Here is a 144,179-nt window from a genome sequence, read left to right as displayed (position 1 = left end):
GGAGAAGCTGGCAAATAGAAGGAAACATGAAAATTGTACAGAGAAGCAGTTGGTAAAAAAATTTAAAAAAAGGAATGTAGTTAAACATAAAACCATCTAAGGATTTTTCACAATCCTAAAGAACCTTCAGTTGTTCTTTCTTTTCATCATCCAAGGCCAGGGTTGTTTGGGGCCTTATTTGGCTCCTTCTTCTTCAATTTTTCTTTCCTCTTTAGCCTACTCACTTCTTGGGGACATAGGGAATTCATCTCTGGAAGGTCTGCTCCAGCAGCGCCTGGCCACCCTGAGACATCCATCTTTTTTTTTAACGACCACCAGCCTTTGCAGTGAACTGGGGAATTACATTCCCCCTCATTCTAGTAGTTTTCATGGACTTAATTCACCACGGCCAGTTCTAAAGTTGTTTGCTTTGTCTTGTTTTGGTAGACAAATAGGGGAAAGGATCTCTCCATTGTGAGAAACCTAGCTTAGAAGGGGTTACCCACACTGGGGAATGTCCCTATTTCAAAAGGAAACTGGGTTAATTGGGAAGGGTAGGAAGAAATCTGAAGCCCAATTAATAAAATCTGAAGTATCCCAATTAACAAGATAATTGTTAAATGACTTCGGGGCAGCACTTAGAGCTTAAGAAAAGAAACCCCTTTCTACAGGCTTAGTCAGAGTGATGTTAAGAGCCTTTCCACACTCACCACCCCATAAAAAGCACCTAGAAGTGCAAAAAGAGAATTCAAGAAGTTTGGATAGAATATATATGTATGGGGGGCACTGAATGGCTGCCGTGCATCCTGGGGAGCTTAACAGAAATACTTCCTATATGTGGAGCTTTATTCCACTGATCACTCAGAAGCAAAAGCTCTGCCTAAGAGCAGGCTTTACATATAGACAGAACCTCCTTGGTCACCCATCCTGGATTTCTGTCTACTTGCTTTGACCCTTAGCCACACCCCGATTATTATCCCTTTATTAATATGTTCTTCCCTCTTGACTCTCTATAGTTTTGATAGCACTTGCTATCAAAATCAAGATATTCAAATCAAGATAAAAGCTCCATGAAAAAACAGAAAAGGGAGGGAGCAGGAGAGAACAGCTCCATTCCTTGTTCAGTAGGAGGGCAGCCCACCCTCTCACTCACTTTTGAGGCTCATTTTTTATATTCCGATGGAGCTCAGGAGGCCCTGAGTCAAAAACTCACAAACAGCTGAAAGGAACAGAGCAAGCCCTCAAGGATGGCCACCTCCTCCTTCCCAAAGTAGACACTTTGCTCCTAAGGACAGCTCAGTCCTTGCCATAACAGAACAAACCTCCATCTGCCTTCCCGGGTTCCCTGCACAGTCTGTGCTCTCCCTTGGTACAGCCAGGCCAGGCGGGAGGAGGCAGCCCAGCTGTTCTTTCCTGCGTAAAGATGCGAGCTCTGTGGGCTGCAGTGCCAGGAAGCTGAGTCCCCCTGGCTGCACAGCACCCGGGCTGGGCGTGTGGGGACAGCACAATGTGGCACTTTCCCAGTGGGGCCTCACTGTCAGCTACAGGGATTTTCCTTCGCTTGCATGATGTTGTACCCTAGAAACAAGTTTACGGCATTGTTTTTAATACTATTTTGCCAGAAGAGGAATGAAAAGAAAAAAATAAGCTGTGAATGCGGTGGCCTGCTATCAGCAGCACTAGGAGCTGCCTCTTACAGGAGAACATTTTCTGATATTAGATATTTAAGATATCACTGTCTGCATCGGAAGCTTGCAGTTCTGGTTTATCCTGGGTTTCTTCAATAAAGGTTGAAAGGAGACAAGGCATGAAACTGAGTCTCTTTGTCATTCTTTTCCCTTTGAATCAAAGAAAAAGCTATTGCAATACAAAGGATAATTTCTGCTCTTTGGTCTGAAAAACCCTTAACCAAATGTAAACTCTCTAATATTAGTTGTACATTTTTTACTCTGCCATGTGATCCAGCACACTCTAGAAGAAAGTAACTAAGATTTGGTAGTTGGTAACCGCGGTAATTTGAAGCTGTTCTGTACCCCAGAAAAGACCATGTTCTTTTAATCCATTCCTGTGGGTGCAGACCTATGGTAGGTGGGACCTTCTGATTAGGTTATTTCAACTGAGATGTGACCTGCCTTAATCCCCTTATAAGTCCTTTATAAGATGATAAAACACAAACAGAAGCTAAGAGATGACATCCAGAGAAGTTCATGGAACAAGCCCCAGAGAAATTTAGAGAAAAAGCCACAGATGGAGAAACCAGAAGCTGAAGCAATGAAACCTGAGAGAGAAGGAGCAGCAGAGATCACCAAGCGCCTTGCTATGTGACAGAAGAGCCCAAGCTCGGGGTAACTAATCTTCAGAGACGGTATTATCTTGTTAATGCCTTAACTGGGACATTTACAAGACCTTAGAACTGTACATTTGTAAGCTAAAATATTGCATTTCATCAGCTTTATCAAATGGAAACAGCGACCGTGGACCAAGGAAACAAGATTTCCTGCTACTAGACTGAATTGCATTGGCGGCATTATTTTCCTTTTCTTTTCTTCTTTAAATCTCTTTTTCCCCAATGTTTTATTCCTTCACATCTAGGAATCATAAACCATTGTTGGGTATTTGCAGATTTGCTTTTAAAATCTAAAGAGAAGCACACTATTAAGCCCCCAAGCACTACAGGAAAAGCTCAGAAGCAGAAACTCATCAAAATGCTGACAGCTAATTTGCTTTGAAAGTCACACCTCCCTGGAAGATGACAGCCTGGCATTTTCCACAGAAACCCACCATGTATATGAGCACTTGAGTCTGTCTTTTAAGTAGGGTATTTCCTACAGATGAATCTAGCACAGCCAAAAGCCTGAACGTGACCCTTGACGGATTTAAATTGGTGGCTTTTTCCCACCAAGTACAAAAGAAACTTGAGCCAGGGCTTTGGCCCTCAGGTCCCCTCTCTATCAAAGATGCCCTGCAGCAAATCGTAGCTCAGCTGTGCAAGTAGAGTGGCTGGCAGGGCTGTTGGAAAGCAATAGGAGAAGTGTCAGGGAAGACTGTAGGTAGCAGAAGCGATAATGAGATGGGTGTGATCCCAGCCGCCACCAAGATTAAATGTGCAAGTGTCTTTCTTCTCTAATTAGACATTTATATTGTTCACCTTCCAACCTTAAGAAATATCCAAGGAGAGTGCTACACTCGCCAATTATCATATTGACCTTCTACAGCTTGCAAAGCAAAAACCCCTCTGTGGTATGGAAGGAGGAGGAGCAGGAGGTACAGATTCAGCATTCCCTTCCCAAGTCAAGCACTAGTCAGCCAGTTCTCACCAAGGCCAAGTGCTCACATGTGGAGACAGAGACAGGGAGGGAAGGGCAGTCTGTTGAATGTTTGCATCTTAAATTCAAAGAATTTATTCCATATGCTACAGGCAGCCTCAGATTACGGAAGCACTTTTCAGTGTTTTTTTTTTTTTAATGGAACAGCTTGTCTCTTCCTCTTGCTTTAAAGGCACAAAGAAAAGGAAATACTCAAGTTTTTGGTAGGTTCTCTGCAAATGCGCTAGTGCTCATATCTCGTGACTATAAACATTCACTCTAACTTTCTTTGCCCTTTCTCTGGATTTAGTGCAATTTTGAATATTTCAGAGGAGACAATGATTTTGAAGCACATATACATTTTACTTGATCTATTCCTCATCCTTGCTCTTCAGCTGAATTCAGTTCCCCGTGGTCAGATATAACATTGGAGAATTAGTGTTATATTGCTAAACAGGCACAGAGATCTTGGCTCCATTTTGGCTCTTCTACTCAGCAGCTGTTTAGCTTCAAACAAGCCACCTCACCTCTCTGCACTGTGGTTACCTCCTATCCAAAATGAGGTTGGGCAAAGGAGGGCAGGCCAACCCGGATCAGGATAAAACTAGGCTTCTCCTTTTAATGACTGCCTGACTTATTCATGCCCTCCAGCCGCTTATGTACACCCCCAAGGAAACACACACACACACAGATACATTTTTAAGAATTTAAACTTAAAATTAAGACTAATTTTTAACATCCCCCTTAAGGGAATGTTAGAAAAACTTGAGGAACTCTAGAAGACCTTCTGAAAGTCAAGGATTCTATCTTCTTAATAATAATACAACCTTAAGATAATGTAATTCTTTGAAGAAATGTCTGATTTCACTGTCAAACCTGCTCTTCCCACAGCCTTCCTACATCTTGGTAAATGGCAAATCCATTCTTCTAATTGCTTAAGCCAAAGCATGGGAATCAACTTTGACTCTTTCTCTCCCACATAACAGCCCATCCATCAGCAAATCCTGTCTGTTTTATCTTCAAAATATACCTAGAATTGCAACCTCTACTCTGGTCTCCCATGTCTCCCTGTTTTCACTCTTGCCCCCTCCCCAACCAACTCTAAGCCCAACCCAATGGTCAGAGTGATTCATTGAAAATAGGACATTTCATGTGTCTCTTCTGGTCTGTAGCCTCCAAAGGCTCTCCTTCTCACTCAGTTAAACCCAAGCCCTTAAGCAGCCTACCAGCTCCCATGTGATCTGACTTGATGCCCACCTCTCTGTCTTCATCTCCTACTACTCTCCCACTTGCTCTCCCAACTACAGCTACATCAGCCTTGTTTCTATTCTTCCCACACACCAAATGCATACGCGCTTCATGGCTTTGGCCGAGAACATTCTTTCCCCACTACCCACAACTGCATGCTTTGCTAGCTTGCTCCCTTCAAGCCTCTCATTAAATGTGAGACTTCTGCTGGTCCCCACCCCACCTAGTCAGTCCAAACCTCCTTACTCTGACTTATCTTACTCTATAGTTTTCACCACCACCTGACAGATATTTACTCATTTATTTATTTATTTATGTTTTCTGATTTGTTCCCATGGGATATAAGCTCCACGGAGCAGGGACTTTGTCTATTTTATTCCCTCTAATCCTCAGGGCTACAGGCAGTACCTAGCACATAGTAGGAGCTCAATAAGTACTGTGAAATGAACAAAGGGACTTAGCACATTGTTAAGGAACATGTGCTCTGAGTGTCTAGTGACTGGAATAGAAAGTCAGCATGGCACTGCCTGAAAGAGCTGGCATTCTACTGGGGGGAAACCTGTTAAATGGGTGAGCTAATAATAAATAAATCATATAAGCTCAAACAGTAATAAAGGATGATGGAATAAAAAGGAACTAAGGGTAGGGGTGAAAAGTTACTTTAAACAAGGAGTCAGAAAAGACTCTCTGGAGAAATATTTGAGCTGTGACCTGAAAGACAAGAAAAAGGTAACCAGGCAGGAGTGGAAAAGCATTCTGGGCAAAGAAACAGCAAAGGCTCTGAGGCAGGTACAAGCTTAGTGTGTTCCAACAACAGAGAGAACATCAATGTGGCAGGGTACAGTATGTCAGGGGAAGCAAAGAAGGAATGAGGAAGGAGAGAGAAACAAGTTAGATTGCAGAGAGCTCACATTTTAGAAAGCTCACATTTTATTTTACATCTATTGGGAAACTGTTGGAGGGATTTAAGCAGGAGAACGATAGAGACAAATTTACATTTTTAAAAGATTACTTTGGCTTCTCTGTGGAGAATAGACTTTTTGCTAAGCTAAAGTAGAATTAGTTAGGAGGCTGTCTTGCAGTTGTTCCTGGAGAGATGACTGTAGCTTAAACCAGGATGCTTGTGGCAGAAAGAGTGATTAACTTTAGGACGCTAAAATGGCATTAGTATCATGGTTTACAAAACAAGAAGAAAGATCCCTACAGAAGATGAGACTACAAGATGGCATTGCAAAGGAGTGGCGGAGTAAGGCCTGGAACTTAGTTCTCTTGATTCCCAGCCTAGTATTAGGAGCTTAAAAAGCCCAAGAATCTGTCTGTTTAATTAATTCAGGACTAATATCGAAATAAAGGCATTCATCTCTAATAAGATGTTTCCTATAAAATTATGCCTTGGACACCACTCCTCTTGACCTCCAGTGCTTCTCTTCTCAGCGTAATAGAAATGCAAATGGCCCTGAAAATCACAGACAGGGGCAACTGACAAGTGTCCCTTCCCTCCTGACTGTACAGGCTGCTAGGGATGAGCTGTCGAGCATGGTTAATCCACTGAGAACTGCTTCTAGGAAAGGGATGAACAACTGGAATTCAACAAGATTCCATATCATGTTCACCCCTGAGGTGGACCCTCCTCAAGGAAGCATGGCAGCCTGGTACCCAAGGAGTCTCCATTTAGCAAGTCAAGCTGAGGGAATTTCAGACAAAAAATTCACTCAAGAAAGAGACACCAGCATTTTGGTAGAAATGATCCCTGCTAATAATCAGTAGTAAGGGTATTGACAATGGCCAGTGAGAAATAAGAAGCCTTTTTTTTTTTTGTATGCTGTATGGCAGGGTCACATTTCATTCTTTTCCCATGTGAATATCCCAGTATTGCAGCACCATTTGTTGAATTTTCACTTGTTTGGTTTCTTTGTTTGTTTGCTTGTTTGTTTGTTTTTGGGGGGAAAGTACATGGGCTGGAAATCGAACCCAGGTCTCCTGCACGGCAGGTGAGAATTCTACCACTGAACTACCCTTGCACCCCCAAGTAAGAAGCCTTTTGAGGACAAATGTACAATCAGGAAGAGCCTTAGCATTCAAGTCTGGAGATCCAGATTCTGGTCAAAGGTTTGGTATCTATTGGGTCTCTGTTGAGGGAGTAGGAGGGCAGATCAGATGAGTGGCTCACTCCCTGGGGTTCCAGGAAGGATTCTACATGGTAGTCTCACATACTGTTCTCTCTAGTAGAAGCTATATATTTATATCCATTATATAAAGCTAAAGGGGTAAGCCCAAATCAAGAACTCTAATGGAAGTTTTGCATGTGTTTTATTAATTAAAACAGAAAAAAAATATTTCTCAATTAAGCAATTCAGAAGAAATCATTATAAAAAGAACATTTGTGGTAGAGATGAAAGTATATAACAGAAGGGATTCTTGAGAGTAAAAAGGTTGAAAGCCACAAGGCTTGATCTCCCTGTTTCCCACCACTTTTAACAGTTTGTAGTCTCTATACTTTGAAAAGCTCTTGGGAAGACATTTTTATGTGGTGCCACAAAAAGAGTCAGCTGCATTTTTATCCAGCATGGGCCCCAGTTACCACACGTATGAGGAATAAGCCCATCAGAGGGTCATCTTCTGGCACAACATCTCCTTCCAAAGTGGGTCAGTGTAGAGGTGATGTGACTCAGTGGGGAAGAGCATGAGATGGCAAATCAGAAAGCCCAGGTTTGGACTCTGGGGTGCACACTAAATAACTGAACTACTCTGCTATTCAGTTTCCTGATCTGTAAAATAGGAAGGCTTGGACTAGACGATGTTTAAAGACCCCTTATAACTCTTAAATCCTGTAACTTCAGAGATGTCAATAAGTTCATTTAGTCTTAGCTTAGGTTCCCCAGAAAACAAAGCTAAGGCAAAAGCTACCATGCTACCTTAGTAAAAGGGTATAATCTCAGGGAAACAAGAGTAAGAGGGGAAAGGAAAATGTGGTACAGAAAGAGGGATAGAACTTACAAGGGGGTGTGTTACAAAGCTGGATACACCTTTGCAAGAAATGCAGCTGATTCCTCAGTCTCATAAACTGCATCTTGGAACAATCTACAGAGGCGAGACAAGGGGAACAATTGATCCTTCCCATCTCCCACTGTCTGCCCAAGTCCACTCCACAGAGCATTAACTCCACTCTACTTTCTAGCTCTGTCACCAAGCCCCACCAGGAAGCCACTGGGGAAGCCAGGACTGTAGAGGATGCTGAGGTGCTCCGCCTAGATTCCACATCAGCACTCATTTACCAGCTGCTGGGGGTGTGGACAGCTGGCAGCTCTCAGCTGAGGCCCTCTGTGGGGCCTGCACTCAGAGGGAGAGAGCCACCTCCCCCAAGGTCACACACCTTTCCCAAGGGCAGCCCATATGCAGTGAGTGGATGATATGGGAAAACAAAGGCTCAGCCCTGTTGCCTCAAATTGGGATACCTCTGACACTCCACCCTAGCATCAGACTTTCCCATGGGATTTGCTGATGCCTTTGTTGCAAAGCAGCATAGTTCCTCTCCTCCCTCTGTCCAATCCTAGTCTGCTAGGTAGAAGTAGTCTGACCCTAGGTTTCAGGAACACTCAGACACAATTTTAAATAAATTAGAGGAAAACTCCAAAGTCTATTATACCGCTGTTCCCTATCATTGTTATCAGAAGTAACCAAATGCTTTGTATAATTCTGCTTTAAATTCAAAATTACTCTAGTAAAGGCAAAGAAAATCAATTATTGCTTTGGAGTACTGGCCCGAGAAATGACTAGTTATGATTATACATACTAAGTAGCTAATTATACTTCTGAGCATTAAGATAGAATAGCAATTATAATAATTCATTTCTAAAAATTTCTAAAGCACTTCAGCATCCCTGCCTTCTTCACATACTTCTCTTATTCTCCCAGAAAGAAGGCCTAAAAGGAGTCAATAAATTTTTGTCTGCATTTAAGCAGAATCCCAAGATAGCCTTTTGTCTTTTCTATTTTTCAAACCCCAACATATGCCCTAAGCACACAATGATGGCTCTAAATCCTTACCATTCTACTCACCCTTTTCCTTTAGACAAGACCAACGCTTTTCTAAAGCACATGATGTTCAAAGGAACCCTTGCTTTTTTCTGCATCTCAAGCCAATTTCCCTTCTTATCCACCTCCGGAGGTAATAGAGATATGGTATACCTCTGGTCTACATAGAAGAAAGGAAATGGGAGAAATCACAATCTAAACTTAATTATGAAGTAAAAAATACATAATTTGGGGGGCCAAGATGGCGGTTTAGCAATGTGCGCGTTTTAGTTCGTCCTCCAGAACAACTACTAAATAACCAGAAACAGTACAGAACAGCTCCAGGAGCCACGATAGTGACTGGACACACAGTGTACCCCAGTCTGGACCAGCTGGACTGGCTGTGAGTCTCCAGAACCGTGTGCTCCCCAAGCCACGGTGGCCGGCGCTCGGTGCCCCTCCGCCACAGGCAGCTTCCCGGAGGGAAAGGAAAGACACTCTAACAGTAGCAGGGACTGAGTCCAACCAAACACCAATTGTGGCATCAATAAACAAATTCTGACTACTAAAAACAGGCCCCCAGCTCAGGCGAAACTGGTCAAGGTGGAGGTCGCTTATTGGGCTAACCAAAAAAGAGGAAAGGGGATGAAACGGAGGTTTTTGTGGCTGTTTCTACAGAGGCTTGGCTGCCTCTGGATTTAGCGGTGGGACTACTCTGGCTGCAACTGCCCCAGGCATAGGCAGAAACAGACTGCTTTTGAGGGCTGTCTCCCACCTGTGCCTTCCCCAGGGGAGGGGTGAAGCCCAACTCAGGTGGAATCCCTCTCTCAAGGAATTCAGATCCCAGGTCTTGGCAATTTGAAGCCATTGAAACCAGCCTACAACCTCTCCTCTGTCTCCACCATGCCCCCAGCAGGGAGAGCCTTCCAAAGTTAAAGGAGCCACAACATCTTTTGCTGGTGGGACCCGCAGACAGACAGGTGCCACATACTGGGCAGGATAAGAAAAACAGAGCCCAGACACTTCACAGGAAAGTCTTTCAACCTGCTGGGTCACACCCTCAGGGAAAAGTGACACAGGTAACTCCTTCCCCCTGATAGGAGGCCAGTTTAGTCCTGGAAAACCCTGCTGGAGTCGATAATACCTATTTCGATCCTCCTAAGTGTGGGGAGGGAAAAGGCACCTTACAAGGAGGACAAGAAGACAAGAACTGAAAAATTACCCTCTGTTAAACAAAACTTAAGCTAGAGGCCCACAAAAAGCTGAACTGAAGGTCAAAGAACAGATAGACAACAAACTCATCTAGCAAGAACACCCTAGGTAAGATAAGTGAAAGCAATCTCCAGAATAAACTAATTAAGGTAATTAAATGTCTAGATGCCAGCAAAAAGTAACAAATCACACCAGGAAAATTGAAGATATGGCCAAGTCAAAGGAACAAACACATAGTTCAAATGAGATATAGGTGTTGAAACAATTAATTCAGAATGTACATACAGAAATGGAAAACCTCATCAAAAACCAAATCAATGAATTGAGGGAGGACATGAAGAAGGCAAGGAATGAACAAAAAGAAGAAATGTAAAGTCTGAGAAAACAAATCACAGAACTTATGGGAATGAAAGATACATAGACGAGATGAAAAAAAAAAAGGAAACCTACAATGGTACATTTCAAGAGACAGAGGTTAGGATTAGTGAACTGGAGGATGGAACATCTGAAATCCAAAAAGAAACAGAAACTATAGTGAAAATAATGGAAAAATATGACCAGGGACTCAGGGAACTGAATGATAATATGAAGCGCACAAATATACATATTGCAGGTGTCCCGGAAGGAGAAGAGATGGGAAAAGGAGGAGAAAACCTAATGGAAGAAATTATCACTGAAAATTTCCCAACTCTTATGAAAGACCTAAAATTACAGATCCAAGAAGTGCAACGCACCCCAAAGAGAATAGATCCAAATAGACGTTCTTCAAGACACTTACTAGTCAGAATGTCAGAGGTCAAAGAGAAAGAGAGGATCTTGAAAGCAGCAAGAGAAAAGCAATCCATCACATACAAGGGAAACCCAATAAGACTCTGCGTAGATTTCTCAGCAGAAACCATGGAGGCGAGAAGACAGTGGTGTGATATATTTAAACTACTAAAAGAGAAAAAGTGCCAACCAAGAATTCTATACCCAGCAAAATTGTCCTTCAAAAATGAGGGAGAAATTAAAACATTCTCAGACAAAAAGTCACTGAGAGAATTTGTGACCAAGACATCAGCTCTGCAAGAAATACTAAAGGGAGCACTAGAGACAGATACGAAAAGACAAAAGAGAGAGGTGTGGGGAAGAGTGTAGAAAGAAGGAAAATTAGCTTTGACATATAAAATACAAAAGGCAAAATGGTTGAGGAAAGTACTACCCAAACAGTAATAACACTAAATGTTAATGGATTGAACTCCCCAATCAAAAAACATAGACTGGCAGAATGGATTAAAAAACAGGATCTTCTATATGCTGTCTACAGGAAACACATCTCAGACCCAAAGATAAACATAGGTTGAAAGTGAAAGGTTGGGAAAAGATATTTCATGCAAATAACAACCAGAAAAGAGCAGGAGTAGCTATACTAATATTCCACAAATTAGACTTCCAATGTAAAACAGTTAAAAGAGACAAACAAGGATACTATGTACTAATAAAAGGAACAATTCAACAAGAAGACATAACAATCATAAATATTTATGCACTGAACCAGAATGCCCCAAAATACGTGAGGCAAACACTGTAAACACTGAAAAGGGCAATAGATACATCTACCATAATAGTTGGAGACTTCAATTCCCACTCTCATCAATGGAAAGAACATCTAGACAGAGGATCAATAAAGAAACAAAGAATTTGAATATTATGATAAATGAGCTAGGCTTAACATTTATAGGACATTACACCCCACAACAGCAGGATACACCTTTTTCTCAAGTGCTCATGGATCATTCTCAAAGACAGACCATATGATGGGTCACAAAGCAAGTCTCAACAAATTTAAAAAGATTGAAATCATACACAACACTTTCTCAGATCATAAAGGAATGAAGTTGGAAATCAATAATAGGCAGAGTGCCAGAAAATTCACAAATATATGGAGGCTCAACAACACACTCTTAAACAACCAGTGGGTCAAGGAAGAAATTACAAGAGAAATCAGTAAATATCTCGAGGCAAATGAAAATGAAAACACAACATATCAAAACTTATGGGATGCAGTAAAGGCAGTGCGAGGAGGGAAATTTAATGCCCTTAATGCCTATATCAAAAAAAGAAGAAAGGGCAAAAATTTGGGAAATAACTGTCCACTTGGAAGAACGGGAGAAAGAACAGCAAACTAACCCCAAAGCAAGCAAAAGGAAAGAAATAAAAAAGATTAGAGTAGAAATTAATGAAATTGAGAACATGAAAATAATAGAGAAAATCAGTAAGACCAGAAGTTGGTTCTATGAGAAAATCAATAAGATTGATGGGCCCTTAGCAAGATTGACAAAAAGAAGAAGAGAGAGGATGCAAATAAATAAGATCAGAAATGGAAGAGGAGACATAACCACTGACCTCACAGAAATAAAGGAGGTAATAACAGGATACTATGAACAACTTTATGCTAATAAATACAACAATGTAGATGAAATGAACTAGTTCCTAGAAAGGCATGAACAACCAACTTTGACTCAAGAAGAAATAGATGACCTCAACAAACCGATCACAAGTAAAGAAATTGAATCAGCCATTAAAAAGCTTCCCAAAATGAAAAGTCCAGGACCAGATGGCTTCACATGTGAATTCTACCAAACATTCCAGAAAGAATTAGTACCAACCCTGCTCAAACTCTTCAAAAAAATTGAAGTGGAGGGAAAGCTACCTAATTCATTCTATGAAGCCAACATCACATCACCCTCATATCAAAACCAGACAAAGATATTACAAAAATAGAAAACCACAGACCAATCTCTCTAATGAATGTAGATGCAAAAATCCTCAACAAAATTCTAGAAAATCGAATCCAGCAACACATTAAAAGAATTATACATCATGACGAAGTAGGATTCATCCCAGGTATGCAAGGATGGTTCAACATAAGAAAATCAATTAATGTAATACACCATATCAACAAATCAAAGCAGAAAAATCACATGATTATTTCAATTGATGTAGAGAAGGCATATGACAAGATTCAACACCCTTTCCTGTTGAAAACACTTCAAAGGATAGGAATACAAGGGAACTTCCTTAAAATGATAAACAGAATATACAAAAAACCCACAGCTAATATCATCCTCAATGGGCAAAAACTGAAAACTTTCCCCCTAAGATCAGGAACAAGACAAGGATGTCCACTATCACCACTGTTATTCAAATCGTGTTGGAAGTTCTTGCCAGAGCAATTAGACAAGAAAAAGAAATACAAGTCATCAAAATTGGAAAGGAAGAAGTAAAACTTCACTGTTTGCAGATGATATGATACTATACGTCGAAAACCCGGAAAAATCCACAACAAAACTACTAGAGCTAATAAATGAGTACAGCAAAGTAGCAGGTTACAAGATCAAATTCAAAAATCTGTAGCATTTCTATACACTAGTAATAAACAAGCTGAGGGGGAAATCAAGAAAGGAATCCCATTTACAATTGCAACTAAAAGAATAAAATACCTAGGAATAAATTTAACTAAATAGACAAAAGACCTATACAAAGAAAACTACAAGAAACTGTTAAAAGAAATCACAGAAGACCTAAACAGATGGAAGGGCATACCATGTTCATGGACTGGAAGATTAAATATAGTTAAGATGTCAATTCTACCTACATTGATTTACAGATTCAACGCAATACCAATCAAAATCCCAACAGCTTATTTTTCAGAAAAAGAAAAACCAATAAGCAAATTTATCTGGAAGTGTGTCCCGAATTGCTAAAAGTATCTTGAGGAAAAAAAGTGAAGCTGGAGGTCTCATGCTGCCTGACTTTAAGGCATATTATGAAGACACAGTGGTCAAAACAACATGGTACTGGCATAAAGACAGATATATTGACCAATGGAATCGAATAGAGTGCTCAGATATAGACCCTCTCATCTATGGACATTTGATCTTTGATAAGGCAGTCAAGCCAACTCACCTGGGACAGAACAGTCTCTTCAATAAATGGTGCCTAGAGAACTGGATATACATATGCAAAAGAATGAAAGAGGACCCGTATCTCACACCCTATACAAAAGTTAACTCAAAATGGATCAAAGATCTAAACATGAGGTCTAAGACCATAAAACAGTTAGAGGAAAATGTAGGGAGATATCTTATAAATCTTATAACTGGAGGCGGTTTTATGGACCTTAAACCTAAAGCAAGAGCACTGAAGAAAGAAAGAAAGAAATGGGAACTCCTCAAAATTAAACACTTTTGTGCATCAAAGAACTTCATCAAGAAAGTAAAAGACAGCCTACACAATGGGAGACAATATTTGGAAACGACATATCAGATAAATGTCTAGCATCCAGAATTTATAAAGAGATTGTTCAACTCAACAACAAAAAGACAGCCAATCCAATTACAAAATGGGAAAAAGACTTGAACAGACACTTCTCAGAAGAGGAAATACAAATGGTCAAAAGGCACATGAAGAGATGCTCAATGTCCCTGGCCATTAGAGAAATGCAAATCAAAACCACAATGAGATATCATCTCACACTCACCAGAATGGCCATTATCAACAAAACAGAAAATGACAGGTGCTGGAGAGGATGCGGAGAAAGAGGCACACTTATTCACTGTTGGTGTGATTGTCAAATGGTGCAACCACTGTGGAAGGCAGTTTGGCGGTTCCTCAAAAAACTGAATATAGAATTGCCATATGACCCAGCAATACCATTGCTAGGTATCTACTCAGAGGACTTAAGGGCAAAGACACAAATGGACACTGGTACACCAATATTTATAGCAGCATTATTTACAATTGCAAAGAGATGGAAACAGCCAAAATGTCCATCAACAGATGAGTGGCTAAACAAACTGTGGTATATACATACAATGGAATATTATGCAGCTTTAAGACAGAATAAACTTTTGAAGTATGTAACAACATGGATGGACCTAGAGAACATTATGCTGAGTGAGACTAGCCAAAAACTAAAGGACAAATACTGTATGGTCTCACTGATATGAACTGACATTAGTGAAGAAACTTGGAATATGTCGTTGGTAACAGAGACCATCAGGAGATGGAAATAGGGTAAGACATTGGGTAATTGGAGGTGAAGGGATACAGACTGTGCAACAGGACTGGATACAAAAACTCAGAAATGGACAGCACAATACTACCTTACTGCAATGTAATTATGTTAAAACACTGAATGAAGCTGCATGTGAGAATGATAGAGGGAGGAGGGCTGGGGACATAAATGAAATCAGAAAGAAAGATAGATGGTAAAGATCGAGATGCTATAATCTAGGAATGCCTAAAGTGTATAATAATAGTGAAATGTACAATGTACAAACTTTAAAAATGTTTTTGCATGAGGAAGAACAAAGCAATGTCATTATTGCAGGGTGCTGAAAATAGATGGTAATTAATACTTTAAAATGTCACCTTATGTGTGAGACTAAAGCAAAAAATATTTATTTGTTACAAAATTTATATTTTGACTAGAGCATTTCCTAATATAACTCATGTAGATAGTTTGATTGAATGTCATAAGTACTTGGAATCTCAGGTAGGACACGAGATTTTGTTGGTTTGTCCAGAGTGATGCCCCGATGAATCCCAGAGTGATTTGATCAGTGAGTAGAAAACTATTTGCAAGCCCCCTTTGGGGAATGATGAGAGAGGGGAGAAATTCAACTTCCCCAAGTTGAATTCTTGATATTCTCACAAGCAATGTGGACAACCAAAGCTATAGGCTGAGCCTCCAGTCTTGGGGTTTGTTCATATGAAACTTAACCCCACAAGGGATAGGTCAAGTCTACTTAAAATTTAGGCCTAAGAGTCACCCCCAAGAGAGACTCTTTTGTTGCTCAGATGTGGCCTCTCTCTCCAGCCAACATGATGAGCAGTGTCACCACCCTCCCCCTCTCTGCATGGGACATGACTCCCAGGGGTGTGGACCTTCCTAGCAAGGTGGGACAGAGATCCTGGAATGAGCTGAGACTCAGCATCAAGGGACTGAGAAAAACCCTAGAAGGAGCTGAGAATTAACATCAAGGGATTGAGAGAACCTTCTTGACCAAAGGGGGGAAGAGTGAAATGAGACTAAGTGTCAGTGGCTGAGAGATTCCAAACAGAGTTGAGAGGTTATCCTGGAGGTTATTCTTATGCATTAAGTAGATATCACCTTGTTAACCAAGATGTAGTGGAGAGGCTGGAGGGAACTGCCTGAAAATGTAGAGCTGTGTTCCAGTAGCCGTGTTTCTTTATGATGATTGAACAATGATAGAGCTTTCACAATGAGACTCTGTGAATGTGAAAACCTTGTGTCTGATGCTCCTTTTAGCTACTATATCAACAGAAGAGTAGAACATATGGAATAAAAATAAATAATAGGGGGAACAAATGTTAAAATAAATTTAGTTTGAAATGCTAGTGGTAAATGAAAGTGAGGGGTAAGGGGTATGCTATGTATAATCTTTTTTTTCTCTATTATCATTTTATTTCTTTTTCTGTTGTCTTTTCATTTTTTTCTAAATCGATGTAAATGTTCTAAGAAACGATGAATATGCAACTATGTGATGATATCAAGAATTACTGATTGTATATGTAGAATGGAATGATATCTTAATGCTTTGTTAATTTTTTTTAATTAATAAAAAAAGTTTTAAAAAATACATAATTTTGAACATAGATGATTTATTTTAATTGTTCACACTGATCAAATAAAGTACATGTGCCCATTTTTCCTTTCTCTTTCTGCTTTTAGAAAAGGCCCCCTGCTGAGAAAATTGCCTACGTCAAATAGAGAGTAACATTCTTAAGGTTCTAGTCCTTTCTGTATACAAAGCATCAGAACCATAAAAACTCCTAATCAAAGTCTCTGAGCATGAGCTTAAAAATTCTGCTGCTCCTTTACTCTGTGAAATTTGTCATAGGCTACTTATTTCTTCGTACATCCTTTAAAAATGCTTTTTGTGAACACTTTAAAGAACACTTAAATCATATTCTAAGGCCTTTCTCCAGATCTATTTAATCTGAAATTCTGTAGGTACATTCTGGTAATCTGGATTTTTACAAGTATTTTTTGTTGGGTGTTTTTTTTTTTTCAATCTGTATGTTTAATAATCTGTATTTACCAGGCGATTCAGATGCATAATATAGTTTGAGAATAACTGACTTTGGTGCTGTTTTATTCCTGATATAATTAGATCAGAAGCAGTGGGGACCATGGCAGGTCTAGGGAACAATGGAGCAGTTATCAACAGGATTATGTAGCACCTGTGACTTCTTGAAAGTCATCATCTCTTTGACCCACTTCGTATCACATGGCACTACTTGACTACAAGAGCATGAAACAACTTGGCTGCAACCCAACCAGTTTGCCTGAAGTAGCAGGCAAGTCAGCCCCCAAAGGAAAAGCCAGCTCCATTTCCCTAAGAAAAGGGAAAGGAATTTTGATTAATATAAATCACCGCTACTCAAAGTGTAATCTGAGGATGAGCATCAGCACCTGGAAGCTTGTCAGAAATGCAAATTCCCAGGAGAACCTCAGACCCACTGAATCAGAATCTTGTGGCAGGGGTAGGGCTGGCTCTGGGAATCTATATTGTAACAAATTTGTATGCATGCTGAAGCTTGAGAGGAGCTGGGCTAAACTATCATTTGCATGCTCCCTGCTCCAAAGTGTAGGACTAACACAAACTGCTTAGAAATTAAAAGAATAGAGTCACACTTCCCAGCTGTGAGAAAGCACTGACCTGCGTAGCTGGGTCACATCCGTCCCCAGTCCATGAAGGCATATTGCCGACTGGCTACCATAGCACCATGCATGCTCACAAAGGGCCCTGCACCCTAGACCAGTGCAACCAGAGTTATGCCCCCCAGGCCTGTGCACCCACACAACTACATCCTCTCTGGCTGCTGGGCACCTACATTCACAAGCACCAGCATAACATCTCAACCTGTGCCTATACCTGTGTTGCAACAGTGCATCATCACACTGCTGTGCCCCACCTGTACCCTGCATCCTGCTACACATCCACCCTATGAACACAAGGCTTTAGACTACTGTAGGAAATCAACTCCCAAAGTAAATTAATCAAGATATTTACATGCAATGAAAACAATAGAAGATCACTAAGCATATCACAATGCAGACAGATAGAGCACAGCCTAATGACCAAATTAAAACACCAGAGGAGACACAAACATTGGAAAAACTAATCAAAGATGTTCATATAACTCTACTTAATAAAATAAGTGGGGTGGCTAATGACATAAAGGAGATCAAGAAGACACTAGAAGAACATAAAGAGGAATTTGAAAGAATAAATTAAAAAATAGCAGATATAACAGAGATTAAAGACTCTGTTGGCCAAATAAAAAACATACCAGAGGCAAACAGCAGATTTGAAGAGATAGAAGAAAGAATAAGTGATATAGAGGACAGGGTAGTTGATTTCAAACACTCAAAACAGCAAATGGCAAAAAAGATGGAAAAATTTGAATTGGATCTCTGGAAAATGATAGAAAAAACAAAGCACACAAATATAAGAATCATTGGTGTCCCTGAAGAATAGAGGAGTAAAGGGCTAGGAAGAGTAGGTTATAATGGGAGGAAACTTCCCAACCCTTATAAAGGATATAAATACACAAGTCAAAGAAGTTCAATGAACTCCAAACAGAATTCAAATAGGCCTTCCTTAAGACACATACTAATCAGTCTGTCAAAAGTTAAAGAGAAGCAGGAAATCCTGAAAGCAGCAAGAGAAAAACAATGTACTACATACAAGGGAAACCACATAAGACTGACTTCAGACTACTCAACTGGCACTGTGGAGGCAAGAAGGCAATGGTATGATATATTTCAGATACTAAAAGAGAAAGACTTCCAGCTAAGGATTCTGTATCCAGCCAAATCGTCCATCAAAATTGAGGGAGAGATTAAAATTTTCACAGATGAACAAATTTTGAAAGAATTTGTCAACAAGAAACCAGCCTTGCAAGAAATACTAAAGGGAGTCTGCCAGTTGTAAAAAAAAAAAAAAAAGGACAGGATAAGGGAGTTCTGAAGGAGGGCACAGAATTGAAGAGTACCAGTAAGGGAAACTTAAAGAATAAAAAAGATAAAGAGGGAAAAGAATATATAGATTTGACAAAATTAAAAAGATAAGATGGAGGATTCAAGAAACACCTTTTCAGTATAAATTTGAATGTTAGACTAAATTTACCAATTAAAAGATACAGATTGGCAGAATGGATTAAGAAATATAATCCAGCTATATACTGCTTACAAGAAACTCATCTTAGAGACAAGGATACAAATCGATTGAAAGTGAGAGGATGGAAAAAGATTTTCCACACAAGTTGTAACCAAAAGAAAGCAGAAGTAGCTATGCTAATATTGGACAAAATAGACCTTAAATGTAAAGACATCATAAAAGACAAAGAAAGACACTATGCACTAATTAAAGGGGTAATTCACCAAGAAGATAGAACAATCATAAATGTATATGCTCCCAACAAGGCTAATTCTGATTCAGTGGGTCTGAGGGTCTCCTGGGAATTTGCATTTCTGACAAGTTTCCAGGTGCTGATGCTCATCCTCAGATTACACTTTGAGTAGCAGTGCTTTATATTAATCAAAATTCCTTTCCCTTTTCTTAGGGAAATGGAGCTGGCTTTTCCTTTGGGGACTGACTTGCCTGCTACTTCAGGCAAACTGGTTGGGTTGCAGCCAAGTTGTTCCATGCTCTTGTAGTCAAGTGGTGCTTGACTTGTGTATTTATATCCTTTATAAGGGTTGGGAAGTTTCCTCTCAAGTACATGAGACAGGCATTGGCAAAACTGAAGGGAGCAATAGATGTTTCAACAATAATAGTAGGAGACTGAAATAGACCACCCTTCTCTATAGATCGAACAATCAGACAGAAAATCAACAAGGAAACAGAGAAATTAAACCATTTGATAAATGAATTAGATCTAACAGCATATATGGGTCATTACACCCCAAAACACAAGGATGTACATTCTTCTCTAGTGCTCATGGAACATTCTCCAGGATAGATCATATGCTGGGGCATAAAACAGGTCTTCATAAATTTAAAAACACTGAAATTATTCAAAGCACTTTCTCTGATCACAATAGAATGAAGCTGGATCTCAATAACCACCAAAGAACAAGAACATTCACAAATATATGCAGATTAAATAACACAATCTTAACCAGTGGGTTAAAGAAGAAATTGCTAGAGAAATCAGTAGCTATCTGGAGATGAAGAACTTATGGGATGCAGCAAAGTGTGCGCTGAGAGGGACATTTATTGCCCTTTATGCCTATATTAAAAAACAAGAAAGAATAAAAATTGAGAACTTAACTGCTCACCTGGCAGAACTTGAGAAAGAATAGCAAACGAACCCCAAAGCAAATAGGAGAAGAGAAATAAAAAAGATTAAAGTAGAGTTAAATGAACAGGAAAACAAAAGAGCAAGAAAAAGAATCAATAAAACCAAAAGTTGGTTCTTTGAGAAAATCAATAAAATTGATGGGCCACTAGCAAGACGGACAAAGAAAAAAAGAAAGAGGATACAAATAAACAAAATTGGAAATGAGAAGGGATGCGTTACCACAGACCCTGAATAAATAAAAGAAATTATAAGAGGCTATAATAAATAACTATATACCAACAAACTAGATAACTTAGATGAAATGGACAAATTCCTGGAAAGAAACACACGAGCTACACTGACTCAGGAAGAAATAGAAGATCTCAACAAACCAATCACAAATAAAGAGATTCAATCAGTCATCAAAAATCTTACTACAAAGAAAAGCCCAGGGCCAGATGGTTTCACATGGGGAATTTTATCAAACATTCTAGAAAGAACTGACATCAATCCTGCCAAAACTTTTCCAAAAAATTGAGGTAAAAGGAACTCTACCTAACTCATTTTATGAAGCTAGTATCTTTTTAATACCCAAACCAGGTAAAGATGCTATAAGAAAGGAAAACTACAGGCCAATCTCCCTAATGAACATAGATGCAACAATTCTTAATAAAATATTAGCAAACTGAATCCAACAACACATTGAAAGAATTATACACCATGACCAAGCGGGGGTTATACCAAGAATGCAAGGATGGTTCAACATAAGAAGATCAATTAATGTAATATAGCACATTAACAAATTGAAAGAGAAAAAAATCACATGATCATCTCGATTGATGCTGAGAGAGCATTCAACAAAATTCAACATCCTTTTCTGATAAAAACACTTCAAAAGATAGGAACCAAAGATAACTACCTCAATATGATAAAAGGAATGTATGAAAAACCATTAGCCAACACTGTTCTCAATAGAGAGAGACTAAAAGCTTTCCCCCAGGATCAGGTACAAGACAAGGATGCCCTCTGTTACCACTATTATTCAACATTGTGCTGGAAGTTCTAGCTAGAGAAATCAGGTAGGACAAAGAAATAAAAGGCATCCACATTGGAAAGGAAGAAGTAAAACTTTCATTATTTAAAGATGACATGATACTGTACTTGGAAGATCCTGAGAAATCTACAGCAAAGTTACTTGAGTTAATAAACAAATTCATCAAGGTGGCAGGATATAAAATTAATGTGCAAAAATCAGTAACATCTCTATACACAAGCAATGACCTAACTGAGCAGTCAGTTAAGGAAATAATTCTATTCAAAGCAGCAATTAAAAGAATCAAATACTTAGGAATGAACTTAACTAGGGACATAAAGGACTGTATACAGAAAACTACATAACATTGCTAAAAAAAAATCAAAGTAGCTCTAAATAGGTGGAAAGACATTCCCTGCTCATGATAGGAAGGTTAAATATAGTTAAGATGTCAATTCTACCCAAATTAATCTACAAATTCAACAACAGTACCAATCAAAATTCCAATAACCTACTTTGAAGACTTGGAAAAGCTAGTTACCAAATTCATCTGAAAGGGAAAGAGATCCCAAACAGCTAAAAGCATCCTAAAAAAGAACGAAGTGGGAGGATTAACACTCCCTGACTTTAAAACCTATCATAAAGCCACAGTGGTCAAAACAGCATGGTAGTGGTACAAAGATAGAAGCATTGACCAATGGAATAGAATCAAGGGTGCAGAAATAGACCACCAAATTTATGGTCATCTGATTTTTGACAAGGCCCCCCAACCCCTGAACTGGAACAAAACAGTCTTTTCAATAAATGGGCATGGAAGAACTGGATATCAATAGCCAAAAGAATGAAAGAGGACCCATATCTTAAATTCTATACAAAAATTAACTCAAAGTAGATCAAACACCTAAATATAAGAAAAAGAAAAAGAAATTAAAAGAATAGCTTTAGATGGGAATAATGACAAAATGTATAAGTATGATAACAATTACAATCTAAGTATCACAGCAATCGCAATCTAAGTATTATAAGAATTGCAGTAGCAGACAGCCTTGGGAAGCAGGAAACTGGAGTATGAATTTAAGTATGAACTGGATGTTGTGGAGGGGATTCAACATTAAGTAACCTTTGAAGTCCTTTCCAACCCTGAGGGTCTCCTTTAAATTACTACCAGTCTCTGATTATAAAATATAATCCGTCTGCAGAGACTACAATTCCTCCTTAAACTGTCCCTGATTAGAGAAACTCTATCTACCCCTAAGAGAACACAGAGGAGCTCATAATCCTACATCAGGGTGGCAGAAAGGGACTTTTTCTGTCATGTTTGCAGTCGCCTTAGGCATGGTTAGACTGCCCCACAGAGAGGTTCAGCATTGGTTAGACATACTGAGAAGTAGCCCTGACTCTGAGACTTTTCCCAATGGGAAGAACACATCGGCTGTTCTTCCTAAAGAAAGGGGTCTGGTCCAACCTCCAGCCATTACCTCATCAGCTGTGGAAAGGTGATCCAAAAGTGAGCTGGACCATCGAAAACCAAACAACAGGCTAGAACAATGAGAACAGAAAACAGTATATAGTTATTGGAAAGATAAGCAAATAAAAAATCAAAAACTTATGATCAGATGAACCTGACATCGGTATGAGTTGTTTGCAGACTGAGTTAGCATTTCTCCAAATCAGAAATGTTCCTGGAGAATTTATAAAGGAAATAGGCATTTCTCTTCGATCTCATTATTCTTGGCTGTGGGAATGACTTGTAGAATATTTTCCAGCCATTCAGTTGGGAAATTCTGTTTCACAGAAACAAAATGTTTTTTCAAAAATCAACTTAAATTCATTTGGTGAAAGGGACCTTTTATAAAAGAGCAAAATTAATCCTGATGTTTTCTAGTCTCACAGAATGATTGGCATGGCATTGCTTCCAAGCACTAAAAGAATTTGTTTCCCCTTGCTTCTACTTAGACTCAGTGATACAGACAAGCAATAAAATACCACTAACATAACAGCTGTGCAACTTCTGGTTCTTATGGAAGAGTTTTATTTTCATTTAGATCCATAAATGTGCATTCTGACTATTAGCAGGGTTAATGCAAATCTCCCCAATTGGTCCACAAATGTTCTGAATGGAGAAGCACAAGGAGTGATTGTCAGGATTTAAAAGGCCTTTGCAAAAACCTATCTGTGTCAGCTTTTTTTTTTTTTTTTTTGATGGTTGTATTATGTCATAAACCTCTAAGTGGCTAAGTTCTAAGTTTATTTCTCCTGTACCAAAAACAAGCCCTGAGGAACAATACATACACACACACACACACACATATACACACACATATACACACACATGCACAAATAAATCCTGAATCTTCACAAGTTTAAAATTTGCATGACAAGCATATCATTCAATGTAATAAGCCACAGATCTTGAAAACTATGGTGGAATATTAAAATGGAAGAAAATTCAGTGATCTGAAGAAAAATAATATGATGGGAATAAATGATTTCAGTTGATGTGGGTTGGTTTGTACAGAGAGGGCTTAATCTCCATGATTTATTGCTTTGGCTGTTTTATTACTTTCCTGTAAAAAGAGGTGGCTATATGTCCTGACCTGCAGGACAGTCAACGGGGTCAGCCACCTGCTGAGGGAAGAATGGCTATGGGACAGAGAGACGCAAGAAGGACAGCAAGACAGGATTCTGATCAAGCTGAAAATTTTATTAAGCAAGCCGGGTGTATATATACTGACTTGGGGAGGGAAGTAGGGTTTGTGGAGCATTATGATAGGAGGGAGTTCGCGCCGGCGGGAAGGGTTGGTTAGATGATTGGTGGCACTTGTTGCCAGGGGAAAAAAGGGCAGAACAGACTCTTGGCGGGAACCTATTTCCATGAAGAACCTTGTTGTAATATGTAGGTGCTATTGCATCAGCCGGGGTGGCCATGTTGGCTTAATTGCCATCTTAGGTTAGCCTCTGGTCCCCAACATCTCCTCCCTTTTTTTTTCAAAAGGATGGAGGAAGGATGCTGATCGAGCATTCTTTTGGCATTAACCTTTGCTGGGGGAAGTAGAGGCCTCATTCCCCAAGTTGTTTGTGGCTCTGTTTTTCTGGGGAGGGGAATTTTTGCAGAGCAAATCCCTATGCAAATGAGGCATACTTCTCAAGGAGCTCGAAAATGGCCTTTGATTGTTCTGGCCCTCCTTTGCAGTGCTTTGCCTTGCACCCAGCGGTACCAATCATAGCATAAGCTAGAAGCATATTTTCGAGTTATATGCTGCTCCCGTAGGAGGGGGAGGTTTACAGAGGGTAGATGTTTTCTTGGCCTTCCAGGGTCACGCCCTGGTCCTGAAGATGGAGCCTTTGGTAATGCACCTGAATGGGCCTCCCTAGGGCTGAATTAACTTGATCCTTTACAAGTTGGAGTATTTTCCTTATAATGGCAGGTGCAATAGATATTATAAGGAGTAGGGTTATTAAGGGGCCTAATATAGGGCGGAGGTAAGGGAGGATTCTGTTGAGTCCCCAGGAGGAACCTCCTTGGGCTTCCCGTTCACATTTGCGGTTTGCAATTTCTTCCCTAAGTTTGGTCATTGAATCTTTAATTAAGCCAGAATGATCAGCATAAAAGCAACATTCCTCACCTAATGATGCACAAAGCCCTCCTTGCTTAAGGAAGAGCAGGTCTAGCCCTCTTCTATTTTGGAGAACTATTTTTGATAGGGATGTAAGGGACTTTTCAAGGTGGGTGATGGAAGTTTTAATATGGGTTAAGTCCTCGTCTATGGCAGCCCTTAGGTGGGAGAGGCTCTGTTGCTGGAGGGTGATTGAGGCGATACCAGTGCCTAGACCAGCAACACCAGGAGATGGATTTTTAGACTTCAGTCATCTGTCAGCTTAGCCATCGTTGAATAGGTTATAGCAGGGCTTGCTGGTTTATTAGTAGCTTCAGCTGTGCTGGAGAAAGAAAGAGAGAAAAATGCCTTTTCTCAGGGCAACCTTTTTGCCCTGGACAGATTGTTATTGTCTATTTGTTTTGTTAATCGTGCTGGTAACCATTTGTCTGAATCGAATTCCCTAGAATATATATACACTGATTCTCTGCCCCATATCAGGACCGGATCTGGTCCTCACCAAGTGTTATCCAATGGATCTTTCCAGAGGACTGTGGCGAATTGTGTTCAAATAGATTTAAAATAGGCCTGTGGGAGATTGCAAGGTAAAGAAAATATTAAAATCAACAGGCTTTTTTAGATCTATTTGAACAAGCTGTCCTTTTTGAATGCATTGTTCAATTAATTTTAACTCTCATTCAGCTGCAGCTGTTAACTGCCTTTTGCTTAATAAATCAGAATCTCCTTGTAAAATATTAAACAAGTTTTGTAATATATAATTAGGAATACCTAAAGTGGCAGGTAGCAAAACTGAATGCAGAGTGCCAATAGCGACATGTACCCATAGCAAATGATCAGATTTTTTAAATTGAATTCATTGGATTGATTTAAAAGGAATGCAGGAATGTGGATTCTTTATAATTGGTTGTGCATTTTTGCTAATTTTAAATTTATTGCATGCAGTTTTTATCGTATTTTCTCATAATAGTGGCCAAATTTCGGTTTGCTTACATGACCGGGCCCAGTTGGGTCCTCTGGGAACTGGCTAGGGACCAAGAGGAGCTTCCTGGACCTAGATATCTTTATTAAAGTACACCTCTTTCTGGGGGGATAGCCAGTCCTCCCAGCTAGAGTGTACATTTTAACTATTTTTTACCAAGGTCATGTGATAGCAATATTAGTTGCATGTTAATGGCAACATCAGGCGAACAAAAAAGACTCCACAAGTATATTTTTTCCTTGCATTCAACCCTCAAATCTGATCTGCTTCCAATATAAGCCATGGTTATTTTAGGATAAATTTAGCTTATACATATGTAGTTTATATAAAGCTTGGACAAAGCCTTAAGATATTTTGGCTTAAAGGAATATAGGTATTTATATGATTTGAATATGATTTAGCCAGTAATAGATTCATTTATAGTAATAGTACTTAGATTAATAGATTAAGCCACCTGATTTAGGGCAAGAAAAGAAGCACTTTTTGCCAGTATAATGATACCCAGGAGAAAATCAGTATTTTTTATATAGATAATAACATGATAAAAGTTGACATAAGTTATTTTGATAAAACACAGACTCTTTGCTTTCTAACTAATTATTTAGAATCTTTTTATATTTTTTCATTATAACAGGCTAAAAGTTCAAGAAAACATTGTCATTTTAGACTCATTAAATCTTTCTTGATTTTAACCATAATTTTTATTTTTACAAACCCTCAGCACTTATTATATTAGTTTAGGCTTTATTCCATATTCCATTATTCAAAAATAATGCGTAGGGGGCAATTTTTTGAATAATGACCCGATTTGTTACAATTAAAACAGATGGGGCCGTTGTTTTGAGGGCGATTTTGTAAGACAGCTAATATTGCCTGAGTATTAGGATTTATTCCATTACAAAGTTTAATATAATTGGAGAGGTCAGTATTATGAAAAGGGCAGATTGCCGCCTGACAGGCGGTGTTAGCATTTTCATAAGCGAGATGCTTGATAAAATCGCTTTCGCTTTCCTGATCACCAAGAATGCACTGGGGTCTGTAGCCGACTGAGGAAGTCAGTATATGGCTCGTTGGGGCCCTGAACTATTTTTGATAAAGAGGACGTGAGAGCCCCTTTTTGGGGGAGTAGCCTCCATGCTTTAATGGCGGCGGACTGCACCTGGAGACCAAGTCCTCAGGGGTATTGTGCCTGGGTAGAATTAAGATGATAAGGACTTGACCCTAGAAGCTTTTTTAACGATCAAGATTTTGTGCTGTTTTTTAAGATGTTGCTTTCAGCATACTTTTTACACTGTTCCTCATAGTCCGCTTTCCATAACAAGAAATTGCCACCTGATAGGGTGGCTCTGGCGAGCTGTGACCAATCATTTGGAGTAAGCTCCTTTTCGCTAGTATTGTCTAGCAAAGCCAGAGTAAAAGGGCAGTTGCTCCATAATCATGTACGGCTTTCTTTAGTTCTTTTAAATATTTTAGATTAATCCTTTTGAATCTATTGGTTTGGGGTGTTTCCTCCCGCTCACAGCTACGCTCGTGGCTACATTCTGATTTTATTTCGTCCTCATCATTAGCCTTCTCGCTCCCTTCCTCCTCACTGCTTTCCTATTCAGACTGAGGCTCGGAAGCTTCTGACCTTGCCTTTTGCTGGCTACGGAGGACTGGAAAAGTGTAGTGGGCACAGCGGGGGTTAGAGGGCTTATTTTGGTTAGTCATTAGAGAGAGAGAAGAGAGCGCCTGACTGGCGGTTTGCAGGGAGTTAAGGAGGTGATTATTTTGCAGTTGTTGTTGGCTAGCTCTGGCCTGTTCTTGGGCAAAGAGTTCATTAAAGGCGTTTGCACTGTTTCTGAGCATAGTGGCCGCTTCCTCCAAGGCTGTATTTTGTGGCAGGAAGGGCGGAACTCGGGGCATTATAGGATAGCAATGGTGAGGAGGTTGTGGCGCACATGGCACATGGGGGGGGGGTTGGAAGGCCGGGAGGTCATTAAAAGCTGAGAGGGGTTTTTCGGCACAGGGAGTTTTATCTTCTTGGAGGTCAGTGTCATTTAGTATATCTATAGTGACAGAATTACATTCTGAGTGGGGTCTGGAGAGGGGACGTGCATTTTTTAAGGCATTTTCTCCCTCTCTACAAAGATCTAGTATTTCAGGGTCTGAAGGGGAAGTTTTTATGGCCTCATTGATTAAGTTCCAATAATTGAAGGCTGTAACTGGTACCTTTTCCAATCTGAAAGTTTTATAGTAGTCCTTTAAACAATCTCCTACTCTTGACCAGCATTTTTGGTCTATGGTCCCGTCAGCAGGGAACCATGGGCAGGTTTGATAGACAAACTGAAAGAAATTTCTAAGGTCCTTTTTCTTAACTCTCGCTCCTCACATCTTGAGGGTTTCTTTTAATTGTCTCACGTAAAGCTCATGTGTACTAGATTCCTGTCCCATAGTGAATTTATTAAATGAAAATGAAAGTGACTTACTGAGTGATCCTTCGCTCTTCTCTTTTTTCGTCCGTTGGCACGAGGCAGTGTCGCCGGGGCTGCGTTCACAGGCGAGTTACTTCTGTGGCAGTCCGGGGTTATGGGAGGGCCCTCCTCATTTTTCAGTGCACGACGCTTCTATCTCTCAGCTAGCAGTCAAGCCCCACGCTGGCGGCAATTGTCCTGACCTGCAGGACAGTCAACGGGGTCCGTCACCTGCTGAGGGAAGAATGGCTATGGGACAGAGAGACGCAAGAAGGACAGCAAGACAGGATTCTGATCAAGCTGCAAATTTTATTAAGCAAGCCGGGTGTATATATACTGACTTGGGGAGGGAAGTAGGGTTTGTGGAGCATTATGATAGGAGGGAGTTCGCGCCAGCGGGAAGGGTTAGTTAGATGATTGGTGGCACTTGTTGCCAGGGCTAAAAAGGGCAGAACAGACTCTTGGCAGGAACCTATTTCCGTGAAGAACCTTGTTGTAATATGTAGGTGCTATTGCATCAGCCGGGGTGGCCATGTTGGCTTAATCGCCATCTTAGGTTAGCCTCTGGTCCCCAACAGCTATATTTTAGGTGGCAACAAAGGATTTTATATATTCACCCCTGGAAAACTAAACAAGGTAATTAATTCAATCAACATAATATCTACTGATCCAAGCCATTGTCCAGAATTAGGCCTCTAAACTCAAGCTTGTATAGGTCACTCCCACCGACATTCTCTATCAAGTCCATGAGAAAATCCTAATACAGTAGCTCAGCATTCAAGGGCTTCTTTCACCATCTGGCTCCACCTCGCTTTCCCTCCATTCTTTGCCACCTCTCTTCTCCCCAAAAAGACAATTTACACTTCAGGCACATCAAACAATTGTTAGTTCTCCAAACACACAAATTGACACACAAATCATCTCCCTATCTTCCTGCCCTGGGTCACACCACTCACTTTGCCCCAGAGCTGCATGTTCCCCTTCGGGAACATATTCAGATTTTCTCATTTTAGTGAAGCCTGATTATCATTCTTATTGGTTCTCACATTGGACATCCTAATTCTTCTTTGGGATTCCAACATCACATGACACGTACAGGTCTCAATAAATGTGTTGAATGAATGAGTGACTGAATGAATTTATCATGCATGCATTGTTAAATGGTCAGAAACTACAGAATCACAACAGACCAGTGTAGAAACTAGGCTACTGTGATGATTTGAATTTGTATGTACCCCAGAAAAGGCCATATTCTTAATCAATTCCTGTGGGTGTAAGTAGGATCTTAAGTTGGGATGTGATCCCCCTCATTCTGAGTGAGTCTTAGTCCTCTTACTAAATCCTTTATAAGAGGATAAAAGACACAGGAAAAACACAAAAGGAAAAAAATCCAGAGAAGCTGAAAGAGAAGGACACACAGAAAACATAGAGAAACCACCACAGAAACAGAAAGGAAACCATTGAAACCAGAAGCTGGAAGCAATGAAACCTAGGAAAGAAGGGAGAGACCAGGAGACATTACCATGTGCCTTCCCATGTGACAAAGGAGCCTGGATCACCACCAGCCTTTCTTCAGGAGGATGGTATCAACCTGTTGATGCCTTGATTTGGACATTTTCACAGCCTCAGAAGTGTAAACTTATAAGCTAACAAATCCCCATTGTAAAAGCCAACCTATTTCTGGTATACTGCATTTAGCTTTAGCAAACCAAAACCTCTTATCATCATGACAAACTCTGGGATCTTTTCTGTAACTACTTGTTGAAGAGTGTTTGAAAACTATTGCTTTATTTCTTTGCTTTGTATATATAGTATACAATAAAAAAAAAGATTAAAAAAATAGCTTCTTACCAGCAAATTTCTTTTAATGCAATAGAAATACTTAGAAACCAACCCATCAATAAGTATTTCTTATAAAGGTAATAGTATTAATGGAAATTGCCTAGAAATACATTCATACCACAAATATCCATTACTATGATAAATAACAAAGAATTAAATGACATGACCCCTCTCCTTCAAGTCTCTTTAGGAAACTATATCACATACTGCACCCTCAGAAGCTAAGTACTTTGAAATTACACTGAATGTCCACTTTCTGCCTCCAGGTTTTCCCTGACAAATTATTAAAACTAATGTTCCTGGGACTGAGCAGAAGGCAACAGAAAGTAGACCAAAGTTTAGCTAAAGAGACTGTTCCTCTTTTGTCTCTTCCTCCAGAAAGAAATATGGTTCACACTACTCTGCAGGTATCCTTTCATCCGAGACCTAAAGGATGAAATGGAGCTAAAGGAGCAGTTGGAGCAAGAGCAGTCCAACGATCTTACAGCAGTCACATCTACTCCGGAGCTGTAACGGTTATTTCTAAATTCTGAGATGCTGAGCTCTTTGTGTATAACCTGGTCATTCCCTGAAACTTTGGGTATTTGACTGACACTGAGACTCAGAGCTACAGCTCTGTAGCTACAAAAGTCAGTGCTACACCATACAACAAACATCAAAAACACTGAAAAAGTAATCAGGCTCCAATTAGAGATAGGAATGAAGCTGATCTGGGTAGAACTAAAGCAAATCAGACTAAAGGGTAAAGGATGATATTTATTAAATTTTAAAGCTTCAACTTCAATGTGAGACCAAAGGAAAAGAGGTTTACTTGGTGCAAAATTTATATTTTCGGTAGCACACTATCTGATTTAACTTGTATGGTCAGCTTTTTCAAACACCTTAATTATATGGGAGCTTGAATAAGAAGTGATACCCTGTTGGTTTGTGCAGTTTGGTGTGATGCCCCAATACATCCCGGACTAATTTCAGCAGAAGATTAAAACTATCTGCAAAGTCCCCTTGAGGGACTGAGGGAAAAGGTGGAAATATTAAACTTCCCCACCTGGGGAGAACCTGAAATTCTTGCAAGCACTGGGGACTGTTGATTTGATGGGCCAGGCCCTAGATCTTGGAGCTTACCCTTATGAAACTTATTTCTGAAGAGATGCTAAGCCTACTTATGATTATGACTAAAAGTCACCCCCAGAGAACCTCATTTGTTGGTCAGATGTGACTAATCTCACTAAGCCAACTCTGCAGGTGAACCCACTCCCCTCTCCCCTATGTGAGACATGACTCCCAAGGGGTGTAAATCTCTATGGCAATGTGGGACATGACTTCTAGGGATGAGCCTGGCCATGGAAATGTGGGAGTGAGAAAGCCTTCTTGGCCAAAAGGGGGATGAGAAATAAAACAGAATAAAGTTTCAGTGATTGAAAGACTTTTAAATAGAGTTGAGAGGCCATTTTGGAGGTTATTCTTATGCAATATATAGATATTCCTATTCAGTTTTTGGTGTATCAGAGTAACTAGAGAGAAATACCTGAAACTGTTGAACTGTAATCCAATAGTCTTGATTCTTGAAGATGACTGAATAACTATAGAGTTTTTAAGTTGTGTCCCTTGTGATTGTGAAAACCTTGTGACTGACACTCCCTTTATCCAATGTGTGGACGGATTAGTAAAAAAAAGACGAAAAACAAATAAATAATGGGGGTGTGGGGTGGGGTGTTTTAGGTGCTCTTTTTTACTTTTATTTTTATTTTTATTCTTTCTAAAAAATTTTTGGAGTAATGACAATGTTCAAAAATCAATTGTGATAATGAACACATGGCTATAAGATGATACTGACTGTATACTTTGGATGATGATATGGTACACAGACATATAATATAACTCAATAAAAAGAGGGGAAAAAGAGCATTCTAAGAAGAGGAAACAGCAAGAATGAAGGCTTTAAGGTTAGCAGGAGTTTGATGTTCACAAGGTCAGGAGGGATGGTGGTGTGAGTAAAGCAGAAAAAGCGATGCTCCAATGTCCTGAGACTAGGCATTGGAGGTATGGGGGCCAGACTGGGCAGGCCCCTTCAGTCCACGGCTTAAGAGTTTAGATTTTATTCAAATTCAAATAAAAAACCATTGGAGGATCCTAACCAAAAAGTAATATGATCTTACTCTTGCATTGTCACAATATTAACTGATGCTAAGAAGTGTGAAGATGGATTCTGTAGCAGAATTACTGCTTTCCAAATTTGCTATCTGTTTCCCTTACATATCCCACCTGTTTATCCAGTGAACCCTGAGGAAAAGGGATGCGTGTCTCTTCCAGGCTAAGACAGTTAATTGCTGGTGTGTTTCCTCCGTCTCTTCTTCCCCAGCCGTGGAGACCTGGAAGGCATATCCTCCAGACGATGCACCATAGAGGGAGGCGCCCCCATCAACCTGGCACCTTGAGTGACTGTGAGACAGGTCCTCCTGCCAACTCCTGTTAGGCATGTACCACGAATAGAAAACAGCCTTTAGAATCCCAAGCCGCTGAGACTTAGGTTGTTTGTGTCTTTTACCACACAATAGCTGCCAAAATAAATTCTAGGTGGATTAGCATTTAATGTAAGAACAAACAAAAAAAAATGTTTAAAAAAATATTACATTAAAAAAGCATATATTACATTGACTAAATCTGTAGAGAAGTGCTTTCTAAGTTAAAAACACTGTAAGATATCAAAATGGAAAAATGCAGAAATTTGACTAAATGAAACATTCAACAAAATTTAAAGTGACTGTTATTTAAAATAAAATGGTAATAGGTTAATATCCTTAATGAATTAAGAAACATAAGAAGAACTGTTACTCACACCACTAATAAAATAAATAATTTTTCAAGTCAGAGACAATTTTCATGTATCAACTTAGCTATATTTCTTTACACAAGAATTCAATGTGGTAGTAAGGACGTGCTAGTATGTTCAGTCTAGGTATGTGGCTGACATAACCTTTCTTCATGACAGTGAGGTAATACGTATTAAAACTAAAAATTTATTCACATCTTTTAATCCAGTTCCTTTTTCTCACAAAATAATCTGAAATACTAATAACGTTTTTCTTAATGGACATCAAAGCATAGCTTAATATAAGGATGTTTTTACATCAGAAGATCCAAATATAACTTCATGGTTAAGTCATAATTCACCCTATTAGGAAATATTATGTAGCCACTAAAACTGATATTAAGTAAGCATACAAAGATAAAAACAGAACACAGAATAATTTATATAAATTATATCGAAGTTTTTTAACCCTGGGGAAAATGTACAAAATATTAAAGGCCCACCTTTTGAGAAGAAGAATCAAGGTTACATTTTTTAAATTCCACTTAAGTACGTCCTCAATGTTAAATAATAAATGTGTGTTAATTTAATAGTAAGACAAACCAAAAGAAAAGTGTAACTAAGCAGATATAGTTAGCAGAAACATATATTCAATAGAAGGCAGAAACCAAGAAATCAGCAGTGCTCACAGTGAGCTAAAGGTCAGGAGAGAAAACAATGCAGATATTAACTTGAAATTGATGAGGTAACTAAAAATCCCTTTATGTGCTGGAGTTACATAAATATAAGCAGATCCATCATTCTGGTTTTAGCAGGAATGCCAGACCTATTAAAATCAGGGGCAGGGTCAATAAACCAGGGTCACCATCTTCATTCGGGCTGTTATAGATAAAAAAAAAACTCAAGACAGACTGCATAAAAGTTTTCTTTCTTTCTCTTTCCTTCTTTCTGTTATTTCTTTCCTTTTCTTTTCTTTTTTGAAGAAAGGCCTTACCTAAACCATCATAGTGTTTCTAAGTCGTCATAAAAATGAGTAGAAATGGAACTGTAAACAGCAGCTGAGGCCTTCCAACACTAAGTCAGCAAAGTCATTATTTATCATGAAGTACAAGCGAAGCAGGAAGAGAAAAATGATTCCATAAGGCAAAAGAGAGCCAGAACTGACCAATAGGAAGGCGAGTTATGAGACTCAGAGACAATCTTCTCCTGCTATGTAGGGGCTACACTATTTGAAAGTGGGCTAGAACAATAAACCAAATTACTTTTTTTAATATTTGGGAGGTAATTTTACACACAGCTTGAGTAAGAAGAAATTCAATATTCTGCTCATTATAAATTCAAGATCTTGTGCGAGGCAGAAGAACTGCCTGACAGACTCTCCTTTATTCAACAATTTATCCTCAGATACCCTAGCCTATAACATGAATCTGCCAAAATATTTTGTATGCATTTTTTGGGGGGGAGAGACGAGTCAAGGAAACACTTCCATATCTCTAAGGTTTTATCCTTAGTATCTATTAAAACTTGAGGTACATTCAACCTTTGGCCCAGAAATAATTCTTCTAGGAATCTATCCTAAATAAATTATTGTACAAGTATGCAAAAAAACAATGGACAAGTGACATTCATCACAGTATTTTCAGTAATGGCAGATACTTGGAGTCAACCTAATGACCATCAATTTGAGAATGGTTAAACAAATTAAAAAATGTTCAAACTAGGAATACTATATAATCATGAAGCATAATCAATTACCACTATATATTCTGACATGAAAAGATGTTCATGATATACTGTTGAGTGGAAAAAAAATCAAAGTGCTTAATACTGCATACAGTGTAATTTCATTTGTTTTAAAAATTATGTATGTGTATGCAAGTTTATATGTGAGCATGTATATTTATATGTGAATAAATGACTATAGACAGAGATAATAACTAACATACATAGGCTTAACAAATATAAGCAATAACACTCGAGGCAGAAGGTGTGGGTTAGAAAGTCTGGGGAAGGACTGCCTCTATCAGATGGCACAGTGAGATGCTTCAGGGATCCACACCCCAACAGAAGCCTTGAAAACCCAACAAGGACTAGGAGAAAAATATTTTTCAAAGCTCCAGAAAACACATAAAGGACTGCTATAACAGGGTGTGTGCCAAATCAAGAAAAACTCTATTTAAAAGTGGTAGGGAGGGGGCGGGCCACGGTGGCTCAGCAGGCAGAGTCCTCGCCTGTCATGCCATAGACCCGGGCTGGATTCCCAGTGCCTGCCCATGCAAAAAAAAAAAAAATGGTAGGGAAGAGGAGTCTGGGAAGATGGCAGAGTGGGAAGCTCCAAGATACAGTTCTTTCACCATAACAACTATAAAACAGACTGAAACAACAGTTTTAAAACTCAGATGGCCAGTAAAGCATTCAGGAAAGAGCAGGAAAAGAGTCTGGTAGATTACTCTAAAGGTGAACAAATTGCTCTCTCTGTCTGATGGTCACTGGCACCCATGCCCCACTCCCACCACAGGCCACTGTGGGGTCCAGCTCCTGGCTAGCTTGCTGGTGACAGAAAGGGACAAAAAAAATCCTCTTCACCAAGATCAGGGGTGGGCACAGTCAACCGCTGATCATGGCTTTAGATTAGCAAATTTGAATCGCTGGGGCCTGACTTCAAAGGAGACCATTGTCCCAATCCACCCTGGACAAAGGTGACCGCAGAGGAGACTTGGAAACTATGCTTCCTCAGGTCTACAGGGGGCAGTTAGTTGAAGGACTGTCTTTTTTTTTTTGCATTGTCAGGCACTGGGAATTGAACCTGGGTCTCGGGCATGGCAGGTGAGAACTCTACCACTGAGCCATGGTGGCCTGCCCAAGGACTGTGTTTTCTGAGAAAGTCAAGAAAGCTCAGCTTTGGGGAACTAAAGAAGAAACTCCTGATACCCTTCCTGATCCCTGCCTCAGTACACTTTGGACTCTGTCTGCTATCCCTTCATGGGTCACTGACCCTGTTTGAGCAGGGAAAGTCTGACTTGGGAAGCACCATTCAGGTATGCCCCCCTGTCCCCAGGATTTTCCCTCCAGGGGAAAGTAGCATGTGACAATGAAAGGAGTGTAAGAAACTATATAGGTAGATGATCTATAGCAAGTTTTGTCTACTTTTAACACTCAAGAGAGGGCAGTCCATCTCAAAGGAGAGGGTCATTGAAATGCCTAACAACTCATAAAACAACTAAGAAGTACATGCCTAGGATGAGAAACAGGCCCTGAAAAGACAGGAAGGACCCTGCAGGTGGCGGTCACCTTGGGCAGACCTTCCTAAATGGTGGGCAGAAGCTCAAGAAAATCTCCATCTCATCACCAGTTGGTTACAAAATCAAAAAACAGACAACTGAGGGAATAAATCCCAAAGTTAAAATATTAAAATATTCAGTGTGCAACAAGAGCATAAGACAAACAAATAAGAAATGATGACCCATTTAATGGGATGAAAATCTAGAAAATATCAGCGAAGAAGACCAGAATGTGAATATGCTGAACAAAGACTTTTAAAAAATGACCTTGCAGATACTCAAGGAGAAGAAGGAGAATACAGAGAAAGAACTAAATGGTATCAGGAAAAATTGAATGAATGATATCAGAATCTTAGTAAAAAGACAGAAATTTTTAAAAAGGAACCAAAGAGAACTATTGGAGTTAAAGACCACCATAACTGAAGTGAAAATTTCCCAGAAAGATTTCAACAGCAGATCGGAGCTGGCAAAAGAAAAAAGTCAGTGAATTTGAAGATAATTGAAATGAGTCAACCTGAGGAGTAAAATGAAAAACAGTTATAAAAAGTGAAAACAGACTTAAGAGACCTATGGAACACCATTAAGTGTACCAATATATACTTTATGGGATTCCTAGAAGGAAAAGAAAGAGAGAATGGGGCAGAAGGAATAATCTAAGAAATTATGACTGAGAACTTCCCAAATTTTATAAAAGAGGTGAATATATTCATCCAAGAAGGCCAAACAATACCAAACTGGATAAACATGAAGAAAAATACACCTTATCACATATATATATATATCATCATCAAATGTAAAGGACATCATGAGAGTTCTGAAAGTTTCAAGAGAAAAGCAACATGTTAATGTACACGGGAGTCCCAATTAGATTAAGTGATGATATCTCATCAGAAACATGGAGGCAAAAAGGCAATACATTCAAATATTTAAAGTGCTGACAGAAACCAATTGCCAACCAAGAATTTTACATCAGGTGAGACTTTCTTTCAAAAATGAAGGAGAGATTAGGAAACTTCCAGATAAACAAAAGTTGAGGTTGTTCATCACCACTAGATTTGCCCTACAAGCAAGGCTAGAGGGATTTCTCCAGACTGAAATGAAAGGACATTAGACAGTGGTTCAAAGTGGCATAAAGAAATAAAGACCACCATTTTTATAATTACCATTTAGGTCATTGTAAATGCCAATATTACTGAATATACAGTTTTATTGTACTGTTTGGTATGTAATTCCACTTACTTCCTATAGGTGCTAAAATGCAAAAGTATAAAAAGTAATGATAAATCTTGTATTTGGACATATAATGTACAGAGATTAAAGTGGTACCAAGTTCAAAAAGGGGAGAGACGGAAGGATATGGGGAAAATATACATGCATGCTAATGAAGTCAAGTTGGTATCATAGCAAATGTGATTGTTATAAATTTAGGATATTAAATTTTAACCCCATGATAACTACAAGGAAAACAGATGAAAAATATATACCGATAGAAAAGAGAAGGCCCTCAATATGGTACAAGACAAAAAATCAAATAAATATAAGAATAGGCATTAATGGAAGAACTGTGGGACAAAAAGAGGCATAAGATCTAAAAAGGCCAAGTAGAAAAATCACAGAAAAAAGTCCTGCATAATTAGTGACTTTAAATGTAAATGGATTAAACTCCCCTTTCAAAAGGCAGACATTGGCAGAATGGATTTTGAAAAAACACATGGCCCAAAAATATGCTCTGCAATAGACTTACCTTATATACAAATCTACAAGTAGGTTGAAAGTGTATGGATAAAGGGCCATGGTGGCTCAGCAGGCAAGAATGCTCACCTGCCATGCCAGAGGACCCGGGTTCGATTCCTGATGCCTGCCCATGTTAAAAAAAAAAAAAAGTGTATGGATGAAGAAAAGCATATACCATGCAAGTGCGATAGAAGAGCTACAATAACCATACTAATATGAGATAAAATTAAGTATAAAACAAGGGACTAAGACAATCATTACATACTCATAAAAGGGTCAATTCAATAGGAAGATGTGACAATTATATACAAACGTAACAGTAGAGCCTCAAAATACATAACACAAATACTGACAGAATTTGTCAATTCTAAATTAATGGCAGGAGACTTTTACATACCACATTCAATAATGGATAGAACATCTAGACAGAAGATCAATAAGGAAATACAGGAATAGACCAAAACTCTAAACTATCTATACCTAGCAGAAATACATAGAACGCTAAACCCAATGTGTTCTTGAGTGCACAAAGATCATACTCCAAGACAGATCACGAATTTAGTTACAAAACAAGTCTCAATAAATTCACAAATATGCAAATTACACAATGTATCTTCTTAAACCACAACTGAATGAAGCAAGAAACCAATAATAAAGCAAGAAATAGAAAATTCACAAATATGTGGAAATTAAACAGCATACTATTGAACAACTAATGGGTTAAAGAGGAAATGACAAGGAAAATTAGGAAAAATCACGAAGTGACTGAAAGTGAAAATACAACATACCACAAGTTATGGAATGTAGCAAAGGCAGTCCTGAGAGAGAAGTTACAGTTCTAAATGCTTACATTAAAAGGAAGACTTGATATCAGAGTGCTCACCTCAAAACAGAAAGAACTAGAAAAAGATGAGCAAAGTAAGCCCAAAGTGAACAGAAGGAAAGAAATTAGAGAGGAGATGCATGATCTAGGAAACAACAGATCAATAGAGAGGATCAACAAAACCAAAATTGGTTCTTTGAAAACACCAATAAAATTGACAAATCATTAGACAAGAAAACAGAACAGGGAGAATACAAATAATGAAAATCAGACGTGAAAAGGTGGGCATTACTACCATCCCACAGAAATAAAAAGGATAATAAGAACAATTATTACTATGTGACAGTAAAATAGAAAACCTGGATGAAACGAATTCTTAGAAATATACAAACCACCTACACTGACTCTAGAGGAAACAGAAGACCTCAACAAACCAATTACTACTAAAGAGATCAAATTAGTCATCAGAAACCTCCCAACTAAGAAAAATCAGGACCAGATGGCTTCACAGGGAAAATGTCCATACATTCCAAGGAGACTTAACTCCAATTCTGCTCAAAGTTTTCCAAAAAATTGAAGAGGGGGGAACACTTCTTATTCATTATATGAGGCCAATATCACCCTCATACCAAAATCAAAGGTACTACAAAAAAAAAGAAAATTAGACATCGATAAATCTTATGAACAAAGAAGCAAAAATCCTTACCAAAATACTCCCAAAACTGAATCCAACCGGGCATTAAAAGGATTATACACCTTGATCAAATGAAATTTATCCCTGGTATGCAAGGGTAGTTCAACATGAGAAAATCAATTACTGTAATATGCCACATTCACAGAATGAAAGAAAAAAACACATGATAATCTCAATTAATACAGAAAAGGTCATCAACAAAATCCAGCTCCCCTTCCTAGTTAAAACACTAGAAATAGAAGAAAACTTTCTCAACATGATAAAGGTCATATATGAAAAACTCACTGCTAATCCTGCCGAATGGTGAAAGCATTCATGCTTTCCCTCCCAGATTAGGAACAAGAGAAGAATGCCCACTGTCACCAGCACTGATTCAACATTATACTGAAAAATCTTCAACAAAGCTCCTAAAGCTAATAAGTGAATTCAGCAAAGCAGTGAGGTACATGAACAACACACAAAACTCAGCAGTATTTCTAAACCCAAGCAATGAACAATCCGATTTTTAAAAAATTAAAATTAAAAAAAAAAATCAAGAAAAAATTTCCATTTACAAGAGTAATAAAAGAATCAAATAGCTAGGAACAAATCTAACCAAGCATGTAAATGACTTGTACACAGAAACCTACAAAACATTGCTAAAACAAATCAAAGAATACCTAAAATAAATGGGAGGACATTTCATGTTCATGTATTGGAGCGCAAAATACTGGTAAGAAGCAATTTTTAGATTTAATGCAACCCCAATAAAATTCCAACAGCTTTCATTGCAGAAATGGAAAAGACAAACATCAAATTTGAATGCAAAGGTAATGAGCCCTGAATAGCCAAAGCCATCTAGAAAAAAAGTAGGATGAAGTTGAAGGATTCAGACTTCCTGATCTTAAAACTTATTACAACGGCACAATAATGAAAACAGCATGGTACTCACACAAGGACAGACTCATAGACCAATGGAATAAAAGTGAGAGCTTAGAAATCAACCTTCATATTTATTTATGGCTAACTGATTTTTGACAAAGTGGCAAATACCACTCAATTGGGAAAGAATAGTGTCTTTAATAAATGCTGCTGGGAAAACTGGATCTCCATTTGCAGAAAAAAAGAAGACAGATTGCTATTCACTCTTCATGCAGAAATCAACTGAAAATAGATCAAATATCTCAATATAAGAGCTAGCACTATCAAATTCCTAGAAGAAAACATAGAGGATGATCATTAGGACCTTGTTTTAGGCAATGTTCTTAGACTTTGTGCCCAAAGCACAAACAACAAAAGACAAAATTAGATAAATGGGACCTCATCAAAATTAAAAACTTTTGAAGCTGCATCTGAGCTATAGGTTTTTTTTTGTTTTTCTGTTTGTTTGTGTCTTTTTTTTTACTATTATTATTTTTATTTTTTTCTCTATATTAACATTCTATATCTTTTTCTGTTGTTTTGCTAGTTCTTTTCCTAAATCGATGCAAATGTACTAAGAAATGATGATCATGCATCTATGTGATGATGTTAACAATTACTGATTGCATATGTAGAATGGAATGATTTCTAAATGTTGTGTTAATTTCTTTTTTTTCTTTAATTAATAAAAAAAATTAAAGGTTGCAATGAAAATTTAAAAAAAAATTTAAAACTTTTGTGCCTCAAAAGGACTTTATCATGAAAGTAAAATGACAACCTGCACAACAGGAGAAAATATTCTGAAACCACTTAACTGGTAAAGGTTTAATATCCAGAATATATAAGGAAATCCTTCAACTTAACAACAGGAAGACAAACAACCCAATTAAGAAATGGGGGAAAGACTTGAATAGATGTCTCTCCAAAAAGGATACACAAATGGTCAGAGAGCATGTGAAAAGTTGTTCAGCATCTTTAGCAATCAGGGAAATGTAAGTCAAACCACAATGGGACTCCATTTCCAAACCCAATAGAACAGCTACTATTTAAAAAACAAAACAAAACAAAACAAAAAAAACAGAAAATTTCAAGTGTTAGAAAGAATGGACAGAAATAGAAATACTCTTTTGTTGCTGGTGGGAATATAAAATGGTGCAGCCACTGTGGAAAATATTTGGAGGTTCTTCAGAAAATTAAGTATAAAAGTACCACATGACCTTGCAATCCCACTACTAGGTGTATATCCAGGAAAAAATGAAAGCAGGGACTCTATCAGATATTTGCATACCAATGTTCATAGTGGCATTGTTCACAATTGCCAAAAGATGGAAATAATCCAAGTGTCCATCAACTGATCAATGGATAAACAAAACGTGGTATATACAATGGGATACTATTCAGCCGTAAAAAGGAATGAAGTCCTGATGCATGTGACAACATGAATAAACCTTATGGACATTATGCTGAGTGAAATAAACCAGACATGAAAGGACAAATATTGTATGATCTCATCAATATGAACTAATTAGAATAAGCAAACTCATAGAGTCAGAATCTAGAATATTGGTTACCAGGAGATAGGGTGTAGAGGGGGAATGGAATGTTAAGGCTTAAAATGTACAAGGTTCCTATTTGGAATAATGGAAATATTTTGGTGATAGATAGCTATGATGATAGCACTACATTGTAAACATACTTCACAGCCCTGACATATATATATATATATATATGAATGTGGTTAAAAGGGGAAATATTAGCTTTTATATATGGTAACAGAATAAAAATTAGAAATAAAAATCCATGGAACTGCATGCTACAAACAGTGAATCTTCAGTTAAATCATGAACGATAGTTAACAGTACAATTATCAAAATGTGCAACCAACAGTTGTAACAAATGTTCCACACCAGTGCAAGGTGTTAATAATAGGGTGCTAAATGGGAATCTGAATTTTATACATAATTCTTCTCTAAACCCACAACTTCTCTAACAAAGAAAAAAAAGTAAGATTTCACAGCGCCCTCACTGGCCCTTCCCATCTCCCTCACCACCTCAGCACAGTTTTAAGGAAAGGACACTAGACACTTCATCAAAGCTGCATGAGGAAATAAAGATCTCCAGTGAAAGTAATGACATGGGTATATAAATTACAGTTCTATTGTATTTTTGGTTTCTAACTCTATTTTTTACTTCCTATCAGATCTGAAAAAGCAAACACATAAAATATAATGATAAATCAGAGGTTTTGGGCTCATAATGTGTAAACATATAATCTCTGACAAGAACTATATAAAGATGGAGAGGTGGAGGGGTATAGGAACATAGTTTATGCACACTATCGATATTAAGTTGGTACCCAAGCAAACACGATCACTATAGATTTAAACTGTTCAATTTAAGCCCCATGGTAACTACAAAGAAAATATCAGAGAACATGCAAGCTCATTGCTGTATCCTGCTGAACCAGCAACAGGACTCCCACTAAAAGAAGAAATAGGGGGGACATAGCCAAAACTGCCCCAAACACCCCCCACACACACATGGGGCCAGTTGAGATTAAAAAAAAAAAAGAGGTACTAAATGCTAGGGTGATTTGACCTTAAGCACTTGTTAGAGGAGCTTATATACCGATTGCTGCAGCTGCCTCATGCTAAATGGCAAGACTGCCAAGAATTCCACTCAAGTATGTCTGCACCTATGGCAACTGCTCCAAAAGTTATATGTGCTTGGGGATCAAAAGTGACTGAATGCCAGGGCTTGTGTGCAAGTTTGGGGAAACATCTGGAGATAAGCTCCTTCTTCAAAACAAGATGTACTTCAGGCAAGCAGTGTTCAAAGTGATAGCAGCCAAAGCTCGACATGTTTCCAGGGAGTTATGGGGGTCCTGCCAGAGGAGGGGAGAGGAATCCTCTGTCAGGTAGGAGATGTTATATGTATCAGACACTCAGAGAGACAGACATTAGAAAACAGGTTGCCAGGGGCAGAGAGCAGGGAGCAGGAACATGGTGACTTCATACATCATGGGTGTGGAGTTTCTGTTTGGGGAGATGGGAAAGTTTTAGTAATGGAGCAGGTGAAGGTACTGCATTATTGTAAATGTGATTAATCCCCTGAATGACATGCTTGGGAATGGATGAGATGGGAAATTTTATTTTGTATTTATGTTCCCACAATTAAAAAAGAAATAAAGGGTAACTAAAAAGACAATGGCAATTGATCACATATCAACGTGATCTTGGGTGGGATCTAACAAAGAAGGAGCAAAAACTCAAAGGGATATTATCAGGACATATGAAAATGGAATATAGAATATAAGTTTCATATCAATGTTAAATTTCTTGAAGTTGATAACTGCAATTAAGGTGTTTATGTAAATGAATATCCTTGTTCCTAAAGAAATGTACATGTAATAAGTGTCCAAGGAGTGTGATGCATACTACCTATACTCAAGTGTTCAGAAAATGGATTTATAAATAGACAGATAGATAGAATGATATGGCAAATATGGCAATATATTAAAATTGGTGGATCTGGGTATCTAGTGTGGGGTATTCTGGAGTTCTCTGCATGGGGTTTATATTATTTTTGTAAAAGTTCTGCCCTTCTTCCAAAATTTTCTAAAAATGCTCAGAAATATGTCTTAAAAATCTAAGAGGCCATCAAAAGCCACATTATGTTAAAATATATGATATATGATAATACTTGAGCCTCTTCTCACATCATTAAAAAAATCTTTAAACCATTTTAAGGAAAGTTATTTGTCAAGCTTCCCCCATGCTCTTTAAAATGATGGAGAATATTCACCAAAAGAATGAGCATAAAATAAAGAGCATTTCCATGTTTCTATAGCAGATTCATACTGGAAAGCAGGTTCTAGCCTGAGCTAGCTCATTATCACTCTGAAAGAAGAACAAATCATGATCCACGGTTCCTTGTGCAAACAGTAGTCACCACAAGCCACATACAATCTGTAAAGAATGCCACAGGTTTCCAGTTGTTGCTTTTGTCTAAATTTAGATCTTCCTCAGCACAAAATCTTTATTCTGTGTGTGTGTGCTTTGAGATTGGTATTTTACCCAAAACTCCTAGGCTACTTGTAGTTTTCAGGCTGCTGTCACTGAGTATTTCACTTTCTCATGTGAACGTTTGAATCTTTTGGACAAATTTACTGAAGCTGGAACAGTGGGAGAATGGATCAAACCAAAACCATTTTCCCCCCAGGCCACCGTGTTGGCCATCAGCATTGCACCAGGTCTTCCCTTACACCTATTGCCCCTCCACTCCTCCCCAGGTTTGTTCCCAGTCCGCCAGGACCCAAAATTTCAGACCTTGCAATCTCAGGAAAATCCAGGATGAGAATACAGGAATAAGAAGAACTGCTAACTCAAAAGTTGGTTTTTCTATTCAAGTCTGTCCAGTACCTTAGCATCTCACAGAAGAGGTATGCCTCAGTAACTTTTGGTCATGGAGCGTCTAAACGAGAGAAACACAAGGGTACTTGAAAGGCCACATCTGCAGGCACCCTGAGGCTCCTGTCCCCCATTGCTGGAACTATTAATGGTTCCAAAGAGATTAGGAAACACTCTTCAGTATCTCTGAAACCAAAACCTGAGCTGGAAAGACCACGCTGCCTTGTTTATTTGACAAAGAGCATTTATTCTTGCTTTTCCTTCTCCCTGTTGCCTAGTTAACATGATTTACTCTCAGTTTTATGGAACATGTAAAATTTCTCCTGCACCTACACCAGCCATGGACAGCTCTAGAATTGGAAAATTTAAAACACCAAAGAAACACTTAGACAGTGTGTGAATAAAATAGGGGTATATTTTAGATTTAAAAATACATCAGCCAAATTATTTGCCAGACAAAATAAATCAATAACATAAAGGAAAAGTTACTTCTAAATATAAAAACCACCCTCTTTCTTATTTTGCTATAATAATAACTTACTTCAATAACTTTAATTAGCCAAAATCCACAAATTTTAACTTGTATTCTTTGTTATTACTGTTAATTGTTTCTAATTAGTTATTATTTAATTTGCTAACAGATCTTACATGCTAAAGTAACTTAAACTGATTCTGTATTGCTTTCCAACAAAAATAATCTTTTCATTTTGTTGTTTTCAACACAAAGGTGCTGCTACTTTCCAGAATACCCAAACACACCCCTACTTTTTCTCTCCCAGAGAAATGTCTCTCCATAGGCCCTAGAGTTAATTCTCTATTTTTAGTGAACAGTATCGTATCTTTCTCAAACTATAGGTAATTAAACACCCTTAGATGACTAATTCAGAAACGCTTCTTTTCAAATGTGCTAAATTACCTTGAATTATCACCATCAGATGTAAAGTTAAGTAATTTAATAGAATCATTGGAAATTAAACATATCCATATACAAATAAGCATAGCTCATGAGTACATTCTTGGGTACTGTTTATAGACATAGAAAAATAGTGCCAGGGGCTACATTCTCATTAACATAACAGAATTGCAATTAAAGATGTGGCAATGCCAGACGCTGGGTGGGAGGCTCCGGAGAAGGAGGTTGGATCAGCAGGCAGCTGCCCCTCGGGCCTTGAGCAGCTTGATATGGAGGGGCGGACGTTTACTCTATACAAATCTGGGTTTTTGTGAGGTGTTGTGCTTCTTTAATTTCAGGAGTTCCTGATTTGGTGAAATAAATCATATTCATATTTTTCCCAAGTGCTTCTTCTTTATCTAAAGGGATGATTCTCTAGGAGGATGTGGGAAGGATACTCCTGAAGCTGGTGGTACACAACAGAACTATGGGAGGGAGAAAATGTGCAGCTTGAAAACTACCTATAATACACCTTCTTGAGCAGAAACGAAAAGTTGCAGGGAATAACTTATAACTTGATGGGCATTTTGTCCAAGTAACAGCCTGTGTGCAGAGGAGCAAAACAAGTTAAGAAACACTGCTTTTGGTACTTAAGACAGTCTAATAGAGATATTTACATAGGGAGTCATTAAAAACAGTCCATCCCCAAAGCAAGCATACCTTCTTTTTCTGAGTGACCAGCCCCATGGGATCATCCAGGTGAGAGCTGACTCTGGACACAATTGTAAAGTATGGTGTTGGTACAATCACATCTTTTCTAATGATGGCCATTTCAGCCCAGCAGGAGTCTTCCTGTTCCAATTTCTGGAGGTCCCCACTCTTTTGCTGTAGCTCTGTATTCCCAGACTCTTCAACATATCATGTTCTCAATCCGTGCTGTCTTCTCCAGGACAGCACCATACCTTTTGAATCAATCTTCCCCCTTCTTTGTTGAGAGGCTTAAACTTCTCAATGTCTATCATTCCTGGGGTGCCTCATGACAGGACAAGTAATTCATAAGTTTAGATGGCAACATTTTATATCTACACAATGACAATTTTCTTTAGATCTATGCATTGTATATGTAATTGACCTAATGATATACTGATGTTCTAAGATAAAATTGAATTCAAATCTGATTGTTAACAAAAGATGAGTACCAAGGCAAGTAAATTCCTTAGCAGAGGTATATTGACACAGGATATAAAATTATAAGTTTGAGTTGTGGAGATAAGTCTTATGGGAAGAAAAGGATAAAGTAAAAGGACGTAAAGGAGTCCTCTGAACATTGAGAAGCAGAGATGATCATCTGCTGCAGAAGTAAACCAGAGGTTCCATAGCCCAAAGAGAGATCAATATTGACTTTCAGAATATTTGTACCCCCACACACCCCCAAACCTGTGCGGTGACACCTATTCCCCTGACACCTCTGAAGCAGTGCAATATAATGGTTAGCATATGGAACTCTCGGGCATTGTTCCTTATTAGCTCAACGTCATTGGACACGTTGGTCATCATCATTCTGCCTTAGTTCTTCATCTGCAAAGTTAGAATTGACAGTGATACCTACTACAAATGTTACTCATGTTGAATAAATATGTTGTAAAGTAAAGCACCAAGCACTATATCTAACAAAGTGAGCACTCAACAAATGTTAGCCATTATTATTGCCACACTGGAAATTATCTTTAATTTTTATATTTTTATACCTCTTGATCTTTCACAATTCAATCCTATTATAATTATTTAAATTAGGGAAGTTGTGAGTTTACAGAAAATCATGCTTAAAATACAGGATTCCCACATACCCCTGTGTTATTAACACTTTGCATTAGTGTGATGCATTAGTTACAAAGAATAAAAACACATTTTTATAATTGTACTACTAACTGTAGTACATGGTTTAACTTAAGTTTCACTGTTTGTGTTATTATTTTAATTTGTATTTATCTGATTACTGTGACTGAACATTTTTCATATGCTGCATTAGCTATTTATGATTTTTATATCAGAAGTTATCCATTTTCTTTGCCTTTTTCTTATTACTGATTAGAAGATTTTTTCAAGTATCATTTCTAGCTTTTAATTTGACTTGCTAGATTTTTTTAATTATTTTTGAAACTCTATTCTCATACTATGATTGTCAAATCATTATACTGATATTTCTTTTAGTCTCCAGTACCTTAAAGCAGCTAGAAGTAAAAAGCTTAAAATTGTGGAATTGTAACCCATACCAAACTCTGAAATCTGTTCTACAAATAATCATTGTGATGTATTTTGAAATTTATTGCTTTTTTGTACATACATTATTTTTTACAAAAAAGAAAAAATGAGTATGACTGCTGGATTATTATATTGATATTTCTTATGCTTTCCAGTGTCTTTCCAGAACTGTAACCCACACCAAACTTTAAAATCTGCTCTATAATTACTTGTTAAAATGTGTTTGGAAATTGGGTGGTGTGATGGTGGCTCAGCAGGCAGAATTCTCACCTGCCTTGCCAAAGACCCAGGTTCAATTCCTGGTGCCTGCCCATTCAAAAAAAAGAAAAAAAAAGTACTTGGAAATGTATTGCTTTTTTTGTATATATGTTATATTTCACAATTAAGAAAACTAAAAATTAAGAAATTTTTGGTTATTTTCACAATTAAGAAAATTTTTAAAAGTCTATTCTCATAAAAAATAATTCAGAGGATGGGGAAAGATGGCGACATAGAGAGATGTGGAATTTAGTTCCTCCTCCAGAGAAGCTAGTAAATTTAGTTCCTCCTCCAGAGAAGCTAGTTCCTCCTCCAGAGAAGCTAGTACAGAACAACTGCTGGGGTACATCAGTGACTGGACACCCAGAATTCACCAGTACGGACCAGGTGGAATGGCTGAGATCTCACACAGAACTTTAAGTCCTCCAAGTTGCAAAGGTTGGCTCCCCTCCCCCATGGGCAAGCAGGCTGGTTCCCCAAGGGTAAAGGAAACAGACTCTACTAGTAGCGTCTGGGGGAATATATGCTCTAAAACGAATTAACCTCCCCCCCTTTTTTTTTCAGGGAATTAACCCCTTTTAGCTGACTAATTACTTTGTCTCTCAGACATACTTTAGTTCCGCAATTGCCTGGGGCAGTGCTGGAGCCTGATAGTGCTTGCAGTAATATCTAATGAGCTTAGCTCAACCAAGTTCCAATTGTGGAGTTTATAAACAAATTCTGACTTCTCAAAACAGGTCCCCAGCACAGATAAACCTGGAATAAGTGCTAAAGAAACTAGAAGTTTTTGCCCCAGCAGAGAGAGAAGGTGGGGCTGACAGGAAAAAAGAAAAAAAACAGGCTTTTTGAGTTGGATAGCACAAAATAGTGGAAAAGGACTGGACACCAAGGAAAGAAGGCACATAGAGCCTGGACATATATAGAGTGACATACCAACTCACACTCTTGATTTGCAAATGTGAGGAGTGTGAGTCCTGCTCTGAAAAGACACTTTTTCCTTTTTTTTCACTTCTTAAGCAGCTCATTAGATATTACTGCAAGCACTGTCAGGCTCCAGCACTGCCCCAGGCAATGGCGGAACTAAAGTATGTCTGAGAGACAAAGTAACTAGTCAGGTAAAAGGGGTTAATTCCCTGAAAAAAAAAGGGGGGGGGGTAATTCCTTATAGGGCATATATTCCCCAAGAAAAGAGGGGCAGGAACCAGCTCAAGTGAAATCCCTTCTTCAAGGAATTCAGTCCACAGGGACTAGAAAACAGAAGCAATCAAAGCCCACCTACTACTGCAGCCTCAGTCTCCACCATGCCCCTGGAAGAGAGAGTCTACGAAATTAAAGGCACCACATAACTTTACACTGGCGGGATGCCATGGACACTCAAGCACCACATGTTGGGCAGAATAGGAAAAGCACAGAGCCTGCAGGCTTCATAGGAAAGTCTGACAACTTGCAGGTCTCACCCTCAAGGAAAACTGACGTTGGTTAGTCTTGCCTTCTGAGAAGTTGGGCTGTCTGGTATGGGAAAATCTGACTGGGGCAATGATATCTGAGGAGACACTCCTAAAAAAAAGAAAAAGGCCCCATAAAGGCAGGGCAAGAAACAGAAGCAAGAATGAAAAATTCTGCTCAGTTAAACAGAACCTATGCTAGAAATCTCGTATAAGTTGAACTGAATGTCAAAGAACAGATAGAGAACAAAATCATCCAGCAGGAAAACTCCATGTAAAGAGTGAAAACAACTTCCAGAATAAATTAATTAAGGGAATGAATACCTAGATGCCAGCAGAAAATAATGAATCATACTAGGAAAATCGAACATAAGTCCCAGTCAAAGGAACAAACCAAAATTTCAAATGAAATTTAGGAGATGAAATAACTAATTCAGGATGTTTGAACAGACATAGAAAATTTTATCAAAAATCAAATCAGTGAGTTGAGGGAGGATATAAAGAGATATTGGGCAAATACAAAAAAGAATTCAAAAGTTTGAAAAATAAATCACATAACTTATGGAAATGAAAGGCACAACATAAGAGATGAAGAAAAAAACAATGGAAACCTACATTATATTTGAAGAAGCAGAAGAAAGTATTAACGAACTAGAGAACTGGACACCTGAAATCTGACACACAAAAGAAAATATAGGGACAAGAATGGAAAAATATAAACAGATGTCAGGGAATTGAATGACAACATGAAGCACGTGGATATACATTTTTTGGGTGTCCCAGAAGAAGAGAAGGGGAAAGGAGCAGAAAGACTAAAGGAGGAAACAACTGAAAATTTCCCATCTCTTATGAAAAATATCATATTACAGATCCAAGAAGTGCAACATCACTCCAAACAGAATGGATTCAAATCAATATATTCCAAGATATGTACTAATCACATTGTCAAATGTCAAAAACAAAGAGAGAATTTTGAAAGCAGAAAGAGGAAAGCAATCCATCACATACAAGGAAAGTCAATATGACTATGTGTGGATTCCTTAGCAGAAACCATGGAGGTGAGAAAACAGACGTATGATATCTTTAAGGTTCTGAAAGAGAAAAATTTCCAACCAAGAATTCTATACCCAGCAAAACAGTCCTTCAAAACTAAGGGGGAAATTAAAGCAGTTTCAGGCAAACAGACAAAGAGATCAGTTCTACAAGACATATTAAAAGAGGAACTACAGGTAGATAGGTAAAAAAACAGGAGTAAGAGATCTGGAGAAGAGTGTAGAAATGAAGAATACCAGTAAAGATAAAAAGAGAAAAAAAATTAGACATGACATATAAAATTCAAAAGACAAAATGACAGAAAAAAGTACTGCCTTTACAGTAATAAAATTAAATATTAATGGATTAATTCCCCAATCAGAAGACATAGACTGAGTTCTCTGAGCTTCTTCCAGTAAAACACTTCTCTTTGGCTCTGGTTGTTGGACTTAAGAGCATAGCCTCCAAACACCAGTCTTAACTCCTGCTCAAATGAAGAAAGTAAAGCTGCTTCCTGCTCCCACGCCAGAGGAAACATCAGCTGCTCTCAACTTGCCAAAAGGAGAAAGAGAGCAGCAGGAAGTAATTGAACATATTGATGAAGTACAAAATGAAATAGATAGACTTAATGAACAAACCAGTAAAGAGATTTTGAAAGTAGAACAGAAATACAATAAACTCCACCAACCATTCTTTCAGAAGAGGTCAGAACTGATCACCAAAATCCCCAATTTTGAGGTAACAACATTTGACAACCATCCACAAGTGTCTGCATTGCCTGAGGAAGAGGATGAAGAGGCACTGTATTATTTGACAAGAGTTGAAGTGACAGAATTTGAAGATATTAAGTCAGGTTACAGAATAGCTTTTTATCTTGCTGAAAATCTTTACTTCAAACATAAAGATCTCTCCAAAGGATTTCATCTGAATGAATGTGGTGATCCATCCTCAAATCAACTGAAATCAAATAGAAATCTAGAAAGGATTTCGTGAAATGTTCACGTCAAACACAGAATAAAGCAAGCAGGAAGAGGAAGCATGAAGAACCAGAGAGCTTCTTTACCTGGTTCACTGACCATTCTGATGCAGGTGCATGTCCATTACAGTACCATTTGGTTCCTGATATGGATGACGAAGAAGGGGAAGGAGGAGGAGGAGGAGGAAGATTAGAAGATATTGATGAAGAAGGGGATGAGGATGAAGGGGAAGAAGATGAAGATGATGATGAGGGAGAGGAAGGAGAGAAGAATGAATGAGAAGATGACTAATAGAATACTGATGGATTCCAAAGATTCCAACTTTCCCTTTTAATTTTCTCTACTCCCTGGGGGCAAGTTGCAGTCTTTTTTCTTTTTTTCTTTTTTTTTTTTTTTTTACTCTTGTGCTCAGTTGCCCTGCTTTTGAGTCTCTTTTCTCTCCTTTATGCTATGGTTCACAACTTCTTAGGGGGAAAATGCCTTGTGCAGAATACAGTGAGAAAAGAATCTCTACCTGTTTCTGTTTCAAAATTCATTTTTATCCCTTCTTGTCTCAACAAAAAATCTTTATGGACGCAACAAACCTGACCATGCTCTGTGGGAAAATAGATAAACCTTCTGCCCCCCTTGCTCTGCTGGAAACTGAAGGGTGCTAGGCCCCTGTGTAGTAGTGCATAGAAATCCAGCCTTTCCCTCCTTTCTCTGTATATTGGGCTCAGAGATTACACTGTGTCTCTATGCGAATATGAACAGTTAGCATTTACCATTGTATCTGTCTACTTTCTCTTGTTTAAAAAAAGATAAAAGCTGTTAAAAATGGGGCTATAGAAGGTCAGCAAATGGTGGATTTGCGATGTTTGGATGGGGTGAAAGGGAATTTTGACAGCATGGTTTCTCCTTTGGCATGTTTAATTGTGATGTTTACTGGACATCCTTGCAGTTTAAGATGATACATTTACAATAAAATTCTCTCTTAATGATGACTTGAGCCCTGCAACTTCATGGGAGAATCAGCAGAATCTGTGGGATCTTATTTGGAAATGACATTCTTTATTGCAATTTTTTTCCTGTTAATTTTTTAATTTTCTTTTTCTTTCACTGGGAAGGAAAGGCGATATTTAGTTGTAAACATTAAAAGTGTACAAGTCACATTGTTACAATAAAACTAAGTGTGGGAGTCAGGGCCAAGATGGTGGCTTAGTGAGGAGTGGGATTCAGTTCATCCTCCAGAGCAGCTAGTAAATAGCCAGGAATGGTACAGAACAACTGCTGGGGCCGCATCAGTGACCGGACACACAGTATACCTCAGTCTGGACCAGATGGACCAGCTGCGATCCCACCCAGAACCATGAGTCTCCCAAGCCATGGTGGCCAGCACCCCTCCCCGACAGGCTGCTTCCCAGAGGGAAAAGGAAAGGTACTTTACCAGCAGCAGGGGCTGAGTTCTACCAAGCTCCAATTGTGGAATTAATTAACAAATTCTGACTACTGAAAATAGGCCCCCAACTCAGCTGAACCTCAAGTAAAAGCAGAGGTCACTGGTTTTGCCCTGGCACAGAGGGGGCAGAGCTAACAGAAAAAGAAAAAAAAAAAAAAACAGAGATTTTTTTGTTGCTCAGATGCAGCCTCTCTCTCTCAGCCAACGCAACAAGCAAACTCACTGCCCACTCCCTCTCTATGTGGGGCATGACTCCCAGGGGTGTGGACCTTCTGGGCAACGTGGGACAGAAATCCTAGATGAGCTGGGACTCAGCATCAAGGAATTGAGAAAACCTTCTCGACCAAAAGGGGGAGAGAGAAATGAGACAAAATAAAGTGTCAATGGCTGAGAGATTCCAAACAAAGTCAAGAGGTTATCCTGGAGGTTATTCTTACACATTAAATAGATAACACCTTTTTAGTCCAGCAGGGGCTGGAGGGAACTGCCTGAAAATGTAGAGCTGTGTGCTGGTAGCCATGTTTCTTGAAGAAGATTGTATAATGATACAGCTTCCACAATGTGACTGTGTGATTGTGAAAACCTTGTGTCTGATGCTCCCTTTATCTACCTTATGGACCGATGAGTAAAACATATCGATTAAAAATAAATAAATAAGGGAAACAAATGTTAAAATAAATTTAGTAGATTGAAATGCCAGTGATCAATGAAAGGGAGGGGTAAGGGATATGATATGCATGAACTTTTTTCTCTTTTCTTTTTATTTCTTTTTCTGAATTGATGCAAATATTCTCAGAAATGATCATGATGATGAATATACAACTATGTGATGATATTGTGAATTACTGATTATATATGTAAAATGGAATGATCATATGGTAAAAATGTTTGTGCTTATATGTTGGTATGCTTAATCAATAAAATAAATTTTTAAAGAAACCAAAAAACTAAATGTGTACACACACACACAAAGATGTAGACTGGCAGAATGGATTTAAAAAAAGCAGGACCTATCTATATGCTGTCTACAGGAGACTAACTTTAGACCCAAGGACAAAAACAGATTGAAAGTGAGAGGTTGGGAAAGGATATTTCATGCAAACAACAATCAGAAAGGATCAGGAGTAGCTGTACTAATAACTGACAAATTAGACTTCAAATGTAAAGCAATTAAAAGAGACAAAGAAGGACACTATGTACTAATAAAAGGAACAATTTAACAGGAAGACATAATGCTCATAAATATTTATACACCAAGCCAGAGTGCTCCAAAATACCTGAGGCAAACACTAACAACACTGAAGGGAGAAGTAGACACTTCTACCATAATAGTTGGAGACTTAATTCCCCGCCCTCATCAATGAATAGAAACTTTTAGACAGATGATCAATAAGAAACAGAGATTTTAAATAATATGATAAATAAACTAGACTTAAAAGGCATTTACGGAACATTACACCCCACCACAGCAGGATACCCGTTTTTCTCAAGTGCTCATGGATCATTCTCAAGGATAGACCATATGCTGGTTCCTAAAGCAAGTCTCAATAAATTTTAAAGTATTGAAATCATACAAAACACTTTCTACGATCATAATGGAATGAAATTGGAAATCAACAACAGGCAGAAGGCCAGAAATTCACAAATATAGAGAGGCTTAAAAACATACCCTTAAACAACCAGCAGGTCAGGGAAAAAATTACAAGAGAAATCAGTAAATACCTCTAAACAAAAACACAACATATTAAAATTCATGGGATGAAGCAAAACAGTGCTGAGAGGGAAATTTATTGCCCTAAATGCCTATATTAAAAAAGAAGAAAGAGAAAATTTGAGAAATTAACTGTTCATTTGGAAGAACTAGAGAAAGAATAACAAACTAACCCAAAGCAAACAAAAGGAAAGAAAATAATGAAGATGAGAACATAAATAAATGAAATTAAGAACATGAAAAGAATTGAGAAAATCAACAAAACCAGAAGTTGTTGCTTTAAAATAATCAATAAAATCATTGAATTCTTAGCTAGACTAACAGAGAGAGAGAGAGAAAGGTGCAAATAAGTAAATAAAATAAAAAATGGAAGAGATGACATAACCACTGACGCTGCAGAAAAAAGGGAGGTAATGAGATGATACTATAAGCAACTATATGCTATAAACTAGACAATATGGATGAAATGGACAACTTCCTAGAAAGGCATGAACAACCAACATTGACTCGAGAGGAATTAGAGGACCTCAATAAACCAATCACAAGGAAAGAGATTGAATCAATCATCAAAAGGCTCCCCAAAAAGAAAAGTTCAGGACCAGATGGGTTCACATGTGATTTCTACCAAGTGTTCAAGAAAGAATTAGTACCAATTCTGTTCAGATTCTTCAAAAAATTGAAGAGGAGGGAAAGCTACCTAACTAATTCTATGAAGCCAACATCACCCTAACACCAAAGCCAGACAAAGATACTACAAAAAAATGAAACAGACCAATTTCTTAAATGAATATAGATGCAAAAATCTTCAACAAAATATTTTCAAATTGACTCCAGCAGTACATTAAAAGAATTATACTCCATGACCAAGTGGGATTTATTCAAGGTATGCAAGGATGCTTCAACACAAGAAAATCAATTAATGTAATACACCATATCAACAATTCAAAGCAGAAAAAGCATATGATCATCTTAATTGATGCAAAAAAGCATTTGACAAAATTCAACATCCTTTCTCAATGAAAGCAGTTCAAGGTTAGGAATAGAAGGGAACTTCTTCAACATGATGAAGGAACACAGCTAACATCATCCTCAATGGGGAAAGATTGAACGCTTTCCCTCTAAGATCAGGAACAAGACAAGCAAGCCCACTGTCACCACTGTTATTCAACATTGTGCTGGAAATTCTAGCCAGAGCAATTAGAAAATTGCTTCCAAATTAGAAAGGAAGAAATAAAACTCTCACTGTTTGCAGATGGATGACATGATACTATATGTCAAATATCCTGAAAAATCTACAGCAAGACTACTAGAGCTAACACGCGAGTACAGCAAAGTGACAGGGTACAAAATCAACACCCAAAAATCAGTATTGTTTCTATACACTAATGATGACCAATCTGAGGAGGAAATCAAGGGGAAAATATCCATTTACAACAGTACCAAAAGAATCAAATATTTAGCAATAAATTTAACTGGGGATACAAAAGACCTATATGAAGAAAACTACAAGAAATTGCTAAAAGAGATCTTGGAAGACCTAAATAAATGGAAGGGCATACCACTTTCATGGACTGGAAGACTAAGTACGGTCAAGATGGCAATTCTACCCCAATTGATTAATAGATTCAATGCAATATCAAATAAAATCCCAACAACTTACTTTGCAGAAATAGAAAAACCAATAACCAAATTCATTTTGAAGGACAGTGTGCCCCAAATAGCTAAAAATAAAGTGGGAGGTCTCACATTATCTGAATTTAAAACATATTACAAAGCTGCAGTGGTCAAAGCAGCATGGTACCGGCATAAAGATGGATATACTAACCAATGGAATTAAACTGAGTGTTCAGAAATAGACCCTTTCTTCTCTGAACAATTGATCTTTTGATAAGGCAGTCAAGCCAACCCACCTGGGATGAAGCAGCCTTTTCAATAAATGGTGTTGGGAGAACTGGATATTCATATACAAAAGAATGAAAGAGGATCCATATTTCACACCCTTTACAAACATTAACTCAAAATTAATCAAAGGCCCAAACATTAGCGCTAAGACTATAAAACTTTTAGGAGAAAATATAGGGAAATGTCTTATAAGTCTTGTAATAGGAGGCAGTTTCCTAGACCTTACATCCAAAGCACAAGCATTGAAAAAAGAAATAGATAAATGGAATCTCCTTAAAATTAAGCACTTTTGTGCATCAAAGAACTTTGTCAGGAAAGTAAAAACGCAGCCTACACAATGGGAGACAATATTTGGAAACCACATGTCAGATAAGGGTTTAGTATCCAAATATATAAAGAGATTCTTCAACTCAATAATAAAAAAAAAAAAAGACAGGGCAGGCCACGGTGGCTCAGCAGGCAAGAATGCTTGCCTGCCATGCCAGAGGATCCGGGTTCAATTCCTGGTGCCTGATTTGTAAAAATAAAAAATAAAATAAAAAAGACAAATAACCCAATTTAAAAATGGGCAAAAGGGCGGGCCACGGTGGCTCAGCGGGCAAAGTGCTTGCCTGCTATGCCGGAGGACCTCGGTTCGATTCCCGGCCCCAGCCCATGTAACAAAAACGGAGAAACAAAATACAATAAAACAAGAAAATGTTTCCCTTTCTTCCTCCCTTCCTTCTATCCTTCCTTCCTTCTCTCTGTCTTTCCTTTAAAAAAAAAAAAAAAAAAAAAAAAAAAATGGGCAAAAGACATAAACATACAATTCTCAGAAGAGGAAATACAAATGGCTAAAAGGCAGATGAAAAGATACTCAACTTCACTGGCTATTAGGGAAATACAAATCAAAACCACAATGAGGTATCATCTCACACCCATCAGAATGGCCATTATCAGAAAAACAGAAAACTGACAACTGCTAGAGAGGATATGGAGAAAAAAGCACACTAAACCACTGTTGGTGGGAATGTAAAAATCACAATCACTCTGGACCTCAGTTTAGACTTTCCTCAGGTAGCTAAACATAGAATTGCCACATGATCCAGTAATACCACTGCTACGTATGTATTCAGAGGAACTGAAGGCAAGGACACAAACAGACATTTGCACACTGACGTTTACAGCAGCATTATTTATGATTGCCAAGAAATGGCAATAACAGCCCAAATGTCCATAACAGAATTTTTATTAGGGAATGCTTCCCAGTCCTTTTATAGAAACCCTATAACAAGGGCTTGAATGTACTTTACAATGACCAGATATCGTATAAATGTATAACATCACACTGCCCTTGTGTAACCTCCCCAGTGGGGCTAGGTCTTCTTCAGCAAGACTCCTCTCCATGTGAAATGTACCAAAGTCATTTAAAGAAAATACACATCACCTAAAATACCAGAAAGACAGACAATGGCAAAACAGGCAGTCACAGCCCCTCTGGTGGCTCACAGAGCAAGAGCATGCACAAAAGGTGCATGCTCTTTTCTTTCACACAGGGTTTTTTGGTTCAGTTGTTTGTTTCATAAAAAAGAAAGGGAGACTGTTGACTTTGGATGTCATACATGAGTTCCTGCAGATGGAGGTGACTGAAAGATGTACTGAGTGAGAAGTAGATTGGTGAACTATGGTGTATACATATGATCGAACATTGTGCTGCTACAAAAAAGGAACAAAGTTGTGAAGCATGCAACAATGTGAATGAAACCTTGGGACATTTGGTGAGGCAAAATAAGATCACAAAACAAAAGATCAAATATTGTATGATCTTGTTTAGAAAATACTTATAAGAAAACTGGAACCCAAATCATAATCTCTTATAGCAGTCACATTTAGTCCAGAGCAATAAGTGTTATTTCTGGATTTTGAGGTGCAGTTTTATATATGTACAAACTGGTATTGAGATAGAAGAACAAGGCCAACCAGGTAAGGATTAAGGTAATTCTGAATATAGGGGTAAGGAAGACATGGTCTGTATTTTAGAACTTTACATACTCTTTGAGACCAAAGGAAGAAAGTTTTGTCTAGAACATAAATTTTCTGTAGCACATAATATAATTCAACCTGTCTGGATAGATCAATTAAATGACCCAAACACAGGGAGCCCAGAATAAGAATGAGAGACTTTAATCCCGTACAGTTTAATGTAAAGCCAAGATACATCCCAGAGTATATTAAGCAGATAGTCAAAAAGATAGTCAAAAAGATAGTCAAAAAGCATCCCTTGAGAGATGAGAGAAAAAATATGGAACTATTAAACTTCACCACCAGGGAAACCCCATATACTGTGTCAAACATTAGGGACACCCAAATCTATAGGCCAAGCCCTTGATCTTGCAACTTGCTCTTGTGAAGCTTATGTATGTAGAAGAGAAGCTTAGCCTACTGTGCTTGTTTGAAAGGATGTATGGACCCTAGAAAAGCCATGTTTTAATCAAAATTCCATTTTGTAGAGGTAGAATAATCCCTATTGAATACTGTATGCAATTAGATCATCTCCCTGAAGATGTAACCTAATCAAGAGTGGTTGTTAAACAGGATTAGGGGAGATGTGTCTCCACTCATTTGGGTGGATCTTGATTAGTTTCTAAAGTCCTATAAAAGAGGAAACATTTTGGAGAATGAGAGATTTGTAGAGAGCAAAGAATGCTGCAGCACCACGAAGCAGAGAGCCCACTAGCCAGTGACCTTTGGAGATGAAGAAGGAAAACGCCTTCTGGGGAGCTTCATGAAACCAGAAGCCAGGAGAGAAGGCTAGCAGATGACACCGTGTTCGTCATGTGCCCTTCTAGCTCAGAGAGAAGCCCTGACTATGTTCACCATGTGCCTTCTCACTTGAGAAAGAAACCCTGAACTTCAACGGCCTTCTTGAACCAAGGTATCTTTCCCTGGATGGATGCCTTTGATTGAACATTTCTATAGACTTGTTTTAATTGGGACATTTTCCCGGCCTTAGAACTGTAAACTAGCAACTTATTAAATTCCCCTTTTTAAAAGTCATTCTGTTTCTGGCATATTTCATTCCAGCAGCTAGCAAACTAGAACACCTGCCTATAGGTATGCCTAAGAGTTACTTCTGGAGGACCTCTTTTATTACTGAGATGTGGCCTTTCTCTCTAAGCCCAACTCTGTAAGTGAAACCATTGCCCTTTCCCCTGAATGGGACATGATATCCAGGGATGAATGTCTCCCTGCTGGCATAAGAGATGATTCCTAGGGATGGGCCTAGTCCTGGCACCATTGGATCAACAATGCCATCTTGACCACTAAGGGGGAAAGAAGTGTAACAAATAAGGTATCAGTGGCTGAGAGAGTTCAAACAGAGTCAGGAAGCTACTCTGGAGGTCACTCTAATGCAAGCTTCAATTAGACAGTGCTTTCTAGCATAACTTGCCAAATCCCAACCAAAACCATTCCTGCCAATCCTAAAGAATACCTAGGGCATTATATAAGATTCTGCAAAGGTTCCATGCACTAAGGTAACTTTCCAGAAACCTACACTCTCCAGATGGGTCCCTGGACCAGAGAAGTCCTAAAATGCAGAGGGGCCAGCCTTTCCAGTACATCAATTAGTTCCATCCCCCATCCCATATTATCAACAGCCCCTTCCAACATGAAAAAGTTAGAATGGGTATAGCCCAAATACCCCTAAGGAGTGGAAGAAAGATCAAAGTTAATGGTGAGGTATACAGAGAAGGTAGGGTTTAACAAATGAGTATGAATGCTGAATAGTTACATTGATACTTCTTCCAGTCTCCAGTACCTTAGAACAGCTAGAAGTAAAAACCCATACCAAAAACTGAAATCTGTTCTACAACTAATTGTTTTTATTGCTTTTTTGTATATATGTTATTTTTCACAAAAAAAAAAAAAGAAAGAAAGAAAAGGAGCATAACAGAGAAGACAGGATTCAACAAATGAGTATGATAGCTAAATCATCATATTGATATTGCTTTTGGCCTCCAGTGTCTTGGAGCAACTAGAAAGAAAAATGATAAATCATGGAACTGTAACCCATACCAAACTTCAAAATTTGTCCTATAACTACTTGTTAAAATGTACTTGGAAATTTATTGCTTTTTTGTATATATGTTATATTTCACAATTTAGAAAACGTTAAAACTAAAAACAAAAAAGGAAAGAAAGAAAGGGAGAGCCTTAATTTAAACAATTCTATGTAGGACTTTATCCTAAATCAGTTAATGTTAGCTAAATTAATGCACCCATCTAAGCTAAGGATCAAGTAAGGTTTTGAGGCATCTAGTTAAATGTCCATAAAAGCCCTGTCATTCTTTTTACTATTATTTTACTGTATGTCAATAAAATACTCTGTAAAGTGTTTGACATCACACCTAAAAAAGGTGACAACCAGAGAGAAAATAATTTATCTCCAACCTCCAGTATCCATTCTGTCAGCATAAAAGCACTTAAATGTTCTTTGTATTCATTATAACTTCATTCAATAACATTCATTGCTTTTGAATCAAATATTTAATAATTGCTAACTACATGCCAGGGCTGAATATTGACAATAAAGGCAGTAGTTCTTATCTCTACCAATCATGAAATTTTAGGGACCAGTGAAGGGGTAAACAACATATAGGCAATTAAGTACAGTGAGAGAAGTTAGAAGGAGTTCCCCAGTTTCCTGGAGGAATCAACCTCCAAGCTGTGTTCTTAAGAATGTTAAGAACTATGCAAAGGAAGAAAGATGCCATGCATAGGGAAATATGATTTCAAAGGTGTGGAGAAGAAATAAAATAAAGATTTGAAGAAACAGAAAGTAACTCTAGCATTGGTAGGTAGCAACACTTAAGAAAGGTGTATTCATTTGCTAAATGCTGCCAGAATGCAATATAACAGAAATGGAACAGCTTTTTAAAAAGGAATGTGTTAAGTTACAAGTTTACAGTTCTAAGACCACAAAAATGTCCAAACTGAGGCATCCAGAGAAAGATACCTTCACTCAAAAAAGGTTAATGTCTGTCACGTGGGATGGCACATGTCTGTCATCTGCTAGTCACTGTTTCCAGTTCTGTTGCTTCCAGTTTCTGATTCCAGTGACTTCCTCTCTAAGGTTCTGTGGGTCTTCACATAGCTTCTCTAGGGTAAAACTTTGGATTTCATCTCTTAGCTTCCCTTCACTCTCTCCAGGTTCCTGCTTGCTTAGCATCTCATGGGAAGGCACATGGCAATGTCTGCTGGGCTCTGCATTTCCAAATGTCCCATCTAAGTATCTGCTCTCTCTGTCAGGACTCCAAATCTCTCCAAACATCTGTATCTCTGTTGGTTCTGATGTTCTCCAAAATGCCTCCCTTTTAAAGGATTCCACTAAACTAATCCAGACCCACCTTTAATGGGTACAGTCACATCTTCATCTAATCAAAATGTCACACCCACAATTGAGTGGGTCAGTCTCCATAAAAACAATCTAATCAAAGGTTTCCACCCTACAATATTGAATCAGGTTTAGAGGAACATGGCTTTTCTGGAGTACATAACAATTTCAGACTAGCACAGAAGGCATTACCACAAAGGGCTCAGGAAATATCTGTGATTGAGATATTCATTGTGATTGACCAAAAAGAGTGCTTACAATAAGATAAAACAAGGGCCTAGCAGCCAATCCTAAAGAACACCTAGGGCAATATATAAGATTCTATAAAGGTTCCATGCTCTAGGATAACTTTCTAGAAACCTACAACCTCCAGATGGGTCCCTGGACCAGGTAAGCCCTGAAACCTAGAGGGCCCAGCCTCTCCAGAACATCAGATAGTTCCAAACCGAAAAAGTTAGAATGGCCATAGCCCACATACCCCTAAAGAGTGGGAAAGAAAGATCAAAGGTGATGGTGGATTTATACAAGAAGGAAGGGTTTAACAAATGAGTATGATTGTCAAATCATCAAATTGATATTTCTTTTAGTCTCCAGTATCTTTGAGCAGCTAGAAATAAAAACCTAAAATTATGGAATTATGACCAATAAACTCTGAAATCTGTTTTACAACTAATTGTTGTGCTGTGCTTTGAAATGTATTACTTTTTTGTGTATATGTTATTTTTCACAAAAAAAGAAAAAAAGTCAATTGTGATGATAAAAGAATATTTATTCCTTCTAGCCTCCTATATTCTGGAACAGTTGGAAGGAAAACTCTGAAATGATGGTATGGTAGCCCATGACAAACTCTGGGATCTTTCCTATAACTATTTGTTGAAGAATGCTTTGGAAACTATTGCTTTTTTCTTTCTTTGCTTTGTATATATATATATGATATATTATAAAATTATAAAGTTAAAAATAAAATAAAAGAAAAAAATTAAAAGTTCACTTTACAACCAAAAAAAAAACAAGGGCCAGTACTCAAAAACTGCCAACATTCAACATTTAAGTGATGGGCAGAGGAAAAGATATCCACGAAGAAGCCAGAGATGGAGGGGGTGGAGGTGGAGGCAGAGCAGAGGAACACTAGAAGATTATAGTATTACAAAATCCAAGGGAAGCGTTTTCAAGAAACAAGGTGTAGTCAAGTACTATTTTCTCTTAAGATATCTGGCAAGTTAAAGAACAAAAAGTATACTTCTGAATAAACTGACAAGGATGCCACTGGCAGTGTTTGAAAGTATCAGAGAAAAGCAGAAGAGGAACGAGAATGTAGTGGATTGAATCAATAGAGAAGTAGGGTCAGCAGATACAGACAAATCTTTACAGAACACTGGCTAGAATGAAGAGAAGAGGGATGAGGTCACAGCTGGAATGGACCACGAGGTTGAAAGAATTTTGTCCCTTTTAAGATGTAAGCAGTACAGCATATAAAATGCTAATGGGAAAAAGCCAGTAGAGAAATAGAGGTTGAAGATACAGGAGAGATAAGTCTGAGAAGAAGCAAAGAAGAAGAGAATGGATGTCTTGGGATATCAAGCCAAGATTTAGGGCAATCAACACTAATCAAGGAGAACAGAGATTCAAGGAACAGAGAAGTCCCAGATACCGTCCAATAAAAGGGCAGGGGCTGCATTGGAAAGGGTAGAAGTAAGCCAGTTAACAGTAGCCTCTCCTGGTAAAAGGTCGTTGAATTTACTAAAAAGAGGCAGCCTTGAACTATAGACGACCCCATGCCATACACACTGAATGACAGGTTTCTGGAGCTTTCTTTTACTACAGGGTAGTAAAAGATAAAATTCTTGCCACTCGAATAGAAAAAGGAAAAAAAAAAAAAAAAAAACCCTGAGGGAGAAAACCACAAATCCCCAAAACACTAAAGAGCTAACAGATAGCTTAGTTAATCATTTACCTTTATCCCAGATAAATGGTTGCTGCTGGGTTGGTTTAAATAATGGGAATTCATTGGCTCATGGTTTTGAGGCTAGTAAAAGTCCAAATCAAGCCATCATCAAGGTAATGCTTTCTTCCTGAAAACTGGCTTTCTGGGGCTAGCTGCAGGTAAGCAATGCACATGCTACCCTCTCCTAGTGTCTCTCTTCTCTCCTGGGTTCCACTGACTTTCAGCCTCTGACTGCTCCCTCTGGCCTTCTCCCTGTCTGTGACCTTCCCTATAAAACCTTCATAATTGTATTAAGACCCATCCTGACACAGCAGGGCCATACTTTAATCAAAGTAATCTCATCAAAAGGTCCCATTTACAAGAATTCACACCCGCAAGAATGGACCTCGTCTAAGAACATGTTTCTCTGTGATACATAGCTTCAAACCACCACAGTTGCCTCTTCTATTCCTGAAGGATCTCCAAGTAAGATTCATCAGCCTTCCCGATTAGTTTGTTCCATGGTTTAATCATCATAAAGACAAGAAGACCCACCTTTATCAAACAGAACTCTCAAGGTACAATTTTATCCCATTTTCTCTTGCTCTAGCCTACATAGTGGGATATTACAGGCATTTGTTAAGTGACACTTTAGTCATTGATTCCTTAGATTATAATAAACCCAGCATTTTGACTCTTACTCCCAGGCTCTACCTCTAGCCTATTTTTCAACTCTCCACCCATGCTTCCTCCAGCTTCTCAATATTGTTCTTGCTGATCAATATCTGTCTTTCTATTTCTGCTTTCCTTCCTCCTTTACTTGAAACATCTATCAAAACGTGATGTTCAATGATGTCTCCATTAATCTTTAAAGAACTGCTGAGGATAGCTTCCCAACTGGTTCCTTGCTTATGTAGCCTGTTCTTGGGGAACTTTTATAACTTGATTCTTATTGAATTTTTTCCCTTGGCAAGTCCTGAACCTGTGCCTGACTCTCAGACTCCAACTTCACAATCCATTATCAATTCAACTATTTATTTCAAAAATATTTTTAATCCATTCTATGTTCTGGGAACCGTTACAGGCACTGGTTATACAAAAGAGAGCAAAACAGACACAGCTCCCACCCTACTGTCCAGTGAAGAAGCCAAATGCTAAACAAATAATCACACAAATACATGTAAATTTGTAACTTTGGTAACCCAGGTAAAATAGAGCTGTGGTGGTAGGAGAACTGAAAATAAGTGAATTTAACCCAGTTATTAAAGTCTAAAAAGGCTTCCCTGAGGAGTTGAGCTAACACCTGGAAGGGGAGTAGAAAGTAAATGGACTCAAAAGTATGTGGGAGTGAGAAGGGGTTTGAAGGACATGGAAACAGCATTTTAAAAGGCTCTCTGGCAAGTCCGAGTGTGAGGCCCTAGAGGGACTGAGAGAAACCCGTGGGTGAGAAAGGGGAGGGTAAGGAGTGAAAGTAAGCTGGAGGGACAGGAGATCTTGTTAAGGATTTTGTCTTTGAAATGAGTACACTGGCTGCAGTGTTCAGAGCCAATCGGAGGGTCAAAGAAACATTATCAAACACCAGTCAGGAGACAGCTACAATTGCCAAGGCCTGATAAATCAGACTAGGGTGAATTCAAGAGCCACTATTTCAGGAGTTAAAATTGGCAGGACTTGATGAACTGAATGTGATGTAAATAGGTCAAGGATGATCCCTGGGTTTCCACCTTCAGCAGGTGGTTGAACGATGGTGCTGTTCACTGAGAGAATGGCACTGGGTGAATTTGGTGAGTATGGTTAGAGTTGGTTTTGAGTTGAATTTGAAGTGCCTTTGTGACAACCAGGAGATGTCAATGAGCAAATGGAAAAGAGAGGCCCGGTATGCATTCCATTAGAGGCACACAAGATCATTTTGTGCCAAAAATAAAAATTATTTTAATAGTTATGGATTTAATTTAATATTTAACAAGCAAGTGATTTAGAGCTATTACCTCAGTGGAACTTTGTGAGTCCATATAAAATCAATTTTTTTAATTATTAAATAAAGTAAACCACAGTAAAGAAGATAAATGAAACATGAGAAATTTGGATGTATGCAAGCATTACATATGTAAATAAGGTTTTGGAAACTCTGGCCTAAGAGAAGTTCAGCCTCCAATTTAATTGCCAACTTAGAGAAACAATGATTCATCTGACCAAAAGTTGAGACACATTTTCAAACCTATTGGTTACCATGTGTGCAGACACTGATAGCGAATGAAATAAAGAATTTCAGGACATTACAAAACAAACAAAAAAAGTTTGTATATCCTTCACACATTTCTTTCTTCATCTGAAGAAATCTCTTCAAAACTTCTCCAACATTTATGTCTCCAAATTTGAAGAGAATTGCTTCTGTCCTTTGAGAATGGTTGAGTGGTTCAGCGGCATTTCAAAGGAAGGCAAAGGTGCTTGCCCTGCCTGGACTCTGCAAGATGACTTCCTTTCAGAGAATGGAGCACAGAGGTAAACTCTGTGTACAGAGGTGGTATGAGTTCAATGATACTATTACAGTAGCTCAATAGAGAGCTCTGTACTTGGGCTTCAAAAAGCCTCAAGTGAAATCTGTGATACTCAAAAGCATCTCCAACTCCCTTTACACAGGTAATTATATTTCATGAGTTTCTATTTCTACTCTCCTCCTCCAATAAGTACAGAAAAGAGAAAGGTCTCCTGTGCTAGCAGTCTCTTCAGTGAACTCCCAGGGCTTATCAACTGGTCTCACACGGGTGACCTAAGTCTGAAATAATAACCCAGCACCGAAAGCCAGCAATCAGAATGGACTATCACAAAGCACTCCTTCAAATGGCCAGTCTCCCCTTCACTAAGCCTTTCTTTAATATCATCACAATTAATCACATATGGTTTCAAAGTGACCAATGAAAATTTGACAACATCTATGAATTTACTTGTCATCAGTTCCTCAAATATGCTTTACAACATGGATTCCATTTAGGTAACACTATGCCACTGAGGAAAAATGCTACCCAGTAGAATGGTTATCAAGCTCTTGGTCAAAATTTTATCTAGGGGTAGGGAGATACAGGAGGGGACTTAGCTAAGTCAGGGAGAACGTGTGAAAAGTAATAGAAGAAGAATTCCCAATAACTCAGCCCAGACTTGACATTTGAGAACTACAAGTAACAGAGGGACAGGAGGATGTGCAGTACAAAGTAGTTCACTCAGAAAAGTTGTACCATAAAGAGTTTACCCATTATCCATTCTAGGACGCTAGCTTTATTCTGCTTCCTTTTATTCTATGAGCATCTAGTAATGTCCTTACACATAGTTTCCCTACTCAAATAGTCTCAGTAGTGTCTCTTTATACCTGAGTTAAATGAAAAATCCTAAATCTAGTACTGAAGGGTTTTTATAATATAGTTCCCACGGCACTGCTTCCAACATATGTCCTTGAGACCTGGGTTCCAAGGTCAGCTCCAGACCTCTTGCAGAAGTGAGGGAGAGGCTGGGCTGATAGAATCAAGGCTCTGGGAGAGTTTTACTTCTGGTGTGTGTGTGTGTGTGTGTGTGTGTTTTACATTTCTATACCAAAAATCCAGAAAAATTTTTCTAGAAATCTCCGTGCTATTTACTCATCCCCCAAATTTTCCATTCATACCTACTCATTTGTTTTCTTAGTTTAGAAGGTTCCTCCCTCTTCTCTTGATATAAGTTTCTTTTTTTTTTTTACTCAATTCAGAAAGAAAACATGGAAGTAAACTTCACATGGTATTATCAAGAAACATCAAGAAAAAGAGAGGATTTCCCTGCCTAATCACTAGACACTAGCAGTACACAAGAGGTAGAATAAAAGAGCAGTTAAGAGTGTGCCCCACAAACACAAAAATTCTGATTTATTCTATTTCATTAGTGAGAAGAAACTCAGTTAAGAGCAGGCCTATAACTCACTCCTTCTCTAATAGAAATTGAGTGAAAATGAAGGACTTCAGCCAGTCCTCTTTGTAAACATATGAATTGTATTTAGTTCTAGAGAGATGCTAGAGAGTTCTATTGATAATTTTTTTAACAGGCTATACTGGTTAGTCTAGATGGCTTACTATAAGTAAACTTGGAATTTTTTATGGACTTATGGGGCATGGCCAGAAAATGGCAGTAGTCACACAGTTCTTTAGTTAACAGAATATAAAATGATCGCGTTCTAAAACCAAAGTGGTTTCCTTTGTGAACTTTATCTGTTATCACAAAACCAAAAGTTTCCTAATACAAGAGAAAAATACATTTTTGAATGCTGTGATTAATGATTTCAGGATCCTCCAAAAAAAGAGTGCTTCATCTGTGCTGTTGCCTCCATCTTTCGAATCATTAGTAATCTTTGGTATTGGGAAGAACCTTGATTTGAGTGACTCTGCTTTGGCAATTCAGCACTTTGTGGTAACACAACACTATGTCCATAAAAGAAAGAAAAAGGATGTAACTGCATATGCCACACGGAGGGCTTTTCCTGCAGAAAAGAAGTATCTTTTTTGTGAAATCCAAATCCTCCACTTTCCATTTCGCATATCTTATTATAGGAAGGGCTTCCTATAGACTAAGTTTCTGACTTTAAACATTTCAAATCTTTTGTCTCCCCATATGGCCTAATGCTTCTGCTGCCCAGAGCCATAGCTTATGTTCATATAATCATAAGATCTCCGACCCCGCACCTCCATGTAAGGACAATGAATAAATTCATACAGAGAATGGTAGGAGTATTCCCTAAGAAATTCCTACACTTGTACAACTAGCAACAACTTTTGACAGCATAACTCTGAAATGCATCAATACATCTTACTCAGCACAGATCAAATGTTTTTCCAATTCAACTTTCTCTTAGCCATATAGCCCAAAAGTGCTCATTTGGAAAAATCTGTAGAACTGTACAACATAAAGTCTGCAACACAAGGGCAAGGGAGCATGTGACAGGAGAAATTAAAGCAGAATGAAACAATGGTCCTAAATGATTGCAGTTAAAACTTCTTCCTTTACAAAATGTAACAAACCTTCGTGGCCACGTATATATACATTGCTAGCATTCCTCTCATGTTCCTCAAGTGAGAGTCCTTCAAGCATAAGTTTTGTTAGCTTTATAAAAATTCCATCTCTACCTGGTCTGTAACAGCCTCATGTGATCAGGCATCTGCCCATCTCTCTTTCTCATCTTGGAACACTCTTCCTCTAATTCACTATACTTCAATTGCACAGGCCTCTCTGTTCTTTAGACACCTCAAGTTTGTATATCTTGAGTCTTGGCACTAACTCTGGCCTCTATCTTCAGAAGTCTGTACGGCTGGTTTCTTATATTCCTTAGTGTTATCACTCAATATCATCTCTTCATACAAGTCTTCCCCCAAACAGTCCAAAAGAGACTCGAAGTCATGCCCTATCATGACGTTTCTTGCATTACATTAATTGTACTTATCAATATCAGGAATCACCTTATACATTTAGTCTCCCTAGATTAAAATGTAAATTCAGCACCCATCAACAGTGGGGACCCCACCATCACCATACTGGAGTGATTCCAATGCAAAGGACACCCAGAGCTGCCATCTGGTATCTGCAAGTTTTTCCACCTAACCTGTACTTCATCCCTTCCCCCCTTTCCCATAATTCATGACATCAAAACACTGCCTTTTCTCCCTTTCCTTGAGACTCAGGAGGGCCAAAGCAACAGCCTTTTGCTTTTTTTCTTTTTCTCTCCCCTACCAAGGGTTGAAGGAAGAAAGCCACCCTTATTGTTCAGAGGCACCCACTCCCTCCCCTAACCCAGGCTGAGAAGGAACCAGCTCATTCTGACCTCCTCCTGTTTGTTTTTCTTTCCCACCCCAGTTTTTTTTTTTGCCCCCATCACCTCTGAAGCCATTTTATTAACTGTCATGTGTCACCTGAGCCTCCAGTAAAAACAAAAACAGGCTTTCTTCTTAAAAAAAAAAATGTAAACTCAGTAAAAGCAGATAGTTTATCTGGGTTAAGGAAAAATATTTTGCAAAATATGTTAATGTGCTTTCTGTTGTTCTTCTCGCTTATATACAACCTCCTTTCCAGTCATTCAGAGGTATATGCTACCTAGGGGATAACTGTAATTGATACAACAGGAATGCAAATGAAATAAGTAATGCTCAGATTGGTACTTCTAAAATAGATGTCTGAAGCCAGTGAAACAGTAATTTGAAAAGTTGGGTTTTATTCTGTGTTTAAAATTTTCTAATTTTCAGAAATGACCCTTTTATACCAAGAACAAAGCCTAGAGATCAGTCATAAAATTTAACCACAAATCATAGATAGAGAAAACTTGGGAGAGGACATAAAGGAAGCTCCCATTTGTCTAGAAAGAACTATAAGCTCTTCCATTTGGAAGGAAGATTCAGATTGGAAGGGACATATCTAGGGTAAAGATTCTTCCTGGGACTTTCAGCCTGGTGGAGAGGGTCAGGGAAATAGAAACCCCAGATAAGTTGAGAGAGGGAAGGCAAAATCAGAGGGCAGTTAGGCCCCATTTACCATTGGGAGTCAGGGTAAACAGAGCATGAGAAAGCAGAGTAAAAAGGAAAAGGGTACCCCCAAATCTATCTTGGCTTCCACGTTAAATAGAAGGAACTAGAGGTTTTTGCATAGCCCAAGGGAAAGGGATGAAGGAAGTAAGGAAGGTGGTCGTGCGGAGAGGCCAAGAGCTTGCTAGGGACATTGCCATCTTGAGGGTTGAACTGTCCACATAGGAAGCTGTGATCTAGTGGAGTTTTATCAAACCTCAAGAGGATCTGCAACCCCAGTGACAGCCCAAGTGGGACCTAATCAGCAAGAGGAAATAGTTGAGTACCTGAGCCGTGGTCATCACACATTACCTGTGCCAAGGTAAAATGCTCCACGTTGGATCAACAGTGGATGAACTGATGACAAAAGTCACTTCCCAGAGATCAGGCAAGATGAGCTTAGGTCAATATGAGCCAAAGGAAAAGGATGATGCTTAAGCTGGACTCATCTCCCCCTATTCCTGGAGGTTAAATAAACTCATCTGTTCTATAATTACTTGTTGAAGTGTGCTTTGAAAATGATTGCTTTTTTCTTTCTTTGCTTTGTATATATATTATACAATTAAAAAAATTTTTATGTTTTTTAAATAAATAAATAAACTCCACAGGTGCCTGGGAACATCAGGTGCCTCATAGCAAGAAAGGAAGAAGAGGGAAGGAAGAAAAGTTTGAAAAGACCAGTCGGGTACCCAAGAGAGATTGAATTTATCTGCAAGAGACTTGTTTTGAACTGGAAGAAAAGAACACCTATAAATGGCAAGTTTACTCCCCACCTCCTGCCCCCATTGGTACAGAGTAGGAATGGGTGTTTTCCAGCAAGAATAGATTCATTTTGAAATTTAAAGAACATTATTTGTTTGCTTTTTTTTTTGCATGTCTGGGTTGGCCCTACTACATCTGTCTCTCTCACTGATATTTCTCCCGCAACCAGACCCTGCCAGGCGTTTAGTAGGTGTTCAATAAATATTGCATGGATGAATGAATAGAATGCCCTTTTCCCACTCTTCATCAGAACTCACTGCATGCTTCACCCTCTCCAGGGAGAAACCTAACCCTTTTATATACCCTCCTGGCTGGGTTAAGCAACTCTCTTCTGTGTCCCCATGGCACATGTGGCACACACTCTTTTGTGTCCCCACGTGCTCTTACACTGTGAATTTCTCTCATTTTATTTTGTCTTCCCTATATGTCATAAAAACATATCTTTATTGGGTCAATTTATTTAATCATGAATGAATGCTTGGAGCAATAGGCTCAGGAGAGGAACAAGAATTGCCAAAAAGGAGAATGAAGGAAGAACTGAGCACCCTGCAGAGGCCATGGCTGGAGAGAGGGCCATTCATTTTATGGTCTTGCCGTACCTAGCTTGTCCAGGCATCACAGCCTCATCTAGCCCCAAGGAGGGGATCATTTCCAGAGCATGTTGGAAGCTTTTGGGAATTTCAGGGGCAACAGGATCTTGGCAGGATTCCACCCGTGACACATTTACTAGCCAGTGGAAAAAGGGCCAAAAGAAGGCAGCCCCAGAGCTCTGGAAACTAAAGCACCTACCAAACTGATTTATATGTTGACACATGTCAACATATACAAAGGTGCAAGACTAGCTCACAAAATAATCATTCTTATCCAGCACCTCTACCTGGCAGTATTCCCACCTCCTTGGCAAGGGCGGAACAAACAGACACTGCTATTAAATGAGAGAAAGTGTGTCAAAAAAGCTTGTGGTTTCTTCTACAATTCTTGCATTTTACTCATTATTTTAAAATTCTGACATTTGTTATTAATCCATTTCATCCACTTTGAGGCCACGTGCCTAAGCTCGTATCCAAGCCAACTTGAATTAATTTGGCAAGTATTACTTCACCAAGCATGTGCTGAACAAAATCTAAATATATCAGCCAAGAAGATAAGCAGCCATGGCTTTTTAGCTGTAAAGACATGTGACTCTGATTCCATTTGGGGGTGGTGAGACTCTCAATAAAGCCATATTCAGGTTTCTACTGCTGTTTGAAGATTGATATATTTTGGATTGTCATTTTCTCCTAAAAACTAGTGTCATATTTTTTGGATAAGCAGTTCCCAAAACTACTTTTTACCTCCTCATAAGCATAATACTTTGCTTTTCCCCAAACTTCTGCCTCCCTGAATTTCCTTCTGCAGCATTGATTCTCTGTAATTTCTTGAAACAAACACACCATGATTTATAAACGTATTATTCAGTGTTCTGGACAAGGCATATGGTAATGGGTTTTCATTAAGTGTTCTTTAATTCTCCCTTAATTGTTCTTGGTTTATACAAGATTTTACAAGGTCTCCTGGCATTTGCACTGTGGGCATGGGTATGCATACATATTTGCTCTGGAATGCTCCTCCCACAGATGTCCTCTGAGAATCCACTAAGTAGGAGCTTGTGTTCTCTTTCAGAAAACCATCTCAGATGCCAGGGAAGTACTGTGAAGTATTTGTCATTGCCTCCCAAGTTCTTCCTGTTCAACTAAGAAACTCATGCATGTACAATGCTTTGCATTTGCTGGGGTGTCACAAAAGCTGGAGAACAGAAGGGAAGCTCTTAAATCACAGTCTCTTGGCTCACTCACTGAGAAGGGAAACACATTAGATGGAAACAACGGCCCTTCGTGTTTCTCATACTCTTTGGAGTTTCCCTGTTGTCACTTTGGCTCTTATCAAGCCCAACATTCTCCCTGGTGGAGGGATCTTTAATGACTTCAGCAATAGAGGTATCCTCTTAACTGCCTTGTGTTATGTCCCTTTGAAACTCTCAAGAAGTTTCTTGCCCTTCCATTTTTATCCTGCCATGAGTTTTGCAAAAAGGAAGGTCAAATCTTTCCTGCAGAATCTTATTCACTAGGAATTAATTCCACTCTAAAAATGGTCTCAACCCCTGTAAATCAATCTATCTATATACCAGGCACTGTGAGAAATATAAAAGAAACATAAAACATAGTCTCATCCTCAAGGAATTTACAGCTTATTTGAAGAGGTAAAAAAGAAATAAGAGGAGAAATTACATCATCCAGTACTAAATGCTGTGAACTGGAATTACAATAGGTGATGAGAGAATAGAGACTTCTGGGCCTGTGGGATGCTGGGCCTGTGAAGATGGTTTTATACAGGGCCTTGATGAAATAAGAGATTTGACTGAGTCAAAAAGAGGGGGTAAGAACATCTGAACTACAGGTACAGAAGCCCAGAGACCAGGGTAAATATCATCCTCGAAAGACCAAAGGGTCAGCTGGATGTAACGTTTAAGTATATTTGGTCTTTATCAGAGGGCATTTTCCCTTATTTATAAACTCATGCCTCAGTTTGTTCATTTTTTGCCCTTTAAAGTGACTATAAGCAATGGCTTTAAAGCAAGGAAAACCCTGGAATCAGATCCCAGCTCCATCATTTACTAGCTCTATGGTCTTGGGCAACTTAACTGAATCTAAGTTTCAGTTGTTCTCAACACTTAAATGGTAATAATAGTGTCACGTTGTTCATATGGTTATTGGAGAAAAAGTTAAATTACACACACACAAATAACAGCACAGAGCCGACCACACAGGAAGATGCCAAAAAAAGTGAAGTAAGGAGAGTAAGTGAGCAGACCATGTGTTCTCTTTCCCTTCTGCTGGCCAGTAAAAGCATGACTGGGGCCTGCACTGAAAAGAGGCAAGAGGCATTTTTTTTTCACATGGGCAGGCACCAGGAATCGAACCTGGGTCCTCTGGCATGGCAGGCAAGCATCCTTGCCTGCTGAGCCACTATGGCCCACCCGAAGAGGCATTTTTTATATGAGAAGGTGAAGTTTTGATTTTCATTTCATATCAGGCCATTCAAAAATTCAAAAGTGACTGAAAAACTGTAAGATCTGGCGTCAGGCAAGATAATGAGTTTAAGAGAAAAATCAAGTTATTTCCTGAGTGCATTTTTCTACGTCCAACTTTTCAAAAAAATGGAATACAAAGCAACAAGATTTTTGGAATAAGAACATTACCTATTTTCACTTCTTTGCTAACATTTTGGTCAGAATATATCAATGAAATTGGCCACTTACTGCAGGACATTTGAAAGGAGTTCATTTCATTCCCTGATGCTACAGAGACCAGGTTGTAATATGCATGAAGTGGGGAGAATAATTAGGCTTTTCACAATTGCTGAGCTAAAGATGAAAATTGAAGTTAGTCCTTGGATACAATTAATAATCCTTTTTGATATATCTAATTTCTACTGGGTAGAGAAGTGTACTACTGGCAGGTGCTGAGTTGGAGGTAGGGAGGTAAAACCAAACAGCACCCTAAAGTTTTAATAAAAAGAATTGGCTTCCCACAGCTGCCATCCTTGATTCTTGAAGCATAGGGATGGATGTAATGTAGGAGAAGTTAGGGAAAGAGACAGATGGGAAATGAATTTCCACTTACTTCATTACATTTGGTCTGACCAGGCTAAATGAATTAGAAATTCCAATTAAATTCTGAACTGCTGACAATTCAACAAAATCACTAATATTAACATTTTCATTTGGAAAAATAGGTTTCCATTCAAACTCATGACAATAGGTTTCTCAGGACATTTTTCTTCCTAAAAGGAGTTTGTCATTATACATTTAGGAACCCAAAGTCAAAAACTGAGATTAAAACTATCTCCTCATAATGAGGAAATTCCCTTTGTCCTCTTCTGTGTTCATACTAATTCCAAAAATCATTAGATGACAAACAGTAAAAAATACTTAATGAAATAAGATGTGAATCATATTTACCAGCAGACCAAGACTTCTAGAGCAATCTTCATAAATATATGAAATTTTGACTGGAAAGGTGAAGATCCATAAAATGAAAAAGAATCACTTACAGTACCACAGTGTCTTTGTTAGATACTCCTTGTAAGCAAATTCTGTTTTGGAACAATAGAGATATTCTAGTATACCTAAAAAAACAACTATCTAATTATTCTAAGAAGAAGGATGGTGTGGTAGGAATAATAATGTCCCCCAGAAATGGCCACATCCTAATTTCTGGAATCTGTGGATATGTTATATTACATAGCTTGGGGAATAAAGGTTACAGATGCAATCAAAGTTGCTAATCAGTTGATATTATGATGGGAGATTATCCTGAGTTATCTGGGTGGACCCAATGTTACCACACGAGCCCTTAAAAGTAAAGAACCTTTCCAAGCTGTGGTCAGAGAGAGAGAAAGATAGACTATGGGAAAAGGTTCAGAAAGATGTGACATTGCTGGCTATGACAGTGGATGAAGTGCCCACAAGCCAAGGAATGTGGGTGGTCTCTAGAAGCTGGAAAAGTCAAGGAAACAGATTCTTCCCTGAAGCCTCCAGAAAGGAATGCAGTCCTCCAAAAACCTTGATTTTAGCCCAGTGAGACCCATGTCTGACTTTTAGCCTGCAAAATGGTAAGATAATAAATCTGTGTTATTTAAACTGCTAGTTTTGTATTAATTTCTTAAGGCAGCAATTCAAAACGAATGCAGAGGAATATCATACAGGTTACAGCCTAGTTCTAGAAAGCTCCCATGTAATACTAAAGTTGAGAATATAGAGCAAAAATGATTATTATGAAAAAGACTTCAAATCAATGCATAAAAAAGATTATAGAAAAGAAAGGTAACGTTCATTTTAATTGGTACAAAAAAGAGTTAATTTTGTCTAAATATAGGTGTCTAAAATTCACACACACACCCCACAAAAAAAAGGAAATAAGTAAAAAAAGAGGTAAAAGGGGGTCCAACAGCATATTAGAGCTGGCAGAAGAAAGAATTGGTGAGCTTGAAATTTAGAAAACTGAAATCATGCAGTCAAAGGAGTTAAAAGAAGAAAGAATAAAGAAAAGTAAACAGAGCCTGAGGAACCTGTAGGACATCATCAGATGTATGAATATACGCATTGTGGGAGTCCCAGAAGGAGAAGAAAGAAATAAGCAGAGAGAATATTCAAAGAAATAATGGCTGAAAACTTCCCAAATTTAACAATTTAGATATATATATCTAAGATGCTCCAAATACTCCAAACAGGGCAAACCCAAATAGATCCATACCACAGCATGTTACAATCAAACTGCCAAAGCGAAAACTAAAAAGAGATTCTGAATGATGCAAGAGAGAAGCAATATGTCACATACAAGGGAGATTCAATAAGATTAAGTGATGAATTCTCATTGAAAGACATGCAAGCAAGAAGACAGTGGGATAACATATTTTAACTGCTGAAAGCAAAAAATTGTCAACCAAAAATTCTATATCTAGCAAAACTGTCTTTTAAAAATGAGGGAGGGTTTAAGATATTCCCAGATATACAAAAGCTGAGCTGGTTTTCACCACTAACCAGGCCATACAAGAAATGCTAAAGGGAGTTCTGCAGGTTGAAAGGAAAGAACACCAGAAAATTAAATGAAGACATATGAAACATAAAAGATTTCCAGAAAAGATATTGACATGGGCAAATTCAAATGCCAGTACTGTTGTATTTTGGGTTTGTAATTCCACGTTTTACTTCCTACAGGATCTAAAAGGCAAATGCATACAATGTAATGAGAAATCAGTGGGTTTGGACTCAAAATGTATAAACCTGTAATTAATGACAAGAACTACATAAAGGTGTGTGGACAGAGGGATATAGGAACATAGTGTGTGTTTTCTATTGAAGCTAAGTTGGCATCAAAATATATGAGAGTTATAGATTTAGGATTTAAGCCCCATGGTAAGCATGAAGGAAATACCAGAAAATATGCGAACTTAAAGAGAAAAAATTAGAGTACAGGTTACTAGGGTTAGAGGTTAGGGGCAAAGGGAGTTAATGCAAAATGAGCGTAGGATTTCTGTCTGAGGTGAAAGGAAACTTCTACCACAACATTGTGAATGTGACTAATCCCATGAATCATATGCTTTGGGGAAAGGGTTCGGATTGGAAGATTTATGATATATCTGTTTCTACAATTTAAAAAAGGGAGAGAAACTAAAAAGACAATGACAATTAATTGCAGTACATGATATAGGATGGTATTCAAGAATGGAGGAGCAATGGCTCAAAGGACATTATTGGGACATAAGAAAAATGGGAATATAAGTTTTATATCAATGTTACATTTCATGAACTGAAAACTGCACTTCATACTTATGTGATTACATAAGTAAATATCCATGGTTGTAGGAAATGCACACAGAAGTATTATGTGTTCAAGGAGTATGATGTGTGCAACCTGCTCTCAAATGTTCAGAAGATGACAAATCAGATAGATAGATAGATAGATAGATAGATAGACAGATAGATAGATAGATAGATAGAGATAGATACAGAGAGATAGATGATAGAGATAGAGATAGAATGATACAGCAAAGATGGCAAAATGTTAACATTGGTGGATCTGGTTATCTGGGTGGGGGGGTGTTGAAGGTATGTTGGATTTCCCTATTTAGGGTTTATATTATTTTTGCAACTTTCCTCTAAATTTGAAATTATTTCAAAATAAAAAGTTCATAAAAATTGTTTAAGAGGAGGGGAAAAGCAAACGAAATGAAAGTATAAATAAAATAATACTCCATGATGAGGATGTTTGGTGGTAGTTGAAATTCTTGCTTTTTTCTTCCTTATTTCCTTCATTTTCTAGTTTTTTCTGGTTCTCTTTCTTTTTATAATACACTTTTCTCTATCCTCTCTGACTTAACTGACCTATACTATAAAACTAAGGTATTTGTTATATATTGCTTTTATCAGATAGGGTCCTATATTTCCTACTCTTAATTATCAAAGTGGATGATTGCACATAAATCTTTCCATGAATGTAGCCCTCAATTCACTTTTTCTGGGTGGTGATGTTCCTTACATGTGCTATTTCCTAAGTAAAATCAAGATGAAGGGCAAGTGTGTGCTAACTGAACTGACCACAGGGTGACCCTGCACAAATGCATTTGAGTTTGACCTAATTGTATCTTGGGAGAACAGAACTGTTTGCCAAGACCAATTGTTTTAGGAACCAATTTGCCTGAAAATCCTTCAAATAAACACCCTCAAAAGTGAAGACATTCTGACTGAAAGAGAAGATACTGAAAACCTTCCCTGCCCACCATTAACTCCCACAAGCAAAAAGCCACTAAGTCTCAGTCAGTTGCCCAGAAGCTGTGTACCCGGGTCTCAGCTGCAATGCCATCATATCAGATCAGCCCCATCAATACCAGATGTACCTCCTGGGTACATGCTCATTAGTCATATGTTTTTAAATGAACCCAGTTCTCACACCCACCCAATGGCATAAATGGAAACGATTACTCTGGGCACCAATGACTGTGTGACTGTGAAAGCAACTGTTTGGTGTTAAGTGATTTGCATACTGGGGGAGAACTCCCAGAGTCCCATCTTGAGGAAGTCTTTCCTGTTCCTACCATTCTACATGCAGTGTTAATCTCTACGGGAAGGGGATCCTGATACTGAGACCGTCATCCCAACTTCTTTGAGGGGGCAGTGCCACTCATCATCCCATACCACCTCAGGCTGTCTTGGGAGCAACTGTTTTGGAAGCTTCCACGCCATGGGTCATGTATTCAGATTCCAGGACTAGATTTGAGTGCCCACTCCACAGTAAGAAACTGATAAGAATAATCTAATTGAAAAATAGCTCTATAGAAAACTCTTGAAAGGATGAGAACTCTTTTTCCTTTCCTTATCCCCAGGGAGCTAGCAGTGATTTTTATTTTTAACACCTAAGTCTTGGAAAGAACAGAGACATTTGTTTCAAAAACCTAGGTTCATGGGAATAAACAGTCAAATGAGGATTTTCCTGAGTTCAAGCTGAGAAGGATTTGGTGAAGACATGGAGGAATAGAAAAGGAAGTAGTTTCAGTCAGTAGGTAAAGCCATTGCCCAGATCCCACCCAGTTTTCAGGAGATACTAGGACCTTTTCATAAAGGTGGGAAGTGGATTCCTGGGCACTAACCTGGGGGTGCAGGACTAGGGGGTCCATGGTCAGGTATTATGGGGCAGAACTGGGCATGAGACAAATGGACTTGGAAGCAGAATAACTGTCTGACGTCACATGGAACATGACGTGGACGATAAGCAGCTCATCAACGACATTAACAACATGGAGCCCAGAAGCCCCTTCCAGCTTCCTGAACAGCATATGAAACATCCCATTCTTTTACCCAAAAGAGTGAAAGGGGACCCCCAAACATGCCTAAAATTTCATTTCCTACAAGATAGGCAGATGATAACTAAGAGTCAAGTATAATTTAATAGAGAAAAATAAAATAAATATTACATTTCTTGCAACCAAATATTATAGATCAAATTTATGTATCTTTAGAAAATGATCAGGACAAATTTTATCATGATTCAATTTCCTATAAAAGCCTCCCTGATTATTTTTCCCAAAACTCTTATACCTATACTTCTCTGTTCATCCCCAGTCTGAGTCAATCGCCCCTTGGTACCATTCCTCCCAAAGCTTTCAAATCACCCTCTAGAACTCATCACTGGTGATCAGCAAACACTCCTACATACTTAACCTCATCTGAAATGATTCCTCTATCGTCTCATCTGAACTGATATCTGGCCATCCCTTGAGGACAGAGCATCCTCAGACTTCTCAATAAAGGATGTTTTTTTCTCAAGTCTCATGTTGTGATGGGCAAATTGTCCTCCTTGTTTCCCATTACCATGTCCATTCCATTGCACCTTTATCACCTTGCAAACTCCCTATTCTTTGAGGCTATGCTACCCGGTTACCCCCTTGTTCCTGGCTCATAGCCTTGTACTCTACCACAACTCCTTTTATCATGTTTACTAATGTCAACATATATATGGAAGATTTCTCCAACTCCCTGAGGCACTCAAATTCTTGACTTCCTCATCACATGATTTTTCTCTACTTCAGTCACCCACATTCATGGTCGCCCTGTGGTTGGGCCTTGTGATAAACAATTGCACAACTTCTGACATCTCAAATGCAATTATTTTACTCTCTATATACAGTCTCCTATTCTGCCAGTACACTTGCTTGAGCGCATCACTTAAAACCCATTAATGACTTCTAATCCATCTGTTCTATAATTGTTTCACTATCCAGAGCTTCATCCTCCACTGACTTCCCTCCTTGTTCAGCATACAACCCATTCTCCATTATTTTAATTATACCTCTGCAAACACCACCAATTCACTTGATCCTTCTCTCACTCCATCTTACCCACATGGAATAAAAAACTCTGGGTGCAAAACAACCATTCACTTATCTGTGCCTGTACCCAAACAGCTTAATATTGCTGGAGAAATTCAAATAAACTACCAGGAAGAATAGCTTTACTTCTAATTCACATTCACTGCAAATAGACTCTCAGCTGCCCAGAAATTTTACTCATTTCTATATAAACTCAATTTTTGATTCTCCAAGATTTCTCCTTCACACCTCCACCTGTCTTCTCAAATTTCCCACTTTAAAAAGAACACTTTGTGTGTGATGTTTTTTAAGCACTGTATTTTGAAATAATTTCAGGCTTTGAAAAGTTGCAAAAATAGGACAAGGAATTATTGTTTACTCTACACCCAGATTCCTCAAATCTTATCATTTTGTCATAATCGCCTTATCATTTGAGAAAAAAGAAAATTGTTTCCTGAAAGTTTTCAGAGTAAATTGTAATATTTGTCCCTTTCCCCCTAAACGCTTATAGTGTTTAATGTAAAGCAAGGATAGTTCTCAAGTAGCCACAGGACAATTATGAAAATCAGGAAATTAATATTGTTCTATTACTAATATCTAACCTACAGAGCTTATTCAAATGTTTTTCTTTATCCCCTAATGTCCTTTATCTGCTCCAGGACTTATTCCAGGGTCACCTGTTACATTTAGTTTTCATGTTTCATTAATCTGTAATGGGTTTTCAGTCTTTCCTTGTCTTTAATCAATTTGACACTTCAGAAGATTACAAACCAGTTATTTTTAGAATGTTCCTCAATTTGGATCTGTCTGGTGTTACCGCATTATTAGATTCAGATTATGCATTTTGAGCAAAGATTATGCCAAAGTAAACAAATTTAGGACAGGAATACCATAGAAATGATATTGTGTCCTTCTCAGTGACTCCTGTCAGAAGGTATATGATGTCAACTTTTCCCACAACTGGTGATGTCAACCAGTGGTTATAACGACTTGGTCAGGTGGTATCTGCCAGGTGTGTTCACAGTAAAATTATTATTTTCCCCTTTGTAATTAAGAAGGGTCATCTATGAGATACTTTAAGGCTACATAAATATCCAATTTCCCATCACACATCCATCTACTAATTTTAGCATCCATCGATGGTGTAATAACTGTTATGTTAGTTGCCAAATGGTGATTTCCTAAATTCATCATTCCTTCTACACTTACTAGTAGAAATCCTAATGTAAGAAAAAATTTTCCTTCCCCTTCAATTATTTCTTTTTCTTTCATTCATTTATATCAACAGGGACTCATACATCCTAATTTTATTTTATAGATTACGATCAATTGTTACCACTCACTTTATTGCCCAAATTTCTTAGATATTACCATAGAAGTCTATTGAAGTTGATTCTCTATCCTTTTGACATACCCCACATTTCTCTGAGCAGTCCATAATTTCTGGCACTACAAAATATTCCTAGGCTCATCTCAGGCTTTCTTTGCCTCAGCACTGGAATAAACCATTTTTCCAATACCAGCTCCTTTAATTAGAGAATGATAATGTTATGAATTGAAATGTATTGAAAAAGGCATGTTTAAATACTAACTCCCATTACTTTGAATATGGCTTTATTTGGAAATAGGGTCTTTGAAGATGTTAGTAGTTAATATGAGGTCAAATTGGACTAGGGTGGGGCCAATATGACTTACATCCTTGTAAGAAAAGGTGGGTTGGACACAGGGAGGACAAAGCCTGGGATAACTGAAGCAAAGATCGATTCCAAGGATTGCCAGCAACCCATCAGAAGCTAGGAGAGGCAAGAAAGGATTCTCCTCTACAGATTTTAGACTTCTAACCTCCATAAAAGTGACAATAAATTTCCCTTGTTTAAAGTCACCCAGTTTGTTGTACTTTGTCATGGCAACCCTTAAGAAACTAAAGCATTTAGAAGTCAAGATCATTAGAGTATCAATGCTTCTAGGCCAAGCTAGAAGTAAATGTGGATTCACATCTTTGTATGGGAATACATGTACTCATCATGTCGGTGCATGCATATGCACGTGGCATGGACACACACAGATACACACAGCTATTTCTAACCTATCTCAAAATATATTAAACACCTTGAGTTCATACTGAAAACTCAGATTCAAATCCAACACCAGAGGGTTCATTCTGGCCTTCCCCTGTCCTCAAACTTTTTTCTTTGACAGTGAGAAACCTGACTCTTATGGTCCATAACATATTTACTCAATCCTAAAATATACATAAAGTAGTTTCAGTAATCCTAATCCATACTACTGAGAAAGTTAACTAAGGCACAATATTTGTTTACAGTTCTGTTTATCTTTAGACTTACGATATACAGTCAAAGTTACTTGGACTAGCTCTACCCCTAGTCCCTTCAATGTGGTTATACTATTCATTGAAATATATTAGATTCTAATTGTATTTCATTTTAAGTTTCTTTTTTTTTTTTTGTCTGTCACTCTCTCACCCTTGTTAAATGAAGTTGTGTGTATATGTGGATATATATGTATAGTAAGAAACATTAACAGGACGCTAAAAGTCAGAAACATGCTCTTAAGAGAAGTGTCCATTCTTCATTCCTTTTATCACCTTCCCATGGATATATTTACATGTATGTTTTTACAAATGATCTGTAGAATCAACCTATCTAGCTCCATAAGGAAGTTTATGATATTCTTAGAGGGATTTCATTAAACTTATCAGGAAATTCAGGGCACCATCCTATCTAAGAGCAAAGGCTGCCTTTCTATTTATTTGAGGATACTTTTGAGTCTTTCAAGAATATTGTGCTTGTTTGGAGTTGTTATGTACCCCAGAAAATGCTTTGTTCTTTTCAACTATCCTTGCGAGAGCAGACCTACTACGGGTGGGATTTTTGGTTAGGTTATTTTAACTGAGATGTGACCCAACCCATTCAAGGTGGGCCTGAATCATTTTACTGGAATTCTTTATAAGAGGATAAAAGACAGAAAAAGCCAAGAGAGCAGAGAGAGAAAAGCCCCAGAAATGCCAAGAGAGGATCCAGAGAAGCTCAGAGAGGAGGCCACTGTAACCAGAAGCTGAAAGCAATAAAACCCAGTAGTGAAGGACCAGCAGACACCGGTCATGTGCCTTGCTATGTGCTGAGGAACCCCAGATGTCAGCAGCCTTTCCTCACCGAGAATGTATCTTCCTCTTGCTGCCTTAATTTGGACATTCTCATGGCCTTAGAACTTTAAATGTGTAAGCTAATACATCCCTTGTAAAAGCCAACCCATTTCTGGCATATTGCATTCCAGCAACTTTAGCAAACCAAAACAAGTATGTTAAAGTTTTCCTCAGATAAAGTTTGCCCATTTCTTGTTACATTTATTCCTTGGTTTTAATCTTCTCTGTTGCTATTGTTGTTGGATTTTCTTTACGCTTTTATCTTCTATTTAATTCTTGTGGATATGAAAACTATTGATTTCTATATATTAGTTTTGTAACATACTACTTTACTAATTTATTTTATTGGTTGAGTTAGTTTTATCACTGATTCTGTAAGGTTTTCCAGGTATGCTATCATATCACCCATAAATTGAGATAATTTTACTACTTCCTTACTAATTCTTATTCTCTTATTGACTTTACTTTTTTAAGTGCCTTGGCTGATGCCTAGTAGTGAAGATAGTGGGAATCTCATAAGTTCTTCTATGTTTAAAGTTGTTTATTGGTAAGTTTGGAACATGAAAGATAGCTTAGAATATAAATTTTTAGTTCACATTTTCTTTGTTCAACTTTGTTGAAAATGTTGCTCCATTGCTGCCTAATTTGGCATTTTGTTTTAGAGAAATATCATGCTCATCCTTTGCCTTTGTTACTTGATCTCTATGCCTGAAGGCCTTGAAGATTTTTTCATCTTTGAAGTCTAATCATTTTACTTCGATACATCTTAGAGTTTATTTTTCTGGGTTAATTTTCACATGTATGGATATTTTAATATGAAGATCTAGATCTACTTTTATTTCTGAAAATTTCTCTGGCATTATAGCTTTAAATGTCAGTTTTATTTTTTCCTCTTCAAGGGCTTTAATTAAACATTTGTTATTTCTTCATCTGCCTTCCATTTACACCACTTCCTCTCTAACCCTTTATAGTTCTATCTTTATCACATTTTCATTCTCTTGATTATTTTCCTAACTTTCTTCAATGGCCCCTATTAAATTTCCATTTGAGTCTTTTTTCTTTGGGTAATTTGCAATTTAGTCCTATTTGTGAGATGATTTGGTCTTTCTTCTTCTATTTCTTCCCGGAGTTTAATCAACTCTCTTTTCATTTCTTTCTGTGAGTTTGTCTATTTCTGTTTCTAATTTTCCTCTCTCTGATTCAACATATTTTTCATACCATCAAATGCTTATTTGGGTGTATTTTATTAGTTTGGATGACTGTCTTACAGCCTTCTTATGCTTCTTGGCTGCTTTGTTTGCTTGGGTTTTGTTCATTTGGTGAGGAAGTTTCATTAGCTAAAGTATGTTCATTCATATTTTATGATGCGGTAACTTCATATAGATTTATTTAGCTTTTTCCTATTCATTTTCAGGATTTGAGGTCATTTTCTAGATTCCTAATTCGAAGGTACTAATTGTTGTGGAGCAATTTCAGGACCAAGACTAGCTTTCCACTTCTCTCTCACACATAGTTTTTCCTTGGACTGCCCTGGCTTGCCAGAAACACCTGCACCAGGTGCATGAGCAATTGCTCATGGGATTTGGTGTTGTTTTCACTTTTCATTTATAGGGAATTAGAAGTTTAGCATATTTTGTCCTCTAATTATGCTGAAGGCATGGTTTTTGCATCATTTATGTCCTCTTCTTGTTGTTCTGTGTTGCTCTTTGGAGGATAGAGGGAGATACAGATTTAGGCAGTTGCCGTAAGTCTTGATCTATTCCATGAGTAGAGTTTGATATTGTTGTCTGCATCAACTTTTAAAAGTTTCATTTTATTCCTAGTTTCTAAGGACTTTTCTTTAAAATTAGTATTTGAGAATGTTTCATGCATATTTTTTTAAAATACATGCATTTTCTATTCCACCAAATCATATATATAAAGTCACACAATCATAAATACTGTTCACCAAAACTGTTTTGTTTCCTCTTCCTTCTACTTATACAACTAGACAACATTTACCAGCCTTCCTTCCTTGTTTAACCAAAAAATGAAGGAAGAAAGGAAGTATCTACTTCTAGGTCTTAATGATTAAAACCTTTCCCTAAGGTTTGAGCTGATGATCACAACAACCTTGGAAGTCAGATGTTAAAGATGACAAAGCCACAAGATGAAAGGAGCCAGAGATCCTAAATCACCTCTTGGAGGAGAACTACCGTTTCTCATAAATACCCATTTTGCATTTTACATGAAATAGAACTAAATTATATTATGTAAAACTACTGAGAGTTTGAGGCGTATCAGTTACAGTAGTTAGTGCAATCTAATATATTGAGTAAAAAGGCATTGCTATTATGTCTAAGGATTGAGGTTGGGATTGGCTAGAGCATGTCAATTTAGCCCAATCTCCCTATTTCTGGCCCTTGTAAGTCTTAGTTTTGCATCCTGCTAGTTGCCTTCTTGGTATTTTTCATCACTTATACCATATTTTCCAGTGGATCATGCCTAACAAACTATGTGGTTCTTAGGAACTCATCCTTAGAGGACAAAGGACATTCTATTTTGTACATCAATATATCCACTATCCAGTGCAGTGCTTCATACCTAAGAGATATTCAACATCTTTCCAAATGGATGAATAAATGGAGAATACTAAACAAAGTCCTTTGTAGAAGAAATCTATGTTACTTCTTTGGTGGCTTCTAAGAAACCTAATTTGTGCATTTATGTTAAACTGTATGCTAGAAGGATCAACTGCTTGAGGCTTAGGAAATGTCTATAGTGGAAGAAGAAAGAATTCCAAGCAGATTGTTAAAATGGTCATTTAAATGCACAGAAACTCTTCAACACTTTGAATGTTGTGTTTCTCTCCCACAGAGAAGGCTAGAGAAATAGGCAAGGGAGCCATCCTTTCTAGACCCTAATTTTCAAAAACAGAGCAGGAAATAAGTACCAGAAAACCATTTGTAAGTATATTATTTACCACCTCCCACCCAAAAAAGAAAAAACAAGTGAAGATGGACTGGCCTTCAATTGCTTAATCAACCAATATAATGACTACTATACTGCAGACAAAAATTCTTTTCACACGCCTATCTCCCTGTCTTTATGCCTTGCCCCTTCTCTCCCTGCAATCTGGATTGCCACCTGCCCTCCACCTTTCTACTTCTACTTTCTGATTTATCTTTCAAGGTCAAAGACAAATGCTACTTCCTCTAGAGTTCCTTCCTCAATTCAGCTGGAAATGAGCCTCCTTCTTCTGCTCTCTGAGATTGTTTACTTAAACATTTGATTCAGATATGAGGTGGGATATAGGAAAAGGTCAGTATTCAATATGTGGCAATATCAATGATATTGAAGTGGGGTACCTGTGCTATATAGATCAAGGGTTCAAAAAATTACCTTGCAATTTTACACCTGAATTTGTACCTGTAAAATTTGTTATATAAATACAGAAATTAAAACCTCATCTAATTTAGAAAAAAATTCTAGCCACAGGCCTGGAGAAAAATCTTGAACATTTCATCCAAAATAAAGAATGATAACAAATGCATGTGAAAAGGGTTTGATGATGCCCTTTAAGGGAGATTCCCAAGCCTGGGTTAAAGAAATAAACAGATATTAATACAGTTGAGAGAAGATCTAAAATAAAAGCAGAGAATGAGGAAAGGAAAGATTGAGAGATGAGAGCTGGCAATAACTCTAGAGAAGAACTGGAGATTCTTGGCCCAGGTGTAGGGAGCTGAGTACAGTTGACGATTGACATCTCTCAGAATTGGTTCTATTGGAGTGGTACATGGCACTTCCATGCAGCTAGATCCTTTAGATACACTTAGATCAAATCTGAATAAAGTATTTTTGAGGCATATCACTACTTATTTTCTTTCATTGCCCTTAAAAGTTACAGTTCTCAGATGACAATCTGGGCAAAATTGATATAATTTGAATCAGTGTGGGAAAACTATCTTATTTGGAGTTGTGTGTTTCCTTTTCTCTCTTTGGGAAATGTCTTTTTCATTACTGTATCCATTAAAACACCTATACAGTCGATATCACACCTGGCACATAGTGTGGGTCAATCGTTAATTAGTGTAGATTGCTAGAGAAAATGGTAGCTTGCATGCTGTGTATTTGTCATCTTTTCTCTAGGATAATGCCTTGACTTCATGGATATAGAAAATGAGCTTTAGAAAATAACTTTCAAAGTCCAATACCTGGGCAGGCCACAGTGGATCAGCAGGCAGAGTATTTGCCTGCCATGCCAGAGACCCGGGTTTGATTTAGGGTGCTGCTCATGAAAAAAAAAAAAAAGTTCAATACCTGTTTAGTTTCAAAGCCAAGAGTCTAAGTCTCCTGACTCCTATATCAGTGCTCATTTTATTGCCTAATACTTGGACCGAGTGTTCTTTTCCTATTGCATAACTCAATAGGACTATGGGAAACCATAGTACTAGCCACATTTGTTTGGACTTTTTTAAAAAGTAACTGAAAAGACAGTAACAGTAAATTCATTTAAACTTGACTCACTAAACAAAATTTTGGGCAAATTATTATGTGTCCAATTTCTAAAAACAAAGTTACATAGTCTAAGAGACCACTATAAAAAATGTTAACCAAAAGAGTGGTGTTATTCCTCTTCCCCAAAACCAGTTATATTAGTTAGGCTGTATAATTAAACTCCAAACATCATGGATTAAAATAATAACCATTTATTAACTAATGTTTCTGTAGGTCAGCAATTTGGGAATGGCTTGGCTAAGCAATTTAGTTCAGAGCCTTTCATGAGGTGGCCATGAAATAGGGGTTGAAGCTGGGGTCAACTCAACAGTGTCACCACTCACATGTTTGGTGCCCAAAGAGAGAAGAATCAAATAGCTAGGAGCTAGAAAAGCTGAGCTCCTCAGGCATTCTCTCTGTCTCTAGCTGGTCTTTCCACATGGCCTCTCCAACCTGATGGCTTCAGGGTAACCAAACTCCTTACATGTCAACTCAAGGCTTCCAGTGCACAAGTTCTGAAAGAGATCCTGACAGAATTCTTTATGAACCACCTCAGGAATCACACAGACCCATTTCCATTATACTCTATTGGTCCAAAAAATTACAAGTCCACCCAGACCACCTCTCAATGAAGGAATGTCCTTGTCACACTGTAAGAAGATAATGTGGGATAGGATATATGCTGGTGCAGCCATCTTTGGGAAATATATCCTGCCACACAAGATTATGAGAGATTCCAACATTAACACCTCAGGTACAGAGTTAAAGAACAACCATATCATCAAATTATACAGTTGAATGTGGTTAAAAGGGGAAATTTTAGGTTGCATAGATGTTCTAGAATAAAAAATCAAAAAAAAAAAGGACTGTACAACACAAATATGGAATCCTAATGTAAACCATGAACTATAGTTAATAGTACAATTATAATAATATTTTTTCTTCAATTGTAACAAACATACCACACTAATACAAGGTGTTAATAATAGGGGAATGTTTCAGTTTGCTAAAGCTGCCAGGATGCAGTATATCAGAAATGGAATGGCTTTTATAAAGGGGATTTATTAGGTTAAAAATCTACAGTTCTAAGGCCATGAAAATGTCTGAATCATCTTGTTGATACCTAGACTTGGAAGAAAGGCCACCAGTATTTGAAACACCTCTGTCAGCTGGGAAGGCACATGGCTGGCATCTGATGGTCCTTACACCCAGTTCCTTGCTTTCAGCTTCTGATTCCAGTGACTTTCTCTCTGTGTCCTGTGGGTCTTCCCTTTGCATCTTCAGGACGTTTCTCTCTCTAAGCATCTAAGGATCTATGGGTCCTCGCTTAGTTTCTCTCGGCTCTCTCTAGGTTCTGGGTCCTTCAACTTCTGTGGGTCCTTACTTAGTATCTCCAAGGGTGTTTCTATCTGAGCTTTCTCCAAATTGTCTCTTTTAAAAGATTCCAGTAAGCAGTTTAAGACCTACCTTGAATGGACAGGGCTACATCTCCATGGAAACAACCTAATCAAAGGGCCCCACCCAACACTGAATGTGACCCCACAAGACTGGATTAAAAGAACATGGCTTTTCTGGGGTACATAACAGATTCAAATCAGCACAGGGGGTATATGGGAACTCTATATTTTCTTCAGGAATTTTCTATAAACCTACAACTTCTCTACTTGAAAAAAACAATAGTAACCATATCATCATTTCCTTTGGATCAAGATAAGATTATTAATTATCCTAGATTAGGTTGCCCAGATAAAATACAGAATGCCCAGTCATGTCTGAACTTCAGATAAACAATGAATAATTTTTTTAGTGTAACTATGTCCTATGAAATATTGGGACATACTTATTCTAAAAATTTATTCATTGTTTATCAAAAATTCAAACTTAACTAGGCATCCTGTATTTTTCTTTAGTGAATCTGGTAATCCTATCTCAGATGGTCAAAGAATTGATATTTCTATTTGGTGTTCAAGTAGGTAATGAAGCAATCTTACTGCTAGTGTCACTATTACATTCCAAGTTTGCAAGGATAATGTGACCAAAAGTGCCTTATCTGAGGCTGTTTTTTTCCATGAGGTGGAATATGAAGTTCCAGTTTCCAAGACTAGAGCAGATTTGGACTCATTGTCTTTTTAGCTCTCTAGTTTCTCAGAGTTTCCTTTTTCAATCTTTCAGCTGTGCACACGCTGATCTCCTGGCACTGGTTTTGTTTCCTGACAAGCAACATTAATTCATTTTCACATCCACACTGAAATCACTTCCCGCTCTAACAACAACAATAATGGTGAAAGCCCATTTGGAAAACAGCTTGATGGAACAGCTGCTTCATACTCATTATGAGTCTCACACTTTCTCTCATCTGGGGGAAGGGATGCCCACAACCACAGGCACATTGCAATTCAGGTATCCAATAAACACAGCACTTCTTTTTTTCATTTATGTTTCTAGTCATACAATTAAAATATGAACTATTTTTTCAATTTTTATACCAGCTTAAGTGACTTAACTAACAATTTCATCACTAATTTCTAGGCCTATCAAAACAAGATGACTTGCAATGGCTCTTCATTATTCCAAAAGTTCCAAAGCTGATTTAAATTCCCAATGTCAATCAAAGATTAGCTTAAATTCCCCTTTTACATAGCATCATTAGATACTGTATAATCCATTCTGGCTTGCCAAATTAGAATCTTAGGCTTAAGATACTCACTAACTAACAACATTTTTAGTACTATGTTCTTCCTCTGCTACAGCAAGTATGAGTTGAGACAACGCTCCCGGATTCAAGTTGCTATGGGAGTTATCAACCTGAGGGATGTGCTATGACTCACAAGAAATGGTCTTGGTAACAAGATAATATTAGGTCTCTCCAACTAATTTATGGGCAAATTCACTTTTCCTCTTTCATTGCTATAGTCAAGGTATGTAGTAGAAATTCTTGGTGCCAATACAACATCCATTCCCTTTTTTCCTTGCTAACAGAACCTGAATTTTATTCAATCTTCCAACGTAACCACCCACCCATGTGCCTCAGAGAACAATGACCCTATCCTCAACTCCTAATTAGTCTGAGTTAATCAGAGAAAGATACTTTCCTGGCCACAGTTAATGGTCCAGGGGTAGACAGGTGGGCATACAAAGCAAACAAGTAGCCCTAGTGACACTATAAAGCACTCTATTTAATGATAGAAATAATCTTGGATTTAAGCCTATGCTAGACCAGCAAAGTGGAGAGATACCAATCATCCCTGATGATATCACTGAGCCACTGCTTTGTACCATACCTGAAGCAAACTCCCACCCATGGGTTTCTAAATATATGACATAATAAATTTCCTTTTTGATTAAACATTTTGAATCTGGATTTTCTCATTCTAGCAGCCAAAAGTGTCCTCAGTGACAATAGATAAAGAATGGAGGATCCAAGCAAAAGAAGAACAATATTTTTAATCTTTCCCCAAACCCAGTACCTTGATTCTCTCTTTTAATTGGTAGTTGATCCACTCCAGCCCAGAACACTGTGATGGAGTTGTCATTCAGATATGTTTGTCATGGTGGAAGAAATACTGAGATGTAAACATTATACAACAGATCAATACCATTCCATCACGTCATGTGATCCAATATAGCATTAGTCAGTAAGGTGCCTGACTCTTTGGACTATCTTACCAGTCTCCCTCTGGCACCACTGTGTTTTCAGCATTCTGCCATTGCAAGCCTCTGAAATCCTAAGCAAAAGGATTGCTGAAATACTAAGCAAAAGGATTGCTGGGGGCAGGCGATGGTGGGACAGTGGTAGAGTTCTCGTCTGTCAAGCAGGAGACCCGGGTTCGATTCCTGGTCCATGCACTTCCCAAAACAAACAAAAATTCAACAAATGGTGCTGCAATATTCACTGGAAAAAGAATGAAATGTGACCCCCACCAATACAGCAGACAAAATTTAAAAACTAAATCTAACTTCAGTTACTGTTAAATTGAAAGTTTCAAATGATGTTGTCAGGATTCTGTCTCTCTTCACACATCTCCTGGTTCTATTTTTCATGGAATTAGCTTCATTCTCATATAGTCAATAAAGACCCCAAGCACATCCCATTTTAATTATCCCTTATGTCAGATGTAAAGACTACTCTTTCTCCATTAGCATATATATAAATCACTAAACAGAGATCTGATTGGCCCCGCTTTTGTCATATTCCTGTTCCAAGTAACAGTGGTAAGAAAAGTAACCAGTAAAATAAATAAGCATATAAATAAATATTGGTTTAAAATAAGGGTTAATGTGCTATATGTAGATTATATTTCTTTCTGAAAACATATGGAAATTACATTTCCCAGCTAACATTGCAAATAGCTAAGAGTATCCTTGACTGAGTGAGGGCCAGGGAAATGAGAAATGGGTAAAACCATCTCTCACAATCCCTTAGCTCTTTCTTCCACTTCCTAGAAACTTTGGAAATCACATGTAGCAATCTAAAAGATAGAAGTAGTCTGGATTCCTGAGTCACTTGCTGAAAGAAGATCTTCCCAATCCACATCAGACTGGCATGTCAGCAAGGACACACCTTTATTTTCAGCAACTGAGATTTTGGAATTTCTTTATCACACTAGAGCCTAGCCTCACCTAAATAATATACCAAGATGGAACTAAAGTACTAGACAACAGTAATGTGATAGTGGGGAGGTTAAAAAACTCTCAAGTTCATGCTCTATTTGGAAGAATTGTGCCCATAATGATTAACATTTCATGTTTTAAAAAGTCTAAAAGAATATGAATAAGATGTATAACTTTCAATTAGAGGGAAGCAGGAAAATACAGAAAATTCTATTATTCATGCTTAAGTATTTAAGATACAATGTCGTGATATCTGAGATGACCTTTTAATCCTTCAGCAAAAGAGACAGAATTAAGTAAATAAAACAAGGATGACAAAACACTGATAATTATCAAATCTAGTTGAGAAGAATATTTTCTTTATTTTTCCATACTTTTCTGTACATTTGAAATTTTCATTATTAAAAAAGAATCTGGAATTTAGGAAAGGGGATGAGGTACAAAAAGCATAATAAATAGAAAACAAAAAATCAAGTTCAGGAATAAATCCAATATCTATTAAAAATTCTAATAAGTGTTAGTGTACCAATCATACTAACCAAAAGTAAAAGATTTTCAGGTTGGCACAAAACAAAACAAAGCAAAATACAGCTATATGCTGCCTATAAGAGAAACAACTAAAATAAAATTACATAGTAAGATTGAAACTGAAGAGACAGAAAAGGATACACCAACAAAATACTAATCAAAAGAAAGGTCATCCACCTACCCTGGTATCAGATTAAATAAATTTTAAAGCTAAAACTTTATTAAGTATAGCTGGCACAGCTGAAGAGTTGACCCAATATCCATCCCTGCTTTCTTCCTTCCTAATAGAACCCGGATTTTGTTAAGTTACCTATCTCTCTACTGTGAGACTTAAAGGAAGGCTACCATCCCCAATACAGGGATAAACTCTGATCTGTGTCCATTAATCACTGAAGCCTTCTTCACTTGTCAGTTATTGGTTGGCCAATGAAGGAGTCCTGGTAGACAGCTTTTGGGAAAGGTTTTCGCAGGTTTAAAGAGACACTGAAAAATGTCATCCCTTTCTCTCACTGGAGATTGTTATTCTGAATGTGCTGCCTGCAGTGGTACCAGTGACACTGAAGGGGGCTGGCCTGAGAGCAAACAATACCATGAGCTGACCCAGCAGGAAAACAAAAAGAATTCAGGTCCTTCATGGCCTCATTAAGCTTCTAAATCAACTAACAAGTAGCCTTTCTGTGTTAGTCCAGGTCCTCTGAAAAATAAATGCCAAGACAGGATTAAATGTGCAAAGATTTTCATAGGGAAAAGAAATAAATTGGGAGGGAGCTAGAAAAGGCTGGGAGACCTATTGACTTGCAATGCAAGTCTGACACCTGAGAGAAGGAGAGGAAAGAACAGTTGGGTGGAAGTATCCAAAGCTATCAGTTAACTTCTGGAGCCAAAGTTGGCTGCCAGAGGAGTCCCATGTCACCCAGGAAAGAGCCTGCCTTAGTCTCCCTAATGGGTTCAGTCTTTGGCTGGGAGCAAACTGTAAGAAACAAGGTACGCACAAGTGCAGGATGATTTTCAGGGCACAGTAGCTACAACTCTAAGTGCTCTCAGGGCTCTCTGTAGCTGAAGGTCTGCAAGGCACATTTGCATAGCTGCCACCCTTTCCCCTCTTTTTTTGACTTATTATATGAAATGAGATAATAAGAAGATTCTTAACTGTTTAGTCAATGGTGTCCTGACATTATGAATAAAGAGAGTGGTAATGATAAATCCAACAGGTCACAAGGAACATATAATAATTCTATCCTCATATTTACCTAACAGCTTAGCATGTAAATATATTAAGAGAACAATGTCATATCTGTAAGAATGTATTAACAAATTCACATTGATAGTAGAATATTTTAACTTCTCTCAGTAATTTATATCTTAATCAAATATAATATTATTTAAAATATAGATTTGAACATCAAAAATCAACAAACTCCAATCATTCAAAAATTTTCACTCATTTCACGTGCACATAGAAGATTTTTTTTTTTAAAAGAAAGCATGCAGTAGCAAGAATCAAAAAATAACAAATAATGAATACACATTTTTGGCAAATGCATAGGAGAAAAACTATTCTCATAACTATTGGCAGTACACAATTTTTTCAGTCTTTTTAGAGAGTATACTCACAAATAGCAATCAAATTATAAAATCCATATACTTGTTGTCAAAGCAGTGCATACATATAGAAACCTATAAAACAATATGGGAGTGTTTACACTGAAAAGCGACAATCCCCCACCCATCCCACTCCCAACTGAAAATTTCCTTACCTCCTATCTCTACAAGGGAAAATTCTTAAATGTTCCTGTTTTTAGTTCTACTGACCTCATAGCTGTTACTGCCATAACTCTAGGCAAAGTGTTCATACCTTTCTTCCTTATTGTTGGGGACCAGAGGCTAACCTAAGATGGCGATTAAGCCAACATGGCCACCCCGGCTGATGCAATAGCACCTACATATTACAACAAGGTTCTTCACGGAAATAGGTTCCCGCCAAGAGTCTGTTCTGCCCCTTTTTCCCCTGACAATAAGCGCCGCCGGCGCGAACTCCCTCCTATCATAATGCTCCACATACCCTACTTCCCTCCCCAAGTCAGTATATATACACCCGGCTTGCTTAATAAAATTTGCAGCTTGATCAGAATCCTGTCTTGCTGTCCTTCTTGCGTCTCTCTGTCCCATAGCCATTCTTCCCTCAGCAGGTGGCGGACCCCGTTGACTGTCCTGCAGGTCGGGACACCTTATCAACTTTATTATCTATTAACTGAAAATTTTTTATCTAACTACTTTTCCTACTTTCCCACATAGCTTGCAAGACTTAAAATATATATAATATATTTTATATGTTATACAGATTCTAATATTTGTTGGAAGTTAGTTACTTTGCATATTGTATTTAAGCTGCGTTTATTATTCCATTCACTTTACATGGAAGCCTTTCATCCTCCCTTTAACACAAAGACATCAGCCTCCTTATCCGTTCCCCTACCTTTCCTCACTCCCCACACACTTCAACTCTGTCCGCTGCACTTGTACTTTCATTTCAAAGTTTTTAACTGTTACATTTTTGAATAACAATATAAAAAAACAAGTCTTCTGTGCTGTGCCCATAGGTAGACTCCAAAAATTGGTTTCTAAAAGGTAGGAAACTGCTTCACAATCAGAGACAGATATGATAAGGACATAAGAGGGAAAAGCAAAGCAATCAGGACGCCTGGATTCTAAAATCATTTGTGACTCCAATTAACCATGTGGTCTGGGATAAATCACTTCTGTGGCCACGTTTCTTCATCTGTGAAAGGAAGAATGTGACCTAAGGGGCTTCTTTAGAATCTTTCACAACATAAGAAAAAAAAGAAAATTTAGAGTTGACTTACTTGATTCAAGTCCCTGAAAGAAAAATACACCCATACTTGGTAAATAATTTTGAGCAAAAGTAAGGAGTATGTCAACAGTGATCTTTATTCATTCCACTGGAGTTCAGTGTGTTTCTGCTCCAGCGATATCCAGAAATGGCATATTTATTCCATTCTTTCAGTTAGAAAAATTAAAATGCAAATGTATGTAAATTATGGACATTATAAACGAGAACCAGAAAGAAAAATAAAATCCTGATTACTGGTTGGCTAGAGGGACATTAACAGAATCCTGAAATGAAACCAAAAAATTCATGCTTGGAGAACCACAGCCCAAGAAAAATCCCCACTCTCGCCCCTGCATTTCTAAAGTTGCCACCTGGATTCTTTACTGGCAGTTAGTCTTGGGTGCTCTTGGTGGCATTAATATTTCACATATGTAGGAGGTATAGACTCCCAATTCATGAAACTCATTTATGGCAAAATTCAACTTTATTTTCTACATATGACCTTACTTATCTAAACTTCCCACCTCATCTTTTTGGCAGAAACTTAAATCAGTTGGTCTGGTTAAGCTGAATCAAGTCAGGATTTTCTTCTTTTGACCCCCATACCTGTTGTTGCAACTAAGTCCTAAGGACAAAATATGGGCAGACAACTGTAATGTTTAATACTGAAGCATGGGAATTAGCCTGCACGTTATGGTCTAATCTGTTTACACCTGGAATCTACTGTAGTTTACTGGGAAAGTTCCCTCCAGTCTTCGATTGACACCTTTCCCTATTTATGTCTGCAGTATCTTGCACATCACCTCTGGTCCCTGGGCAGCCATGCTGTTTTTTTCTCTATGGCAGCCATGCTGGCTTTAGCTCATCACAGTGAGAGATTACCCCTGTCCTGGGGCCTCCTAAAGCTATTTCTCTGGCCCTGTCTGCAGAGCACATCACTTTTCTATTCTTAGGTTCTTGCCACACAGGGAGGAGCTCCGGAAAACTTTACGATTGGTTGGCTTTCTTGATCCTCACTCAAGATGAAATACATGTCTCCCATGTTCTAGATCTTATACTCTTTCATTCCTCCACCCTCACCAGATCAAAGATCCTTTCTCAGTAGTCTCCATTGCCGTATCTAATCTGTTTGACTCCCTTCTGCATCATTTTCTTCCTTCTAGTCCACAGAGTCTATCTAATTTGGGAAGCTGGGAGAAGAGGAAGGCATTGGGGCTCTGCTTCTGGTAACAGCACAGTAACTCCTTTCAAATTACCCAATCGCAGATAACAACTGTAAACTCTGTACAAAATATGAAGGAAAAAAAACAATTATTTGAAGGCACTGGAGAGCAAGCAAAAACAGGATAAACTGGAGGGGGAATGACATGTGGAGGAAGGGAATGACACTATGAGCTCCCATTTTTAAGACTTATCACCTGAAGGCACACAACAATTAGGGTGGTTAAAAGGCATAGGTAAGCCTGCAATCTTAGTGGCTAGAAGAACCAGAAGGAAGAGCTTAGGGCTACCACGACAACTGGAAGGTGAGGAAGGAATCCCAGAAAGGAGAGAGGAAATCTTCAGTTCTGCATACAAACTCAACCCAAATCTCTGGCTGACCTTGAACTACATGGGGCAGACTCCAAAAAGTTCAGCTAATGCTAAGGGAACAAATCAGATTCTTCAGCTCTGGCCACAAGGGAAACAGAATTATGGGTTCTAATTCAGCCAACTTAACTTCCTACTGAAACAAATATCAATAGTTTTCAGAGGAATGTTGCTGAATTCAGAATCTCTGCATTTTATCATTCAAAATATCCAGAATGCAATCCAAAACTACTAAACATATGAAGAGAGAGTAAAACATGACCCTTACTCAAGAGAACAGTCAATCAAGGAAAACTGATCTAAGATGCCTCAGAAGCTAGAATAAAGTATTTTAAAGCAGCACCTGAGATGATAAGGGTGGGGAATGATGGGGACATGGCATAAGAGAAATTTATGAGTGATAGTAATATCCTAAAACATGATAGGTGTTTGGTTCACAAAGGTGTATGATTTATCAAACTTATCAAACATGAGCATTTCATTATATGTAAATTTGACCTTTAAAAAAAGGAAAACAATATTGAATTCTAGTTATGATAAACATGCTGAAGTGTTTACAAGTAAGATGTAATATTGTTAACTTACTTTGAAATCCATCATAAAATAAAATAGAAACGTAATAGATAGACCGTGATAAATTAATATAGCAAAATGTTAATTGTACAATCTAGGGGATAGATACACAATCCTTCAACTTCTCTGTGTGTTTAGACATTTTTTCATACTAAAACCTTGGGATTAATATATTCCATCTTCCTTATGAATGTGGAAACAATCACTTTTACCTGAAAATTGTTTAGCTAACAAATACTCAAAAGACTCCCAGCTCCTAAATCCAAAAAAGATGCAAATTTCAAAGTTGACTTTGGAAGCCTTCATTTATCCTCACATTTCTACTATAACAATTTTTCCCTAAGGAAATGGATGGCTTCATGTATAAGAATATTTAGGGGGAGAGGGTGCAATTGGTGGGGGGAATATAGTAAATAGCTCACATAATTACCCAAACGTATATGACAAACACTTAGAATCAATCTTTGGCATTTATAGCCTCAGCAAAGCTTTCTAAGTAGAATTCTCTCTTCACTCATTATCATCAGTCTGCAAGAAGGGAGGAAGGGAGGTAGGAAGGTAATTTAGTGACCTGTATAGCATCTTCCAACATCTGAATTTAAAGGTTACAGTGCAGCTTGACAAAAAGAGCCCTGACCAGAAATTAACACATTTAATTTCTAGACTCAAAGTTTTTACCTAACCTTGAGAGAGTCCTTGGACTTCAGACCTGGAAAGTTTCTTTTGGAAAGTACATGTCAACATTCTCAATTTACAAATATAATAGGTAAGGTCCAAAGAAGTTAACATAGACCAAGATCACATAGGTTGTTAACTCCTTTGACTCTAGTTCCTCATTTATTTATTATCTGTTTACTCATTAAATAAACATTGTTGAATTCCAACAATTACAATTACCAAGATAAGATAATATCATTGCTTTGAAGGAATTTACAATCCCATGAGGAAAGCAGAGTTGTAAACATATAATGGCAATACAGTTATATCATTGCCCCAATAGATGTCAGAACAAGTGATAGCTATTGTGGTAGATTCTCAGAAAATTTCCCTGTTGGAGCCTGAAAATCCCCTCACACTATGCACTCTTCCTTCTGATAGTAAACAGACAGGATTAGCAGACTGATTATTAGCTATTGTTCTTTAAGCAAACTCCGTAAAATCCTTTACCCAGAAAAATGAGCTCCATATGTTCAACAATGAGAGAGGATAGTATTATCTAAACATCTCTTTTTCAAGTCTTTCTTTCTTCATGAATTCATGTACACTTTTTATGTCTCTATAAAAGAAAAAAGGAAAAAACTGCCCCTCAACAATCTCCAAAACAATATAGTACATAGTGGTTGAAGATAATCATGGACCAACATTTCTACCATGAGGGACATAATTTAAAAGTCAGAACCCCACTCCACTCCAACTGTGTAAGAATAGGTAGGACTTCAGGTATTCCACTGTACAAACTGGCAAATTTTGTCCAAACTTTCTTCACATCTAGGGCCCATAATAGTGCTGGCAATAGATAGGAGCAGGGCCGGTAATCCGCTGACATTGCTTGGCACAGGTCCCAAATCCTTGGAATTTTTTATTCCTTAAAATCACAAGACTAAAGTATTGTCTATCCTAGAGAAGGAAGATTGCCCCAATATTCTGCAGACCAGAAAACAGAGTGCTGCTTTCTTACTGTAAAGGCATGAGGAGCAAGTGAATGAGTGGACTTACAGACTGAAAGTGAAATGGTGTTGGAGAGAGAAGAAGACACTTTCAGTTAAGTTTCAGCAACTCAGAAAAATAGCTCTGGAGGTTGCGGGTGGGCCAGCGTGAGGATGCTGAGAACAGGAGCTGTGGGGCACTTGAGGTAGAGAAATAAAGGTCTACTAGTAGGAAAGTGGGGAAGCTATGCTATCTTGAATATGCAGAGCCACAAAACAAACCAATTTTCAGTCAGAGAGGCCAGAATCCACTGTGCCACTTTTGAGGAGAAGAAATAATGGATAAATCAAAAAATAACATCAGGTTATAGATTCCTGAAAGATACAGGGATGCTCCCTAAAGCAGTAAGAGAAAAGTGGCAGATTAAGGTGTTTCAGGAAGGGGAGTGGGTGGAAAGAAAATACAGAATATGTTTGAACAACAGGGGAAAAGCAGATAAAATGACTGAAAGGAACAAGAGTTCTAAAAGAAAAGATAAGATAACCCCTGCAGAGGTCAGGACCCATGTAGGGCTTGCTTCAGAGAAATGGCTTTATTTGAAAGACACTAAGGAGGTATGGTTGGATGGAAAGAACAGTGGGAACTCAAGAAAAAGGAAGAGCAAGGAAAACAAACTTAATGTGTTCAGTAGAGAAGTCTCCAAAGAGGGTCCATAAGAAATAGCTAAGAACTATGGAATAAATGAAAGGAAGGAAAAGAAAAGAATTCCAGGTAAAATTAATAGGTATTTATAGGAAGTCATAACCAGGAGAAACAGGAAAATTTGAATGTGCTTGTGGATTTGAAAACATGACAAGTCAAGAAGAGAGGTAAACATGTAATACTTAAATATTTATAATAATTCTGTGTAGATCAAGTCAGATAAGAGATAGAAACATGCTATGAAAAATGTATACCATTATATAATTGGAAGTTTTCTTATTATATTACTCACTAAAATATTAATTAGACTGATCCATTATTGAAAAGCTACCAAAAATTAATAATACAGAAACCTGAGAGCAGTCTTTGTGGTACTTCCAGTACTTAGCACTAAAATGAACCCATCAGGTTGGCACCGAACCTGAGCTCATTCAGAAAGTCAGAAAATAAATGGCCCAAGAAAACGGTGGGTCCACCCATGGGTGAACAGCTAACACTCACCTTTTATCCCCAAATGAATAGATATTTGTCATAGAATAATTCATGCTGTCCTTGACGCTTCTTTTTCAATATTTCAGCCAGTTTCTGGGGTGCCCATGTTCAAATAGCACAGGAAGTTCTGCAGGGCTTCCTCCCCCCAGCCCCAGGATAATGAAAAAAGAAGGAGGGCATAGTCCACCTTTATTCCTGGATCCACAAACTTTTCTGTTTCTCTGTGATTCTCTTCTTTCTTTTTTGTTACAGCACAACTTACATATTTCAATAAATATAAACAAATACAATTCTGTCTTATTTAAACCCACTGTCTTGCTGCCTGATCTTTAAAAGTAATGAGAGCCAAGAAAGACTGACAGACCAGGTAGTCTCACATTAGATAACTGAGCTGGTCAAAGCCAGTGTGACATAGACCCAGATATTGCTAGTTATCTCCAAAAATACATTCTCTCCTGTTTCCCTTAGTTTATACCTTCCTCCAAATTTAGCTTGGCCTAAGGCTAAATATATCTGCCTGCCTTTCTTGCAGCTAGATGTGCCACATGACTAAGTTCCAGCTACTGGGATGAGAAAGTGAAAGTTGTAAATGTTAGGGTGTGCCCTCCACATTCCTTTCTCTCTTTCTCACTGCCAGAGTATGACTGTGAGAGCAGGAATCACAGCATTCATCTTATGACCTATTCTATTGAGGCTAGCAATACAAAACAGTGAGCATTTTAGTTTCCAAGGCTGCTCCAACACATACCATGAAATGGGTTGGCTTAACCAATGGGAATTTATTTGCTCATATTTTGAGGTCAGGAAAATGTTCAAATCAAGATATGATCAAGGCAATACTTCCTCCCCAAAAACCAGCTTCCAGTGACCCCAGCTCCTCTATCACGTAACAAGACACATGACTGAGTCTGCTGCTCTCTCCCTTCTCTTCCGGGTTTCCTTGATTTCAGCGTCTTCCTTCCATGGCTTTTTGCTCTCTCTGTATTCATTCTGTTTATAAAGGACTCCAGTAATAGGATTAATACCCATTCTAAATAAGGTGGGTCATAACTTAACTGAAGCAACCATCCTTGTCTTGTTCCTGATCTTAGGGGGAAGTTTTCAGTTTTTCCCCATTGAGGATGATATTAGCTGTGGGTTTTTCATATTTTCCTTTTATCATGTTGAGGAAGTTACCTTCTATTCCTATCCTTTGAAGTGTTTTCAACAGGAAAGGATGTTCAATTTTGTCATATGCCTTTTCTTTATCAATTGAGATGATCATGTGGTTTTCCTGCTTTGATTTGTTGATATGGTGTATTACATTAATTAATTTTCTTAGGTTGAACCATCCTTGCATACCTGGGATGAATCCTACTTGGTCATGGTGTATACTTCTTTTAATGTGCTACTGGATTTGATTTGCAAGAATTTTGTTGAGGATATTTGCATCTATATTCATTAGAGAGATTGGGTCTGTAGTTGTTTTTTTTTGTAATATCTTTGTCTGGCTTTGGTATGAGGGTGATGCTGGCTTTGTAGAATGAGTTAGGTAGCGCTCCCTCTTCTTCAATTTTTTTTGAAGAGTTTGAGCAGGATTGGTACTAATTCTTTCTTGAATGTTTGGTAGAAGTCACATGTGAAACCATCTGGTCCTGGACTTTTCTTTTTGAGAAGCTTCTTAATGACTGACTCAATTTCTTTACTTGTGATCAGTTTGTTGAGGTCATCTATTTCTTCTTGAATCAATGTTGGTTGTTCATGCCTTTCTAGAAAGTTGTCCATTTCATCTACATTGTCAAGTTTATTAGCATAAAGTTTTTCATAGTAACCTCTCATCACTTCCTTTATTTCTTGGGGTCAGTAGTTATATTCCTTCGTCCATTTCTGATTTTATTTATTTGCATCCTCTCACTTCTTCTTTTTGTCAACCATGCTAATGGTTCATTGATCTTATTGATTTTTCTCATAGAACCAACTTCTGGCTTTGTTGATTTTCTCAATTGTTTTCATCTTCTCAATTTCATTTATTTCTGCTCTAAACTTCATTATTTCTTTCCTTTTGTTTGCTTTGGAGTTAGTTTGCTATACTTTCTCTAGTTCTTCCATGCGGACAGTTAATTTCTCGATTTTTGCCTTTTCTTCTTTTTTGATATAGGCATTTAGGGCAATAAATTTCCCTCTTAGCACTGCCTTTGCTGCATCCCATACATTTTTATATGTTGTATTTTCATTGTCATTTGCCTTGAGATATTTACTGCTTTCTCTTCTAATTTCTTCCTTGTTTAAGAATGTGTTCTTGAGCCTCCATATATTTGTGAATTTTCTGGCACTCTGCCTATTATTAATTTCCAACTTCATTCCTTTATGATCTGAGAAAGTGTTTTGTATTATTTCAATATTTTTAAGTTTATTTAGACTTGCTTCGTGACCTAGTATATGGTCTATCCTTGAGAATGGTGAGCACTTGAGACAAAGTGGTATACTGCTGTTTTGGGGTGTAATGTTCTATAAATGTCTGTTAAGTATAGTACATTTATTGTATTATTCAAATTCTCTGTTTCTGTATTGATCCTCTGTCTAGATGTTTTGTCCATTATTGAGAGTGGGGAATTGAAGTCTCCAACTATTATGATAGATGTGTCTATTTCCCTTTTCAGTGTTTGTCACATGTGTTTTAGAGCATTGTGGCTTGGTGCATAAATATTTATGTCTTCTTGTTGAATTGTTCCTTTTATTAATGCATAATGTCCTTCTTTGTATCTTTTAAATGTTTTACATTTGAAGTCTAATTTGTTGGATATTAGTATAGTGACTCCTGCTCTTCTCTGATTGTTGTTTGCATGAAATATCTTCTCCCAAACTTTCACTTTCAACCCATGTTTATCCTTAGGTCTAAGATGTGTTTCCTGTAGACAGCATATAGATGGGTCCTGTTTTTTAATCCATTCTGCCAGCCTTTAGTGTTATTACTGTATGGGTAGTACTTTCTTTAAACATTTTGCCTTTTGGATTTTATAGGTCATATCTAATTTTTCTTCCTTTTACTTTTACTGATAGTCTTCACTTCTACATTCTTCTCCACACCTCTCACTCCTGTCTTTTCATATCTGTCTCTAGTGCTCTCTTTAGTATTTTTTGCACAGCTGGTCTCTTGGTCACAAATTCTCTCAGTGATTTTTTGTCTGAAAATGTTTTAATTTCTCCCTCATTTTTGAAGGACAATTTTGATGGATATAGAATTCTTGGTTGGCAGTTTTTCTCTTTTAGTAATTTAAATATATCATCCCACTGTCTTCTTACCTCCATGGCTTCTACTAAGAAATCTACTCAAAGTCTTATCGGGCTTCCCTTGTATGTGATGGATTGCTTTTCTCTTGCTGCTTTCAAGATTTTCTCTTTCTCTTTGACCTCTGACATGCTGATTAGTAAGTATCTTGGAGTATGTCTATTTGGATCGATTCTGTTTGGGGTATGCTGCACTTCTTGGATCTGTAATTTTAAGTCTTTCATAAGAGTTGGGAAATTTTCAGTGATTTTTTCCACCACTAGTTTTTCTCCTCCTTTTCCCTTTTCTTCTCCATCTGGGACATCCACAACACATATATTTATGTGCTTCATGTTGTCACTCAATTCCCTGAGTCCCTACTCATATTTTTCCATTCCTTTTCCGATATTTTCTTTTGCTTGTCAGATTTCAGATGTTCTGTCCTCCAGTTCACTAATCCTATCTCCTACTCTTGAAATCTGACATTGTAGGTTTCCATTGTTTTATTCATCTCTTCTACTGCGCCTTTCATTCCCATAAGTTCTGTGATTTGTTTTTTCAGCCTTTCTATTTCTTCTTTTTGTTTATTCCTTGCCTTCTTTATATCCTCCCTCAATTCATTGATTTGATTCTTGATGAGGTTTTCTGTGTATGTTTGAACATTCTGAATTAATTGTTTCACCTCCTGTATCTCATTTGAATTGTTGATTTGTTCCTTTGACTAGGCCATATCTTCAATTTTCCTAGTGTGACTGGTTACTTTTTGCTGGTGTCCAGGCATTTAATTTCCTTAATTAGTTTACTTTGGAGGTTGTTTTCACTTCTTTTACCTAGGATTTTCTTGCTGGATGACTTTGTTGTCTCTCTGATCTTTGACGTTCAGTTCAGCTTATTCTGGGCCACTAGTTTGGTCTTGTTTAACAGAGCAGAATTTTTCAGTTCTTGTTTTCTTGTTTCTTGCCCTGCCTGTATGGTGCCTTTTCCCCCCACCCTTAGGAGGGTCTACTTAGGTATTTTAGACCCCAGCCAGATTTTCCCAGACCAAACTGGCCTCCTGTCAGGAGGAAAGAGACATCTGCATCAGTTTTCCCTGAGGGTGAGACCCAGCAGGTTGAAAAATGTCCTATGAAATCTCTGGACTCTGTGTTTTTCCTATCTTGCCCAGTATGTGGTGCTTTTCTGCCTGTGGGTCCCACAAGCATAAGGTAATGTGGTACATTAAACTTCAGCAGATTCTCCCTGCTGGGGGTGTGAAAGAGATGTTGCAGGCTGGCTTTAATCATTTCAATTTTCCAAACCCTGGGTCCGAATTCCTTGAGGGAAGGAATTCCCCTAAGCTTGGCCCCACCCCTCTCCTGGGGAAGGCACAGGCTCCAGACAAGCTCTCAAACGAACTTGCATTTGCCTATGCCTGGGACAGTTGCAACCTGAGAATCCCTGCCATTGTATCCAAGGGCAGTCAAGTCTTTGTAGAAACGCAGCCATAAAAAGGAAAGAGAAAAATCCTTCTCAGAGCAGGACCCCCATTCCTAAGTTTTGCCAATCAAGAGCATAAGTTGGTATGTTGTTTTGTGTACCTTCAGATCCTATATACCCCCTCCTTTCCTTCACGGCCCAGACCCTTTCAAGTATTATGTGCTAACAGATCCAAAGAACTTCTGTTTCTTTTTTTTTCTTTTTTCTTTTTCTGTCAGCCCTGCCCCCTCAGCACCAGGGCAAAAATCAGCAACCTCCACTTTGATGAGGTTCAGCTGGGCACCTATTTTTAGTAGTCAGAATTTGTGAATTAATTCCACAATTGGAGCTTAGTAGCACTCAGCCCCTGCTGCTAATGAAGTCCCTTTCCTTTCTCCTCTGGGAAGCAGCCAGTGGGGGAGGGGCACCAGCCACCATGGCTTGGGGCACTCACTGTTCTGGGTGGGCTTGCAGATGGTCCAGCTAGTCTAGACTGGGGTACACTGTATGTCCAGTCACTGACGTGGCCCCAGCAGTTGTCCTGTACTGTTCCTGGCTATTTTGTAGCTGCTCTGGAAGACAAACTAAATCCCACACCTCACTAAGCAGCCATCTTGGCACCATCTCCTCATATTTTTCTAAAGGGAACTTCAAAAACTGCTGCTACATGCTATGTAGAAAATTGATTTATGACACATAAACACAGAATCACAAGTTTGATTATTGCACTTCTGTTCCTCTTTGTAGTCAGTTGTAGAGTACTTCCAAATTCAAAATGAAAAGAAAAGCTGTTCTGTATCAAATCATCTACACAATAACACTCTATATTTTTAAAAGTACAGTGTATGACAATAGACTAGTAACTTAGGAATCCCTGTTGTTGCTTTGTGTATCTTTGGATATAAGAATTTTTACACAGGCTTTGTGCTGTGCAAGTCTCTAGGTTTCCAATTTATTTTTGTTGTGTCTACAGCACCATTCCTGAAAACTCCAATTAATATTTGTTATACATAAGTGGACAGATTAGAACATTCAGAATCCAATCTAAAGTTTACAAGGTGAAATTTTCTGGGTGTATGAGACCAGTATACTGAAAGAAATCAGGATATAGCAATGAGATTGTGAAAGCATATCCTACTATCATGTACAATAAAATCAACCATCAAATAAACCACTGCTGGAAGATGACAAAGTAAAGAGCTCAGGGACTCAGTCTTACTTCCAAAATGGCTGTTGAATATGCAGGAACTGTTTGAAACAACTATTCTGGGGTTCCAGAGTCCAGAAGAACACTTTAGACATCCACAATAGAAGAGATTAAAAAAAAACACTGCAGGCATACAACAGTAGACTTGAACAGGCAGAAGAAAGAATCAGAATGTCAAATGCCAAAGATGAAGAGAGAATTCTGAAAGCAGCAAGAGAAAATCCATTCATCACATACAAGAGAACCACAATAAAATTCAATGCCAATTTCCCATCAAAAAAACATGGAGGCAGAATTACTGGGAAGACAGAAGAATAGGATAGGCTGAGTTCACCCCTGCTCTGTGGAAAAACTTGAGAAGTTACAAGACAGCAGTTCCAGGGTATGAGTGACCAGAGAGGGACTTCTACATTATATAAGGAGGACCTGTATGAAAAAGCAGAGAAATTATGATTGAAAGGATGCGGTGAATTTATCCACACCTTAGGTCGGCTGCAACATGCAGGATGGAGCAAGAGCTAAAGGACTCTGTGCTCCCACACTTCCACCACTGTATTACCTGGAAAGATCTTCCCTCTCAGATCCACAGCCAGGAGTTACTGTGGGGAACCCAGAGCCAGAAGACTCTGTATACCCACACACAACCTTGTAAGGTACAGTGCCTACTCCCCACCCCTGAGGCAAATTACTGTGAATACCTAGTTTTGACTGAGACTGGGGGCCCTCCCCTGAGGAAAGAGGGGGACACATAGCTGAGCTGATCTGACAATTGGCCAGTGAAAGAGACTCCCTGGATCCCGTTACTTCTATCTTTTTCTCCATGGAGGCCTAGAATGCTCATGGCATGCATGGGTGGAGAGGTGGGAAGTCAGAAGCAAGCTGTGTGACAGCATCAGGCACTCCCAGGCAGGCTGTGGACAGGAGCAGTTGAAATACTCAGCCCCACAGCCAAAGATCATTCCACACAGAAACCTGGAGACTACCAGGCCTAATCATGCCCACAAGCAGGTTACCCACTGAGGTGCATGCTGCCCAAACGCCAGCCGCAGGGTTGGTGGCTTTCAGCATGCATGGAAACCTGTGGCCTTGAATGGCTTTGCAACTGGCTGGTTCCCAGCCCAGCTGGTTGACTTAGTTGGGGAAAGTCAGGCCTGCTGAGAAGATACAGAAAGTACAGTCTTTCTGCTTAGCTTTTAACGAACTTAAGTTTGAGTTATACCTCCTGGCTTTGGTTTGGAGGGGAATTACTGAATAACCAAGTGCAAAAGGAAATCTTCAATGCAAACCCAAATCACTACAAAATTTAGATGAGTGAGGAAAATCAACTTTCAAAATAATCCTATCAAGATAATCAAATGCCTCAAAGGCACCAGGAAATCACAAAGTACATAAAGATGCAAGAAACTATGCCCAACCAAATGAGCAAATTAAAACACTGGTGGAGACAGAATTTAGAATAAATGATCAAAGATGTTCATAAAAATATCCTAAATAAGTTCAATGAGCTAGCAGAAGACATAAAGGATATCAAGAAGACACTTAAGAATGGAGGAGGAGTCAAGATGGTAGCTTATGAGGAGTGGGATTTAGTTCATCCTCCAGAGCAGCTAGTAAATAGTTGGGAACAGTACAGAACAACTGCTGGAGTCATGTAAGTGACTGGACACACCACATACACCAGTCTGGACAAACTGGACCAGCTGCAAGCCTACCCAGAACTTGAGTCCCCCAAGTTGTGGAGGCTGGCACCCCTACCCAAAGGCTGCTTCACAGAGGGGATAGAAAAGAGACTTTAGTAGCAGCAGGGGGCTGAGTGCAACCAAGCTCCAATTGTGGAATTAATTAACAAATTCTGACGATTAAAAATAGACCCCTAGCTCAGCTGAACCTCGAGTAAAAGCAGAAGTTGCTGGTTTTTGCCCTGGTGCACAGGGAGCAGGGATGAAGGAAAAAGAAAAGTAAAAAAAAAAGGTTTTTGGATCAGAGAGCACAAAATACTTGAAAGGGCCTGGGCCCTGAAGGAAAGGAGGGGGCACATAGGACCTGGAGATACACAGAGCAATGTACCAATTTAAACTTTCAATTGGCAAACCTGAGAAACAGGGATCCTGCTCTGAAAAGGGCTTTTTTTTTTTTCTTTTCTTTTTTGTGTCTGTGTTTCTACAGGTTGGCTGCTATTTTGATACAGCTGCAGGGCTTCTCAGGCTCCAACTGCCCCAGGCATGGGCAGAATTAAGCTTGTTTGAGAGTTTGTCTGGAGGCTGTGCCTTCCCAAGGAGAGGGAAGGGGCCCAGCTCAGGTGGAAACCTTCCCTCAAGGAATTCAGATGCCAGGGTCTGAAAAACTGAAGTGAATTAAAGCCAGTCTACAACCTCTCCTCTGTCTCAACCATGCCACCAACAGGGAGACTCTGCTTAAGTTAAAGGTACAATATCACCTTATGCTGGTGGGACCCACAGGCAGAAAAGCACCACATACAGGGAAAAGAAAGTCTAGAGGCTTCATAGCAAAGTCTTTCAACCTGCTGGGTCTCACCCTCAGGGAAAACTGATGCAGGTGATGCTTTCCTCCTGACAGGAGGCCAGTTTGGTCTTGGAATATCTGACTGGGGTCTCTAATACCTAAGTACACTCTCCTAAGCGGGGGGGGGGGGGGGGGGGGGAGGCACCATATAGGCAGGGCAAGAAACAAGAAAACAAAAACTGAAAACTTCTCACCTGTTAAACAAAACCTAAGCTAGAAGTCTACAATAAACTGAACTGAATGTCAAAGAACAGATAGACAATAAAGTCATCCAGTAAGAAAATCCTAGGTAAAAAAAAAAGTGAAAACAATCTCCAGAATAAACTAATTAAGGTAATTAAATGCCTAGATGCCAGAAAAATTAATGAATCATATTAGGAAAACTGAAGATATGGCCCAGTCAAAGGAACAAACCAACAATTCAAATGAGATACAGGAGTTGAAACAATTAATTCAGAATGTATGAACAGACATGGAAAACCTCATCAAAAATCAAATCAATGAATTGAGGGAGGATATAAAGAAGGTAAGGAATGAACAAAAACAAAAAATCAAAAGCCTGAAAAAACAAATCACAGAACTAATGGGAATGAAAGGCACAGTAGAAGAGATGAAAGAACAATGGAAACCATCAATGTCATATTTCAAGAGGCAGAAGATAGGATTAATGAGCTGGAGGACAGGACATCTGAAATCCGACAAACAAAAGAAAATAGTGGGAAAAAAACGGAAAATAAGAGCAGGGACTTAGGGAATGACAACATGAAATGCATGAATATACATGTTGTGGGTGTCCCAGATGGAGAAGAAAAGGGAAAAGGAGGAGAAAAACTAGTGGCGGAAATTATCACTGAAAATTTCCCAACTCTTACGAAAGATTTTAAATTACAGATTCAAGAAGTGCAGCATACCCCAAACAGAATAAATCCAAATAGATGTACTTCAAGATTCTTACTAATCAGAATGTCAGATGTCAAAGAGAAAGAAAAAATCTTGAAAGTGGCAAAAGAAAAACAATCCATCACATACAAAGGAAGCCCAATAAGACTATGAGTAGATTTCTCAGCAGAAACCATGCAGGCAAGAAGACAATGGGATGAATATTTAAGATACAAAAAGAGAATAACTGCCAACCAAGAATTCTATATCCAGCAAAATTGTCCTTCAAAAATGAGAGAGAAATTAAAACATTTTCAGACAAAAAATCACTGAGAGAATTTGTGACCAAGAGACCGGCTCTGCAAGAAATACTAAAGGGAGCACTAGAGACAGATAGGAAAAGACAGGAGAGAAAGGTGTGGAGAAAAGTGTAGACTATCAGTAAAGGTAAAAAGAAGAAAAATTAGATATGACATATAAAATACAAAAGGCAAAATGGTAAAAAAAAAAAAAAAAAAAAAAGTACTGCCCTTACAGTAATAACACTAAATGTTAATGGATTAAACTCACCAATCAAAAGACAAAGACTGGCAGAATATATTAAAAAACAGGACCCATCTATTGCTGTCTACAGGAGATGCATCTTAGACCCAAGGATAATTATAAATTGAAAGTGAAAGGTTGGGAAAAGATATTTCATGCAAACAGCGGTCAGAGAAGAGTAGGAGGAGCTATACTAATATCTAAAAATCAGACTTCAAATGTAAAATAATTAAAAGAGACAAAGAAGGACATTAGGTATTAATAAAAGGAACAATTCAACAAGAAGACATAACAGTCATAAATATTTATGTACCAAGCCAAAGTGCTTCAAAATACATGAGACAAACACTGGAAAGAGAAATAGACACATCTACCATAATAGTTGGCGACTTCAATTTCCCACTCTTATCAATGGACAGGACATCTAGACAGAGGATCAATAAAGAAACAGAGAATTTGAATAATACAATAAATGAGCTAGACTTAACAGATATTTATAGAATGTTACACCCCACAATAGCAAGATAGACCTTTTTCTCAAGTGCCCATGAATCATTCTCAACAATAGACAATATGCTGTGTCATAAAGCAAGTGTCAATAAATTTAAAAAGATTGAAATCACAAAACACTTTCTCAGATCATAAAGGAATGAAGATAGAACTCAATAATAGGCAGAGTGCCAGAAAATTCACAAATATATGAAGGCTCAACAACACACTCTTAAAACAACCAATAGGTCAAGGAAGAAATCACAAGAGAAATCAGTAAATACATCAAGGCAAATTAAAATGAAAACACAACATATCAAATTTCATGGGATGCAGCAAAGGCAGTGCTAAGAGGAAGATCTTTTGCCATAAATGCCTGTATCAAAAAAGAAGAAAGAGCAAAAATGGAGCAATTAACTGTCTACTTGGAAGAACTAGAGAAAGAACAGCAGACTAACCCCAAAGCAAACAAAAGGAAAGAAATAACAAAGATTAGAGCAGAAATAAATGAAATTGAGAACATGAAAACAATCAAGAAAACCAACAAAACCTGAAGTTGGTTCTATGAGAAAATCAATAATATTGATGGACCCTTAGTGAGGTTGACAAAAAGAAGAGATGCAAATAAATAAAATCATAAATGGAAGAGGAGACATAACCACTGACCCCACAGAAATAAAGGAGGTAATGAGAGGATACTACGAACAACTTTATGCTAATTGTTCTAGTTTGCTAGCTGCCAGAATGCAATATACCAGAAGTGGAATGGCTTTTAAAAAGGGGAAATTAATGAATTGCTAGTTTACAGTTCTAAGGCCGAGAAAATGTTCCAATTAAAACAGGTCTATAGAAATGTCCAATCAAAGGCATCCATCCAGGGAAAGATACTTTGGTTCAAGAAGGCCAATGAAGTTCAGGGATTCTCTCTAAAGTGGAATGGTACATGGTAAATGCAGTCACAGTTTCTCAGCTGGAAGGGCACATGGCGAACACAGCATCATCTGCTAGCTTTCTCTCATGGCTTCCTGTTTCATGAAGCTCCCTGGGAGGCGTTTTCCTTCTTCATCTCCAAAGGTCACTGGCTTGCAGACTCTCTGCTTCATGGTGCTGCAGCATTCTCTGTTCTCTCTCTGAATCTCTCATTCTCCAAAATGTTTCCTCTTTTATAGGACTCCAGTAAACCAACCAAGACCCACCCAAATGGGTGGAGACAGGCCTCTCCTATTCCAGCTTAACAACCACTCTTGATTGGGTTACATCTCCAGGGAGATGATCTAATTACATACAATATTGAATAGGGATAATTCTGCCTTTTCAAAATGGGATTTTGATTAAAACATGGCTTTTAAAGGGTACATACATCCTTTCAAATAAGCACACTAATAAACTAGACAATGTAGATGAAATGGACAACTTCCTAGAAATGCATAAACACACAACATTGACTTGAGAGGAAATAGACGACCTCAACAAACCAATCACAAGTAAAGAAATTGAATTAGTCATTTAAAAAAACAAAAAGTTCAAGCCCAGAGGGCTCACATGTAAATTCTACCAAACATTCAAGAAAGAAATAGTACCAACCACACTCAAACTCCTCAAAAAAACTGAAGATAAGGGAAGGCTACCTAACTCATTCAATGAAGCCAACATCACCCTCATACCAAAGATATTACAAGGAAAGAAATTACAGACCAATCTCTCTAATGAATATCGATGCAAAAACCCTCAACAAAATTCTTGCAAATAGAATCCAGCACCACATTAAAAGAATTATATACCATGACCAAGTAAGATTCATCCCAGGTATGCAAGGATGGTTCAACATCAGAAAAGTAATTAATGTAATACACCATATTAACAAATCAAAGCAGAAAAATCACATGATCATCTCAATTGATACAGAAAAGGCATATGACAAAATTGAAATCCTTTCCTGTTGAAAACACTTCAAAGGATAGGAATAGAACATGATAAAAGGAATATATGAAAAACCCACAGATAACATCATGCTCAGTGGGGAAAAACTGAAAACTTTCCCCTAAGATCAGAAACAAGACAAGGAAGGCCACTATCGCCATTGTTATTCAAAAGTGTGTTAGAAGTTCTAGCCAGAGCAATTAGATAAGAAAAAGAAATACAAGGCATCAAAATTGGAAAGGAAGATGCAAAACTCTCACTGCAGATGAGATGACACTATATATCAAAAACCCTGAAAAACCCACAGCAAAACTACTAGAGCTAATAAATGAGGACAGCAAAGTGGTACCCTTAAAAATCAGTAGTGTTTCTATACACTGGTAACGGAAAACCTGATGGAGAAATCAAGGAAAAAATTCCATTTACAATTGCAACCAAAAGAATCAAATATTTAGGAATAAATTTAAAAGGATACAAAGGAAACTACAAGAAATTGCTAAAAGAAATCACAGAAGACCAATATAAACGGAAGGGCATACCATGTTCATGGTTTGGAAGACTAAATATATTTAAGATGTCAATTCTACCTAAATTGACTTACAGAGTCAATGCAATACCAATTAAAATCCCAAAAACTTACTTTTCAAAAATGGAAAAACAAATACCAAATTTATCTGGAAGGGCAGTGTGCCCCAAACAGCTAAAAAATATCCTGAAAAAGAAAAATGAAGTCAGAGGTCTCACACTACCTGGCTTTAAGGCAGATTATGAAGCTATGGTAGTCAAAACAGCATGGTACTGGCATAAAGATAAATATCCTGACCAATGGAATCAAATAGATTGTTCAGATGTAGACCTTCTCATCTATGGACAGTTGGTCTTTGATAAGGCAGTCAAGCCAACTCACCTGAGACAGAACAGTCTCTTTAATAAATGATGCCTAGAGAACTAGATATCCTCATGCAAAATAATGAAAGAGGATCCATATCTCATAGCTTACACAAAAACTAAATCAGAATGGATCAAAGACCTGAACATTAGATCTAAGATCATAAAAATTTTAGAAAAAATTTAGGGAAATATCTTATAAATCTTATAATAGAAGGCAGTTTCCTAGATCTTACAGTCAAAGTATAAGTATTGAAGAAAGAAAGAAATGGGAACTCCTCAAAATTAAACATTTTTGTGCATCAAAGAACTTTGTCAAGAAAGTAAAAAGACAGCCTACACAATGGGAGAAAATATTTGGAAATGATATATCAGATAAAGGTCTAGTATCCAGAATATATAAAGAGATTGTTCAACTTAACAACACAAAGACAAACAACCCAATTACATAATGAGCAAAAGACATGAACAGACACTTCTAAGAAGAGGAAATACAAATGGCTAAAAAGAACATGAAAAAATGTTCAACTTCCTTGGCTATTAGGGAAATGCAAATCAAAACTCACACCCACCTGAATGGTCACCAATAAAACAGAAAATGACAAGTGCTGAAGAGGATGTGGAGAAAGAGGCACACTTATCTACTGTTGGTGGGAATGTCAAATGGTACAACTGCTGTGGAAGGCAGTTTGGCAGTTCCTCAGGAAGCTAAGTATAGAAGTGCCATATGACCTGGCAACACCACTGCTAGGTATCTACTCAGAGGACAAGAGGGCAAGGACACAAACAGACATTTGTACACCAATGTTCTAGCAGCATTATTTATAACTGCCAAGAGATGGAAACAACCCAAACGCCCATCAGGAGAAAAGTTGTTAAACAAGCTGTAGTATATTCATATGATGGAATATTTTGCAGCTGTAAGACAGAATAAAGTTATGAAGTACATAAGAACATGGATGGACCTTGAGTACATTATGCTGAGTGCAATTAGCCAGAAACAAAAGGACAAATGCTGTATGGTCGCACAGATATGAGCTAACATTAGTGAATAAATTTGGAGAATTTCAGCTAAGAACAGAGACCGTCAGGAGATGGAAATAGGATAGATATTGGGTAATTGGAGCTGAAGGGATACAGACTGTGCAACAGGACTGATTGCAAAAGTTCAAAATGGATAGCACAATACTACCTAAGTATAATACAATAATGTTATTACACTGAATAAAGCTGATGTGAGAATGATAGAGGGAGGAGGGTTGGGGGCATAAATGAAATCAAAAGGAAAGATAGACAATAAAGACCGAGATGCTATAATCAAGGAATGCCTAGAATGTACAATGATAGTGACTAAATGTACAAATTAAAAAATGCTTTTGCATTAGGAAGAACAAAGGAATGTCAATATTGCAGTGTGTTGAAAATAGGTGGTAATTCTTATTTTTAAACTTTATGTGCAAGACTAAAGCAAAAAATGCTTATTTGGTATAAAATTTATAATTTGACTAGTGTATTTCCTAATATAACTTATGTGGAGCATTTCATTGAACACCATAAGGACATGGAACTTTGAGTAGGGCATGAGAGTTTGTAGATTTGCCCACAGTGATGCCCTAATAAGTCCCAGAGTTATTTGATCAGTGAATAAAAATGTATTTACAAAGTCCCCTTGGGGGAATGGCAAGAAAGGGGAACAATTCAACTTCCCTATGTGTAGAATTCCTGATATTCTCACAAGTAGTGGGGACAACCAAACAATAGGCTGAGCCCTCAATCTTGGGGTTTTTTCATATGAAACTTATCCCTGCAAAGGATAGGCTAAGCCTACTTAAAATTAGGCCTAAGAGTCACCCCAAGAGAACCTCTTTTGTTGCTCAGATGTGGCCTCTCTCTCTCAGCCAATGTGACAAGCAAACTCACTGCCCTCCCCCTCTCTCCCTCTGTGGTACATGACTCTCAGGGGTGTAAACCTTCCTGTCAATGTGGGACACAAAACTGAGTTGGGACTCAGCATCAAGGGATTGAGAAAACCTTCTACACAAAAAGGGGGAAGAGAGAAATGAGACAAAATAAAGTGTCAATGGCTGAGAGATTTCAAACAAAGTTGAGAGGTTATCCTGGAGGTTATTCTTAAACATTATATAGCTATCACTTTTTTAGTTAAGGTATATTAGAGAGGCTAGAGGGAAGTGCCTGAAAATGTAGAGCTGTGTTCCTGTAGCCATGTTTCTTGAAGATGATTGTATAACGATAGAGCTTTCGCAATGTGACTGTGAGATTGTGAAAACCTTGAGTCTGATGCTCCTTTTATCTACCTTATGGACAGATGATTAAGACATATGGGTTAAAAATAAACAAATAATGGGGGAACAAATGTTAAAATAAATTTAGTAGACTGAAAATGCTAGTGATCAATGAAAGGGAGTGATAAGGGGTATAGAAAAAAATAGGGGAAACAAAAGCTAAAATATATTGGGCAGATGGAAATACTAGCAATCAATGAGAGGGAGGGGTAAGGGATATGGAATGTATGAGTTTTTTCTCTTTATTTCTTTTTCTGAATTGATGCAAATGTTGTAAGAAATGACCATGGTGATGAATATACAATTATGTGATGATATTGTGTGTTATTGATATCATACCAAGAATGAAATGATCATATAGTAAGAATGTTTGCATTTGTATGTTGCTATATTTACAAAAATTTAAAAATTAAAAAAAAGAAGACACTAGAAGAACATAAAGAAAAATTTGGGAGAATAAATAGAAAAAACAGATCTTATGGAAATGAAAGCTATTGTAGATCAAATTTAAAATATACCAGAGATACACAACAGCAGATTTGAAGAGGCAGAAGAATGAGTGAACTAGAGGACAGGACAAATGAATTTGAACATGCAAAAGAGAAAATCGCAAAAAAGATGGAAAAATTTGAATTGGGTCTCAGAGAAATGATGGACAACATGAAGTGCACAAATATAAGAACCACTGGTGTCCCAGAAGGAGAAGAGCAAAAGGTTAGGAAGGTTATTTGAGGAGATAATTAGGGAAAATTTCCCAACCCTTATAAAAGACATAAATATGCAAATAAAAGAAGCCCAGTGAACTCAAATAGAATAAATTCAAATAGACTCACTCCAAGACATATTCTAATCAGATTGTCAAATGTGAAGGGAAGCAGAAAGTCCTGAAAGAAGCACAAGAAGAGTAATTCACAACATACAAGGGAAGAAACATTAGACTAAGTTCAGACTATTCAACAGGTGAGAAAACAAAAAGACAGGAGAGAGAGGTCTAGAAGAGGGCACAGAATTGAAGAGATTATTAAGGTAATTTAAAGGATAGAAAGAGAGAGAGGGAAAGAAACAGACGTGATAAATAAAAACCAAAGGATAAGAAGGTAGACTCAAGAACGGCTTTTACAGCAATAACTTTGAATGGTAACAGACTAAACTCACTACTTAAAAAACACAGATTGGCAGAATGGATGAAAAATATGATGCATCTGTATGCTATTTACCAGACACCCATCTTAGATGCAAAGATACAAATAGATTGAAAATGAAAAGATGGAAAAAATATTAAACACAAGCTGTAGCCAAAAGAAAGCAAGAGTAGCTATAGTAATATCAGAGAAAATAGATTTCAAATGCAAAGATGTCCTAAGAGATGAAGAAGGACATTTCACATTAATAAAAGGGACAATTCACCAAAAAGGAATAAGAATCTAAATGTTTATGCATCCAGATTATCAGTAAGGGTAACTGTGCCCATTTGAAAGGATGTATGTACCCTAGAAAAGCCATGTTTTAATCCTAATCCCATTTTATAAAGGCAGCCATTTCTTCTAATCCCTATTCAGTACTGTATGTTGGAAACTTTAACTGACTTATCTCCATGGAGATGTGACTCAATAAGTGTGGCTATTAAAACTGATTAGGTGGAGACGTGTCTCCACCCATTCCAGGTGGGTCTTGATTACTTTACTGGAATCTATAAAAGAGGAAACATTTTAGAAAAAGTGAGAGATTCAGAGAGAGCAGAGAAGGACAACAGAATGCTGCAGAACCACAAAGCAGAGGCCACCTGCCAGTGACTTTCAGAGATGAAGAAGGAAAATGCCTCCCAAGGAGCTGGAGAGGAAGCTAGCGATGATGCCATGTTCACCATGTGCCCTTCACACCAACAGAAAAACTCTGATCATGTTTGCCATGTGCCTTTCCACTTGAGAGAAAAACCCTGAACTTCATTAGCCTTCTTGAATCAAGATATCTTTCCCTGGATATCTTAGATGGCACATTTCTGTAGACTTGCTTTGATTGGGACATTTTCATGGCCTCAGGACTGTAAACCTGTAACTTATAAATTTACCCTTTTAAATGCCATTGAGTTTCCAGTATATTGCACTCTGGCAGCTAGCAAACTAGAACAGTAACTAAAAGGATAAAAAAACAAAGGATGAAAAGATTGAAGTAAGTATTGCCTTTACAGCAATACCATTGAATGTTAATGAATTGAACTTCTCAACCAAAAGGCACAGATTGGCAGAGTGTATAAAAAAGTATGATCCAAGTATATGCTATCTATGGGGGAAGAACTTTGACCCAAAGACACGAAAGATTGAAAGTGAAAGGCTGGAGAAAGATATTCCTCACAAACTGTAAACCAAAAAGAGCTGAAGTAAGCTATACTAAAATCAGACAAAATAGACTTTAAGTGAAAAACTATTATAAGAGGCAAGAAGTATACTACAAATTTATAAAAGGGACAATCCACCAAGAAGAAATAACAATTATATATATTTATGCACTTAACCTGGTGCCACAAAATACATGATAAACACTGGCAAAACTGAAGGGAGAGATAGATGTCTCTAGCATAATAGCTGGAGACTTCAATATACCACTCTCATAAATAGATAGAACATTTAGACAGAAGATCAATAAGGAAACAGAGAACTTGCATAATATGATAAATGAACTAAACCAAACACATACACAGAATACTACACTCCAAACCAGCAGGATACACATTCTTCTCAAGTGCTCATTTATAATTCTCCAAGATAGACCAGATGTTGGGTCACAAATTAGTCTCAATAAATTTTAAAAGATTGAAATTATTCAAAGCACTTTCATGACCAGAATGGGATGAAGCTGAAGATCAAAAACAGGCAGAAAAATGGAAAATTCACAAATATATGGAAGTTAAACAACACAATCTTAAACCACAGTGAGTCAAAGAAGAAATTGGAAGAAAAACCAGTAAATGTCACCCCAAGCCAAATTGAAAAAGAGAACACCACTTGTCAAAACTTACGGGATGCAGGGAAGGCAGTACTGAGAGGGAAAATTATAACCCTAAATGCCTACATTAAAATAGAAGAGAGAGATAAAATCAAAGACCTAAATGCACACATATAAGAACTAGAAAAAGAACAGCAAACTAATTCCAAAGCAAATAGAAGGAAACAAATTAAAAAGATTAGAGCAGAAATAAATGAACTTGAGAATAATAAACAGAGAATTTAAAAAAAGTTGGTTCTTTGAGATGATCAATAAAATTGGCAAACTGTTAGACCGATAAATAAAGGAGGGAAGATCAATTAATTAAAATCAGAAATGTGGGGGCATTACTACTGACAATAGAAATAAAAAGGATCATAAGAGGATGCTATGAACAACTGTATGCCAACAAATTAGACAACTTAGGGGAAATGGAAAAATTCCTAGAAAAACATACACTGACTCTAGAAGAAATAAAAGACCTCAACAGACCAGTTACAAGTAAAGAGATTGAATCAATCATTAAAAACCTCCCAACAAGGTCCCTCCCAGGACCAGATGTCTTCACAGGTGAGTTCTACCAATCATGCCAAAAAGAATTAATACCAATTCTGCTCAAACTATTCAAGAATTTTGAAGAGGAGGGAACACTATCTAGTTCATTATATGAAGTCAACATCACCATAATCGCAAAGCCAGATAAAGATACTACCAGAAATTAAAATTACATACCCACTTCCCTGATAAATATTCATGAAAAAAATCCTCAACAAAATACTTGCAAATAGAATTCAACAGCACATTAAAACAATTATACCCCATGATCAAGTGGGTTTGATCCCAGGAATGCAAGGGTGGTTCAACACAAGTAAATCAACTAAGGTAATTCACCACATCAACAAATTGGAAGGGAAAAACCACATTATTATCTCAATTGATGTAGAAAAGGCATTTAACAAAATCCAGGATTTCTTCCTGATAAAAATACTTCAAAAAAAATAGGAATAGAAGGAAACTTCCTCAGCAAGATAAAAGAGTGTGTAAAACCAACACTTAACATTGTACTCAATGGTGAAACACTGAGCACTTTCCTTATAAGATAGAGATTAAGACAAGGATACCCACTGTCACCATTGTTATTACACACTGTGCTAGAGATTCCAGCCAGTGTAATTAGGCAACAAAAAGAAATAAAATGCTATCAAATTGGAAAGGAAGAAGGAAAACTTTCACTATTTGCAAATGACATGATCCTGTATATAGAAAGTCCTGAAAAATCTACAAGAAGGCTACTAGAGCTAATAAACAAGTTAAGCAAAGTGGCAGGGTATACAAGATCAACAAGCAAAAATCCATTGTGTTTCTGAGCAGGCCATGGCAGCTCAGCAGGCAGAGTTCTTGCCTGCCATGCCAGAAACCCAGGTTCAATTCCCAGTGTCTGCCCATGTTAAAAAAAAAAAAAAGCAGAAATCCATAGTGTTTCTATACAGTAATAAAGAGCATTGTAAGGAGAAAATCAAGGATAAACATTTCATTTACAATAGCAACTAAAAGAATCAAATATCTAGGAATAAATTTAATGAACGATGTAAAAGAATGGTATACAGGAAAATACAAAACATTGCTAAAAGAAATGAAAGAAGACCTAAATAAAAGGAAGGACATTCTGTGTTCATGAACTGGAAGACTAAATGTCATTTAGCTCTCAATTCTAAACAAATTGATTTACAAATTCAATGCAGTCCCAATCAAAATTTCAAAGGTCTACTTTGTAGAAATGGAAAAGCCAATTATCAAACTTATTTGGAAGGGCAAGAGACCCTGAATAGTAAAAAAATATCTTGAAAATGAAGACCAAAGTTGGAGGATTCACACTTCCTGACTTTAAAGTATATTACAAAACTACAGCAGTCAAAGTAGCATGATACTGGCATAAGGATAGATATATTGACCAATGTAATTGACTCAAGAGCTAAGAAATAGAGCCTTACATATAAGGCCAACTAATACTTGACAGGGCTCCCAAGTCCTCTCAACTGGGACAGAATAATCTCCTCAACAAATGGTTCTGGGAGAACTGGATACCCATATTCAAAAGAATGAAAGAGGACCCCTATCTCATACTTTATACAAAATTAACTCAAGATGAATCGAAGACCTAAATATAAGAACTAGGACCATAAAACTCCTAGAAGAAAATGTAGGGAAGCATCTTCAAGATCTTGTGATTGGCAATGGCTTCTTAGACTTTACCCCAAAGAACAAGCAACAACAAAAATAGGTAAAGGGGACTGTGCTGGTTTGAAAAGATGTATATCCCCCAGAAAAGTCATGTTTTGATCTAAATCCCATTTCATAAAGGCAGAATAATCCCTATTCAATACTGTATGTTTGAAACTGCAATCAGATCCCCTCCCTGGATGATGTGATTTAATCAAGAGTGGTTGTTAAGCTGGATTAGGTGACGACATGTCTCCAGCCACTGGGTGGGTCTTGATAAGTTTCTGAAGTCCTGTAAAAGAGGAAACGTTTTGGAGAATGAAAGATTCAGAGAGAGTAGAGCAGAACGCCATAGCCACGAGAAGCAAGAATCCACCAGCCAGCGACCTTTGGAGATGAAGAAGGAACATTCCTCCCAGGGAGCTTCCTGAAACAGGAAGCCATGAGAAGAAGCTAGCAGATGATGCCGTGTCCGCCATGTGCCCTTCCAGATGAGAGAGGAACCCTGACCGTGTTCACCATGTGCCTTCACAGACGAGAGAAAAAGTCTGACTGTGTTCACCATGTGCCTTCTCACTTGAGAGAGAAACCCTGAACTTCATCGGCCTTCTTGAACCAAGCCATCTTTCCCTGGATGCCTTAGATTGGACATTTCTATAGACTTGTTTTAATTGGGACATTTTCTCGGGCTTGGAACTGTAAACTAGCAACTTATTAAATTCCCCTTTTTAAAAGCCATTCCATTTCTGGCATATTGCATTCCTGCAGCTAGCAAACTAGAAGAGGGACCACCTCCAATTTAAAAATTTTTTGCATCAAAAGGCTTTGCCAAGAAAATGAAAAGACACCTCAGTGGGAGAAAATATTTGGAAACCACATATCAATCAAGGTTTAATATCCAGATATTAAAAGAAATCCTGTAACTCAACAAAAAAACACAAACAACTCAATTTAAAAATGGGCAAAAGACTTGAACACTTTTCCAAAGATAAAATACAAATACCTAAAAATACATAAAAAGATACCCAACATCACTAGCTATCGGGAAAATGCAAATCAAAACCACAAAGAGATATCATTTCACACCTATTAGAAGGGCCGCTATTAAAAATCCAGAAAACTATAAATGTTTGAAAATGTGAAGAAATAGGAGCACTCATTCATTGCTGGTGGAGATGTAAAATGGTGCAGCCTCTATGGAGGACAGCTGGGTGATCTGTCAAAACGTTAAGTAGAATTGCCAGTAATCCTGCTACTATGTATGTACCCAGAAGAACTGAAAGCAGGGACACAATCAGATATTTGCACAGCACTGTTCATAGCAGCATTATTCAAAATTGCCCAAAGATGGAAGCAAACCAAATGTCCATCAACTGATAAATATGGAAAAATAAAATGTGATATATACATACAATGGAATTTGATTCAGCCATGAAAAGGAATGAAGACCTGATGCATGTGACAACATGGATGTACACTGAGGACATTATGTTGAGTAAAATAAGCCAGACACAAAAGGACAAATACTGCATGATCACACTTTCATGATCTAATTATAATAAGCAAACTCATAAAGTTAAAATCTATAATATAGGTTACCAGGAGATAGATTAGGGTTAGAGAATGGTGAGCTGGTGTTTAACTTCAACAGAATTTCTACTTAGGTTGATGATAAAGGTTTGGAAATTATTGTGAGTGTAATCAATGGCACTGATATAGGTTAATGTGGTTTAAAAGGGAAACTTTAGGTTGCATATATTATCAGAATAAAGATTAAGCATAGGACTATGCAACACAGTTAACCCTATTGTAGATTATGGACTATACTTACTAATATAAGCATGAGAAGGTTCTCTTACAAATTAGAACAAATGTACAATACTAATACAAAGTGGTAATAATAGTGTGGTATATGGGAAAACACACCTAATGTTAATAACAGATGATAGATAAAATTATTTTATAATCTTTCATCAATTATAACAAAAATAAGTACTGTTTAAAAAGTACAATTATTAATTTTAATGCTATCATCAATTGTAACAAATGTTCCACACCAACGCAAAGTCTTGGTGGTAGGGTAGTTTATAGGAATCTCATATTTTATGCATGATTGTTTTGTCAACTCACAACTGCCCTAGAAAATAAAAAGCAACAACCATCTACTGAACTCTCTGTGTCAGGCACTGACCATGCATAGCACATTGTCCTCACAACTCAGTGATAGGGATCCACTGACTATCCTATTTGGGGGATGAAAAAACAAAAACTTCAAGACTTGAGTAACTTACCCATGTTCACACAACTGAAAAGTAGTAAAGCTGCGCTTTTAATCATTCTGCTAGTCTTTCTCCCAGGCACTGAAGAGACACACAAGAAATAAAAATAGGAATAGACCTCAGGGTTATTTTCAATTCAGATAATAGGAAATATAGAGAGAGAATGCCAAAGATCTCCAGATCCCAGCCTTATACCTTGCGGATTTCCTTGTCTATTAACAAAAATGGGTTTTCTGTGGTGAAAATGGTGGTATTTTCTTTTCACATTAACCTCAGTTATTGTTATGCAAACATCATCTCATATTGCACAAAAATCCTACAGAATTTCTGGTGTGTATATCTTTAGATCTTCAGAGTTAGTCTTTCTTTTACTAGAAGGCTGAGAATGGGCTAATAACAGCTGCTTTCCTGTGGCCTGAAATGTCTACCCTGAGTCATTTTACAGCATAGCCAATCCCCTTGGAGAACATGTGGGGCCAAGGGCCATGCAGACAAAATTTCTTCCAGCGAACTGCATCTCTCAGCCCCAAATCTCAAAGCCTTGTGATTAACAGGCACTAATGAGGTTAGAATTATAATTATTTTTAAGCAACTTCCCTTTGGCCCATGTTTAACTGTCTGAAAACCTATTTATCTGCCAATGCTCCCTCTGTATCTTTACATTATATTTGCATCAGAGTGGTAAACTGAAAGTTAAGTCCCAAACAAAAATGACAAACTGTTCCAGGTCCTAAAACAGAAAAGGGGGTGGTGAGTAGAGGTCATTATATATGGGAAGATGAATATAGGTATGCAGAGAAGTGGTCAAATTTAATCACTGATTTCCTGTTTTGTTGGACTATTTAATTTACAAATATTAATAGTGATAGCTAACATTTGAGGATTTTTTTACCTGAGGGCACTCTCTCAAGCCTTTTGCATTTATTAATTCATTTAATTCTCAAAACAATCTTATGAGGTACTATTATTATCCCATTTTACTAGTATGGAAACTGAAACTTGAAAAATTTAAATTGTTTTCCCAAGGTTACCCAGCTAGAAAGCATAACGGCAGAAATATACCTGGGGAGTGTGACTCCAAAGTCTGAACTCTTAATCCTCACTTCTCTATCTCTCACATATATAAAATTAAATAACCACAAATATCAGCCTGGATGCCCTTAATTCCAGAGTCATACTCACCATAATTATACAAGCATAGATTTTTGGAACTAAAAGTGGCATGTGGAACAAATAGTAGGCTTATTTTATTTACTTCAGAGAAATAAACAAGGATTAGCAGATAGCAATGACAGAGATGTAGATTTTACTTAGTTAGAGGAAGACTATTCTAGCAAATGTGTCTAAAAGTGGTACATATCACTTCTGCTTGCATTCCATTGAAAGGGCTTTGTCACATGGCCAGCCTAGCAGCAAGGGAGCTTGGGAATGTATCATCTATTACTATGGAAGGAGGGGAAGACAGATTTTGGTGCACGGACATTTTCCTTTCAGTTTGACATCCTTTTTCTCTTACCTGTGGCTGCCTTTCAAGGCTATGGGAAGTCTCCGAGCGTGATAAACATTTCTTTTGCTTGCTTTCTTCGTATTTGCTATAGTACTTCCAGTTACAGATAACCTCCAGACTAACAAAATGCTGCGGAAGAGAATCTGTATACAAAGCAAGCTTTTCCTGGATACTGTGAAGCATGGAAGAGGGGTAAACTGCTGGGACACCAGACAATCATTTCAGAGAGTGTAAAAGAGAGGAACGACATATCATTATCGATATAATCCCTTAAATAAAAGATAATTAACTTCCTTACTCAATAGTTGAAATCTCAAAGCCCCCTAAACTTCCAGCTCTTCCCAAGTTGTGCTTGGATTTGTACTTTTCCAGAGCTCTTAACCAAAAATAGGGAAAAGAGTAGGTTAGAAACCCATTTCAGCTGCTTGCCAGAGAAAAATGGTATCACACAGCCAATGGTCATTTTTGGAAAATCCTCTCTCCTCTAGAGATGAAAACCAAATCTGATGCTTTCTCCACTTGATCAATTTTAAAGTGTAGAAGTCGGGGGCGGTGCGTTTCAGTAATAGACTCAACTGTAGGACTCCATTAAAAATTCACAACTTAATAAGAAACAGTATTTGTCTCACAAAGATTTGTGCAGTCTTTTCAAAGTGGCCGATCTGCCTACTTCACTTCTCTGGGAAGTCTAAAACCCCTAAGAGGCAAGAGTTTTTTCTCTGTACTTCTCTATGTAACTTTGTTCTCTTCCTCTCAGAATTAATAAAAGAGCATTAAATCAGTCAGATTTTTTCTGATCATCAAAGGGATGATTGCACTCTCCTATTTCCCAGGATGCTGAGCACAACAGAGGACAAGGACTTTGTCTTCACTGCTATACTGAGAACAATGACATTTCCTAATCAGATATGAAAAACTGATAATAATGTCTTATTTCGGGAAGCACCCTTGAGTCTGTGCAAATAGTTTAATTTGGGGTACTGGCTGACTATAGAAAAAATTATGGTCCCTCCATAAAATTGGAAAATTGTGTGACCATAAAAAACTGTATTTTCAAATAATTATTCACAGCATTTAAAAACCATAACTATTCATATGAGCATTTGTAAAATGTCCAGTCATGAAGATATTGACCATTTGCTTTATAATTTAAGGTTGAAAATGATGTTTGTTATTGTTTAGTAAATCATGCAGAAAGCCAGTAAAGAATATTCATTTTAAACATACCAGGCTTTGACTGTCCTTGAAAAGAAAGAAAGGCTGCTTTCATGAAGAGTATTTTCCTAGCACTCAATGGTTATTTGCTTTGTGAATATACTAAAGTGCTATGCATTATTCTGTAAAATTGTAAGCATAATGAAAAAAAGTATAACACTTTATTCAAGCCTATCCAGGTACAATGCTAACATTTTATGGGACAATTTCTACCTAGTTCTATCAATAACATTTCTACCTTAGCCTCCATTTTGCTCATATTATCACATGACCAAGATTCTAGCCATCATTTTTGCTCATATGAAAATCTGGGCAAAATTAAAGCAAGGATCAAAACAATATAGGCAAAAAAATAGGGCGGTGCAACAGTGGCTGAGTGGCAGAATTCTTGCCTACCATGCCAAAGACCCAGGTTCAATTCCCAGAGCCTGCCCATGCAAAAAAAAATAATAATAAAATAAACAATTGGTAATAATAAGAATAATAACATTAGTATCACTTTAATATGTTCAGGCACTATGCCAAGAACTCATGTATATTACCATACTTGATTTATACACCAACCCCTATTTTAGATATGAGCAAACTGAGGCACAGGTTTAGTTATATGTTCCAAGGCACTACCCCTTAGTAAATGGTAATGCTGGAATTTGAACAGAGACTCTCCAGCACCCACACTCAACTGTATATACACTGCCTCATAATTTTAATGAGAAGGAGAGAGAGTGCTGGGAAATATAAAAGTCTTATTTTCTTACAGGTCTATCCTCTTTAGAAAATAAAATAAATTAGCCAGGACCCAAATCTAATCTTCACTGTGCAATTCCAGGCTGCCATTCCCAGTGGCCACTTAAAATCTATTCATTGACTGACAAATATTGGTTTGCCTTTAGAAACAGGCCTCCAAAAAACAGAAAAATACTGAAAGCTAATCAATAAAAGCCTCTTACAATTTAGCACACAAAAGAATCTCAGAAGAATAATGTAATTTCAGAAGGTCCCATGCCACAGAAATTGCCGCTTCTCTGGTCTCATGTTTCTTGCAAAACAGGAAATAAGAAAACTAAATAGAAAATCATAGCCATCAATTCCTGTGGTTCCAATTAAAATAGCTCTTGACCAACTAAGTGGCAAAATAGGCCACAAGCTCAAATTAGGAAAAGATAGCAAGTCCACTCCATGCTTGGAAAGCACTCACATTTTCAATGAAAAAAAACAAATTAAGCATAAAATAAACGTGAGCTCAATGGTTCAAACTCAAAAAGAAATAAAATGGAGTCAAAGACCAATCAGTTATATGCTCATGCAATCCAGATTTATTTAACAAATGAAATAAATCTGAACGTGAGGTGGAGAGTAGCAGGGTCTGGGTCTGGCATGACCCATCACACAGAGGGACATGATGGAGAGAAAGATGAAAGTAGACAATGTAGGAGTCAGAGGATGCAGAGAACCATGTGATAAAATTGACCCATTTGACCGAAATTAATATGAAAGTCCATAGAGGTGAATATATTCTGAAAGGTGAAGTCCCCTGAGGATAGGAAAAGTCAGGAGAGAGGAAGGCTGCCTGCTAATCAGAGGAGTGTGTGGAGAGGGATATCCATGAAGAAAATCATCTCAAGTTCAGAAGCCAATAGGACTGTCAGGATAAGGGTGAAGGGAGATGGTTGTGCTAGATCCCCGCCACTGCTCTACGCCACAGTCCTCAGGAGAAATGAAAACCATCTATCACGGTCCATGCAGCCACAGTCATGACCCTCACCCAGGGTCAGGGGCCCATTTAGAAAAGGAGTCTGACTTAACAACATTAACCAGCCAACAGAAGGAAAGGCTTTGGTTGAGAGAGAAAGAGGACTCTACAACATCAGGTCTACTAATTTCAGTCCTTCAAAATGGAAATAAATAGAAGGGGAGGCTTGGCTCTTTTCCATTAGACCCTGAGAAGATGGAATTCTAAAGCCTCAAAGTACACTTTGGGGGCTAATTTGAGGCTAAGACATCCTTTTTCTTAGCCACATTCATTCAAGCATTTTTTCCTTCAGCAGACCTCTTTAGAATGCCCACCATGTGGCAGTTACTGTGCTAGGGACATGTAGACATCAGTCACAGTTCATTCTGAAGGAGCTTAAATCTGCTGGGAGTGCTAAGTCATCATCCAAATAAATGCCTATAACTCAAGGTAAAATGGGTCAAGTGCTGATGAAAAGTAGGAGAGAATGATGACTTTTCACTGGAGAGAGAAAGCCACTGGGGGAGGGAGGTATGAGCAGATTTCATAAAAAAGACACTGAGCTGAATCTTGGAGGAATACAATTTCAAAAAGCAGAGTCAAAGGTATAAGAGCATCTGAAAACAAAAACAGAGCTTGAACAAAGGATCAAAATAAGGAAAAATTAAGGAAAGAGTGAATAGTGGAAAGTACTTCACTTTGGCTGTAGGGTAAGAACCCAGAGGAAAGAGAGAGAAAACTGGAATAGTGTGATGGAGACAAAGGTAGAGCTCATAGGAAATCACTCTGAGGGAATTTTTTTAAGTAGACACTCAGTATTTTTAATTAGGGGTAAATCAAGAGCTAAATCACAAGGATAGTTAATCAGGGAGACTAGCTTTGAGAGGTAGAGAATGCAAAGCAGAAGAATCTACTTCAGGTAGATGGAGCTGGAGCTAGAAAGAAACAACAGGAATAGAGAGGAGATGGCACCAGATAGAGAAGAAGGTAGAATCTCCTGGGCTTGGTATCTGTAATGGAACCATCTCATTAACAGAACCAACTTTCACCCCTCTCTGAACCTACATCCTGTACTGTGTGAAATTGCAGTCATCTCACTGAAATTGTGGAGTCTATTACTCACCTCTGCCAATAGCAAGAGACAGAAGAGACAGCATACCAGTTGTGAGTTCAAACATCAAAAGGCCTTGTATGTTCTGCCTGTGCTCTTCACCCTTTCCTTTGCCATGTAAACATACTCAGGCTGGTCTGCTGGAGCCAAGCCATCCCACCATCTCAGCCAACACAACCTCGGACAAATAAGTGAGCCCAGCCAAGATCAGCGAGCCACCTAGCCAGCCACAGCTGACCACAGATTCACGAGCAGTAAATTTACAATTGGGTGATGCCGACATTTTATGATTGCTTTTTTGTACAACATTATTGTGGCAATGGTTAACTGATACAATTGACTGTTAGAGAAAAGGGAGAAAGTGGGTATAGATTGAGGAGGTCGCAGATAAAGAGGGCAGACCACACCTGAAGCTATGTGTGGAGTCAGAAGAGTTTGTGCCAATAACAGTGATAGTAATTAAATGAATATAGGACCTGGACTGTAATAGGAAATTTAAATGGTGAACTATATAAGATTCTAGCCTGTTAGGCAGGTGGTCCTCTGGAAATTCATTTTCTGGATGCAGGCAGAATCAACTACATAATTTGCAAGGCCCAATAATTTGTTAAAAAATTACTGCGAAATTCAAGATGGCGACAGCAAAGCATTCAACTAAACCAAGGGCCCATCTAAGTGCAGGGCCCTGTGTGACTGAACAGATCACACATCTATGAAGTCAGCCCTGAACACAGATCTTTGTCTTTCAAAGACACTGGCAGAATTTATCATCTGGGTAACTTTGGACAAATCACTTTTCCCTTTCGGCCCTAATTTGTTCATTCCTAAGGTGGAGATAACCCCTACTTTTCAGGATGATTGTAAGAATCAAAGAATCTACCACATTAAAGGAATGTATCCTTAAGTAAGGCTTTGGGGGCTTTACTTTTTGTTTTCCAGGTTTTAAATTTCTCATTTTCTCTAGTTAAAGGGATTTTGATATTAAAAGGCAGTCAAGGAAGAAAAAACTAAAGTTGACTTTTCCAGCCTAGAGAGAAACAAGGCTTCTTTCTGTTCTGCTCTCAAATATGCACAGGTATCCCAAGTCAAATGGGGTCTGGAGAGTGAGAACTGCTTAATATTTCTGACCCTTTAGAGTTGATTCCTATTCCTCCCCTTTAATTTGCTACCAAGCTTCTCACATAAGTAGTTTAATTGCTACCAAGCTTCTCACATAAGTAGTTTGTACATAGGCCTTTAACCCTGTCATGGTCAGGGACATGTGTCAACTTGGCCAAGTTGTGGTACCTGTTTATCTGGTTGGGCAAGTGCTGGCCTGTCTGTTGCAATGAGGACATTTCATAGAATTAGATCATGATCACATCAGCTGCATCCACAGCTGATTCCATTTGTAATCAGCCAAAGGTGAGAGTCTTCTACAATGAGTGATGCTTAATCTAATCGTGGGAAGCCTTTTAAGGAGGATTCAGAGGAGACAGGTTCCACTCCTGCTTTAGCTGGTGAGCCTCTCCTGTGGAATTCATCCAGACCCTCCATTGGAATTGTCGGCTTCACAGCCAACTCTTTTGGACTCTGCATTCCTGCAGTCACATGAGACACTTTTATAAATTTTATATTTGCAAGTGTTCCCTGTTGATTCTGTTTCTCTAGAGAACCCTAACTAATACAAATCCCTTCTGCTACCTGCCTCAATTCCCTCTTCTTATCTCCTGTGCCCCAAATTCCAAAATTATCGCTTATATTATACACACATTGCACACACCCAATCTCATACACTGAATAAAACTCTAATTCCTACAGACCTCGCATCTTAACCAGCTCACAGAAGGAAGTCATTTGATCCTTAAAGTTTTTACTGAGACAATAATGGCAGAGCATATTTACCATAATACAGCATTGCTATTTTTTGTAGAAGAAACTCTTTTTCCTAATTACAAAATCCAAATGAGTTCTGGAACTTTTTTAAAAATCAGAAGTCAATCAATAATGGAATAAAATGCATGATGCATGCTAATACTTCATTTTAATTAAAATAATATATTTTATTATGCATCTTTTATCTCTCTATGTAATAAATGGAGTAAAATTTATCTGTTGCTTTTTTTTTTAAGTTGGAAAAATTCTCCCTGAACTTATACATGCCTGATGTGAGGCTAGCTCTTTTCATAATCAATACCGTCAGAAAAGTAGGAACAAGAAACAGGGTGAGACAGGGGGCAGATGAGAAGAAGACTAGTTGTTGGGAGTATTGTTGGACTGCCTTTTCATCACTTCATTTATTTATTAATTCTCCCCCTTGAGACACATCAAGTTTGTAAGACTATGACATCATCACTCAGTTGTCAACACTATAGTAAATAAAGGGGCACAATTTAAAGCGAGACTACTTGAAGTTATGGCCTCTTTTATAGAAAACATTTTTCTGTTGTACTTTTAGGAAAATTTTATGTTAAAAAAATGTAATCATTTATATCAGGAGCGGCAGTTTTTTTTTTTTCAATAAAGAGCCATATGGGCGGACCACGGTAGCTCAGCAGGTAGAGTTCTCACCTGCCATGCCAGAGACCCAGGTTTGATTCCCAGTGCCTGCCCATGCAAAAAAATAAAAATAAAAATAAAGGGCCAGTTAGTAAATGTTTTAGGCTCTGTGGGCCATTCTCTCTGTCACAACTACTCAATTCTGTTGTTGTAGTGCTAATGCAGGCATAGACAACACATAAACAAACATGCACAGCTGTGTTCCACTGTGTTTCAATAAAACTTTACCGGCAGAAAGAGCAGCAGGCAAAATTTGGCTTAGGGGTTATAGTTTGCCAACCCACAGTTTCTATGCTTCACCCTATCTCTTCAACCTGTTTGTCAACAGTCTAAAAGGATGTTGTTCAAGTAGTATAATTTCAGGCCTTGTAATAGGAACTCAGGATAATATGCTTCAGGTTGGGGTGGAGTCTTCCCAGGGCAACTTAAACCTCTACATCAGGCTGTCCAAGAGTCAGTCACAGAATGACCAAATGTAAAGCCACTCTGGGGGTTAAAACCAGCTAAGGGACCTTTACTGAGTGAGAAGCCCTGTAGCATAATGGAAAGTGTGTCGATTAAGAGTCTGAGGAACCTGAGTTCAAGCTCCAACTCTGGACCTGCCAGTCAAACAGGTCACTTCTCACAGCTTCACTGTCCCCCAACTTCTTATTTTGCCAAGCCCACTGTCATGAAGTACCACAGCCTCGTTTGCTTAAGTCACAGAAACATATTATCTCATGCCTCCATCACATGGCCTTTTCTCTGTCCATCCCTGTCTTAATAACTGTGTCCAAATTTCCTCTGCTTATAAGGGCACCAGTCATATTGGATTAAGGGGCCACCCTAATCCAATTTGGCCTCATCTTAACCAATATATCTTCAAAGAAATTATTTAGAGATATGTTCACACTCATTGGACCACAGATTAGGATTGAACATGCGCTTTGGGAGGACACAGTTCAAACCATAACACCATCTGAAAAAAAATTAGAATGGTAACATCTCACAGAGCTTGGGTTAAAATCAAAGTAGACAGCATATCAAAAGCATACTATAAGAAGTAAAGTGCTATTCACACTTTTAAGATAGCTGTGAGACATTTATAAATGTAATCACATAATATCAGGAATTAATTATACCGAATAAAAACCTAAAGACAGGGAGGCATTTGTGCCATGACATTTTAATAAACAGAAGGCTTCCTTCAGCCTATTCCAACAAAAGGGGAAATGTATGAAATAATAATCTCAACCCTCAATAAACTGGATTTCTAAAGCTGGTGACAAATTCATATGCAAATCAACAGAACCATCTGCCAGTTGTTTCAGCTAAGTTCATCTTGATCATTTCTAATTGCAGATTCTTGGAAAGCCAGTTGACACATATGAATGCATCAATAAACAGACCCTTATAGGAAGTATTGGAAATTATTTGTGAACCATTCTGTGATTGATGACCTCAAAAGTTTCCAATTAGCCTTTAAAAATCTCCCAAGATACTGACTGCTTCATAATGTCACCTAAAACAATAAGTAGTTGTTTGTTCACTCAAGAATACTTGGCCTGAATGAAGCTGCATCTGAGCTATAGTTTTTCTGGTCTTTTTTTGTTTGTTTGTTTGTTCTGTTTTTTTATATATTTTTTTTGTATTTTTTATTTTTATTTTTCTCTATATTATCATTTTATTTCTTTTTCTGTTGTCTTGCTATTTCTTTTTCTAAACTGATGCAAATGTACTAAGAAATGATGATCATACATCTATGTGATGATATTAAGAATTACTGATTGCATATGTAGAATGGAATGATTTCTAAATGTTGTGTTAGTTAATTTTTTTTTTAATAAAAAAAAAAAAAAAAAAGAATACTTGGCCTGGTTTTGACTGTGAGTGGAAATGGCACTGCAAGGCAGATTTCTTGGCAACTTGGTGAAAAGGACTGTTCAGTCATTCCTGGGGTGGATTTATATAATGCACACTAGAACAACCCAGCCTCATAAGGCCAATCTTATGAAAAGTACTGAGAATCAAGATGTTCCTTACCTAACCACTAACCAGCCATGTTGCTTTCAGAAAATTACTATCTCTCTGGCCTCCATCTTCCCATCTTTGAAATGATGAACCTTGATCCAGTTCCAACTTGAGACCTGGGCAATAGGGACCTGCCCTGCTCTGGAACTCCTTTGGCCATACCTACAAAACCCCCTTGGGGTGAGAGACCATAACGAGAGCCAAGGAATTCTGCCTATCTGGAGCCTACAGTCCTCACTTTCTAGCCATGCTCTGGAACCAAGAAATTTGAGGGACTCTCAAAATTCCTGCCCAAATGGTCATAAACCTGGGGAAGACCACATCGCATTATGTGTAACCCCACGCCTGTGACCAAGGGATACCTGGCCAAAGGATGCTATTATCAGGGAATATGGATGGCATTTGAACATGCAGGCTAGCAAGTCCACATATGTCTATACAAGGCCTCTAGCAGTGCAGGGATGAGGGAAGAGAAAGAGGGTTACAGGCCCATCCCCAATCCACTTTCTGGCACTGAACTCTGAGTGGTCCAAGAATTCCAGATTCAAATCTGGTCTTTCAAGTTGGTGTGAAGTTGGCCTTATCAAGGTAGGAGGGCAGAATGTTTCACTTACAGTTTGTTAGTTTGACTTAGCACTGCTAACTATTTAGAGAAATGGCATAGAAGCCTCCATTTGTATTCTTGCCCTAGACTCAAAAAATGTTAGAATGCACCTGTTTAGATCATACCTCAGTAAGGTGCTTCCCAGTTCTAACATACTTCAGTGAACATTACAGAACTTTGGGACACAAAGATTCTCTGTTTATTCAATTTGTTCAACTGTCTTCCTGAAAAAATTGCTTAACTTATCAAGATATCAGTTTTTTCATGTAAAAATAAAATTTTAACCTTATTTTACAAGGTAGTCCAGTGGATGAATGATGTACTGAAAATTCTGATACTTAGTAGGTCTTCAACATATGCCAATCCCCTGCCATTGGAGAAAATGAGCCTCAAAATAGGATGAAGAAAGTTAATCTTATCATGATACATATATCCTGTCCTCATTTCTCCTCCAACAACAAAGAACTTCTGCTAACAGAGGAATTATTCCAAAGACCAATAACAACGCTTTTATCTGAAATGAGGAACTTAAACTCATCAAAAACAGAAAGTTTTTCAAATTGTGAGGCAGATGTTCTTTACCAGCTGTTTGCAGATAATCTCTCCAGCAGTGTCAGACATGAAGTTCCAGAAATACAAAGATGCTAAAACAGCAGTAACTGAGAGCAGAGCTTAAAGCAAGGAATTTAACCCTTGGAGGACATAGAGAACTGTGTCACTGATGGATATAGGGGTGTTTATCAGTTTTGAACTTGATCTAACAGGGTCAATTTTTTTCCCCAAAAATATCTAGTGATAAGTGTTTGCGTACTACTTTCATTAGCATGGTTCTATTTTTAAAAGTCATCATTATAGAGAATGCATCGGTTGGTTAGGGCTAATGAAATTGTATTCATGCCCAGTTCTCTGAACCCTTGCAGAACTGAGATTATTGCTCTGTAGAGAACACATTGAGTGAAGAGGGAACAGAATTAACCCAGCCATTGCAGAGCTGTCTTCTAAGGAAAGGGTATTATGGAGCATTCTGCCTCCAGGTTGTCTAGGATCTGAATTTTCAAAGAGAACGCCAAGTTTCATCAGATCTGCTGCTCTGTATGTTAAGAAATGAAACACCATAACTGCTATCCAAAACTCTCAGTGACCTGGTATATATCACTGATACTAGGGGGATGTCATGTGTGTCCGGGACAAATAAGCATAGAAAAAGGCCCCAACCATGAGGCTTTGACTTCAGACAAGGGAAGACAGAATAGACAGGTGCTAAAATAAGTATCTGAGATATTTGTAAAAAGTCAGTTTAAGCATTGTGATGCTTTCAAGGATGACACAGGAAATCAACCTAAAAGAAGGTGTTCACTTTCATGGGCAAAAACTTTCAGAATTCCTGTAAGAAATAGTCATTGTTCTAGAGCTATATTATTGAGCTGATCCAGTGGGAGTGTTTTTAATGCAATTTTATTGATATATATTATATATTCACATACCATATAATCTTTCAGAGACTACAGTATCATCATATACCTGTTCATTCCTCATCACAATCAAGTTTGGAGCTTTTCCATTACTCCAAAAAAAAATTAAAATAAGAATAAAATTTAAATAAAAGTTAAAAAAGAATACCCAAAACATTCCATACCTCTTATACCCTGCTATTACTTCTTTATTTTTTGTCCTTATTTTCTTACTCATCTATCCTGATACTGGATAAAGGGAGTGTCAGTCACAAGGTTTTCACAATCACATGGTCACACTGTAAAAACTATAGAGTTATACAATCATTTTCAAGAATCAATGCTATTGGATTATAGTTCAACAGTATCAAGTATTTCCTTCTAGCTACTACAATACACCAAAAACTGAAAAGAGATAGCTATATACCACATAAGAATAACCTCCAGTATGACCCCTTGGCTCTATTTGAAATTTCTTAGCCACTGAGACCTTTTTTGTTTCATGTCTGTTCCCCCTTTTTGTCAAGAAGACTTTCTCAACCCCATGATGCCAGGGCCAGACTCAGCCCAAGAAGTCATATCCCACTTTGCCAGGGAACTTTACACCACTGGGAGTCATGTCCCACATAGAGGGGAGGGCAATGAGTTCACCTGAAGAGTTGGCTTAGTGAGAGAAGCCACATCTGAGCAACAAAAGAGGTTCTCAGGGGGGTTACTTTTGGGCATAATGATAAGTAGGTTTAGCTTCTCCTTTGCAGGAATAAGTTTCATTTAAAGGGCAAGCCCCAAGATCACAGGCCCAGCCCATCAACTTGACAGTCCCCAGTGCTTGTAAGAATATCAGGCCTCTCAAGACATGGGGAAGTTTAATATTTCTACCTTTTGCCCAAGTTCCTCAAGGGGATTTTGCAAATACTTTTTTGTCTTCTGCCCAGATTAATCTGGGATATATCAGGGCATCACACTAACCTGTATAGACCAATAAGTCTCACACACCTTTCAAGGTTCCATGTAATTATGGTGTTTGAGTAAGCAAGACTATGCAAGTCAAATTAGATATTATGCAACCAAAATATAAATTTTGTGCCAAATGAGTATCTCTTCAGTGGGAGTGTTTTTAAGGCTCTGAAAAAGTAAATGAAATTTCTGGCTGCTTGAAACTAGATTATTCCTCATTGGGAATAGGCCCTGCATGATAGCAAAGATCTATAATTAACCACGAAAGTAAGAACCGTGGGTCAGCCTCCCTTCCCACTCAACACTGGTTTTATTAATTGCCAAGTAACTGAAGTGTAGCTCAGCAACTAGTTTAATACCAAGAATTTGGAAGGGGTCCAGGAAAGAACAATGAAAATGATTAGGATATATTCCCCCACGAGGAAAATATTTTTAAATTGGGTTTATTTAACCTAGAAAAGAAAAGATTTCTCTAGGGAAATTTAATAATTTTCTTTAAATAGATAAAGGGCTAATATAAGAGTGACATGAACATGATTGCTTTTACTGACAACAGTTTAAGAAGTGATATTACAACTGAAAAGAATTAAGTTAGCTATTGGAGAATGTTGAAAGATTTATGGTCTGTTGAAACTTATGGGCAATTGGGAATAATTTTCTACAGATATTTAATCCAGGAATCTTCCAGTGATGCCATACAGGTAGGGGGAAATGGATTAAGTGACTTTTTAGAAGTCCAGTCTCTGAAATATATAGTATCTTAAAGACAAATTATTCTGTTTCACCTGAGGTATATACTAGCTATTAAGTCTACTCATGAGCCACCTCAGTCCTTAAGTATCCCAGGGGTTAGGCTGTACTCCTTGCATAAATAATACAGTAGATAAACAACATAAGTTTAAGCAAAGCAATTAAAAGAAAACATATATTTTGCTAATTTCTTAATGTCCTAAATATGATGCTCAAAAGTGATAAAAATTGAATCACTAGTCCTCTATCAAGCCAAATTTCTACATAAATCACCTCCAATAGTTCATTCCATCAGGTCAGAAATTTTAAGATCAAGGATTTCCACGTGACAGCCTGAAAAAGATTTATCCTTGATCTTCAGACCCCATCTAACCTGAGCTTTGCCTATTGGTTCACCCCATCCTTCCATCACATCCTTTATCAAAGAGTAGATCCAGAAAAAAAATAGACAAAGATTCTAAAAGCAACCAGAGAAAAAAGGTAGATTACCTATAAAGCATTGACAGACTAACAGCTGACTTCTCAATATTAATAATAAAATGTAGAAGTCAGTGGAATAATAGTCTCAAAGGGCTGAGAAAGTATAGCAGGCAATCTATAACTGATTCAACCTAACTCTAGAGACACTTTTTAGATAAACTAAAATTTAGCAAGTTTATCACCCATAGACCCTCACTAAAATCTATCAATGATATTCAAAAAAACATAATTGAATCTAGAAGGATCATAATTCAATAAGGAATGGAAAGAAACTGCTTTTTACAAAGCTGGAAAGATTAAGCCTAGCAATGCTGGGCTTTGCCTGTGCAATGTACAAGTACTACCCAAGTTGGAACCAAGAGAAAAGCAGAGGTGATGTAGCAGGCAGGCCTCCCCCTCTTTCTAGTTCAGCTGTGCTCTCTGTGGAAAATCCCCAAATCCCCTCTCCTTGCAGTCAAGCGAGATAAGGCACATTTCCTGGTATAGAAACCCCCTTCCCTAGCCTTCAGGAACTGGTAAAAATGCACATAGGCAAAAGAAGACATTCCTGGGGTGGGGGCCCCTCAATGGTTCAGCTCTGGGCCATTCTCAACTTAAATCAGCCAATTATTTACCTAGTCTTTAACATGTCAAAGAGTCTATAAAAGCTAAGGTTGCCTTTTGTTAGAGGCTCAGACTTGCAGAGGTTACTCACTGAGCCCTATGGCCTAGCAAATAAAACCTGCTTCCTGAAACTATGGATCCTTAGTCTCAGCTTGTTCTAACTTCGCCGAACATTCCTGGTTTTCGCGCTACAGTGAAATGGAGAGAAAGAGAAACTCTTCATGGAGCCAACGAGCTAGTTATTTCCTTCAGTTTTTTTTAACCAGGTGAGACAATAAATAAGGTTTTTTGTTCAAACCAAAAGGAGAGAATGTGAAATAAGAATTATATGTAAACTATAAAAAGCAATTAATAAAACGAAGCATGCACAATAAAAACTGAAAGAGAATGTAAATATAAGAAAAATAATTTTGTTCATGTCATTCATTTTTTTAAGATTTTCTTTGTTGCTTAAGGAGGAGAATGAGAGGGGGTGGAAGGAAGAAAGAGTAGGAGGAGAAATAACCCAGTAAGAAGACCTAAACTGCTACAGTTCATTCCTAGAAGTCAAGTCCACAGGCTTTGTGACAGTGTTTTTCTCAATTCTCAGACGTCTTGTTTACTTGTTTCCAGGGTTCAAGTATCCTGTGGAAGGCCCTTGCTTTCACACACTACCTATGAGCCCTTTATCTCTATTCAAATGCAGACACCAGTTTGTGACTCAAGGCTAGTAAGGGACGCAATTGTGTGGGGGTGACTCTTCCTGGGAGACACTGGGAAATACTGCCTAGAATTCCCCCAGTTGCTAAAGGCCCTTCAGCAGGGTCACTAGAATTAGATGCAATTTTAAAGTCTTCCAACCTTGAATAAAACATTGAAGCACATCCTGTGAATTCGTTGGGTCTTAAATTTAGTGAAACCACAGAAACCACCCTGAACTTGTCTCCATGACAAGCAGGCATCCGAGTATCAAATCAGTTAGATGGATGATTTGCAAAATGTGGAGCCCAGGCCCCCAGAATCAGCACCATATGGAAGCTTATTAGAAATGCAAATTCTCTGGCCCCACCCCAGACCTACTGAATTAGAAACTCTGGGGGTGGAGCCAGCAGTCTGCCTTTTAAGAACATCGATCACCTCCCCACCCTCAGGGGATTCTGATACATGCTAAAGTTTAAGGACCCCTGAATTCTATTTTAAAACCAAATTAGTGTGGGGATCTTCCTATCACTGAGCCAAGTGTTGTGAATTTGTGTGTAGATTTTAAGGGAACCTCCTCTCAAAGAACAATTACATAACCAAGGGCAGGATGCCTGTTAAGTCATAGTGTGACGAGAGAACCGGTGACTTCTTGGTGAAGGTTTTAGACTTAAGAAGAGATAATATAGTTCTCTGGTAAGAAGGGAAACAGTCCTGTCATGATAAGCATCTCACAAACCTCTCATTCCATGGAGAAGGATGAGTAATGATTCCTCTTTCAGAAAGGGGAGGCTTTTTTTTTTTTAAAGCCTCCGCTTTCTGAAATATTTATATGAAATATAAAGAGCAAAAAAGAATCAACTCTGGAAAACACCAGTTCTAACCAGTATTTTGTTTTGTTTGTCTCTTCTGAGGGGGATGCTGAGAAACATTGTGGCAGGGGACTCGATGATGGAGAATATCAGGCAATAAAGGCAAAGGAATGAACCATTTTGGGGGTCCTTCGGCCTGCCACCTGCAGCACACAGGCTGAGCCCCAACAGTGGCTCAAGCCCAGAAAAATTCTCCCCTACAGATTTTCACCCTGATTAGCAAGAAAACCAGGCCCTGATCCACTAAATCTGGTCCATTCTTTTCCTTTAAAAACTCACTGATTTTTCTCTCCTAAGTAAAATATTTCCAGAAAGTTAAAACAAAAAACAAAAGGTATAATGAGGTAATAAATAATAAGCACATATAACATAAAATATGGAATTACTTCTGTCAGAGTCAGACAGACAGAATGTAACCTGTTCTGATTCACATGAACTAGAAAGGAATAAAGCAATAGTCTCCTAGGAAAGTATTAACTGCCTGATAGATTGCTTTGGAACATTCGGGTCAGTTTTCATTTTATAAACGTTCAAACCTCTAATCCTCTGTGTTTAGAAAGTCCATCAAATTTTACCACAGTTTGCCTACTTTCCCTTAGCTTTTCAAAGGCTACCTTCCCTGTTTATAGCCCAGGTCTTAAGCTCCTGATTAAGTTGGCACAAAATATTTATTCTTATTCCTAACCACCAACACTTTTTGTCACCAACCTCCATTCCTTATCCCCACCTCATCCACTCTTCCTGCCCCAGCTTAAATCCTCTCCCTTAAGCGTAGTCCAAAATGCTCTCCCTCCTGAACTTGGAGCAACTGTCGTCTGTATAATTCACTGGGCACTTAGTCATGTACTTGTCTCATCACATCTCTTCTCTCAGAGACTTCCTTATATTCTGGGGCATCATTTAGATACAACCATCCAGAACTCCAAACTGTTTATTATATGATTTTTATCTCTCCTTTTTTTAACTTCCCTAAAGGATTTTTGGATTTTGCCTGTGTGTACAAATTCCAAATATGGTGACTGGAATAATTACTCATTTCATTCCTATGTGTCAGTTTAATTTTTGTTTGTTTGAAGTCAAGCTGTCTAGAGAAACCTTTTGCGTCAGTTCCAGTCAACACTGGACTAGGCACTGAGGATACAAAGAGGAATAAAATAATATCTTCATATAAGTGGCCTGCTATTCACTGAGGAATGAATTTATCTAAAGCCAGTTCTGCTTCAAAAATGCAGAAGTTTTTTATGCACCCAGATAAATAAATGTGTCTGGAAGCGCATCACACAAAGTGTATGGGCTAGAAGGAGAGAAGAAAGAAAAGAGCAAGCAAATATCAATAAAGTGAAGGGTCCCTGATGAAGGTAGAAAAGCACCAGTGATGATGGGCTGCAAAGTCAGAGTGCAAGCATCGCCCATTATACTAAAGTCAGAAGCAACCACTCTATCCTCTGAAAAATGGGTACTGAGCTCTAGTGAACTCACGCTTGGTTTATTGTAATAATCTGTTTTACTTTCCTAGGTGTTAAAACAAATACCATGCAGTGGGTTGGCTTAACAACAAGAATTTATTGGCTCATGGGTTGAGGCTAGAAAGCTTACTTCCTCCCAGGGTCAGTATCTTCTGGCTGGCCAGCAATCTCTCCTGTCATGTGGCAATGCATATGGTAATGTGTTCTCCTTTTCCTCTGGGTCTTTCTGTTCCCTGTGTTCTCTCTTGCATGCACACACATACTCGCTCTCTTTCTTCTCTCTCCTCCATCTCTCTCTCTCCAATCTGATTCACTTAGGCCACATCTCAATGGAAGAAACATCTCCAAAGGTCCCATTTACAATGGATCCACACCCACAGGGGTTGGGACCTGAACATGTCTTTTCTTAGGAACATAATTTAATTACAATAGTCTGTTAGCAGCAACCCCTCTGTCTTTTATTTCTAGCTTATAACTGGTTCAAAATGTGACTGCAACCCTAATTTCTAGTCCATCCTCTGGTTGCTCTATGATTTTCATTTTCTGATCATCACTATTTCCTATTTATGAAATGGGCATAAAATCTTAATTTTATATCCCAAGTACTTCTATAATGGTTCTGGAAGTAGTGAAATGACTCTATACCCACGATACTGCCAAGCCCAAAGATGAAGTCCAGAAGCATTTCCTTTAAACGGTAGGAATCTGGGTTTAGGCCTATATCCAGTTCTTCTGCATTGGCTTTATCAAGTGGAAGGTAACATCACCTAAAACTGGGACAAGTGTGTCTTTCTGCATTCTAAAGTATGGCAAGCATTTTGATGTCATTTCTACCCTGTCCCAGCCCCTCTGTTATCATGTCCAGAGCAGGACTGCAAAGTAGAAGATTCTACATGAGCCAAACAGGGAGTTCTGGTGTTGTAGAAAGAATATGGATATCAAAGTCAGGCTGATATGATTTTAACCTGAGCCATGAGATTCATTCATTCATTCATTCATTTATAAATTTAACCAGTAATTACTGGGCACCTACCATGTGCCAGGAAGTCAACTGGATGCTGGGACTGCGATGATGAGCAAATTAAGTCTCCCTCCCTGCCTTTGTAGAGTCCAGAGCACAGTAACACGTATCATCATGTCAAGGGGGCCACTGCAGGTGCTCAAATCATGGGAATCAGGGGCCCCAGAATCAGAGGTGGTACAGCCCGGAACACAAAGAGGGAGGCTTCCCAGCTTAGCCTGGGCTAAGCATGAAAGGAGTGGGAACTAGGCAGTACTCTAGGGATAGGAGAATGTTCCAGACAGTGAAGGTAAATGTATAGGATCTACAAGGATGAGGGAACACAACACAATGGTGCAAAGTGGCTGAAAAACAGTGAGTAGGAGAATAGAAGGAAATGAAGCAGAAATGAGGCCTTACTTGTCATCCTACTGTGCCTGCAGGAAACTGTGATAACTACTGACCAGGTGAGGAAAAGACAGAGTCAGAGTTTTGTATTTAAAAGGCTCAGTCTGGCAGAGTTATAAGTGAGGGATTGGAGGAAGAAGGAACTTGAGAAAAGACCCAGCTGGGAAGCGTTAGATCCGGGGAACGGGGAAGGGCACTGCAACTGGAGCGGTGGAGGCTGTATCGCCCCTCCCAACATGGCTTCTGGAACCGCCCCTTCTGGACACCTGACTTCCAGAACTGATGAACCGCCCCTTCCGACCACCTGACTTCAGGAGACCCACCCCTTCCGGAGGTCACCTGACCCCCTATTAAAAACCACCCACGCCATTACCCAGGCGCTGACTCACCTCCCTCCATCTTGGGTTCGGTGAGCTCAGCCCGGGAGCGCAGAAACAAACCCGCCTGCTTTAAATTTCCTGGTCTGCCGTCCTACTTTCTCACCCTTTCGCCTCCTAAACCTTTCAGGAAGCTATGGCTATAATCCAGGTAACAAATGACAAGAGTCCCACTGAACTAAAGCCCTGAGAGTGGGTACAGAGAAGAGGGAG

The 144,179-nt window shown here is 38.1% G+C and overlaps 2 long non-coding RNA genes and 1 pseudogene across 2 annotated transcripts in view; 1 reads left to right on the top strand and 2 right to left on the bottom strand.

Moving 5' to 3' along the window:
• LOC143665285 (uncharacterized) overlaps nucleotides 1–8,691 on the bottom strand; it is a 25,226-nt gene extending 16,535 nt beyond the window's left edge. Inside the window, exons 1-2 of the long non-coding RNA XR_013166835.1 lie at nucleotides 8,592–8,691; nucleotides 7,530–7,613 (exon numbers count right to left, since the gene is read on the bottom strand). This is a non-coding gene — a long non-coding RNA (uncharacterized LOC143665285). The remainder of the gene's footprint in view (nucleotides 1–7,529; nucleotides 7,614–8,591) is intronic.
• A 36,692-nt stretch (nucleotides 8,692–45,383) lies between these two features.
• Nucleotides 45,384–143,837, bottom strand: LOC143665489 (uncharacterized). Its single transcript, XR_013167005.1, has 4 exons — nucleotides 143,215–143,837; nucleotides 125,724–125,914; nucleotides 124,220–124,288; nucleotides 45,384–46,068 (listed from the first exon to the last, which is right to left on the bottom strand). It is a non-coding gene; the product is annotated as an uncharacterized LOC143665489 (long non-coding RNA).
• On the top strand, nucleotides 51,073–51,864 carry LOC143665747 (protein SET-like; annotated as a pseudogene).
• Nucleotides 143,838–144,179: the final 342 nt, after the last annotated feature.

Source organism: Tamandua tetradactyla, chromosome 21 (genome assembly GCF_023851605.1).
Source record: "Tamandua tetradactyla isolate mTamTet1 chromosome 21, mTamTet1.pri, whole genome shotgun sequence".
Classification (NCBI taxonomy): Eukaryota; Metazoa; Chordata; class Mammalia; order Pilosa; family Myrmecophagidae; genus Tamandua; species Tamandua tetradactyla.
The sequence above is the reverse complement of the archived record's forward strand: the minus strand, read 5'-3'. Positions and strand labels throughout refer to the sequence as shown.